Source organism: Mytilus californianus, unplaced genomic scaffold, assembly GCF_021869535.1.
Source record: "Mytilus californianus isolate M0D057914Y unplaced genomic scaffold, xbMytCali1.0.p SCAF_7, whole genome shotgun sequence".
In the NCBI taxonomy this organism is placed as follows: domain Eukaryota; kingdom Metazoa; phylum Mollusca; class Bivalvia; order Mytilida; family Mytilidae; genus Mytilus; species Mytilus californianus.
Window position 1 is genome coordinate 106,567,243 of NW_026262723.1, and position 143,512 is coordinate 106,710,754.

A 143,512-nucleotide genomic window follows, 5' to 3' on the forward strand; every position below is an offset into this window, starting at 1 on the left:
ATGTAAACATAATATTGGGGGACAATATTGTTATTCTCATGTTTTCACCTAGAGAAAAAATATCAAGTTGACAAAAAGATATAAATTTTAGCTAAATGTAACGTAACAAGTGATTAATAAATCTTTTTTTTAATGAGGTAAGCAGGTGTAATAAATTCGGAGTCAAATACGGAAACTTTTTCAGAAATGAATCAGACAGAGGGTAAATAAAAACTCCCTAAATTACTGTACATAAATTTGTCATTCCGATTCCTCAGTTTAACCAGAACTAAAAATACATATTGTTATCAGTTAATCTCGACCATCGCCCTTTTCATAATATAATGAAATATATATCTCATAATATCAACATAAAAAATATGATAATATTGCACAGCACACCATTGTCACCAACACAGAAGTGATCAGTAGTCAATATTGTACAAACACTTACAATAAAACGCTTTCAACAGGTTAGGACCACCCACCAAATTAATTAAGCAGTGGCGGATCCAGAAATTTTCATAAGGGGAGGCCCACTGTCTGTCATGAGAAGGGGCCCTTCTTGGTCATGCTTCAGTGATTTCCTAAATAATCCACCATAATTTTTCCCACATAAGGGCCCCCCACCCCTTAAATCTGCCTCTGTTAAGATATAACCTGTTTGGGATATATTATCCCAAATGGGATAACACACCTTATCACTATTAATGTTCACCATTACTGGACATCACAGACATTCTCATCAAAGAAAAAAAATGTCTTAAAGCCACAAAAGAAAATGTTTGCTATATGACATCAATAGTTCAAGTTCACAAATTGTTGGTAAGGCAGCTAAGGCCTATATGATGCAGGTGTTACTTATTAAAGGGGACAAATATGTTGTCTTCCTCTCCATACATCATGTTCTTTTCCAATAACTTCTTTTGTTGTTGTTTATTGTGTGTGGAATCATGCTACTTCGTTTACTTACTGTTGCCAAACTTGAGTCTTCTATGGCATAAGTAATGACAAGTTTGTGTTAATATCTAGTCAGATGTTTACAAATTTTGCATAATAAAATTGAGAATGGAAATGGGGAATGTGTCAAAGAGACAACAACCCGACCATAGAACAGACAACAGCAGAAGGTCACCAACAGGTCTTCAATGCAGCGAGAAATTCCCGCACCCGGAGGCGTCCTTCAGCTGGCCCCTAAACAAATATATATACTAGTTCAGTGATAATGAATTATATATTTAACTTGGGCCAGAAATTAGCATTTATAAACTTTTGATTGGGCAAATACTATTAGTGTATATTTTAATACCCTGTTCTCTCAAATTTAGTTAAAATTACTGTTTTTACAGAACACTCATTTTGCAAAAAATATTTTATCCATATATAAGAAAACTATTTTGAGTGAAAAAGCTGCCATTTTAATATCTTTGATATATACATGTTATGAAGAGCTTAGACCAGAGTTTACAACTTAGACCTGTATAAAATTTAGCACTTGCCAAAAGCAGAGGGGAATATTTAGTCAAGATAGTATGAGTTCCAGCAGCACTCATTCTGACTGTAACTTTTAAAACTGAATTGAAAAAGGAAACCCCCTTAAAATCAAGAAGATACAAAAATTGGACATTGGAAGTCATAAGTCAAAAGAAGAATGGACATACCATGGCCAAGAGACAAACGAATAAAAATAGTCCACAAACATATCCCTAATTGTGAGCAACACAAAACCCAGGGTATGCATTCAGGTACTCTAGAAGGAAAGCACTTTTTGTCCTACCAGTGGCATTTGCCATCTACCTGTTGACAAGTAAAATTACAGTGATAATTCAAATTTCTTGATATATATATATTTGAGTCATAAATAGGGAATGGAGAACAGAATTGTTAACTTGAAAAAATAAAACATGTCCTTGGTCATAGATATAAGTAATGATCAATTAAGTCATGATGCAGCCATAAAACTCTCAAAAAGGTAACTTCAAATTATTTTAACTTACCTGTTAAGAACTTTTTAAAAAGTTGAGTAATTATTTATCTGCTGATTATGATTTTTATTTTTTAAGATTCAAAAGAGGCAGTTGAAGAGGTACCTGAAGATGTTGTTCAGTTATGTAGAGAAACATTTAAAAAGACGGCAGAATATTTACATGGAGAATTAGATGGTAAGATGTTGTTCGTTTTACATATGTAGATTGATTGATTGATTGATTGTTGTTAAACGCCACTTTCAACACTGTTGTGCTATTTCGGGGCTGTCAGTTTTTATTGGTGGAGGAAGCTGGAGTGCCCGAAGAGAACCACACGACCTTTGGTAGGAAAACTGACAATCCTAGTCAATTAAGATTGAAGTCGAGTGCACCTGCCCCGTGGGGGGTTCAAACTCACAACCTCAGTGTTGACTGGCTAGTGATACAGTAGTTCAACTACTTAGACCACTCGGCCACTGAGGCCCCTACATATGAAGAGAAAAACCAGCAAAATATTTACATAGAGGATTATGACCATTAACCCTTCTAAGAAATGGAATTCATAGGTTTAGGAGGGTAGTTGCAAACATCCTATTCTTCAAATGAAGAACTTGTTTAAAATGACATAGCCGTTAGCACTGATGCTCCTAAAGCAAACACGAAACGATCAAAACAAATGTAGAATGAAAGGAAGAAAAACCAAGACAAACAATGAATTGGTCACATATCTGGTGGCTATAATTTCACATGTATTGTCAATAGTAGATCCTCATTATGTACACTTAAAATTGAATGGCAAATTGTGAAACGGTTGAACTGACCAAAGTTCGAATAGTGTTTGTTAATCTTAAACTTTCATTCCTAGCAATTGTATCTCCTTTTTCTTATTTTCATAAACTGTATATTTCAAATCTTATACATGTATACCAAAAGCAACAATGACAAAAATTCTTATATGGTCAAATTATTATATGAGGAAATTCTGAATAATTTCAGGAACCATTGAAGATTATAAATTACTAGAGAATATGAACAGAATTACCATTAACAAATACTCTGAAATGAAATCCACAGCTGAAGATATTGCAGGAAGATTACAGACACTTAATGATAAATGTAAGTTCTTTGTAGAGGTTATTTCTAAACATGCACTTGCACTAAGCTCCCTATTTGGCCTTAACAAACCTGCGACTCTTTTCACAAAAAATCTAACAATTAAAATTGATCGTAAGTTATACTGAAATGTGTATGACTTACAAGTATTTTTCTCTTAAGATTTTTTGTGAAAAGATTCGCTGAAGTATTACACAATCACATTATTTTTTTTCATGAAAATAATTAACAGGAATGTGTGAAGTTGAAGCTGTAGGATCTTTAAAATATTTTGAATATGCACCAAGATTTGAATAATGAAAGATGACATAAAATTTAATTTTTATTTAAAAAATGACAAATTGAATAGTTTTGACATTTATTTTTGAGTCTGAAATATCAGCACAGACAAGAACTAAGTTAATATTCATAAGAGGAATGTTTTCATGTAAAAAAGACTTTTCTAAAAATATTTACAGGTAGTTGGTTTAAGCATGGGCTTTATGTTTTGCAAGTCTGAAAACTGTTTAAAAATCTACCAAAATCTTAAAAGATGCCATTCTATGACATCACAAAGGCATAAGGCTTTATACTATTTCAACTTTACAATAAATATAAATAAAAATCTTCAACTTGAAGTAGAAATTTCAGTGAAAAGGCCAAAGTAAGACCCTTACTGCATTCTGTCATTCAGTTTAAAACGATCCCATGTTTAATGAACTTCAGTGGTTTTCGTCGGTTCATGTCTGTCATATTTGTTTTTCGATAATTGTTTTATTATAAATCAGGCCGTTAGTTTTCTCAATTGAATTGTTTCATATTTTTCATGTCGGGGCCTTTTATAGCCGACTATACTGTATGGCTTTTTTTCATTGTTGAAGGCAGTACAGTTGCTTTTAGTTGCTTACATCCACTTTATTTGAACTTTGGTGGATAGTTGTCTCATTGGCAATCATACCTCCTCTCCTTATTTTTATATTTAAACTTTTTGTCATACATTTTTCCATAACTACTAAACACAATGACTTCATATTTGGTCAGAAGCTTAGCAGTGATGAGTTATAATGTGTGAGCCCTTTTCAGATCTGTCAGACACCTATATCCTGTTTTTAAAACGATCTTTACTAATAGATGTTTTCTCTTTTTTCAGTAGCTATCTGTTAATTTGTTTGAAATTATTTTGGAGAAGCTATGCATTTGAGTACTTTTTTAAAAGTGATATGTATTTAAGTCATTTGCACATTTCTTTTGTTTTTTATTTACTTAGACAAACAATTACAGCCATTCCTAGATCAGATTGATCAGATAGAAGAAAGTGTTAATACTTTAGAGCAGGCAGCATACAAACTGGATAACTACTCAAAACGTTTAGGTAAGGCCACCCTTAAAGAATTCAGGGATATTTTTTGTTTTGGCCAACAACATAAGTTAAATGTTTTAGACAAGAAAACAACATTACAACAGGAAAATAAAATTTTCAAAAAAATGGAAACAATTTGTGTCATAAAATTTTTCTGGTAGGGTTCTTTTTAGGTGGGTAGGTAGTCAACATCAAACAATTTAATTTTTATTTTTGGCCCAAGTACAAAAATGTACACAGACATAGAAAAAAAAGAATTATAAATGCATTAATCTGCCACCTAACTTGAACATGTTGAATGTCTGCTGAAAATGCATAGAAATCAGGTACAGATCCAGGAATTTTATCAAAAGGGTGTGATACATTTTTTGGTGTGTGTGGAGGGGGTCCTTTAGAAACATCACTTATGTTCAGCCTAAGTTATTTATTATAAAATAAAAATTTGGATGTAGGTACAATCTCTACAAGGTAGGGAAGAGGCCAGTTTGATCCAAGAAATTCAAGGTTTTAATTATATATGCCCTGTTACAAAAGTAGAATGGCATGAATCTTTCCCGTCTGTGCATCCCCCCTCTATCCTATATCAGAAAGTTTTGGTTTAAGGTAGATTTAAGATTTGTATTAAGGTAGTTAGTGGTCACATCACTATTGAATTTAGTACACATGTATGTTCATTAATGAAGTGAACTATTTGATATGTTTGCCAAAATAGGGTTTTGACTCTGATTTTACAGTTCATTTAACATGAAATTGTAATAGGTAAAAGTTTTGGTCTAAGGTAGTTTGTGGTCACATCAACTGGAAGCTTAGTACTAATGTGTTCATTTAATGAACTTCATTATCAAGTGAACTGTTTGGAAATGGATAGTGCCAGCATGGCATGGTGTCTTATTTTAATGTTAAATGATTATGCATATGTGCAAAATGGAAATAGCAAAGTGTTGCATATTTTAATGTAATTTCCTAACATTTTAAGGCAAAAACAGATTCAATTTGATTTTTTGTGTCTTATTTGTCAGATCCATCATTTGAATAATTTAGCCGAAGTGACACTTGAGTTGCATTTAGTAATGAATTATCTAGCAGATTGCTGGATGATCTAAGACATTACTGTATACCATACACAATCAGTAAATAGTCTAACTCTAATACATGCATCAGTTTGAAAATCCTGACTGTTTTTTTCAAGATAAGGCATATCATATTTTTTTTACTATGTTGTGATTTGCCACATATCTTCATTCATATCTTTTTTTCTTTTTCAGAAAACAGATTTAAGAATTTGGAAAGGCGATAGCAGACATTCCATTATGCTTTAATTTTGACTTATTATACATTTTGTATATTCATTATAAATAATTTGATTGTGCAATAGAATTTACATTAAATAAAGTATAATACCATATGACAAATGTAATTTTTCTTTATCTTAGCATTATTTTACCTCATGAACCTTTCTTAGACAAATGATTCCTAATTCATGCTTATTGGGTAGCACTTACAATGACATTTATAGAAGCAATCTTTTCTTCTTTGCAGCAATAATATGTAAATAAAATATCCTCTGAAGAATGGTTTTGTTTTGGTATTTTCAGTAATATTAAAGTAGGCCAGTTCATAGAATAAGGAATATAAATATTTATATGCCTGGTTGACAGACAGTTAATATATGGGAGTAATTTAAGTTGAAAAATATGATTTAAACTTATAAAGCTTTAAAATACTTTGACAAAAATAGTTTTATTTTACTTTCTCACATGTCTTTTCATCAAATTAAAGGGGCCTCGGTGGCCAAGTGGTCTAAGTAGTTCTACTACTGTAATCACTAGCCAGTCAACACTGAGGTTGTGAGTTCGAAACCCGCTCGTGCGGGTGCACTCCACTCCAATCTTAATTGACTAGGATTGTCAGTTTTCCTATCGAAGGTCGGTGGTTTTCTCCCGGCACTCCGGCTTCCTCCACCAATAGAAACTGGCCGCCACGAAATAGCCCAAATGTGGCGCTTAAAAGTGGCTTTAAAACACCAACAATCAATCAATCAATCATCAAATTAAAACATTTTTTATCCTGAAACATTGAACTTAATAATCGGGACCAAATAGGACCTTTATCCAACTTACCCCTTTTCCATTTGATTTGAAATGATATATGATGATTAGATATAAAATATCCACTGGATAATCTGTCAACCATGTTCCTGATAAGAACATGTTACTGTGAATCGATATGAACCGTGCTTTGTACTTCATCAAATTGTTAGGCATAGATAGTTTTGTATTGGATTTCTGTAAATTAAGAGTCAATTTAAGGAAGGACCAGAAGACCCTTTTCTTGTAAAAATATGCCATTTCAAATAAAGATGAATGATTATTGCAAGATTTCTCAATTTTTCTAACCCCCAAACAGTCTGTTAGATGCTAGAGCATTCTCTGACTAGTAATGAAAAAGTCTCAAGGCGAGCCTCCAGTTTACCTGATAAATGGTGTTATAGTTCAGCCACATTAATTTATATGGTACTTGAATATATTTCTATTTCTAACTTTGTCAATTAAAGACACACTGCTCATTTATTGTCAATTTTAAACTTCTCAATCTGAGATAGACAATTGATTGATTGTTATTTGCTTAATGTCCAGTACACTGAGTAGTAATAAGCGGAATGTTTTGCCATTGAAAGGAAAGATGGATAACTAGTTTGTATAATCAACTCCTCTAAACAGTTTTCAACCCTGATCACTGAAATGTCACAGAAAGGTTGCATGCATATTAAAGTTTAGCAACAGCTAATATGGAATTGTTTCAGGGCCATTTTTGTGTAATGAACTCCATTTTCAACCCAGGTCTTTGAAACTTCATGAACAGATTGTACAAATTTGAAGTTAAACAAATGCTATGACAGAATTATTTTCAGGATTTTTCCCACTTTTCTAGACTTTGAAAGCTTTTTTCAGCAAATTTCAAAAGATTGTACCAATCAACCCAGTTTTATTATACCCCACGTAACGAGTTGCGGAGGCGGAGGGTATAATGTTTTTGACCCGTCCGTCCGTCAGTCCTGTTTCTTGTCATCGCAACTCCTCTCAAACCACACAACAGAATTTCATGAAACCTTTTTAGATAATAAGGACATACTATGCAGATGTACATATCGACAGGAAATTAAGATTCAATTTTTTTTCTAGGAGTTACACCCCTTTGAACTTATTTGCTTCATTATACTACTGCAACAGTTTGTCATCGCAACTCCTCTGAAACCACACAACAGAATTTCATGAAACATTTTTAGATAATAAGGACATACTATGTAGATGTGCATATCGACAGGAAATTACGATTCAATTTTTTTTCTAGGAGTTATGCCCCTTTGAACTTATTTGCTTCAATATACTACTGCAACAGTTTGTCATCGCAACTCCTCTGAAACCACACAACAGAATTTCATGAAACCTTTTTAGATAATAAGGACATACTATGCAGATGTGCATATCGACAGGAAATTATGATTCAATTCTTTTTCTAGGAGTTATGCCCCTTTGAACTTATTTGCTTCAATATACTACTGCAACAGTGTGTCATCGCAACTCCTCCGAAACCACACAACAGAATTTCATGAAACTTTGTAGATAATAAGGACATACTACGTAGATGTGCATATCGACAGGAAATTATGATTAAATTTTTTTTTCTTATACAATTTTTTTTTCTTACTGTTATTTTATTTCTCCAGTGACAATGTGGGGACATGGGGTATGTGAGCGCGCTCACTAAGGTTCTTTAATATTTTCCATATATTTGAATGTTCTGTTTAACAAAGCCATTTGAGTCTTTACTTCCAAATTTAAAGTTTGCTGATAGCAGTTACATAATGGATTTTCCTAATAAATGAAAATTCTTTCAAGGCTTCTTATCTTTAAGCCAATGGTATATTACTAAAAGTGCTTAATTGAAAAAATGATCAAAGTTGTGTTTAAAGACCTTGTAACAAATCTCAACAAGAGGAAACAGATGCAAACAACTTAAAAGTAATTTTTTATGTACCCTTATGGCTTAGAAAATAAATTCCTATGCTAAAATTCACTGAAACTAGTTCAACATTGAGTCACTCACAAACAAGAGGCTGTCAGAGTGAACCCTGAACAGTTGAGCAAGTATGGACACTACATTTAAGCTTAAAACAGTTCTGAATTTGGGTTGTGATTGAATAATTGACACAGCATAGGTTTGTGACACAAAATGAATGTGGTCAAAGAACAGACAAATTTGAAATTGGACATTTACCTATTATGGTCCAATATCCAAAATTAAGTACATTGTTAGAATCAGCATATCAAAGAACCCCAAGAATTCAATTTTTGATGAAATCAAACAAAAGTTTTATTTAGGACCCTTTGGACATCAATGTGGACCAATTTGATAAAGGAGCCCAAAATCTCTAAACATGGTTAGATTCAGCATTTCAAAGAACCCCATAAATTCAATTTTCGTTGAAATCAAACAAAGTTTAATTTTGGACCCTGATTTGGACTACTTTGCCCAAAAATCCAATATTTTAATACAGGTTTAGATTCAGAAAGAACCCTATATATATTTAATTTATGTTGAAATGAAACACAGTTTAATTTTATCCATATACTTATTAATTTTCTGTTCAAAGGGAAATAACTCAAACTGAATAAATGATATACAAATAGTTCTCTAAAATTAGATATGATTTAACCACTAAAAAAATAGTTCTCTAAAATTAGATATGATGTTATATCTACTTTCAAATTATAATAAAAAATCTAAATACCACTTAGATTCAGCATATCAAAGAACACCAAGAATATTTTGGACCCTTTGGACCTAAATGTGGAGCAATTTGAAGACTGGCCTCAAAATTTAAAAAAAATCTAACAAGAGACCAAATGACAAAGAAATTAATTATTAATTTCTGTTCAAAGGGAAATAACTCAAATTCATATAATAATTAAATCCAAAATATTAAATATCTGCTTAGATTCAGCACATCAAAGAACCCAAACCATTGGACCCTTTGGACCTTTATGTGGACCAATTTGAAAACAGGCCCCAAAATTAAATATATAAATACATGATTAGATTCAGCATATCAAAGAACACCAATAATTCAATTTTTGAAGAAATCAAACAAACTTTAATTTTGGACCCTTTGAACCTTGATATGGACGGTAAAAGTGAAAATCATCAATATCAATCTTGACCTCCATTTTGTCATCAATAACAACATATTAAAATTTGAAAAGCTTTGGTTGAACAGTTCACGAGTTAAAGCACGGACACGACTGGAAACACCATTTTTCAATCTTTCAAGAACCATAACTCCTGAACAGTGAAAGTGAAAATCGTCACTATCGAACTTGACCTCCATTTTGTCATCAGTAACAACATATTAAAATTTGAATAGCTTTGGTTGAACAGTTCATGAGTTTAAGCAAGGACATGACTGGAAACACCATTTTTCAATCTTTCAAGAACCATAACTCCTGAACGGTGAAAGTGAAAATCGTCTATATTGTACTTGACCTCCATTTTGTCATCAGTAACAACATATTAAAATTTGAAAAGCTTTGGTTGAACAGTTCACGAGTAAATGCACGGACACTGTTTGGCAGCCCCCATCCGCCAGCGGGAAACAAATTTCAATAGGAATGATGTTGAAAGTTTTGTCAGAAATCAACTTTTAATGTTTGAATCAGTGTTTATATGGAACAGATTGAAAATATATTATTGGTATTGAATAAAAACAACATCACATGCAGTTTTGTGAGTTGATACATGTATTTTCATCTAGGTAAATTAATCAACGAGTGATGGATTTCTCTTAGAAGAAATTTAAAGGTCCCAGTGAATAAACTACATACACAAAACAATAGCTATTGTATTTATTCAATAGGACAAGTGAACTGACAAAAGTTTTAGTACCATGAACAAGAGGACATGACTATGTGGAAAAGTTTCATTTGATTCGCAATAATAACAAACTCAATGTTAATCACTGATTCATGAAATAAGGTCAATATCAGGTCAAACCTGGTCTGATGGACATAAATACCTTGTAAAGACTTCATTCCAAATACAGTTGTTTTATTACTCATATTATCTAAAATATAATGTGATAAAAAAACTATACATTTATAAAATTTGAAGCAGCCATTAAACTATGAAAATGATGTCGAGGACAATGGGTATATTGCAGATGGAAACTTCAGACCAAAAGGAATCTGTATATAAAATATGAAAAAGATCTTCAAAATTCTGAAATACACACAAAATTTTATACAATAATTTCCAGTTGCTGGATAAGCATTCTTTTGTAAATCTTGTAATGCATTCTGCAACAAAGGTTTGCCACATCCATTGCAGACAAAAACTCAGAAGAGAACTAGAATAATATGGTTTTCACCAAAAGAGTAATGACTAGTTTCTAGTATAAATCATTGAATAACACTGGGATTTATGTTCCATTTGATGGGTCTCATGAGAATCTAATTTTGATGCATATCATAACTTCATAACTGTTACCAGTGAATTACCTGCTTCATTATCTAAAATTCAAAAGCCAGAAGCCATTGAACCTAAAATGTTTGGTTGTGTGAATAATCCTTTGAAGGGTTTCTAACAAAACTAGAAACAAGACATTTATTATTTTGAATAATCCTTTGTAAAATAAACTGTTATCACAGAGATATGTCTCGCCTTTTTGTAATTTTGATAACTTACATGTTAAAGTATTGCTCTTTTAATTTCAACATTTGCATATGTAGAAATTAAAATAGCAATACATTAACATGTAAGTTATGCAAATATTCAAAGTTGATGAACCATGACTGAAGGTACATGGCTTAACAATCTCCATGGAATGAGATGTGCCAATGCTAATACAACTGCATACCAAATACCATTGACTTATTATAAGTCGTTCCCTTTAAACAAACCTAAACACAAACATTAACTTGTAAACTATGTAAAAGTTTCAAAGTCAATGAACCATGATCAGGGGTGGGGCTATATAATCTCCATGGAAACGAAACTTGCAAATGCCAATAGATTTGCATACCAAATATCATTGACTTAACATTAGCAGTTCATCTTAAACTGATCTAATCACAAACTAATACATGTAAACTCAGCAAAAGTTTCAAAGTCAATAGACCATGACTGAGGGGGCAGGGCCAAATATTCTCCATGGAAATGAGATGTGCTAATGCTTATACAACTGAACACCAATTAACATTGGCCTATAAGCTACCACTAATGGTTCCCCTTGAACTGACCTAATCACAAACTAATACGTGTTAACTAAGCAAAATTTTCAAAGTCTATAGACCATGACTAAGGAGGCGGAGCCAAATAATATCCATGGAAATGAGATATGCCAATGCTTATACAACTGCATACTAAATATCATTGACCTACCACTAGTGGTTCCCCATAAATTGACCTAATCGCAAACTTATACATGTAAACTATGAAAAGTTTCAAAGTCAATAGATCTTGACTGAGGGGGCGGGGCCAAATAAACTCCATTTTAATGAGATGTGCCAATGCTAATACAACTGCATACCAAATATCATTGACCTACCACTAGTGGTTCACCATGAACTAGACCTAATCACAAACTAATACATGTTGACGCCGCCGCTGCCGCTGTCGCCGGAAACAGCATACCTATGTCTCACTTTTTGACTCCGTCAAGGCGAGACAAAAACATTTCAAACTCAATATACAAGCAAAGAGCACAAAATTATACCTTCACCTCTTGTATCCATCTTAATATAAAAAGAAATGAATTTACAAGACATACAAACCTTAATTGTAGCACACTCTTTGGTTGAAGTCAACAATAATGTCAAGTATCATTAATATCCTTCAATACAATCAAAAGTTCTGAGTCAGGAAAAAACAATATTTGTTTATAAGGATGTTCAGTTGAACAAAGTTTTGTGTGGCATCCATTTCGCTGAACTAGTATACATTATTGTTAAGGGGCCAGCTGAAGCCCCCCTCTAGGTGTGGGATTTTCTCACTGCCTTGAAGACCGATTGGTGGCCTTGGGCTGTTTTCTGCTCTTTGGTTGGGTTGCTGTCTCTTTGACATATTCCCAGTTTCTATTCTCTATTCTATTTTGACCATGACCTTGCAGACATTCCTGACACATCCTCTTGTTGGGAATTATAGTACATGCGTATCCTTCAAGGCATTCAAAAGTTCTTTCAGACTTTGAAAGTATGATTAGGATCTGGACTTTGTAGAGAGACATTCCAATTTTATTCTTCTGATGGTGAGTAACAATAATATCAAGTATTATTTATATCTTTCACAGCATTCAAGAGAACCTGACATGACTTGCTGAGACAGACCATGTGATTCCTATATAATACCCCCCCCCCCCCCCCCCCCATTCTTATAACCTCTTAACAATTATTGTTACATCACCAAACTTTTAGAAACATAAAAGGCCTTGCACACAAATTAAAAACTAGGTCAACTTTCTTTTGTTATTAGATCCTCATTCCTTGTTAAGCATCCAAGCATACAAAACAACATGACCATAAATTGTTCTTAAGAATACAAATGGGATGAAAATAATACTCTAATAACCAATTGAAACTAATAGTTATGTTGAATGTGCTATAATGTATTAAATAAGTACAAATAGAGATAAAGACAACTCCACTCAAGATATTTTTATTGATACTCCAAAATCTATGAACCTAACACATACTTATAATAAGGAAAGGACTGCTTTTACTTATAATTGAAGCAGATGAGAGTTTGTTTTAGTCTTTCAAATATTTTTTCAACAATAGGAATTACCCAATTCAAAAACTATAACATTTAAAATCTCTAAAACTTAAAAAAATCTTATTGTCAATATGATGAAAACAGTGCTCTAATATATATCTAAGATTTTTAACTTTTCATGGACCTCTTAAAAATTTTAGCTGTTATTACAATTATAAAAAGAAAAATCCTGAAATAAATATTTGACCTTTTAACTAAGTTTTAAGCATTTTTCCCCAAAATGTTCAATCTAAAGTTACATTGTGTGCCCTTGAAAGCCCACAGATGATAATTTTTTGTTATAAAAGTTATGAGATTTCAAAAAAAACTGTTTCATTCATCATAACTATCAAACTGAAGAAAAACAATGAAACAAAAACAATAAAATGTTAAACAAATTTAGAAACTGTCCTTGGATGAATTTTTTTTTTTCAAAACATGCTTCAAAAAAATTTACTGTCAGTTCTATTTTTGTAAGACCCAGCATGGTCAATTAAATATTAAAATGATGAAAATACCCTCCCATATATATGTTTAAAATACCTATAAAGAGAACTGAATGAAACGATAGCTACTGGTACTTAGTTTTCAATGTTATTTTGATGTTTTCAACAAGATTTTTCTTCTCACTGCATTTTTTCAACTGAGAACACTGAAACAGTCCTAGATCCTTTGTCTTTCATAGATGCCATTTACAAAATGAAAATTGAATAATATGAGTTAGCATTGAGTTATAATAATGAAAGCAACAAAAATCAACTAATTTGTACATTACCAATACAACGAAATGAATAACAAAAAGTAGGAAAATTAGACAAATGTTCAGAAAAATTAAATTAATTGTAACTGATAAATTTAGTGGAACATAAAAAGAATCTGACACACATGATATGTGATAGTGCAATTTTCAAGTTAAGAGAGTGTTTAACAGGAAAGGATGTTATTAATTCTGCATATGGAATCACATTAAGCTATGAAAGCCTCTGTGATGGGGAGAAAAAAAAATTTCAGGCAGCTAAATTAATGATACTGTAAAAAATTCAAAAAATTTTGTAAGTTTTTTTATTGCTAAAAATTGTGACATGATTGGTTTGAAAAAATAAAAACTCACATTTTAAACTTTGAAAGCTTTGTTTTTATTCCGATTTAACAGAAATTGTAAAATTACTCTCATTTATGTCCAGTGTTTGAGATCACAATGGTAAATGCACACACAATTGCTTGAATTTACAGAAGATGGTCAGGTGATGATGGAAATATTAAAGTTTTCTTAATAAAAAACTTTTTTTTTCATTGAATACATTCAAATGTCTTTTTTTCATGGAAAATTTAGATTTCCATTTTTCAACAGATAAAAGTTTTAATTTGATCTTTATGAATGCAAATCAAAATTTGACCTTTCCTGTAAACTGTTTTTTGTTTGTTTTTGTGGCTGATGATAATGTAATGGGTTTTTCTGTCCACTTGTCAATAGAACTCTTAATACATGTTTTGAAAGATTGACTCTTTCATTCAATGGCTGTTTTGTTCCATATCATATTTAAATGTCCAATGGATTTCAAATTTTGATGAAAGGGTCTAACAATATTGCAGCTGGAAATGATCAAATTAATAATGTAAGATTGTCAGTAAAATGTTCTTTATCTTTTTTTTTGCATATCTTTGATTTGCATATAGTGTAAGATGTACAAATGGTTTTGGGTGATAAAATGTCAGATTTCTGCTAAAAAAAATAACATAATTAGTAATTCCGACTTCCTGTGTGAATGCACATGTTCTATGACTCATCATCTGAGTTATTATTACGACACTGATGCATTGAATATTTATTGTAACAATGTATATTTTATAAGCTGTATTGCTCCTCAATTGTAATACAGGTAAACAATAATTTTCCTGGTGAAAATTGGACCTAGATTGTAGCACATTCAAATTTAATAAAATGGATAAACCTTTTATGGCATAAAATGCAATAAGACAACAGATACATGTAATTCACTCTACGATTTCAAAACGTCTACAAACATGAAAATTATGATGCAGCAATTATTTCTGTATTATTACATAGATGAAATACCATGATTTCCCACCAATATAAAAACTGATACTTCACATGTAAAAAAATCCTGCAATTTCACTCCTCTCACACAACAATAGGTTTTGTCAAAAACACAGCATCAAAAAGGAGTAAAAACTTTCAAACTGACTATTTTTGTTTTCATTTCATATGAAGGTATTGTTTTCTTTTATTAAATTTTGAACTATTCTTTATCAATAGGAAGATGTAAAATTAAATCTGAATAAAGGTCAAACATTTTGACAGAAAACTTTTACTTGTTATATTAAGGTGGTACATAACACTACAGGGAGATAACTCTGTAAAAATCAAATGAACGTTTTAAAAACGTTCTATTTTTAAGGAAATATTAAGCTTCTCAATGATCAAAATTAGTGTTTGTCAAACTGCTATATATCCAATGAAGGTTTTCCGATAAAGTGTGTGGTTCAAGTTTTTTGAAATATTTGTCAAAGGGTCAAGGTAAATATTTTGTCAAAATTTTATGAAAATTAAACGAGCCAAATTAATTTTAGTCGAGGTGTTTGGTACCACCTTAAGCATGTACATTGTATGACTCTGATGTTCTAATCACAACACACTTGTTTTGTATATCAATGAATAAAAAATTACAAATGGTCAAATGACTGATATTAAATGAAAATATGCAGCTAAATTAAAACAAGACTGAAACTTTATATATAAATGGTTATCTTGTAACTATGAAGGTGTTCAGAGTTGAAGGAATTCATGAAAAATGAAACTATTGCTGAGTCAAAGAAAAAGCATTTGGTAAAAACACACATGTCCCACTACTTACATAATTACATCATGATAATTGGTTAAAGTTATGTCACAATACTAAACAAATTATGTCCCATAAAAAAGGGGAATTTTCAACATGATTTGACTTAATATTACCAAAACAATTTTAATTTCCTAGTTTAAGTGGAACACACAAAAACTGTGTCTGATTATATTTTGACAATGAAAAAAGACAAAAAAAACTTTATATAAATATAATTTTCTACGTTAGCTCAGCTAAAACTTGTAATGAGTACAAATTTGTTTAAATAATTAACAATTGTATAAAATTCAATTTATTAAGAAAAAAAAAACAAAAACAGGTTACTAGGTAACTATCCTTATAATTTCAACAGTTAGGGGTCATCTCAAAAGTTTACAAGAAATTTCTATACAAAATTTATTTGTATTTTTGCTTGTTTGTATCAACTGATCATTTCCACTTTGGTTTCACCAACACATGGCATGTTTTTAATTTCTTCCACTTAGTTAAGTGTTTCTTACAATAACAAAATCTTTAGAAACTCCCTTTTTTATATTTTCTTTTCTTGAGTAACTTTGTTAAGAAATTTAGAGAAAACAATTTGAGACAATCCCTTAAATTTTCATGGTATAGTCAAACTTAACCATCATCACAGAAGTTATATTAACAACACTATTATATTAAAATCTACAACAAATAAACAACTTAGTCAGATTAAAACTCAGGATTGTTTCACTAAAAAATATATAGTACCCAAGGAAGATAACCCTTACAATAGGAGTGTAAACTACTGTTTTCAAGAACTCATCTAAAATGTAATGGTATCTGAAGGAATCATTTAATGATACTGATGATGTTGTTTCATATCATGAAGTAACTATATCAATGAAGATGTTTTTATGAGCAGACCTGTATTAATGGAAACAAATTATATGAATGATTTTGTGGTCTGGAAAACTTATTTTATGAATAAACTTGTGGTCCATTTCAATACCATATCAATGACCTTATAAAATACTTAATCACAAATATCAATAACAATTGTTATCTTTTCTTTTCTTTCTGTCTATTTCAAGCATTTATTAATTTTGACTTAGGAGATATGACATTAAAGATAAACATCAACACCAGTGCATAATTTGTAAACATATCCGAACTTTGACCTGGAATTCTATAGTAGTACAACTCTTATAAACATATTCTGTTGAACAATCAACAATGAAACAATTCTTTCCATAAAAACAACATTCAAAAACATTTCTATAAACATCTATTACACCTATTTGTCCTTGAATGACCTTGTCCAACAGCCTACGTATCAAGCTTAGCTAATTCACTTGTATAAATAGCTACACTCTCTGAATCGTAGAGGCAAAAATAAACTTGTTTAATGGAGCTGCCCATGACTGAAACGAAGTAGTTGTTGATTGCTCTTAGTATGATCTGTGCTGCCGTCTGCTTGGGAAATCCAGCACTAAAATATATTAAGATAAAACATTTGTTCACAGAGGTTTGACATGAAGCTAATGAGATGCATCAACAGGACAACTGAAGCAATATTTAAAACATTTTTACCACAAAGAAATCATTAGTTTTTAGAAAACCTATCTAAATTTTACTTCACATGATATTTCATATTGATATAAACAACTTTTCCAAAACTAACATGTACAACTCTTAATTTACTAATCAGAAATATATTTTTTAATAAATGAAAGACATGAAAGTTCAAAGTAATTATCCCCGTTGAAGATATATGAATAAGCAAAGGCAGAGCTACTGAAACCAACAAAAATGGTTATTTTGTAGTTTCTTTCTATTGCTCTTACCGTCCACTGCCGACAGAAGGGAAAGCTATACTTTTCAAATTCTTTTCATCAGCTAATTTAAAAGCATTATGTATTGTCTTTTCTAACAGTTGTTGGGCATTGTCAGTTTTCCATGTTGGTCCATGACTATGTATTACAAACTTGGCTGGGAAGTTGTGACCAGGGCATATAGCAGCTAACAAATAGAAAAGTTTAATTACATCCCTGGCAAAAGCACTATACAGTAAAGTAAAATTCTCTAATCAGCAATTCATTTACTCAGAAGCAGATATTTCTTTGAACAAAAAAGGTCATGGTTTACTGACCAAAACAAATTAATTTATAGTTAATATCTTAAAACAGTTACCGTAAATAAAGATTTTTAATGTCAAAATAATACAAATAATTTACTTGTTGGCTTTATTTATGAATTTAGTAACCAACTCCTTTTACTCATTTCACAAAATATGTATGCTAATAATAATGGACAAATATCTACTGCTGAAGATATAATGGTACTACTAATTAGAGAAATTGTATATAAACCATATACCAGATATCTGTCAATCTTTTTATGCTTTGAAATCAAACAAAGGGCTATACCAATTGTAGCAAGATATGGCTGCAGCATGTCGACAAGAGGATGCTTAAGAAGCAACTTTGTACACAGTAATTTCTTTGACATAGTAATAAGCTATAAATAGTCCCTTAAATCAAGGAGAGCTAATCTGATAAACTTTTTATTTCAAAAAAGAAGGTAAAAAGACTCGTGTTTGGTACTTTGAGAATATTGTTTTGAAATTGATTTGGCAACAATCCCTATCTGCCATCTGAAAACTGCACTATTTAGCAAAGATATTGTTTTAAAATTTCAGAATTTCTAGTCAAGTAAAGCTAACAGTAACCTATAGAACATGTCAACTATTGAGGCTACAGATTTATGGCAATAACGACGACAGCTACAGCACCATACCATTAAAATAAGTTAAAAAGCAGTGAAAGATTGACAGATATATGCATTCAAAAATGACAACCAACGATCCCATGTCATAATGAATGATGTGTTGCCTTTAACTTTATTCTCTTCAAGCTCAAATTCCAGGTGAATGTTATTAAATCCTAAAGGATCTTTATATTATATCAAATGTGTCACACACAAGTTGGAATATTTTCCCTCTTAAAGTCAACACAATCATTATGATATAGGAAACTGGTTGTCATAAGAAACATAAAATAAAGAACTTACTTTCCACTACTAATAGATGGAATTGCAATAGACTTGATATTTTTTTCATCTGCTAATGCTAAAACATTCTTGGTAGCCTTCTCTAACAATTGTTGTGAATTATTAGCACCCCATGTTGGACTATTTACGTGTATGACAAATTTTGCTGGGAAATTATGTCCAGAACAAATGGCAGCTGAAATGATTTAACTAGATGAGTTACTACCCTGCTATAAATATGTTTTTTATATAAAGCAAATTTTTCATGTGTTCCAACACAATTTGGCAACTTCAGTAGTATATGCAAGTTAACAAAATTTATTCCAAATTTATTGTTTGGCAAAAGGGATACAATTTAGATGCACAAGACAAAAAATTACAGAGATATAATTACAAATAACAATATATCAATAGAAAAGAAACTGTATTGTTGGAAGGCTTCAAAAGAGTTTTTTTTAAGAAACTCTAATTCTTCCATGCACCCATGTCACTTTGCTCAGCTTTAAGATATCAGATGTTTTTGACTACCAGTAGGTGCTCATAAGTTTGACCAAGACTTATTACAAACATATATATATATATTCCTACAATAACTATAATCTTTAAAGTATGTGTTGTAGTCATCAATAAAGATTATATTATTCTGGTTATATGTATATTTGTTACAGTACATGTACCAATTGGAATTCAGATTTATACTAATAAAAAATCCATTTTTTTCTTGGTTGCAAACAGTTCCATTTTGTATTGTAACATATATAATTCATTTTATACTGCAACTGTGCTATTTGTGTGCAGTCAAATTGCATTGATCATATATTCATTTGTGATATACAGACACTGACCCTCATCACCTTGTTTATGACTTTGACAATTCAAATTTCATTTATGGCGTCAATATAGAATACAGGGACGTGATTTTTTTTTACGCCATCCACTTTAAATTCAAATTTGATGGTTTCTACCAAAAAATTTTCATTTGGAATAGCTGTATGGGTTGCAATATAGAGAGAACTATAATGGTTTACTTTTACAAATTGTGACTTGGATGGAGAGTTGTCTCATTGGCACTCATACCATATCTTCTTATATCTATATAAGATATACATTGTCTCAAAATTGTTCTTGCCTCGAAATAGGATAAAAATCTTCAGCACAGCCTTGCATTCTACCTGTTCTAAGCCTTGAACAAATAAATTTGATATTTCGAGACAAATGTCATGTTTCATTATGTAATATGCTAATTTATTTCCACTAACAATTACGTACTGATTTCCCAAAAAATAACAAACCGAAATGAATTCATCTTTTCAAAATATGAATTCAACTCTCAGGGCCCATTTAACTCTTAATAGTGCATTCCGCCAATCATGTTTTTTGGGATAAGATATAATGACCTACCACCAGCAGTATCAAGTGCACCATGAGATTTGTACAACTCATCTACTTCTTTTCTGAATTCTTTTCCTCCTGCCTTCTCTATGGCCGATCCTACTTCTCCACCCATATAAAATGAAGAACTGGTTGGATGTACAATAACGTCAGCTGCTATTTTAACTAAATCGCCTTGGATGACTGTCATCTGTAATAAATGGCTTCTTTGTAAAGTAAGTACCTCATATACTAAAAACATCAATTTTGTCATAAATTTTTTTTTTACTTTACCATAAATCAAATATACAAGACTGTAGAACTCTAGATATTATCCTAAAAAATTAAACATTAAAACACAATGATATGTTTGTCACCAAATAAAATATGTACAAACAGAGCCAATTGTGGAAACTGCTTTAAAATCTTTGATAAATATTTCACAACAGAATATAATAAATACCTTTTGTCCCAAAAACAGTTTTTTCTCTGAGAGAATTGTAAATCCACCTGCTGAGGTTGCTGCTACTGCTTCAGCTGATGGTGCAAAGCCCTATAATGTAAAAAAAGGTCTTTGTTGATATGAACTAAACACCTCATATCACGACAGTTCAGCATTTCCTTCCATTCTAAAACAAATTTGACCAATGCGCCTGGTTATCATGACCAAGATTGGCTCATTCAAAAAGATCAATAACCATTAAAACATAATAAAAAGCCCCATATGAATTGTTTTTATTACAAAAGAAAAGCTATCTTTCTAAGTAGTCTGTTTTTAAGGGAATTTATAAATAAAACCCAAACAGTTCTTGGTAAACTGAAAAAAACATACAAAGAGAACAAGGTTTGTTTTGAAAGGTGAAGACAGGCAATATCACATGTATCCAAGTGACTAGGACAGGCAATATCACATGTATCATACTGACTAGGACACGAAAAAAACACATGTATCTCACTGAATAGATCAGGCAATATCAAATGTATTCCCATTGACTAGTACAGGCAATATCACATGTATCCCAGTGACTAGGACTGTGGACAGGTAATATCACATGTATCCAAGTGACTAGGACTGTGGACAGGTAATATCACATGTATCCCAGTGACTAGGACAGGCAATATCACATGTATCCCAGTGACTAGGACTGTGGACAGGTAATATCACATGTATCCCAGTGACTAGGACGGGCAATATTACGTATCCCAGTGACTAGGACTGTGGACAGGTAATATCACATGTATCCCAGTGACTAGGACAGGCAATATAACATGTATTCAAGTGACTAAGACAGGTAATATCACATGTATCCCAGTGACTAGGACAGGTATTATCACATGTATCCCAGTGACTAGGACAGGCAATATCATATGAATCCCAGTGACTAGGACAGGTAATATCACATGTATCCCATTGACTAGGACAGGTAATATCACATGTATCCCAGTAACTAGGACAGGTAATATCACATGTATCCCAGTGACTAGGACAGGTAATATCACATGTATCCTAGTGACTAGGACAGGTTATATCACATGTATCCCAGTGACTAGGACAGGCAATATCATATGTATCCCAGTGACTAGGACTGTGGACAGGTAATATCACATGTATCCCAGTGACTAGGACAGGCAATATCACATGTATCCCAGTGACTAGGACTGTGGACAGGTAATATCACATGTATCCCAGTGACTAGGACAGGCAATATCAGGTATCCCAGTGACTAGGACTGTGGACAGGTAATATCACATGTATCCCAGTGACTAGGACAGGCAATATCACATGTATTCAAGTGACTAAGACAGGTAATATCACATGTATCCCAGTGACTAGGACAGGTAATATCACATGTATCCCAGTGACTCGGACAGGCAATATCATATGTATCCCAGTGACTAGGACAGGTAATATCACATGTATCCCAGTGACTAGGACAGGTAATATCACATGTATCCCATTGACTAGGACAGGTTATATCACATGTATCCCATTGACTAGGACAGGTAATATCACATGTATCCCAGTGACTAGGACAGGTAATATCACATGTATCCCAGTGACTAGGACAGGCAATATCATATGTATCCCAGTGACTAGGACAGGCAATACCACATGTATCCCAGTGACTAGGACAGGTAATATCACATGTATCCCAGTGACTTGGACAGGCAATATCATATGTATCCCAGTGACTAGGAGGCAATATCGCGTTTCCCAGTGACTAGGACAGGCAATATCATGTTTCCCTGTGACTAGGACAGACTAACTGAAATACTTTGGATATTTTCTATAATGACTTACAAAACTGATGTTATTCTGTGTATCATCAATGCTACATATATAATTAATCTGATTGGCCTGGTAGTCTCCTGCTCACCTTTAGTGAGGGAGTCTTAGGTTCAACCCTAGCCAGGTCAAGACAAAGATTTGAAAATTGGTAGCATCATTTAGAAGTAAGATCAAAGACTGGTCTGCTGGGGGTCAAAATAATGTGTCCAGGTCGGGCGACATGTCTTCTTGTGTACAGTCTGACTGTTACCTTGTGAACTAGCACGTTAAAAATCAGACTCAGTGTGTCAGTCTAATACAACCCAGGGTTTATATTCATATCAAATTATCATGTTCTCGTCCTTAATATGCATTTAATTTGCCACTGGATGTTAAACAGCCATCCATCATTATCATCTTATAATCAATCTGAGTCAAGTTAATTTATGCAAAGTCTGAAATGTTTGCTTTTAACAGCATTAAGCTGATACAGATCTAATCAGTTGTCAAGATCAAAGGCAAAATATCCCAATTTTTTCAATCGTACAGATATAGTTTTCACATTTCTTTAAAGCCCTAAAAAGTCTACAAACCACAAAGGTTCAATGACTTGGATAAAAAATATAGTTACTTGGACTTCTCCCTCTCTTTAAGATGTGCAAAGGTTACCTATTTCAGGACAAAATGTGAGCCTGTTTACCAACCCTTTTCCCAATGGCAGTCCACATTACCGTCTTTTTAACCAAGTACAGGTAACCAAGGTTTTTGTCATGATTCTGCCTTTAGATGATTTGGAAGTTTTTTGGGTTTTTTTTTGCTGTTGTTTTCTTGATGTATGCCATCTTTTCTTTTGCTTACATTATGTTTGTTTTTTCCGTTCTATTATTACCTTGGCTGGTTTAGGAGCTTTTGTTGCTTTCCCAGATTTGCCTTTAGCAGCAGGAGGTGATGGTGGAGTAGCTGATGCTTTAGCTTTAGTTTTAGTTTTTGTTGGAGTTGCTGCCACCTGTTTAGGGAGGACATTCTGGAACTTTGGTCCTTTTCTTCTTGTCAACAATTCAGGATGAATATGAGGTAGTACACCTCCACTTGAAATTGTTACATGCTTCAGTAACTACAAAATATATGTACAGCTCAATACATTTATACATCCTGAACATAAAATTCAACATCCAAAGTCAATATTTCCTGTATTTTATGTTAAATGTATTTCGTTTCATTGTGGATTTAAGTGGAATAATACAAGTAAGAAGTATGTGCAGTGTTAAATGAAAAACTTCTGTAAAATATTGCATTAAATATGATTTTGTTGGCTTTTATGACAGTTTAAACTAACTTCAATCTCTTAACAACTGAATTAAGTTCATAAGGGAAGGGATAACTTTACACATTTAATAAAACTCTGAAATAAAAATTGAGATTATTCTATCTGAATTATTCTTATTACAATAGCTTAAACATTGAAACAATGTAAAAGGCAGAAGTGGGTTTGACTACCAGTAAATTGGAAAAGACATCAAATTTTCAGTTTAAAATCTATTTCCCTGTATTTGTAAGAAAAAATATTTGCATTGCTTTCTGTCTCACCTCTTATACACATAATACCCCTTACTGAGGAGCACTTTGATGTGCATTTTATAACAAACACTTTGTATGCAGTTATTCTATAGCTGAAACGTAAGAGAAACTAAGTTTTTAAATGGAACACGAAATGCATATATATGAAAAAGTCAGTAATATTATTGGCAAAAGACAGTTTTTGGTCACAAAGTCTGCTTTGCATGCCAAATCAAGAGATACCCTATTAATTGAATGCTAATTTCACATTAAATTGTGACATACCCTATTCAATTCTTCATCATTAGCCACTGCTAGAAGAATATGCCGAGGAGTAACACGAGCCCTTTTATTATCTCTAGCAGCATTTCCTGCCAACTCTAATATCTCAGCTGAAAAAAATGTATGATAAATATGAATATGTATGGCCATTATTAATATAAATCAATAATTCTACATATTTTATAAGTCAACCATATTTGCAAACTTGAACAGTAATATTTTACTAAAGGTTATTTTAGGACTTTCAAGATGTTTTACTAGTTTCCTTACCAGCAATAAAATTATGTAGAAAACCAAACATAAACATGATAAATAAAGGGATACAATTCAGTTGTCATAGTTCTGCAGTGTGTCTATTTAAATTTTATATTCAGTGTCTCTGGGGGAATCAATACCCCTTATAAGACTAATAACTTATAAAGAAACAGATGAGGTCAGAAGTGCATTTGTTTTTGTTTTTTGTGTAGAAATTTAGTAGAAATAACTCATGCTGAGACACAGGTTTTTTTCTTTAAGAGTTTGCAGGACTTGTTTCAGAGATATGGATCTTTTTGTCAGTAGTGTGAGTTATATTTAAAGTGGGGACAAGTTGGCAGTGAGGTTAGAATATGTGGTGGGGTTTATACATAGGGGTGTTGAAAAAGTCTCCAAAAGTAAATTTATGATTGGAACGAGTTATACCTTTGTTTTAGTTAGAAATTATTTTTTTAAAAGTTTGGACAAGTATGTGATGAGTCAATTAAGCTTATCAAATAATACTCACATCATCTATGGGGTGAGTTTGTAGTTTCTATTGGTTGTGTGAGTTTGCAATTGTTTTATCAGTGGTGTGAGTTATTGTCAGTATTCAAAAATGTTTATTCTATATCATATAATAGGTGGGGCGAGTTTGTAGGAAATACACAGAAAGTATTATATTTTTCTAAATTAAACGGGAAACGGAGGGGGGTTGCATTTTTCGCAAGTGTGAGAAAAGTCTGTTAAACCTATTACATATTTCTTGTGTAATGGGTTGGGCAAGTGCACAAACACTCATGTAAAATGCAACATTTTTCTCAATGAGATCATGACTGAAAAATTATCTGAATAAAAAAAAAGTAGCCTTTAAAAATTTATTTTTTGGAGGGTGTTAACTTTTATTCAGTTCTAATTTGAACTATAGTCTCACAGGAAAAAATATTGCCACTTACAGGAATGTGTATGCACCATGACGACATTAGAATGACAATTGATACCTGAATTCTTGGTATAATACCCATTTATAAGGATCTGGGACAATTACACTTACATTAAACATTTTAGTCCTATAGTGAGGATGTGTCCCTACCAAAGGTTTACAGCATTGAGGATATTGTTAATTATAGCCAATGATTTGATGCACCTTTTCAAAATAATAATAATGCTTTACACTCTGGAACAGTATAGTATTTTTGGCATAAAATACTACCATACTAAATTTTAACTTTGATTATACATTTTCCTGTCATGTAGGTGTTAGTAGTCATGAGGGGGCATTTGACACTTGAAGTATTAAGACTAATGCGTTGTCATGAAATGTTAATGGTGTGCAGTACCGGTTAGATACTCTATGACTGCTGCCAAATAAACTGGAGCTCCAGAACCGATACGGAAATGATGTGTCACTCCCTTCAGGTACCGGCGCATCCTTGCAACTGGAAACAAAACACCTGCTTTCGCAGATTGCGATGTTATCTTTTTCTTCTTTGCACCGCGTGCGGACATACTGGTGCTTTATAATTGACCTAAAAATGCTGACATATACAATAATATTGTGTTGACACCGTAAACTTATTTGCAAGATCAGGCGAAGCTTTGCATCGACTTGCTGGTTGGTCCTAAATCCAACTTCCGGGTGGATTCTAAATTGGGACGAAAGCTCCGAACAGCAAAGATTAAAACGCGGGTGATTTCAATTTACAACAGACAAATCAAGGATTTGTATAGTAAGACTTACTATACAAATCCTTGGACAAATTAACTATATTATATCTAATTAAATCTATGTCATAATGCTTATGTTATTACCGAATACGTCACAGTATGAACCGACTGTTCGATGACGGCGTTTTAAACGACGATCTCAGCGCTGATTGACCTCGGGTCAACCGGTGTAACGTTCGAGATTGGTGTTTTACCGAAAATAACCCGTGACTTGGAAATTTTAAAGGATTTTATCAAACTATCTGTGCACAGGATTTATTTGTTTTTAAACAGTTTTGATTTAGAAGAAAAACCGACATGGTTAGAAAATACAAATAATTATGTACACCATTACTAACACAATTCTACATTAATATTCTTGTAATGGTTAGATAATACATCAAATAACACCATTACAAACTTAATCCCAATTTTTTATATTCTATTTTTAGAATTTTACCTGTGACGTCACTTTTTGTGGCCGTTTGATACATTCGTGTGACGTACAATTCATTATTCCATTGTGGTGTACTAGTGTTCTGTCGTAAATTAATGGAAGTTTGTCCATTATTATTCTGTGGTTTACATGTTGTAATGAACTATTATATTATTTATTCATGTATTTCTCTGTCTTGAGTGTTCTTGCGTTTATTTGTACTGTATTCCTGTCACGTAATGTTGTCATTTTATCGGTATTTTTAACATTGCCATATAAGCGGGAGGTTTGTCTAACCATTAAACCAGGTTCAACTCACCATTTTTTCTTAAAATGTCCTGTTCTAAGTCAGGAATATGGCAGTTGTTATCAACTAGTCCGTTTCTACGTATGTTTGTTTTTGTAGCAGTTCAGTGTTTCTGTTGTTCCGTTATTTTCCTCTTATAGTTAATGTGTTTCCCTCGGTTTTGGTTTGTGCCTCAGATTTGTTTTCGCTCAATCGATTTATGACTATTGAATAGCGGTATACTACTGTTGCCTTTATTTTTTATTCACCTGGATTAAGCAAGTTCAGTCTTGTCACCATACAAGAAAAAAGATATTGACAAGATAGAAGGAGTTCAAAGAAAAGTAACTAAACAGCTAGCCTCAAAGATCCAGAGAGACTCTATAAGTACTACACTTACCTACACTTTCAAATTGGAAATTAGGAGGGACTGGAATTTACAAAATTGTGTAAATGGCTACTATGATAAGGAAGCAAGTTCTTCTTAAAAATTGACGGAGGACTCACAACAAAGGGTTATAAATAGCGGAACAATAGTAATACAGTGGTTCCCCAAAGGTTTCAATAAAATATCCGAAAACGCTCATTCTCTGTAAGAATAGCCAAAACCTGGAACAAACTGCCAGATGTTGAAGTTGAAGGTCAACTTAGAGGATCTCCTATCACGTGGAAAATAAATAACGGAGCTAGAACCTTTATATATATTTATATATCAGAAGAAAGTCATTGGGATTGGAATATTTTTCCGATGAATAAGAACAGGGTAGACACTCGATCAAGGAGAGTAATTGGTTTAGAGACAACACTATTACCTGCTAAACATGAAATAGTAGTAAAATCGGGACTGACAAGAAATGTATAGTAGATACTTCATTAAGTTTTTATGGTTTTCTGTCTCCTGAGAGAAGTTTTAGGAAAAATAATGGACAAGCGCTAGCAAGAGTTCATGTGAATGCATATGAGGGAACAGGGAACAATTTGTGCCAGAATATTTAATGAAACCAATACAGATATCATACTGTATAAGGAAACGCATAATTATAGCTTTGTTTTTCCAGTTATGAATATCGGACAAAGTTGAGGTTTATAATGATAATGTTGACGTTAAACTTTGTCACATTGAAGAGAAAAGATACAAGACTGATGAATAGTTATACCTCAATATATGGACAATATGTTTCTTGAAAGAAAGAAGTTATAAACACAAGAAGAGACCGATCAATTTTGGAAGGTGTTATGCAGTACCAAGTGGTATTTGCTAATCTGAATGGAAAACATGGGAAAACTTTATTGGGAATGCATTCTATAAAATTACATGATGAAACACCAATAAAAAAACCCGAAAAGAGTAGCATTGCTCAAGAGGCAAATTTTGGAAAATGAACTGGAAAATTTATGAAGAAAAGTATCATAAAAAAATCACGAAGTTCATGGTCCGCTCCCAACCATTACAGAACTGAAATGTATGATGCAGATCTGCTGCAGGTTTGCTGCAAACACAAAGTTTGCAGGAAACATAAAATAAGGTTTACAGGTCTGCAGCAAACATTTATATGCAAATTAATAACTCTCCAGTGGCGGATCCAGAGGGGGGCGTAGATCGAGGGCGTACGCCCCCCCTTTGCTTGCACTTTTTTTTGTAAAATGATTAATCAGACTAGACTTCGTGAACTTTGCCATTTCCCGTGTATTTAATTTTTATGCGACAATTCTTTACTTATAAAGATTTTTTTCGCTCGTATTTAGTGTAATATATTATTGATTATGTCAAAGTCATGTGATTCTCTACGGTGGAGCTGACCAGTTCGTCGAAAGAAACGTCACTCAGTCATTTTGAAATTCAAATTACAGTAACACATTGCTTAGGCTGAGGATGACAAGCATGACACCTTCAAAGCGACAAAGTATTGAGCAACAACGTATTGAATTCTATTTCACAATTCCACCCAACAGAAAGTAATACTCTATATTACACTCTCATAAAAAAAAAGTTCCACAGCAATATTATTTACCTACGAAAACATGTTTAACCCCACACGCCCCAGCCCATTAATAATTAACATTGCTGAATAGTGATCCTTAGTCAGTAAGCTCTAGATATAGATTTAAAGTCTAAGGTACGGACCATTTGATCTGAGGGGGCAGTCTGAGATATTTTAGAGAAAAAATTCTGACCCTGATTTTTACCTTAAACAAAAATTCTGGCCGTATCTGGATTGAAAACAATAATCTTGTCCACTTTTTTGCTATTAGAAAAAAAATATTTTCAACAGAATTATTTAGCATTAAATGAACATGATGAATAAAAAACAGGCGTAATTTTTTTGGGGGGGGGGGGGGGGGGGTTTGCATGTGAATCCCATATCTGACCGGAATGTCTCTTTCGCCGAACTGATATACTGAATACTTTTTTCAAGGCCCGACTGCAACCTGCCTGCTGGTTGTGGCCTGTATGTCTTCATGTGTCGACCGTCATTCACAACTTCATTGTCATTTCCGACTTATTCGTAGCCTTTGGTTGATTTGGAACCCCTCACTTCCCTTGTTGGGTAAAACGTTTCAACCAAACATTTGGATGAAAATTGCTTGTTTGTCTTTCTTCGTGTCGGTCGTATTGTAAATTTAATTGAATAGCCGTATATCTTGTTTACAACAAAAAATCTGTGAGGTTATGCTTACCAACCATACAACAAACGATAATTTTCCATGTCCATTTTTTACTGACAAATCCCACATCAAATATATTAATTAGTACATAGCTTTGGATCCATCCAATCATTTCATAATAGACAATTGATGGAGAGAATACGGCACCAAAAATGTCCAACCCCTACACTTTAACTATAAAATGCATTTTACACTTATTTTATGTTTTTTATCCAAAAAAAGGTCCAAAAATGTTTTTTAATACTACGCCCCCCTTTCCAAAATCCTGGATCCGCCCCTGCTCTCCTGCGTGTTTGCTGCAAGTTTGCATCATGTAATTTTATAGAATGCAATTTTGCAGCAAACACTCAATTGGACGATAAACTGTTTTCGGTAGACTTGCAGCACATTTGAAACAAACATGCAACAAATACATATTCCATTAAAAAAACATTCTTGGGCTTTTGCAAGCTTTCTGCAAATGCACATTAAATGTTGCAGATTGTCAGCAAATGTTTGCAGTAGGCTGATTTTGTCATTAAGGGCATTGTCTCTGTACAAAAACAGAATCATCACGGCGGCTATGTGTGGATTACCGGAAATTCAATGAAACGACCATCAAAAATGTGTATCCGATACCGAGGATTAAAGATAACTCACTCTATGTGGACCTCATTGGTACTCATCACTGAACTTGGCTATGGCTCATCATCAACTACCAATGAAAACTTGTGACAAAGAAAAGACTGCATTTTTAACCACAACCCTAAATGATGTACTTTATCAATATATATCAATGCCATTCGGACTATGTAATGCGGCATTAAAAGTTCCAGATAATAATTGAAACAACATTAAAAAGTAAAATCACAAAAATACCGAACTCCGAGGAAAATTCAAAACGGAAAGTCCCTAATCAAATGGCAAAATAAAAAGCGCAAACACATCAAACGAATAGATAACAACTGTCATATTCCTGACTTGCGGACATCAGTGGCAATAAGCGGACATCAGTGGCATATTGCATAATTTTGTCTTGACGATATTATTGTTTATGGAAAATCCTCATGATTGCTCATTGAAGGGACCCCTGCAAGTACATCACATTCCTGTTAAATATACAATCGGATAAAATGTATTCTCGTATTAGGAAATAAACAGCAAACTAATGTGTTATAAATTTCTTCGTAATATCATTGCAAGCTAGAAATTTAATAGGCTACTGCAAAGAAAAATCGATCAAAGGCTTAAATGGCCCGGTTGCCCAGATTAAATGGAGAATGATCTTTACTGAACATTTAAATATAATGAAATGTAAAATGGGAAAAATGTATTTTTTTTTAAACAATTCCATAATAGAATTAAGGTGCACAACTGAATAGGTTATCAAACTTTCTGTGAAGTTCCAAAGATATAGGTTAAACACAAAAATTGATGCCATCTTTTTGGGCATAAGTTCCAAAGTCTTGAAAAAATGGAGAAAAACACCTCAAACAAATCAATAAAAAAAGATGCACAACTTCAACATTTGTGCAATCATTCCATAGAGTTTCAAGGATCTGGGTTGAAAACTGTAGGAGGATCTGATTACACAAAACTTGTACCCTCTTTCATAAATTTAGCTGAAAAATCACTAAATTCCCAAGTGTGGAAAAATGAGAAAAAGCATCCTCATACAATTCCATAATAGCAGGTGCACAATTTCAACAATAGGATTTGGGTTGATAACTAGAAGAGAGGCGAAATGTACCAAAGGGACTATCAAACTCACAAGTCGAATATAAACTGACAACACCACGGCTAAAAAGAAAAAAAAACAAACAACAGTACACAAAACACAACATAGAAAACCAAAGACTGAGCAAAACGAACCACAAAAAAACCTTGGGGAGATCTCAGGTGCTCCGGAAGGGTAAGCAGTCACAATCGGGAAAAAGGGGGCGCGATTGAAGTTACGACAATTGGAACATATCCGTTGTCATCTTTGAAACGGATATTCCATAACGGTCAACCAACTCGTGATGGCGTCCGTAAAATTTCAAGGGACGATTTCAACTTCACCATTTGGAACTCTTGGTTTAATAGCTTCCTGGTGAGCAGCAACCCTCTATCCAGGAAATCATGATAGGAAATACAAGCATATCGTATCAACTGGGAGATATATACTCTGTATGCAGGTGCTGCTGGAATGTTGCTACATAGAAATGGGAAGTTCACAATTGGGAAGCTGAAATCATCTCTTTTGTCGTTAAGTTTTGTTTTTACAAAATTGGTACCATCTTTTGTAAATTTTATGAAAAATGACCAAGTTCCCGTACAGGGAAAGGGACAGAAATTCATCTATAATAGCAGGTGCACACATGCAATGTGTACAATTATCCAGGGATCCGACTTAAAAACTGTGGGAGTTAACACAAATTAGGTATCAACTTTCCCCGCCCACATGGCTGCTTATCTGCCAGACAAAACCCTACTATGAGCCTGTTTTGGACTTTGTCCAAGTCAGCTAAAAATCACTACATGCACACGAAATAACTATAAGCTTTTATATCTGTTCTTTATCTCAAAGTCACAGTGAAGCCTTCAACATAAAGAGTAAAAACTCTCTCCTCACTGATTTAATTGCTAGATGTCCATCATGCTAATCTTGGCATTGAACTGCTTCAGGTTGATATCAACAAATTTGAAGTTATTAAGATATACAATAAATAGGTACTGAAAGCCAAAAGATTTTTTTTTCAATTCTTTAATTAAATGTTGGTTCATCTTCCTAATTTTCTCTAAATTTCTCAATTTGGTTGTTCTGATTCAGGTCCTTGAATAATAACATTCAGTATGTTGCAGTTCTGTAATATCATTACATGTTCTTGTAACTGAAAAACATCTGATAAATTTACTTAGGATTGACAAAAGTAACTAATTATTGCAATATTCCCACATAACCAAATCTTTAGTAATATCATCTGATGTTCATACAATAAATCTGGGGAATGAAGTCTCTGTGAAGTAAGTCAACAATCAAGCCTTGCCTTTACAAATGGCTGAAGAGAATCATGTTGGACAATGCCATTGTTCAAGCTACCATTGGTTATAACATACAAACCTTTCTTGTTTGTGTATGATAGTATAGAATTATAATTTTTACTTTGAAAAAATAAATACTACACATCAATATAAAAAAAATTGTATCTCATATGTTTGACTTAATAGTTACTTCATCATATGGGATAAGATTATTTTCAGATATCATGAACTAATAACATCAAGAACACCAAAATTATTTTAATGTATTTATTAATTATCAGAATAAATAAGACATTGTGCACCAATATTCCTTTGTCAGGCTGATAAACAAAAATATATAATTCATGTTAAAAATCTCACAAGTCTTTTAAACACCAAAATTATTATATTCATGCATTCAAGCAAACTATATGTGACTTTGGACTAGAATCTTACTATAGTTTCATTGTTAGTAGGATACTTAATGTTATGGAGATCAATGACATTACATAATGCTGGTAAAGGTTTTTTTTCAAGAGTTTTTGTCTACTTTTTATTTGATATATTTTGAGAATTACATAGACAAGTCAATTCCAGCCTAAGAGAAAAAAAATGTTCACTATCTCATCACTTTTTGATTTCACACTATCTCAAGCAAAGGACCTCCCTTTCCCAACCTCTTGTGATTGTGTATTAAATGAAACAGAAAAAGGATTAAGTTGCTTATCAGAAGAAAATGATATAACCCATCGTTGTAAATATAACGGAATTTGATGAGACTGTCGTACAAGTGAGAGGTTTAGCGCTATAAAACTAGGTTCAATCCACCATTTTCTACATTTGAAAATGCCTGTACCAAGTCAGGAATATGACAGTTGTTGTCCATTCGTTTGATGTGTTTTGTCATTTGATTAGGGACTTTCCGATTGACTTTTCCTCGGAGTTCAGTATTTTTGTGATTTTACTTTTTAGTGATCAGTCATTTATTTTCTTAACCAATGTAAATGGTAAATAACCAAATTGAACCCAAAATATTCCAGAACAATGTACAACATCCCCTTGTTATACAACTTTTTTAGTTACAAACAGAAAAGGTTAATTTATATACCGCTTCTATCATCATTTCTGCAACCTTTCCTTTAAATAATTCTATACGCTTTCCATTCACTTGTAATAGATTTTTTACTGAAAGATAAGGAATACTTCAAACCATACATTATCAAATGAATGTAATTCTAGGAAAATTAACTTTCACTAAAGAGTGATTTTTTTGGGGGAAAGTTATTTTCACAATTTTTTAAGTATAAAGTTATTAACAAATTTGAAAGAAAGAAGGTGGCACTGTTTATCACAGTTCAAATTCAAAGAGAGTACCAGGACAACTGTTTTCATTACTTACTGTCTGAAGAGAGGCTTTAAGGATGAGAGAGTGTAATATTATACCTTCCTAATAATAGAAGGAAGGTGCATTTAAGTAGAGAGTTCAAGGTCCAAAATTTGATATACAGTGTGTATTAATTTCACTCAAAAGTTTTACATAACCTAAACCATATTTCTTTAATTTGCATGACATTTGAAACTTAATGACCAGTTATTTATAAATAACTATAGGGTCAGCTGAGGCTGTATTACTCTCTTAGCAGTCATGCAATGATGTGAGATTTTTTTTTACAGTAACAAATAATCTTTCATTCTAAATCTTTTTTCAACCTCCCATCAGGTTTTTTTAATCTGTACTGGACAAATCATAGAAAACAACATTTTGAAAGTATTTTTTATCATTCAAAATTTTTCAAGAATTAAGGATTGTTCAGAAAATTTTGTGACTGTCAAATTTTGAGCTTTCAGCAAACATTAGCTAAACTCAAAATTACATTTTGTTCACCATGATAATTGATTCTGTTAAAATTTTTAAATTATACTCCATTTTTGTATTTTAATTTGTTAATTTAGAAAATAAACCAATGTTGAAATTGTATCACAAAATGATCTACAGCATCAGAAAAAAAAAGATACAACAAAACAGATGTAATTGTTGTAAAAATAGATTTCATATTCTGTAATATCCAAAAATTCAGACATATATAATTTCTTGGAGAGTGATGAATATGGCAATATTTGTATCTTTTTGTTTTTTTCATTATACATTGTTTATCACCCATTGCAGGAAAAAGATGTTCTAAAGATCTTGTGAAGTTTTTGTCCGTAGAAAGCAAAGCAATGACACTTGAAACGAGGTCATCAAAGGTCTCTGCTTAACCTGTCTATGGTAAGAAGTTCCAAGTGTTTATAAAGACAAATGGCAAGCCAAAGCAAAATGTTGGTGAGGACAGTAAATTATAATCATATATGTATATCAATATTTTAACTTTAATAGAAATTAGGTCCCTTAAAGAAGCAGTAATTCTATAAAAACAGTAGAGAAACCTCTAAAATAATTTTTACATTTTTGCAAGATCAGGATATGATTTTCATTGACTACAGAGAATGTATCTTTTATTCTTTGACAATAAAGAAGGCTATACAGTGCAGATAACTACAATCCAGTAATCACAATAAAAGTAATTTTCATAACAATTCAATAAACAACTTTTAATACACAGTACACTATAGTTGTCAAGGAGACTGAAAATAAACTACATCCCACATTCTATTTATTGGACTAAATATCAGGAAAGAAACTTTCAGATGACAAAATGCCATTGTTTTTCTGGTATTCTTAGAATATTCTTTGACGGAAATAGCACTTTAAGATTTCTGCTACAATGTATAATACTAATATTTATTGTTTGGGAAGTGAACACATATCACAATGGTCTTTATCTGTTGTGTTTATAAATGTACAATGTGCACACGTCCAACTTGAGCCTATAGGAGGTAATGGTGCAGCCTTGGGTCCAACGTAAGATGATGATGGCCTCCCTGGAGTTAGAGTGGGAACTGAAAAATAGAAAAATCCTTTATTAATTATTAGTAACTGTGCACACAAAATTCATTTTGATGTTTCAAAAGCAGCTGAGAGTGTTGGCACATACTAGAGTCTTTTATATTACAATACAGGAACTGTGTTACCATTTAAGGATATCAACATACTTTTATCCTTTGAAGGGTATCAACATACATTCAGCCTTTTGAGGATATCAACAAATTGTTTCAGAAAATATTGAGTATGCCAATGCACAGTTTGTTAAATACATTGAACAGTATTAAAAATGCAAGGTAAGTGCAATTAGTCAAAAGTATTTAGTATTCTTAAAAATACTTGAAAGCATTTACCAAAGGTGAAGACTAGCGGAAAAAAAAGATACTCTCCCAGATATTTGCCAAGTATTTCACATTGTTGCTACCTCAACAACATCCATCTCTTTCTCAAAGTTTAAGTTAAATAATGAATTTGAGTAATACACATAATTTGTGTTAACCAAATTCAATGTTCCTGTTAATTGATTATAGGTTTTTTTCATGAATGTCTCATGGTTATGTAATAAACCAATTTGTTGTAATGATTTAAAATCATAGCCTTTTATAATTCTGTATAGAATGGCTCTCTATTTTATACATTAAATGTAATGTTTTACTGTATATAATTGAGAGATGAAACATAAATAAAATATTGGATGTCTCATTATTTGGTTAAGGAGAGGATTTCTTGTTATAACTTATTAAGTTATATAGATACAATGAATAAGCGTTGATTCATGAAAAACAAACCATTCGCCCGGAATAAGTGTTGATTCTTGAAAAAGAAACCATGAGCCCGGAGGGCGAATGGTTTGTTTTTCATGAATCAACGCTTATCCATTGTATCTATAACTTAAACTATTGTGTTAATGTCTTTTCAAAATTAAAGCCTTTTCTTAATAAGAAGGTATGGTAAGTGAGTTTAAATATCTATTTTATCATGTTCAACGATGCATTAATAAATCTAAGATCACAATTAATTGGTTAGAAAAATACAAATATAACACAACACGTCTGCCTTTGAATTATCAGGCATCTGAATATTATCTGTGTTTACAAAATAAGACATATTCGAACTTATTTCTAATAAAATAGAGAATGGAAATGGGGAATGTGACAAAGAGAAAAAATCTGACCAAAGAGCATATATAAAGTATATATAATAAGTATGTTACCAAAATTTCTAGCAAGAAGCCTAATTCTAGGCACATCACGATTTACTCCCATAGGAATTTGTGAATAAACATTTGAAAATTATGTAGTAAAACAGATGAAATCATACTATATTTATAAAACAAAAATGGACAAATAGAATGTAATCATTTTAGTTTCAAATATGTGTTCTTGGTTTCAACAGACAATAATAATCCAAAAATATATGGTAAAACTTGCTATTATTACAAAAATATCCACAATAACATACATAATCAGAAAAAAAACAGGAAAACTAAAGAATAGGGACAACAAAGAGAATACAGGGATTCGAACCTAAACCAAAAAGTCCCTACCTTTAATTCATTGATCTTAACCATGCTAACCTTGCGGCTATCAACTTATAATATACGATTGCCTATTATGTGTATATATAAAGGTACAAGCCCTGTGTGTCCGTTGTACCGATGTATATCATATGTTCATTTATATATATAAAATAGACAATTTAATTGTAACCCATTGGTAGCCGAGAGGTTTCTTCGATATGTTGATGTCAATCACACATAACAGATTTCAAGGACGGGTTTGATTCCCAGTGAAGGCATATAAAAAATACAAAAATTAAAGGCAAGTTTTTAAATTAATTCCATTAGTGAACAGAAATCAGTAAATTAGCCAATTCAAACTTAATGAAAAAAGGCACACAAAGGAAACAACTGAATGTAATTTGGTGAGTCCATTTCAGCGACAGATTTAGGAAGCGTTGATTCTAGAAAAAGAATCCACGGTAAATGAATAGGTTGACGTCACAACAATGGTTTAAGTGTTAGAAAGGCCAGGGTATTTCTTAGTAGTATATTATTCATTTTTCCACTATCATCTCCATGTTATATATTTTTTTTTTTAACATTTCAAGCTTTATTTTAAAAATTATTTCAACAATTAATTAAGTACCAAACTTTGAACCGAATAATGAATTTCCACGTTCAGCTGAGACCTAACAAATATGTCAACAGACTTAGAGTACAACGATTACATGTATTTATCCCATGAACTCACCATGTGCTGCCATCATTTCTTCCACAGTTGCCCATTCTTCTGTCTTTTTAAATTGATGAGCAAGTTTCTCATCATTACTTTGCACTGCATCCAGTAATATGCATATTTTTTCCTGAAAGAAAATTAATCACAAATAAATATTTCTTTTTAGAAATATATCTTTTAAGAAGTAAAATATGTTTTTGCACTAAACAGATATGTCAGTAGATCTACATGTTTTAAGTAGAAAGTCATAATTTCAGTATAAATATATGTTGCTCGTCTTTTTTTTTGGCAATGGTGTTGTCTTTTTCTTAAACTTATAGTTTCTGGCCCCTTGGTATCTTCCTATTATTCTGATTGGCCCCTTGGTATCTTCCTATCATTCTGATTGGCCCCTTGGTATCTTCCTATTATTCTGATTGACCCCTTGGTATCTTCCTATTATTCTGATTGGCCCCTTGGTATCTTCCTATTATTCTGATTGACCCCTTGGTATCTTCCTATTATTCTGATTGGCCCCTTGGTATCTTCCTATTATTCTGATTGGCCCCTTGGTATCTTCCTATCATTCTGATTGGCCCCTTGGTATCTTTCTATTATTCTGATTGGCCCCTTGGTATCTTCCTATTACATTTTGGGGGCTGTTGTATGATTGAATGCAATCCTTAATATATTTATTTTCCCTCGAGAGCAGTACTTTGTCATTCATTTCTTTCAAAAGGGAAACAACTTTTTATGTCTTCAAAAGATCAATCTTACAAGACTTTATGTTCATTACATTGCATTTTAAGGAATTGTTAAAAATCTCGTTCAAGAAACACAACATCAAAATATGTGCAAAAATTCTTATTTTGATAAAACAAGAATATGCATCCAAAGGACGCCATGCTGGGTTCACTCTATCACACTTCTACGTTCATTGAACAAAAAGTCTGGATTAAAACCCTTATCTGACACGTATAAGGCAGTAATTCCAAACTAGGAAATGCGTAGCCTGACTACTGGGGTATGTGATAAAACTTTTTTGTTAGTTTGAGTTGATTATACAAAATATATATGCATCCTTTCAATCTGCCTGACATTAATGATTCTATAACACATATGTTCACTGTGTGTATCACATTCTGATAAATCATTTATAACTTTACCTTCAATGGTAATAGATCTGATGTGCTGAGATAAATCATTTATAACTTTACCTTCAATGGTAATAGATCTGATGTGCTGAGATAAATCATTTATAACTCTACCTTCAATGGTAATAGATCTGATGTGCTGAGATAAATCATTTATAACTTTACCTTCAATGGTAATAGATCTGATGTGCTGAGATAAATCATTTATAACTTTACCTTCAATGGTAATAGATCTGATGTGCTGAGATAAATCATTTATAACTTTATCTTCAATGGTAATAGATCTGATGTGCTGAGATAAATCATTTATAACTTTACCTTCAATGGTAATAGATCTGATGTGCTGAGATAAATCATTTATAACTTTACCTTTAATGGTAATAGATCTGATGTGCTGAGATAAATCAGTAAATGAAAGTTTGCCATAGCTTCTAAAAATCGGTTTGGTGGAAACTGTTGTAAATAGCTTGTCAATGCATTGAAATCCTGAAAAGTAACAATATTAAGTTAAAACAAAAGAAGAAGAAAAAGCTGCATTTAATTTGGATGCATACAAGATCATGCTAAATTTCTATATGTGATAGTCTTGTTGAATATAGTTATATTCACTTCAGAAAAAAATTTGATCCTGCAATTTCTTTATGTAAATAAAATATATTCATATTTACCATTTGTTACTGACCTGTAAAATTTGTTCTCTAAAGGGAAGGGAGTGATTTCTGTTTGTTTATTACCTGTATTCTTAATTTCAGTTTGCTACTTAACTGAAGTGATCCTAATACAGTTCTCTGAGGAAGTGTGTGTCGTCTGTATATAAATTACCTGTATTTAGTCTCTTTTTGCTACTTACATGTGGTTGTCCTAAAACATGTCTGTTCTCTACCGGGAAGGATGTGACTTCTGTATGCAGATGAGATCTAAATGTATACTGAGGTTCGACAGGGAATGCTGCTGGCATATCAAGTAAGAGATACTCCACAGGAAGAGGACGTGCAAGTTGTGTAACCTCATTTCCATAATTATCCTTCACCTGTTATAACAGTAACCATAGTAACATATACACAACAAATATAGAATTAAAGTTAACAGACTCACTAATTATACCACTGCTTACTGTTGTTGACTTATTGTGACTTATTTATTTTAAATCCATATATATGGGTCATTTCTAATTTGGTAGAATATTGAAGGTAATGAATATGTGTCACACTGTATGGCATAGCCAGATGAATATTATTGTCATTTATTAGGAAGCTAAGACGTGTAGTTACTGAGAAAAAAATTAACCCAAAAATGTTTTAAAGACGGATGTTCATATAGCTATTCAGGTGGTTAGGTCTTGCATATCTTTGGCTTTCAAAAGTTTGGGTTTGCATATGCTCAAGACAGTCTGACTTGGTAAAATTATTCATCTTTATCCTTACAGATATATAGTACAGTAAGAACTTGAATATCTCCTAGAAACTTTGAAAATTGTAAGCTGTTGATTCCCAAATTCTGGAAATGAAACTTTCTACTTAAAGGCTAATTACTTCATAATTAACAAATAAACATAGGCTTTAGTTTTATAATGAATTACTATATCAATTTTATAACAATCATTACCTTATAAAAGACATCAGGAACATACTGTGTTTCACTCGATTCCTTTACATAACCAAGTTCTGAAGCATCTATTGTTGGTATAAAACAATCATCCCTTACCAAAGCCATACACTGATCTGATACCTGGTATCCTTCAAAGTGAATCTGGTTTGTATCATCACCTATAATCAATGCTCAATCATTATAAGAAAGTATTATTAGACTGCAAGTAATTTATTTCATGATCTAAATCATTAAATTCAAAAGCATGGTTGAACTCTGTTGGAGAAGGGGTATAAGAAAGGGTATATACAGGAATTATTAAAGAAGAAACACAGTAAGGATAATACTGAATATGGTCAAATTATCCTGAGTACAAATCAAAGAGCTGATTGCTCTGAGGTGGAAGAAGATGCATAAAAGGTAACTTTTATTACAATAAAAGCAGCCCCCACCAACCCAGCCTGCTTTGTCCCAGTGTTGCTTTTGACAGATTTTTTTCTTCCAATAATAAAAATACTCATAACTCAACCAAAACTCACTTTACTTAACATAAAATCTGCAAATACTGTTGATTCAAATTAAATTTTCTATAACTAAATTCCATACATTCGTCTCAACATGGTCAACTTGATGCAACGCAATTTCGCCAAGCAATTATAACAGTAATTGATTTGATTTCACTTGAAAGTTTTCTGTCAAAGGCAGATAGTTAACTTTAAAAAAAACTGGCCACCAAGATTTTAGTCAACTTTGCTTAAACTAGGGTTTTTCATTATAAACATATATTGAAAAATTCTAAATATATCCAATGCAGATATGTGTCAGGCCAAGGATTGACTGGTCATGTCAGGTGATGACCTTGCAATGTTATAGCGATAATTTAGAGTCAAACGCACATGTGAATCTGCTGGTGTATTACACATCAAACAATGCACCGTCAGTTGACAGAATCACGACTGCGCTTGACACTTTAGCATTTCAAACCCGTTCATTTAAAGTGCTTGACCTATATATATCATATTTGTTTTTCGTCTAATATTTTTACACAAAAGTATGAGGGTAGGAATGGCATTTTCCGTCAGGAGTCACACAGCCCTTTTCTGAAATTTTTCATGAAAATAAAACTATTGACAGCAACGAATTACTGGTTTTGTACTCGAGCCTCGATAATGTGTGAACCTTAATAACGAATAACGGTAATGAGCTGGACTATTCAGTTGTTAAATCCAGTTTTTTATCACTTCTAAAACTTTGAAACGTATTAAGGCAATAAAAGGCAATCATTGGGGACATTCCGACAATGACCGACATGAAAACAAGGTACTTTAGAAATCCAGGAATCCGTCAACAGACATTAGTTTGTACATTGATATTTCTGTCAACAGACGGTGCATCGTTTGATGTGTAAAACACCAGCAGATTCACATGTGCGCTTGACTCTTTATTCTCGCAATAACATACTTAAATATTCTAACTTTCGTTTTAAAAAAACATGTTGTCTTAAACTGGAATATGATTTAATTGATTGCATTAAAGATCTGAATGCAGACGGAACAACTAAATCCGTGTATTTTTTCAAGCATCATTGAATTGAAGTCGTACTCTCCACGTATATACTTGACTTTAACTCAAGATGGATTGTATGAATATATGACAATTCTGTTTATCATTATTTTGAAACTTTCAGATGCACAATTATATTTCCCATTTGTGCACATGCGCAGATACGTAACCAACGTGGTTCTGAATTTCGAGAATTTATACCATATAAATATCCGAATAAGTTAATTAAACTTTAATACCCATAATATTATTATTGCAAAGACGTATAAAACGTCCTTGATAAAAGCAGTCAATATAATACTTCCACGATAAAAGTAAGGAGAAGGAACCCAGGGTGAATGTACTCTATGGGGACGAACTCAGGGCGAACGGACCAAGGGCGAACATGTAATCAGGGCGAAACGACCCGATACCAAATTCACGCATGCATACTACAAACTCTACTTTAAAGACATCCGGTTTATACAAGTAAATAAAAAACGTTCATGTAAGATGAGATGAAATCTAATAATTTACATAAATAAAAGGGTTGATATTAATACATTAAAACATGAGAAATTATAACACTAACGATAGTGATCGTTTTTCAAGCCTAACTAATAAATTAAATGATGCAGATTAGATCATGTGTAAACATCGGTGTCAAGATGTGGCACAGAAGTTGTTATGAAATTGTAAAGCACAGAAAGGGATACGGCATACGTCCTTGTGACAGTTCAATGATTTTACAGCCGGCAGTAAAGGCTTTCAGAAGACTTGAAGTCTTCTTCCACCAAAAATTGGATGAAGAAAAAAATAATTTCAGAACGTATTCTAAGTGTTTATGTCCATCAAATAAGAGTGAAAGAATCAATATTGTCAATAAAGCTACTGCATTCAAAAACAATTCATACAGTTATATTTGCTCTAAAATATGTCTTATGAAAGATCCCAACATGTTGTGAATATGTCAACTTTCTTACCTGTGACAACAACTGTGACAAACTTTGAACCAAAATGTCCCTCAGGAGAGAGTTTACATGGATTGGGATGTTTGTTCTGAAAGTGAGCTGCCTGGATACATTCTTCAGCACTCAGAAAATGTGAATTCTACAAATAATTACATTTCATGAGAGAACAATATAGACCTTATTCTTAAAACATAATCTTTAGCTAAACTGATTTGTAAATCGGTAAATATTTTATGTTCTTAAAGCATAATCTTTAGCTAAACTGATTTGTAAATCTGTAAATATTTTATGTTCTTAAAGCATAATCTTTAGCTAAATAGATTTGTAAATCTGTAAATATTTTATGTTCTTAAAGCATAATCTTTAGCTAAACTGATTTGTAAATCTGTAAATATTTTATGTTCTTAAAGCATAATCTTTAGCTAAATAGATTTGTAAATCTGTAAATATTTTATGTTCTTAAAGCATAATCTTTAGCTAAACTGATTTGTAAATCTGTAAATATTTTATGTTCTTAAAGCATAATCTTTAGTTAAATAGATTTGTAAATCTGTAAATATTTGATGTGAACAGCTCCATTATTTGACTTCTCCACCTAGTTATCTATACACATATAATACTTCTATATAAGACTTCTCCACCTAGTTATCTATACACATATAATACTTCTATATAAGACTTCTCCACCTAGTTATCTATACACATATAATACTTCTATATAAGACTTCTCCACCTAGTTATCTATACACATATAATACTTCTATATAAGACCTTTTAACATGCATGTCTCCATGATTTCAGCCCCAAAAAAGAAATTAAATTGAGTTTTTTTTTTGCTACCAAAATTCCCCCAAATGACTGGGAAGTTATTCCTTAGTAAACAGTGACTGTTTGGATGCTAAGCAATAACTTGTAAATATTGAAATAAAAAAAAAAAAATTGTTAAAAAGAAATAGGTTAATTGCTTAAAGGAAACAACTAGTAATAAATGGGGAATGTGTTCATGGGACACAGATGATGCCCCCGCTTGCATATAACATTATAAAGGGACATAACTCAAGAACCGTAGAAGTGAGGCTACCCAAATTTGTACTTGATAAGAGTTTTGTGGTAATAAGCATTGTGTATAAGTTTTATACCATTTGGTTGAGGCAAACTTAAGAGAACAGAAACGAAAAATTCAGCAATTTTTCCTTTTGTAAAGGGGCATAACTCTAGAACGGTAAAAGTGACGCTGCCAAAATTCAAACTTGATCTGTTTTTTGTGGTAATAAGCATTGTGTATAAGTTTCATAACATTTGGTAGAGGCAAACTAAAGTGAGAGAACAGAAACCAACTTTGGGACGTACCGACGTACGTACGTACGTACGTACGTACGTACGGACAAGGGTAAAACTTAATTTGTCCACCTTAAACAGATAAAAGGGTTCATCAAAATATTTTAGCCATTTACAAAATTGAAAAGATACAAAAATCCCTGTAACTATCTCAAAGGAGTAAGGCCTGTTTATTTACCATACACTTTTATTTTCCCAAACATAACTATGTTTGAGTTGTTCATATTAAAATAAAATCAGATGAAAAGTTACCATGGCAACAAGCCATGATTAAATTAGTTTAAATGTAAAGTTTCTTGTGTTCCTTGGTCTATATAAACCACTGAGTCTATTTTTTGGTTGAATAAGTATGGGCAAACCCAAATAACAAATTAATGTTGGGAGTATGGAAATAGCTATAAAATAAAGATAAACATATTCTTTTCTTGTCAAGAAATATTATTCACACAATTGATGGGAACATCCATGTCACTGGATGAATAAAACAGATAACAAAATTGCAATCTTCAACATCTGTCCAATATTTCCTGCAGTTTTAAAAAGATGATAGTGCAGTTAAATTTACAAATGTGCAGTATAAACTCAGTAATTTCCTTACAATATTTCCCCTGAAATGTTTGACAGTTCCTTTGGATAAATCATCAGCTATCAGATCTGTAAATATCCATCCAACAGGTCGTATTCTCAGCCTCTCTGCCACTTTATTAACCTCATGTTCTAATACATCCTCTAACAACTCTATATGACCTTTTGTATTGATCTGAAATAATACATGTGAACCACACCAATTAATATGTATTTCAACTGTCTAACAACTCTATATGACCTTTTGTATTGATCTGAATTAATACACATGAATCACACTAATTAATATGTATTTCAACTGTCTAACAACTCTATATGACCTTTTGTATTGATCTGAATTAATACACCAGAATCACACTAACTAATGTGTATTTCAACCCTCAAACAACTCTATATGACCTTTTCTATTGATCTGAAATACATGTGAATCACACTAAGTTTATATGTATTTCAACCCTTTAACAACTCTAAAGACCTTTTGTATTGATCTGAAATAGTACATGTGAATCACACTAATTAATATGTATTACAAAAATTCAATACAACCTTTGGTATTAATCTGCAATGATAAATGTAAATCATATTTCTGAGAATTCTATAACCCAAACCTGTGAACTGATCAGACATTTACGGGTCACACCCAGCAATTTAAAAGCTCAATGGATATTTTTCTATTTTTATACTTATGTTGTTTATCCAATAACCCAGATTTAGCATCAGACCCGTTTTTACCATATTTCAATAAGACTTTAATGTCTAAAATGCTAGATTTTCTTCTGAAATGCTGTCAAATATGAAATTTTTTAGCAGACAGGGAGTTTAATATTTGCTCTAAATTGAATATCTAACACCTATTAAAGCAATCTTTTGTAACTCCATTGATTTAAAGGTAACAATAAAGCTAATTTTCTTGTTAATTATACCTTAGAAAGGTGTAAGAAAGCCATCTCAGTTTGACAATATATTACAATATTTCTCTCTTTTCATGTTATCTACTTAAAAGTATAATTATATTCACTAACAGATGTACTGTTATGTTTTGTGATCATGCCCTCAATGGTCCCTTAACTGGTTTAATAAATGAATAGCAAGATTGATCTAATGATTCATCAAAAGTTTAATACCTCTATGTCCTTCAAACTTGAAAGAAATGGATTATTATAAAAAAATGTATAAATATTAAAAGTAAGAATATAAAATATATTCAATTAATGATGAATAAGAAACTGAAAATACCTGAGGAGGTTCGTAAATAGCTGACACAGTAGCCTTAATTCCTAATGGTGTGTCTTTATGCGGTTCATATCTACCATACATAATACCAACTCTTTGATTGCCAGTACTTCTCCAGAAGTTGAGGAAAGTGTCAACAATGGATGGATTCTCAAACATTATGTAATCAACATGGCGAAATTTCTGAAATCAAAATGTAAGACAATTTTTTTTAATCAATAATAACAGAATAGTTATTCCTAAAAAATCAACTAAAAGTACCAAAAGTCATTCTAAATACAACAATTCATAAAGAATGTTATATCTGTCTTTATTAGATATTCAATTTTCCTTCAGAAACAAAAATGCATAGGACAAATGCAAGTTAGACAAACTAGCACCAGACTATATTTGTCTTAAGTATGTTCAAACTTACCTGTCTATTGAGTGTCACTGCATTTGGTTGACATTTAGTACAAATCCCACCTGGCCATGGTGGATGCTCAGTACATCCTGGTTTGATTTTACAACTCAGATTCTCTAAATATGCAAATTTCCCTCTGAAAAAATAAATGTACCTTATAGAGCGAGGTATAATTAACTATATATAATGAGAAATTTTACAAAACTTGTTATCATATTTCTTTTTTCTATTGAGTTTATGTGTCCTTTGTGGATGATGCATGCATACCCTAACCTTTTCTACACACCCAGTCTTGCTCTGTTTGGAGTTGATGCAATTTTTCCTATATTTTTTTATTTTGGTAGATTTTTTCCACATGGACTTATCACATCCTAATTTTACGGTGATGTTGTTTACAAAGCTCATAAATATAGATACGAGCCATGTAAACTAATTGATCCTTTGAATACACTTATTCTTAAATGTTATCAATTTAGCAGTCGTGTAATCTTTAAATATTGCTTTTATTGATACTAACATTGATTTTGTAAATGTTGTATTTGAAAAATAAAACATAACTAAATATATATGGCTATATATTTACAGTTATGGGAACTCATTATCCTACATCCTGTCAATACTGTTTACTTATATTTTGGCATTGCACAAGGTCATGTGTATCTAAGACTGTTTATGACTAAATCTGTTGGATGTGTAATGATTGATACCTTTGTCTGGAAGAACATGATTTATCTATTAGTTGTAATTGGCTTTGAACTAGCTTTCAGTAACTGTGAGTACTCTTGTTTCGGTGCTTGATGTCTACTGTTTTTATGTTAGATGCTTATATGCCTCATACCAATCTTTTGAGTTAAGCCAAATGCTACTGATTTTTATAATTTGTTCTTATGTTGTACTGTTAAACCACTGTCCCAGGTTAGGGGAGGGTTGAGCGCTTACAAACATGTTTAACCCCGCCACATTCTTTATGTGTCTGTCCTAAGTCCGGAGCCTGTAGTTCAGTGGTTGTCATTGGTTCATGTTCATTATATTTGTTTTTACGTAAATTGTTTTGTTATAAATTAGGTAGTTAGTTTTCTTGTTTGAATTGTTTCATATTTTTCATGTCTGGGCCTTTTAAAGCCGACTATATGGTAAGGCTTTTTCTCATTGTTGAAGGCTGTAGGGTTGCCTATAATTGTTAACATCTACTTCATTTAAACTCTGGTGGATAGTTGTCTCATTGGCAATCATACCACATCACATTTCTTTTTAAATTATCTTCATGATTTTTGAACATTGATCAACTACTGTTGTCTCTTGCTAAAAATGTGTGACCTTTAAACTATATTTTTATTTACTGTTTAAGGATCAATAAACAGTAAATATGTTCACCATGATTCCAAATTTTGATAGTACGACAAAGCCTCCAAATAAATCAATAGAGTTATCAATAGTCTACCCCTATCGTCTATTTTTAATAAAAGTGATAAAAATAAAAAGCATGCAGATACATAAAATAGACTATTTATAACATCTGTCCAAAGAATCAGTTTAAGTTCTGTAAAGACAATTTAATTCAAGTCAAGTTTACTAAAGACTAGATATCATTAAATTAATTCTGAAAAATCCCAATTTTCTGTACCATCCATCCAATCAACATATAATCCAAGGTCTGTCTCATTTGTGCCGGGGCATTCCAAGAAGATGTAAACATACAATAATGTGAATAGCACATTAAACTAAGGATAGTTACTCTAGCTGATCTAATAATTTTCTATTTGAATAATTCATTCTTCAAACCTTGAAACATGTCAATGAATTATTAATGAATCCTAATGAGAGTTTGTAAAACTAAAAACATACTTATCCACCCCACTAGTCAGTTTTCTGATGTAGGAATGAAATGCTAAGAATTTTATTGGTGGATCACAGCTATTCAGGAACTCTTCGTCATATGGCTGAAATAATTATTAGTTTCATGATCAATATTCACTACATCATAACTGTTTGTGTTCACAATAAGGTTTATCAGTACAATATTTTAAAGTATTTTTCAAAGAGTGAATGTAAATAATATTTGCCTGCAACACTCTAAACCAATGCTCAACTTTGAAATTAAATGCAATGTATACTTAAAGACCTTATATCATTGTTTGGTACTTTTATCCAAATTATATCATTAATGGGATTATAAATATATTGGAAACTTTCAATTTAACAATCCATATTCTATATCTTATAAGCACTTATGAAAAATAAATGTGGATAGTGTCCACATGTGGACACAGATGATGCCCCCGCTTGCATATCATATAGTTATAAAGGGACATAACTGAAGAACGGTAAAAGTGACGCTACCCAAATTTGAACTTGAATAAGTTTTATAACATTTGGTTGAGACAAACTAAAGTTAGAGAACGGAAACGAAAAATTCAGCAATTTTTATGTTTATAAAGGGACATAACTCAAGAATGGTAAAAGTGTCGCAACCAAATTTCGTACTTAATCTGTATTATGTAGTAATAAGCATTGTGTATAAGTTTCATAACATTTGGTTGAGGCAAACTCAATTTTGGGACGTATGTACGTACAGACGGACAAGGGTAAAACTTAATGCCCCCAACCTCTATGGCGGGGGCATAAAAATATGTCAAGTACTAAGGAACCCCTGAAAATAGGTCCCTTTGTAAACTGGAATTTATCAAATATGAAACAATCATGTTTGATCTTGATTACTTCAAACAACTGTTTATGTTTCAAAACCTTCCAAAACCTATTATATATCTATTGGTGCACTCCAATCTCCCCCCTTTTATTTGGTGTAAGAAAAATAAAGGATAATTTTTCATTTAACATTACCTCTAATGGTACACAGTGAAGACATTTTCCATGAGGCCCATGTCTGCATCTGAAAGAAAAAACAAACATTTTAAAGTAACAATAGACTACACGTAATACCATTGACTTGACATAAGTGGTTCCCTTTAAACAGGTGGCAATAAGCATTGTGTATAAGATTCATAACATTTGGTTGAGGCAAACTTTAGAGAACGGAAACGAAAAATTCAGCAATTTTTCCATTTGTAAAGAGGCATAACTCTAGAAAGGTAAAAGTGACGCCACCCAAATTAAAAATTGATCTGTGTTTTGTGGTAATAAGCATTGTGTATAAGTTTCATTAACATTTGGTTGAGGCAAACTAAAGTTAGAGAACGGAAACCAATTTCGGGACGTACAGACGGACAAGGGCTAAAACGTAATGCCCCCTCCCCTACGACGGGGGCAAAAAAATATAATGTACACTTGAAAACAATTCTTCAGATAATATATTACATAATTAATATAAACATAAAGAAGATTATAGAAAGTTATTGAATTCTGAAATTGAGGTACATGTTGTATATGTAATGAGGAAACTGACATGCATATCATTTTGACATTTATAACGAAGAAAACAAATTCAAACTATAATAAATGCAAGAACATGTATATACAAAATATTGATCATTTGCACTCTCAAGCTTTGTAGAATGTATAGATATGCCTCTGCTGGATAAGCATATTTGTCATGTCTTCGTTGAAATTTGTAATAAACAAGACAAAAATGATCACAGCAATACTTACAACTGTTCATTTCTTTTCCTGTATATTTTCCCATCTTCTTTGTCTAATATTTGGTCAACTTCATCTTCCACAACCCCCTGTGCAGCACTCCCTGGAGAAGGTGCCATATTGTCTGCCTGTACAAGGTTTGATCCAAGGTCTTTACCATCAGTTGGTAATAAATACAACATGTCACCATGCCTGGAATAAAGGCAAATATATCTGTATTCTAAATATGAAATTAAATGCATACATTAATTAAGCTTATTTTTGTCTATATTCATAGGAAGTAGAAAAGCCCTGATTAACTACAAAACAATGGGCATGTTTAAAGTACTTATTATTATTAGCCAGAAAAAAAATCAAGTATTTAATAGGGGTAGATACAGTTTTAAATTGTAAAGTCATTTCTTTTAATTTGAGACATGTTGTAGTGCAAGAAATATCCCAAGATTCAAGCTATATAAAACCAACCTAGTTTTATAAGAATCAAATAGTCAAGCATTATAGGACCAAACTAATTTATATGAATCAATTATTCAAGCTCTGTAAAGCAAAATTTTTTGATGAATAAAGTATTCAAGCTCTACAAAACCTATCTAATATCATGTGAATCATGAATTTTTTTTAAAAGTTCTATAAAACCAATCTATTTTTTTATGAATAAGTATTCCAATCTGTTTGAAGTTCCCTAATTCATAATTTAATCAATTCAAGATCTATACATGATTACATGTATTCCAAAAGATGGTAAACCAAAACAATTTCTTAAGAATTGGAGACCTATTACTCTTCTAAATTCTACATATAAATTGGCATCAAGCTGTATAGCAGAGAGAATAAAATCTGTTTTGTCAAAATTAATAAGTTCTGATCAAACTGGTTTTGTTTCAGGTAGATATATAGGTGAAAACTGTCGATTAATATATGATATTCTACATTTTACTGAAGAAAATAATATCCCAGGAATTCTCTTGCTGATTGATTTTGAGAAGGCATTCGATTCCATTTCTTGGTCCTTTCTTTATGATACATTAAGATATTTTAATTTTGGTGAATCAGTTATATCCTGGGTTAAAACCTTCTATAACAATATAACAGCTGCAGTGACACAAAACTGTTTTCTGTCAGAATTCTTCACTGTAGAGAGAGGCTGTAGACAGGGAGATCCTTTATCTCCTTATGTTTTCTTGCTATGTGCAGAAATATTAGGCATTTTGGTAAGAAATAGTAAGGAGATAAAGGGTATTACTATAGATGATACAGAATTTGTACTTTCTCAATATGCAGATGATACATCATTGATATTAGATGGCTCGCCAGAATCGCTCGATGCATCTCTTCGTGTTCTCCAATTGTATGCTGAAATCTCGGGACTTAAGATTAATATAGAAAAAACAAGTGTTATTTGAATAGGTAGCAAAAAACATAGCCAGGATCAAATTTGTGTAAAGTGGGGATTGAAATGGGGCTCCAGTACATTTAAGCTCCTTGGAATTACTTTTTCAGTCGACCTAGATAGAATGATTAACTTAAATTATAGGCCAGTTTTAGATAATATAGACAACACTTTGAAAAAATGGTCAAAACAGTATCTCACCCCCTTTGGAGAGATTACCATTTTAAAAACTTTGGTCATATCTAAATTAAATCATCTGTTTCTATCTATCCCTAGTCCAGATGAGAACATGTTATGTAATTTAACAAATAAAATGTATGCTTTTATCTGGGATAATAAACCTGATAAGGTCAAGCGAGATCTTTTATGTCAAGATTATTATATGGGTGGTTTAAAAATGCTAAATTTAAAAGCATTTATACAGGGACTGAAACTTACATGGGTAAGACGGCTGTATAATTCGAATTCAAAGTGGGTGAGATTAGTCTCTATTGTGGAGCAAATAAATTTTAGTGAACTAAGTTATATTGGGCCTATTAAAAGGTCATCAAATAAATTTTGGCAAGAGGTTTTTGATGCATGGAAAACCCTTAATCAAATTAGAAAACCAAGATGTATTGATGAAATTCTATCTTATTCTTTATGGAAGGTAAAAAACTTTAAAATTGGTGGTTCAAGAGTCTACTATAAAAACTGGGCAAACGCTGGAATTTGGACAGTGCATGACTTGTTAGATTATCAGGGCAAAGTTATGTCATTTCAAAATTTCCAACAATTATATCAATTTAGGCCAAATATTTTACATTATTATGGAATAGCACACTCGCTTAATGAGTGGTTAAACACGATCAATATTGAAGTAAAGGAGAAAAAAATTCAAGCAATACTACCTTTTAACATAAGTATCTTCTTTGAATCAAAAAAAGGTTCAAAGGACATGTACAAAGTATTGAATGAGAAATATATATTACTTTTGCGGCAAAAGAAAAATGGGAGAACCATCTTAATATGACTGGCATTAACTGGAAAAATATACACACTTCGTGTACAAAATATACTAGAAGCACTAAGCTTTGCTGGTTCCAATATAGAATTATACATAGAATTTTAGGAACTAATTCACTACTTTACAAGATGAAAATAAATAGTAGCAACATATGTACATTTTGCAAAGAAGGACAAGAGACCATAGAACATTTATTTTGGAGTTGTCCGATGGTCACCACCCTCTGGCATGCACTAAATATCTGGATTTTTGAAATGACAAATATTGAACTGCCTTTGAATATAATGATTATTCTATTTGGTATCTACGAAAATGTTAAATTGAATTTTGTTAAAAATAAGATTATTCTGCTTTCAAAATACTATATTTACCGAACAAAATTACAAGAAGTTTTGCCAAATTTAAATGCTTTAAAAAACTATTTAAAGGAACACTTGAACTTAGAAAAATACATTTCAATTAAAAACCTCTCTGTAGATGAATATAACAAATACTGGAGTCCCTGGGCCCCTATTATAGAATAAATAATAAATGTTGAATTTTGATTGAAACACCACTAACAAATATTGCAAGAACAAATAAGATTTCAATGTTATAAGAAAATTATTTATTTTCAACCTATTGTTGCGCCATCATATATTCAATTGTTGTTTAATTATTTAATACTTCCTTTGTGTAAATATGCCATTCTGTATACCTTTTGTTCATACATGTTGTGCTAGTCTATTTGTTACAATAAAGAAAATTCATTATAAAAAAAAAAAATTCAAGATCTATATACTATTAAGTACATTAATTTTTTTTTTGAATCAAGTATTCAAATGCTATAAAACCTACTTAATTTTATATGAATCGATTGTTTTGGCTCTTGATGTTCTTATCCAGTCTTTTTTATCTCTATTTTTATAAATTCTCCAACCAGTATCTCCAAGCTGAAATTCATTCTGTATCTGTGGAAAAAAATGCAACATCATAAAATTGTATAAAATCTGAATAACTGACTAAACAATGTAGATTAACATACATGTGAAGTTTATACATTTGAATTTCATGTACTAAACTAAAGACATCAATCCGAAGCTTATGTAGGATTCTTAATAAAATGTTGCGCAACAGCTTCAAAGAAAAATCAAAGTGCTTGTGAGCACTGAAGAATGAAGATTGCTTTTATTTTGCAATTGTGTGAATTTAAAATAAAACATTGAATTGTATTTAGATAGACAAATTATAAATCTGAGTTGGAGTTATCTTCCTTTGTTCATGGATAAACCTATTTTTATCACAGATTCATACACCATGCATTACTTATGTAAATTTTAATAAAGAAAACTCTTCTTGATAAGTATGGTAATTTAAATACATATCATATTGTAACTTGAATATCCAAGTATAACACATCATTAATAAATTGCTTGACATTGACTGGATAGGATCAAAAGAATCACTGCACTATTTTGTTTGAACTATGAAATGTAGTGATAAACCTTGGAAGATTTAGATATCAAGTATGCAATCTTTACCCCAAAAACAATATTTTTATTTATTGAGGATAGTTTAATAAAATAAATGGAGAATGTGTCCATGGGACACAGATGATGCCCCCGCTTGCATATCATATAAAGTTATAAAGGGACATAACTGAAGAACAGTAAAAGTGACGCTACCCAAATTTAAATTTGTACAAATTTGTACTTGATCTGAGTTTTGTGGTAATAAGAATGGTGTATATGTTTCATAACATTTGGATGAGTCTAACTTAAGTAAGAGAACGGAAACGAAAAATTCAGCTATTTTTCCATTTGTAAAGGGGCATAACTCTAGAACAGTAAAAGTGACACCACCAAAATTCAAACTTGATCTGTATTTTGTGGTAATAAGCATTGTGTATAAGTTTTATAACATTTGGTTGAGGCAAACTAAAGTAACAGAATGGAAACGAAAAATTCAGCAATTTTTCCATTTGTAAAGGGGCATAACTCTAGAACATTTAAAGTGACACCGCCAAAATTCAAACTTGATCTGTGTTTTGTGGTAATAAGCATTGTGTATAAGTTTCCTAACATTTGGTTGAGGCAAACTAAAGTTAGAGAACGGAAACCAACTTTGGGACGTCAGGACGGACAAGAGTAAAACTTAATGCCACCTCTGCTACAGCGCAATAAAATCTCATGGTCAAATAAAACTTCAAACTCATGAACTGAATCAAAGCACGAAAGTGCTGGAAAAGGCATTTGCTGTATACTAAGAAATATGCATGTATGAAAGTGTTCCCCGTTTTAGATCAAGTACTAGATCAGTTCAGTTGTCACAAGTCACAAAATAATTTCATACTAAATATCACCAGTAAACATGGTGAAACAATTGGCAGTTAGGTTAAAACACTTTTATCTGTATTAAATATAAAATACAATGATCTACTGACACTTGATAATCAAAAGAAATGAGGCATCGTAAATCAGATTTTATTCATCATTCCTAATCATATTGAAATTTCCAGTATTCATTTATTGTCTTTGACTCTCACAGCATGGTCAAATCCTGAGGAATTGCATGTTTGTGTCATCAAAATCATTTCAATCTTAATATGTTGCATTTCACAAATCAATATTGCCATAAATAAGTGTTGCAATACCTATTCATATATAATCAGTACACCCTTTTTCAACACAGGCATTCAGGATAGAATGTTCAGTAATTTTATCTGACCAAACTAATAAGCAGTTAAAGATTATTGTGATTGATTGACCACGAAGATTTGATTTGTAAGTCCTATATATACATAATTACCATAACTAGAGGCTCTAAATAGCCTGTGTCGCTCAACATTGGTCTATGTGCATATTCAACAAAGGACACCCTCCATCATTGTAGACAAAGTAGAATTCATGACAAAAATCTCTGTTTTGTTGATCTTCTATTGCTGATCATTGAGATTGTTTAGTTTCTCTTTATCTTCTTCAGTTTTTGCTCAGAACACAAAAGAGGGTAAACAAAATCCTCATCTAAGGGCAATCACTGCTATAAAGAGTGGCAGTCTACTAACTATATCGGCAAAATTTGACTTGTTAGTAGATCTTGCCTTGATGATCACTTTTGTGATTTAAAGTGTCTATCTATTATAATTTTTTATCATAAAAGGCAAAATGCAAAAAAATGGTAAAAATTGTCATTAAATTAAAGAATAAGGAGTCATCAGACAATTTCCTCCATATTGTCTTCATTGTAGGTCTTGTCTTGCTGATCTTTTTTGCTTATTTAAATTTCTATCTATCTATTATAACTTTAAAGATATATAATAAGGCAAAAACGCAAAAAATTGTCATCAAAGGGCAATAACTCTAATAAGGAGTCGACTGACAATTTCAACTATGTTATACTTATTACTTATTTGTAGAACTTGTCTTGCTGATCATTTTTGCAATTTAAAGTTTCTTTCTATCTATTTTAGTTTTCAACATAATAGGCAAAATTGTAAAATCGAAGTGCTTGTAAGCACTGAAGGGTAAAGAATAAAAGATAGCTTTAATTTATCAGTGGGAAGTAAAATCAAACAATGCATTGTATAAAGCATTGGTTGTAGTTGATTCAACTACAATTATGGTCAAAGGAAGATAACTCCAATTTTAAAGATTACTTAAACAATGACATCATTTATATTTTTAGAACAAATATAAGATTCCTGCACCTTGCACAAGTTACAACAAATGGAAGTTTTTAACGACCTTGACTGGCTATACAGCCCTTGCACGGTCGGTGCACAAGTTATGTAATTTTCTTGACAAGTACAACATCATTTTGTAACTTGAATATCTGAGCATATATTTCATTGATAAATTTTCTGGAACTGTTCATGGATAGGATGTTTAGAATGTTATGATCAATGCACTTTATTTTGTGTATCTCAATAGTGACAAACCTTGGAAGATTTAGATATCAAGTCAGTACCATAGGGTTTTGATTGCATTTGATGCAATCTTTACACAAAAAATGGTAAAATTTGTCATTTAAGGGCAATAACTTCTCTAAGAAGTCGTCTGACAGTTTTGAAGTATATGGACAATTGGTAGAGCTCAACATTCTGAACATTTTTGCCCATGTCAGATTTTCCCTATTTATAACGGTTTTCAAATTAATAGACAAAACTTGCATTTTACCCCTATGTTCTATTTTAAGCCATGTCGGCCATCTTGGTTGGCAGGCGTTGTCATTGGACACATTTTTTAAACTAGATACCCCAATGATGATTGTGGCCAAGTTCGGATAAATTTGGTCCAGTAGTTTCAGAGGAGAAGATTTTTGTAAAAGTTAACCAACGACGACAGACGCCAAGTGATGAGAAAAGCTTTTGGCCAGGTGAGCTAAAAAGGGGACGCCTATTGTTGAAATTTATCAACAGTCAAAAGTCAAGCTGAGATGAAACAGCCAAGATCAAAAACTTGTAAACATAGTGTAGACATTTAGAGTTTTGCAATTTTTCATAGAACTTACTATAAATGACCAACATGAAGTGGAGGAATTTCAATTGTTCTTGAAATTCTTAAGTTGAAAATAAAGACAGTATTAACTTTCTTCCCCAATAACATCCATTTATATCATTTGGGGTAAGTTTTTATGCATTAGATCTATATTTACACTCACCTTATTTAAGAAATCTGCAACAGATTCTGATGGTTTAGCTTCTACTCTCTTTGTACCATGCTCAGGAGATTGAATACGAACAACCTACAACAAAAAGTATAACTCAAGTATTACAGTTTATGTTTGCACAGAAATCAGAGGGCATGTGACCTTACATTAATTACATTAGTGTGGTAATTTAACCTTACATGATCCAGAAAGAAGAGAGGTCAAACTGGTCATAAAATCAAAGACATATTTAAAACATTTTCTCCATTTTGCAAAATAAAATGTTGAAATAATATAGTTTAATAAAATAGATCAGTTTTAGTTTAAAATATATGGTTTATATATTTAGCAAGAAACGCTATAAATTCAATAAATTTATTAAATTGCATAAAATCTTGACTGTTTGACTCATACATTACGTATTGATTCACTCATAGGATCTTTGCATCGGAAATAAACACATTTATTCTAAAACCAGTTGTTGGCATGATACAGGTTATGTTCTACTCATATATTTTATGATGGTATGATACTAAACCCCTAACGGGAGGGATTGTGCTTGATTTTCATATGATGAAGACATAATCTTTCAATCAGTTTAATTGAGGTCTGGAGCTGGCAAGTCAGTAACTGCTAGTAGTCCTTTGTTAATTTATGTATCATTGTCATTTTGCTTAGTTTCTTTTGTTACCTATTCTGACATCGGAATCGGACTTCTTTTAAACTGAGTTTTACTGTGTGTATTGCTGTGTGTTTGTTTATTCTACATTGGCTAGAGGTATAGGGGGAGGGTTGAAATCTCATAAAATATGTTTAACCCCTACGCATTTTGGGGCCTGTCCAAAGTCAGGAGCCTCTGGCCTTTGTAAGTCTTGTATGTTTTTTATTTTTAGTTCAATTATATGTTTTGGAGTTCAGTGTGACATCCATTGAACTAGTACACATTTTTGTTTAGGGGCCAGCTGAAGCCCGCCTCCGGGTGCGGGATTTTTTCGCTGTGTTGAAGACCCATAGGTGGCCTTCGGCTGTTTTCTGCTCATTGGTCGGGTTGTTGTCTCTTTGACACATTCCCCATTTCCATTCTCAATTTTATGTTGGGAAATAATATAGAGCATTACCCTTACCCCAAATTGAAAAATGTTTACACAAAGGAGTGTTTTGTGTTTATCTAAAAGCATGGGGGTGGGGGTGTCTCTGACAACATACAAATTTGGGTACAGACGTCTGGCTGAGGCTTAAAAACCACCCCCTATTCATATATTGTTGTTTGAGAAAATCACTACCCATTCATATGTTTCACAGGAAATCATAACCCATTAATATATGAGGGGGGCCTCATCCCGATTTAGCGGTTTTAAAATTAGAAAATCACGGAATCACAGAATATTTTGTGAAAAATCCTGATCCCAATAAATTTGACAATTTGAGAGCTTGATGGTTCAATGCGTATGATTTAAACGTCTCAGGTATGATTGATGTTCTTAGTCTGTCAGCCGTAACCAATCCGACTTTTAATTATCAATATAACAGTGACGTCATGCTGCATATAAGCATTTTTTTTCTCATAAATCTTCGTTAGCCAGTCAGAGAATTGTTCAAAATCCAGTCCAAGTCAATACAAGAACCTATAAGACAATAACTGGAATTGTTTTGCAACGGAGATGAATTTGAAAATGTAGTCACCATTTGGAAAAGCACTGAACCAAGTTACAGACATGAAAAGAACTACAAATGTCACTTGAAAGATTTATAAAGTAGTTGAAACACTGGTTTTTACATTATCAAAATAAAAAAATACCTGATTTCAAGACAGTCACTTAAATTGGAAACTAGTCTTCCACAAGTAATGACTATCTTACAATAGCAAAAACCTAGTTTGACTCCCCTTACTGTTATTCTTATGGTGTGCATTGGCTGATTAAATAGGGTGTGCTTTATTCAACACCAACCTCTTTGAAGGGAAACTTGAACTTATGTTGACTTAAGTGGCAATAGTGTGATAATCTCGTTGTATACTACTAGAAGATAAAAAGCAACGATTAAAGTGTTTGCTTGATTCTTGTTTGATATCAGTCATATCATGATACTTTACATACATACTGCACTAAAGAGAAACACATTGATAGGAACACTTCAGTAAAGAAAAAATGTTTGGAAATGGAATATTCAATTACCTATACACTTGTCGTTTTCTGTTACCAGATGCTGATTAAATGTGCACATATCATGGGGAAATCAATTTCCCATGGCTAAAAATATGGCTTTCCCGTATCCCAATGTATTTCTATCCCTAATTCCCTACCTTTAAACAATGCAATCCCTATTTCCCCTTGTTTCAATTGGCAATCCCGGCGTCCCGAAAATGGTCTTGCCCCCCTCGTCACGTCTGTGAATACCTTTATATAGGAAGAGACCCTCCCTCAGAGTCTATAAGCTGGTAAGAACTATTTAGGGGCAAATTGAGTGTTATGTAGATGTATTTATGCTCTATAATTTACAGGTAGTCAAAATGTGCATGACATTTGCCTAGTTTTGCATTTAACTGTTCAAGGACCTGACAAATCTGCCTTAAAGTAAGATTTATGGCTGATTTTTCTAGTGCCTAGGGTCAGTGGGCTTACAGTTTAACGTGAAAACTTATTGTTTGTACAATAGTCCCAGATACTGTATATAGTGTTTCCTACAGTAGGAAATAGGAGAGCGCAGTGCCTTGCCTCATTTTCATTGAAATTTTTGGCATCCTGGCCTTTTCCTGTCATATTTTATACATGTATCTCCATACTGTACTTAATTATCAGTCCTGAAATTCATCTATTAAGTTAATTTCCCTTTGGACCCAAATTGCAATAGCCACCATTTTTATGAATTTTTACAGTCTAATTCACACACTTTTTTAAGCAACCAAGTACAAGTACTGTTGATTTAAGACCCTGGTTCTAACTACATGAACTAAGAGCAGTCCTGGAGTCCAATGATGCATAAAGATTGTTAAATGTTGTATTTAACTTAGTACATACTGTATATCATTTTACATCAAAAGTTTATAAAAATAAATCTAAACTGGATGTCATTTCCATGCTTTTTTTTGTCATGGAGACTAAAATAATAAATTATATAGCATAAAAAATTTCATCCCACTGTTGGACTACTATGGCCAAAAATGATTGCTCACTTCGTAAGTCGAAAACAAACTGACAAGCCCTAGGCCATGGCATAAAATTAATAAAATGCTCCGCAGGGCGCAGCTTGATACGACCGCAGAGGTCGAACCCTGAACAGTTGGGGCAAGTATGGACACAACATTCAAGCTTGATACAGCTCTGAATTTGGATTGTGATTAAATATTTGACACAGCATAGGTTTCTGACACAGAATGAATGTGGTCAAAGAACTTAAAAATTTTAAATTGGACATTCACCTATTATGGTCCAATATCCAAAATCTAAATACATGGTTAGATTCAGCATATCAAAGAACCCCAAGAATTAAATTTTTGATGAAATCAAACAAAGTTTAATTTTGGACCCTTTTGACCTCAATGTGGACAAAGTTGATAACGGGGCCCAAAAATCAAAAATCTAAATACATGGTTAGATTCAGCATATCAAAGAACCCCATATATTCAATTTTTGTTGAAATCAAACAAAGTTTAATTTTGGACCCCGATTTGGACCAACTTGAAAACTGGGCCCATAATCAAAAATCTAAATACATGTTTAGAATCAGCATATCAAAGAACCCTAAGAATTCAATTTTTGTTAAAATCAAACTTAGTTTAATTTTGGACCCTTTGGACCTTAATGTAGACCAATTTGAAAACGGAACCAAAAACTAAGAATCTAAATACACAGTTAGATTCGGCATATCAAAGAACCCCAATAATTCAATTTTTGATGAAATCAAACAAAGTTTAATTTTGGACCCTTTGGACCTCAATGTGGACCAATTTAAAAACGGGGCCCAAAATCCAAAAACTTAATACACGGTTAGATTCAGCATATTAAAGAACCCCAAGAATTCAAGAATAAAACCCCATTGAAATTGGTCAAGAAATAAGCAATTTATACCAAGTATCTTCTTTTGCACAATACTGTGCAATTGAATATTTCTTGCTATTGCGCAATACTGCACAATTGACAATTTCTTGCTATTGCGCAATATTGTGCTATTGGATATTTCTTGCAATTGCGCAATACTGTGCAATTGAAGATTTCTTGCTATTGCGCAATACTGTGCAATTGAAGATTTCTTGCTATTGTGCAATACTGTGCAATTGAAAATTTCTTCCTATTGCACAATACTAATTATATATAAATTTACACATCCTGTTTGGTGTGTATCTTCTACCATATCATTATTATTTGCTTTTAAATATTAATCAGAAATAACCAACTTAAAATGGAAAATTTTAAAAGAAAAAAAAAAGGAAAAAAAAAAAAAATCCCCCCCCCCCAATTTTTTTTAACCCCCTTATGATTCATCATCCCACTACTCAATCCCAGCCTTCCCTTTGTGGTATGGTACCTTGCAGTACAATTTCAGAGAGATCCATACACTTGAACACAAGTTATTGTCTGGAAACTAGAAAAATGTGTTTTTTGGCCCCTTTTTGGCCCCCAATTCCCAACCGTTTCGGGCAATTACCCCCAAACTCAATTCCAGCTTTCCCTTTGTGATATGGAACCTTGTAGTACAATTTCAGAAATATCCAAACACTTACACACAAGTTATTGTCATGAAACTAGAAAAATGCTTGTTTTTTGCCCCTTTTTTGGCCCCTAATTCCTAAAATTTTCAGGCAATTACCCCCAAAATCAATCCCAGCATTCCCTGTGTGATATGGAACCTTGTGGTACAATTTCAGAGAGATCCATACACTTGAACACAAGTTATTGTCTGGAAACTAGAAAAATGCTTATTTTTGGCCCCTTTTTCCTAAACGTTTCGGGCAATTACCCCCAAACTCAATTCCAGCTTTCCCTTTGTGATATGGAACCTTGTAGTACAATTTCAGAAAGATCCATACACTTTCACACAAGTTATTGTCATGAAACTAGAAAAATGCTTGTTTTTTGCCCTTTTTGGCCCCTAATTCCTAATATTTTGAGGCCATTACCCCCAAAATCAATCCCAGCATTCCCTTTGTGATATGGAACCTTGTGGTACAATGTCAGAGAGATCCATACACTAACACACAAGTTATGTCTGGAAGTTACAAAAATGCTTATTTTTGGCCCCTTTTTGGCCCCTAATTCCTTAACTGTGGGTACCATAACCCCCAAAATCAATCCCAACCTTCCTTTTGTGGTATTGAACCTTATGGTAAAATTTCATAGAGATCCATTAACTTAAACTAAAGTTAGAGTGCGAAAACCAATGTGTCTTCGGACGACGCCGGACGACGCCAGACGACGACGACGACGCCAACATCATACCAATATACGACCGCAAAAATTTTTGCGGTCGTATAAAAACGAACGAAAGGTGAATCAACAGTACACAAAACATTAAACAGAAAACTAAAGACTGAACAACACAAACAATGAGAACTATGAAGACAACAATGCCTTTGTACCTTCACAGATTTTTAAATTTATATGCATTTAAAGGGAAACAGGCAATTGTTCTAGATATGATTCTTTAATTAGCATACAATAAGACCCAAAAGGTTTTGGCACAGATACGAAACCAGAGAAAGAAACACATTTATATTTCAATTTCTCAAACTTTTATTAAAACACACTCATTTTTTAAAATTATATCATTTAATTTCAACACAACAAAACAGAACAGAACAAAAAATAAATAAGGGCCAACAGAATCATGACAAACTGGTATAAAGGCCAAAGTAACCGTGGGCTTATGATCCAGATTTCAAGTTTCACATACATCTATATCCACATCGTTGAAATGCAAAGGGTCTATGACCCATCATCGCAAGTTCTAAGTCAGTCATTCAACATGGTGCTCATTAAAAACATATTCACATGTGCAGATTAAAAAATTCTGTTGTTTCTTTTGTTCGACTACTCTGTTAAACAAAATGTAAGGCTGTTCTTGAATGCCTCAGCGTCAGCTATATCTAACAGTTTTGACAGAAGCTATATTTGTAAGCGTTGGTTGATGTTTAAAGATTTCTGAATTTTCGTTGGTAATATTCCCTTGTTGTCCTATTTTGTTGTTGTACATAATCTTGTATATTTATGACTATTTTATGATGTAGGGCTTTACAAAAATGCAAAGCCTTTTAATTTTTCGTCTGGTCCCTAATAACAGTATTTTTAACACATTTAGTATGTTAGTTACTAATCCAGGTTCTCTAACTTACTTTAACTAAATCTAACATAAACAGCGCAGTAGTTGTCCTTTTCTAGATTTGGACATTTCAATCTCTAAAGGAAAACTCCATACTAAAATTTACAACAAAAGAGACTGACTTTTCATTCCCTATTGTTAATTTTCCTTTTTTAGACTGCAATGTTCCTTTGGCTCCATCATACAGTCTTTATATATCCCAACTTGTTCGTTATGCCCATGTGTGTAGTGATGTCATAGATTTTAACAAACATAATCAATGCATCACTGGTAAATTATTAAGTCAGGGATTTTGTTACCATAAATTACGTAAAACTTTTACTAAATTCTTTCATAGATACAAAGATTTGATTAGTAAATTTGGCTGTACCTATAGAAAAACTGGAAACTAGAAAAACAGATACATTTATTTTTGGCATTGCACAAGTCATGTGTGTCTTCTTTGGCTGTCCATGACGTTTATACTAAATCCCTGGGATGTGTTTTAGTTGATTTTAGTCTTAGATGCATGATTTTTTATTATTTATTGTTTTTGGCTTTTAACTAGTTGTCAGTAACTGCGTCTCAGTACTCTCAAATCGTACTTTCTTGTTTATTTGACCTGTTGATACTAATTGTAATGCTTTTTTGTTATTCAATGTTTACTTATTCAGGGTTATATCTGGTCTATATACCAGCTTTGAAAAGTGTTTGGTATTACTATAAATTTTCACTTCTTCGTACTATGAACATCAAAATTATTTATTTTGTAAAAATATTTCCTTCCTCCATTTAAACTGTACACGTATACCTAACAACAAAATTATTTTCATTTACCTGTGTTTAAAGTAATTGCAAATGGCTGATATTTTTGTTCAAGCATATTGTTTTTCTTAAATTGTTTAACATTTCACAGCGGTATAACATGTTACTTTAATTATTCTTCCCTTAGTTTAATTATTTTGTATTTACATAATGTATCATAGAACAAATTTATTTGTTCACTGGTGTTAATATGTCTTTTGATTGAGTTAAGCCATTTCAATAGATATTTTATAGTGTGTTTTTCTATGTTGTGATGTTACACTATTGTTTCAGATAAGGGTGAAGGTTTGGTACCATTGAACGTTTAAACCGCTGCAATTGTTTGCACCTGTCCTAAGTCAGGAATCTGATGTTCAGAAGTTGTCGTTTGTTGATGTGGTTCATAAGTGTTTCTTGTTTTTATGTAGATTAGACCGTTGGTTTTCCCGTTTGAATGGTTTTACACTAGTAATTTTTGAGGCCCTTTATAGCTTGCTGTTCGGTGTGAGCCAAGGCTCCGTGTTGAAGACATTACTTTGACCTATAATGGTTTACTTTTATAAATTTTGACTTGGATGGAGAGTTGTCTCATTGGCACTCATACCACATCTTCTTATATCTATCTCTAAGTACTGTACAACAGGCTGATCCTCTTTGCACCATTTTTATCTTTTTATGTGGCTTTTTAATATTTAAAGAAAAAGAAATACCTTGTACATTTGTTCCAGTAATTGGGGTGGATTAATTTACTGATAACAATAAATATTCTGAGTTTAAAAAAGGTATCTATATACTGATTTAGTCTTAAGGTTCATGTGGACCCTTCGTCTAAAATGGCTGCATTTTCACCTCAAAATTTACTCTGAGTACAGACAAACCTGTGCATCTGGAAAAGTTTTAAGGCATAGCATGCCCTAGATAAATAAAATTCAAATATATTTTATGTTTTAGAAAATTAAAAACTTAACCGGATTTTGCAGTGCACTTTTTTTCATTCCACCAGAAGGTGCCAAAATAAACAAAGTTGGGAAAGAGGTTTGAGAACTTCCCCACAGGTAATAATTGAAGTGAACTGTTTTGATTGACATGGACAATAGATGGACAATAGATACCTGACAATAATTGGTGATTTAAACTGTGTACCTGAGTGGACCATATCAAGTGAAACTCAACTGTTTGTTAATTTTATCATCTTCTGCAGGGACGAAAAAAAGTGCACTGCTAAATCCAGTTAAGTTTTTAATTTTCTAAAACATACAATGCATTAGAAGTTTATTTATCTAGGGCATGCTATGCCTTAAAACTTTTCCAGATGCGCAGGTTTGTCTGTACTCAAAGTAAATTTTGAGGTGAATATGCAGCCATTTTAGCCAAAGGGTCCACATGAACCTTAAAATAATATACAAACTGGTGTTTTCAATCCCATAATTTATGTCTATATTATGTTTTACAGTATCGTGCTCAACTTACAATTGGCTTATATTTGGAGCTAGCCATTTGTGTTGTGTCTTTCAAAGGAATACTTTCGAAAATGAAAATATTAGTAATATTCTTCAAATAACTATTAGCAGACAGCTGACTTGCAAAAGCTAATTTTTTTCATCAGCGTTTATGGAGCGCTTAATAGCGGAATACTTAAATGAATTAATGTCAAGCACAGTTAAGACCTAGAAGTCATATTTTGTTCGAAACTGTCGCACCTGCAGGAACAAGTTAGTCCGTTTTCGGTATCAAAATATAAAGTTCTTCACACAATTTTATTTTGTCACATACAAGGAAATTTTTACGTATAATATCTTTTTTTCAGACATTTCCATTAAAAACGACTTCCGGAACCATGGAAAATATGTAAACAACATGGCTACTGTAAAGACTATCGATGTCACTTCAGGTATGTATATTTAAACTTATCCTTTGCTTAGGTAAGTTTGAGCAGACTTCAACTGTATGATGTTAAACTTCAGAAAATTTGTGTTTTGTTCTGTGTTTTGCCTAGATATATCAAGCTGACTGTGAATTTTGTGTAAGTGTTTGCTTTTTCATGTACTGTCTTCATATTTTGCCACTTTTATATGTTCCAATACAACATGATCTTCCAACTGGTGCTTTTTCCCGAAAAGTTTGATGTCACAAAGCAAATAACCTCACATCACAATGTCTTAAGACATGTTTTCCCTGCATGACCACCAAAAGACAACTATATGGTAGGATTTCTTCAGTGGCGGATCCAGAACTTTTCATAAGGGGGGCCCGCTGACTGACCTAAGGGGGGGTCTCCAGTCATGCTTCAGTGATTCCCTATATAATCAACCAAATTTTTCCCACAAAAGGGGGGGCCCGGGCCCCCCTGGATCCGCCTATGTTCTTTCTACAACAGGTTGGGCCCAAGTCAGGAAAAGTGGAATACTCCACTTTTCCTGACTTGAGCAAAACCTGTACAATATCAATATGAATAAGAAGATGTGGTGTGAGTGCCAATGAGACAACTATCCATCCAAGTCACAATGTGTAAAAGAAAACAATTATAGGTCAAAGTACGGCCCTCAACATGGAGCCTTGGCTCACACCAAACAGCAAGCTATAAAGGGCCCCAAAATGACTAGTGTAAAACAATTCAAACAGGAAAACCAATGGTCTAATCTATATAAAAAACGAGAAACGAGAAACACTTATGAACCACACCAACAAACGACAACCACTGAACAACAGGTTCCTGACTGTATATTTATGAAACCTACTGTAGAATAAAGGCACATACTGTTGGCAGTGATAAGTAACATTTTCCACATCTAGAGCTCAACATAGTCATCAACAATAGACAGAAGGCATATAAATTCAAGAGCTCAACACATAATCATCAACAATAGACAGAAGACATCTAAGTTCTAGAGCTCAACACATAGTCATCAATACATTGTAATAATAGACAAAAGACATCTAGAGTTCAACATATACATGATATAGTCATTTACAATAGACAAACGATATCTAGAGCTCAACATACACAATATATAATATAGTCATCAACAATAGACAAACGATATCAAGAGCTCAACATACACAATGTATAGTCATCAACAATAGACAAACGATATCTAGAGCTCAACATACACAATGTATAATATAGTCATCAACAATAGACAAACGATATCTAGAGCTCAACATATAGTCATCAAGTCTAAAAAAACAAGTTGTGAATAGATCTTGCATCAAATTTAAAAAAAAGACAGAATCATTTCGTTCAGTTGAAAGCTGCTAAATGACTATCATATACATGATATAAATTAGTTCAACAATATTAATGGATCTTATAAGCAAGCATTTGTTTTCTATTCTTCCAATTTGTTTGTGGATGCTTTTCTTGTTTCAGATACAATGTATAAACATGTACCTACTTATAATTCTTATAATTTAATCGCCTGATATTCTGTATTTTTCTTCAATATTTTTTATACCTTCTCACATAAATTTTCATTCCAAGGAATAATACAAGAACAAGAACATATTTTATTACCAATTAAGGTAATTAATACATGTACAGCCAAATAGAATAAAACTGCTTGTACTTGTGTATACATTATACATGTTGTCCAGTCAACATATTTTATTTTTTCCTGTTTTGGCATGAAACAAGAATATAATACTTCTATATGTTTGGTATAAGATATGATGAGAGCTGTTTGAAGTAAAATGTACGTATAAAACTACATGTAATAGAATAATGAAGAAACCTGTTTACTTTGTCTTTGAATTACAGTGACTGGGTTGCCTCCAAAACCAAATCATATGATACCAAAGTTCCATAACAGAAGTAACCTTTTCCCATCAACATTTACAAATAAGTTGTATGAAGAAAAGCAAATCAACTCAAGTCAAAGACAAGCATGGTCAGCTGATCTTCGAAAAAGATCTCAAGTAGAAAATATTTGTGTAGACACTAAATATAATTTGGATGCAAGTAAAACTACGGTAAAGCAAGTGAAAAGTGTCCCACGTAGAAGACCTTTCAGTGCAAAAGCCAGATTAGAGAGTTTATCATCAAAGCCACCAAGAACAAAGCTTGCACATGACAATGTATCAGTGGAGTCAGTTCATGGTTCATCAAAAAACACATGCATGGAACTAGTACCAGTTGGTGGTAAAGAGGTACCAGTAGTTGACATTGGAGACAATGCACCATTTCCTACTTATCATTACTTATTGAATTCTAAAGAAAAATATGTGTCAGATGATACAAAACCTTTCCTCCCTGGTTTGGCTGACAATAGAGTTCCTCCACTGGCCCTTAACCAGGCCTCAGAGGCTCCGGTCTCAATCACAGCTGGTCCATCAATAAAACCAATGGTACATGGTCTAAATTCTCATCAGGTTATTTTTGGGACAGACAATGATGGACAACCACAAGATATAAAATATGACCTTAGGAAACCAAAAGTTTTTATAAAACAAGAAAGGTTTGTATGAATTTGTTAAAATTATCAGATAATAGCTGTTCAGCTCAAAATTGTACTGCAGTACTAGTGATCTCTTAAATAACAGATGAACAGACTGAATGTTAAAGAATTCATTGTTAAAGATAGAAATCAACATAATGTCACAAACCCTTGTAAGGTATCAGCTATTTTCATTGTGTGATTGTCATCAAGTTTTACTGTCATACATATTGGTCTGTATTAAATAATACATATTTGGTACTTGAAGTTTCTTTAGATAGGTAACATTTGAAAAAAAACTGTGCCTTGGTAAAATAAAAGTAAAAATAATAAACTTAAAATAGCAAATTTTATTTTAGTAATTCATTTTTGTCGAGCCTGTCGCAAAGGCAAGACATAGCGATCCTACATTCCCTTGTCGTCGTCGGCGTCCTCAAATATTCACTCTGTGGATAAAGTTTTTGAAATTTTTATAACTTTCTTAAACTATCCTGGATTTCTACCAAACTTGGACAGAAGCTTGTTTGTGATCAAAAGATTGTATCCAGAAGTAAATTTTGTAAAATAAAAATCCTGTTTATCAACTTTATCTGTATTTTACTCATAAATCGACTTAGTTTTTCTGCCAGTTAACATTACATTCACTCTGTGGTTAAAGTTTTCAAAATTTTAATAACTTTCTTAAACTATCCTGGATTTGTTCCAACCTTGGACAGAAGCTTGTTATTGATCATAAGATTATAGTATCCAGAAGTAAATTTTGTAAAAAAAAAATCCTGTTTATCCGTATTTTACTCATAAATGGACTTATCTTTTCTGCCAGTTAACATAACATTCACTCTGTGGTTAAAGTTTTTCAAATTTTAATCACTTTCTTAAACTATCCTGGATTTGTACCATACTTGGACAGAAGCTTGTTTCTGATCATAAGATAGTATTCGAAAGTAAATTATGTTAAAAAAAAAATCCTGTTTATCCGTATTTTACTCATAAATGGACTTAGTTTTTCTGCCAGTTAACATTACATTCACTCTGTGGTTAAAGTTTTCAAAATTTTAATAACTTTCTTAACTATCCTGGATTTGTACCAAACTTGGACAGAAGCTTGTTTATGATCAAAAGCTAGTATCTAGAAGGAAATTTTGTTAAAAAAAGTAAAAAAAAATTTCCTGTTTTTCTGTATATTACTTATAAATGGACTTAGTTTTTCTTCCAGTTAACATTACATACAGTCTGCAGTTAAGTTTTTAAAACATTTATTAGATTCATAAACCATCCTTGATTCTTACCAAACTTGAACAGAAGCTTCTTACAATCAAAAGATAGTATCTAGAGGAAAATATTTAATAATTATTTCCCCATTTTTGTTGAGCCTGCGACTAACAGCAAAAGTAGGCGAGACACTAGGTTCCGCGGAACCCTTACGAATTTTGAAAGTCATATATGCTAATAGTATGGCCGAGTGGTCTAAGTAGTTACTACTGTAATCACTAGCCAGTCAACACTGAGTTTGTGAGTTCGAACCCTGCTCGTGTGGATGCACTCGACTCCATTCTTAATTGACTAGGATTGTCAGTTTTCCTATCGAAGGTCGTGGTTTTCTCTGGGCACTCCGGCTTCCTTCACCAATAAAAACTGGCCGCCACGAAATAGCCCAAAAGTGCTTAAAAGTGGTGTTAAAACACAAAAAATCAAATCAAATCATCAAAAACTGCCTTGACCAAAAATTTTAACCTCAAGCAGGACAGACAGACGGACGAACGGACGGACAGACCTAAAAACATAATGCCCCTCTACTATCGTAGGTGGGGCATAATAAATTGGCATGAGAAACATTGAAATATGAATGGATTAAATAAAGTTTAAACAGAAGAAAAAATTGAAAATATATATATGGTTAAAATAAAGTTGTTTTTTGCTGTCAGGAATAAATTGTTGTTACTATCAATCAATTATGAATGATAAATTTTGCCAGGATTATTTGTTTGCAGTCATTGAATTACATATATATGATATATGAATATTTCTGATTTTCATCTATATAGAGAACTTGCAGTCAATGTACAGGTCATTCTGTGTTATAACATCTCGATTGGCTTCATTGCTTTACTAAACTGTTCCGGTAACTGAATAAAATGACTGATTTTCAGCTAATCTGGGAATACAATTGTTTACACTTCACGTATCATTTGATGAAAATATCTTTTGGAGAACAAATTATATGAAAGTACATTTAATACTGTTACATGGTTGCCAATTGTTTTAGTTATATTAAATTGAGAGATGGATCAACAATTTTGATTTAAATGGAAATACATGTATCTGACTCTAGACAAAGATATCAGAACGTTCAATACTCAAGTGAGTCATAAACAGCAAAATTTACTCTCATTATCAAACACACACTCATATCGATAAAATGATCATGTCAGTTAACAAAACAAACAATTATCAATGGTATGCAGCTTATATGAAAATGTATTTCTAGCAACAGAGGGTGAAAATCAGTTATTCTATTTACAGAAATATGCCTAATTGTGTTTTAACTATTAAAAATTTTGATGCCAGTAGCATAAATATAGAAAATGTAAATATAATACAAGTGTAAGGAGATCATATTGACTTGGCTTTATGAAAGTAATAATATATATGTGTACGTGTTGGTCAGGTTAGGTTGTTAGTGTTTGTATAAAATACTTATCAGTAACAGTGAAATTATGTGACAGCTTTTGCAGATTTTATTGGAAATGGTGAGAAATATCTATTTAAAATAAAAATATTTAGTTGAAGATAACCACAAGTATATATTATCCCTTGCTAAGTTTGTATTCAGTGTTCTTGAAAAAATAGTATACAGGTAGTGCTGAAAGGAGAAATTTATAAAAGGGAAAATGAAAATGTGTAATACTCATAGCTAAATTATGTTTAATTTTAAGATAATTTTTCAAATAACTATTCAATATTCATTATTAAACATTCACATAGAAATCTCACATGATTTCATAATTGAAATGCTTATTGGATTTGCATTATGCACTGCTACTTCATGAAGATTAAATTCATTACAATAGTTCATTCATTTATACTGCACATGTAGAATTTTAAAATTATTTATTCTGACTTTGTGTTTTTGCTAGGTCGGCTAAACATTTGTACTAGAATTTGTTTAATACTGCAACAATATGATTGACTTTTAGACCTTTGCCATCAACATTAGAACCATTAAGACCTTGGTTAACAGAGGATAAGAGTATACCAGGCATCAATGACTGTATAATATTTCTACCATCCATGGACAATTATAAAGACTTGCCAGAGGTACCTCCACCACATAGTGTTCAAGATGATCTACCATATACAACAAAACTACCAGGTCCACAGCAAATAGTAAGTCTTTCTATCACTTTTTTTGTTTCAACTGTAGAGAATTAGAGTGTGTCTACCCTCAGCTATATAAACAAAGGAAGACAATTTATAATCTCAAACAAAAAAACGTAGGGAGTTATTTGATAGATATTTGTTTCACAAGCGAACTAGCACTTCTCTTTCAAATCTCACCACTTCTCCCTACCAGATTCAAAAAGAGAAGTCACTTCTCCCTATGATTTTGAAGTAGTGTGAGCCCTGCTACATGTATGGTGGTTCTCTCCAGGCACTCCGGCTTCCTCCACTAATTAAAACTGACAGCCACGAAATAACACAATAGTGCTGAAAGTGGCGTTAAACACCAATCAATCAATACATGTAATTCTCAACCAAATTTAACCTAAGGGAGATTATTGATACTTACCTGGTAATATTTCAGCAGCTCTGTAATTCTTGTATCACGTCTATGACCTTTTTAAAGAGCAAAACTTATCTCACATTAGAGAACTTATAAGCAATGTCACAATGAGAAAGGCTTACCCTGTCAACCCAACAGGTCATGAAGTTCCTACTGTAACTACTGTTGCATCTAATTTACTTCTGGTAAGACAACCAAGCATAAAAAATGTCAAAGGGAAGCACAAACGAAATGACCAATTCTACATATAGATATAAGTCACTCAATACTATGTAAAGCTCATTCTGACCATTCAGTTGTCAAATAGGGTTACAATCTGACTCACAGCTGATATTTATCAATATTTAGAAAAACAGAACACAGATAATCAGTAAATCGCCTTTTGCTGAACTCTGAGCCAAATAATCTTAGGTAGATATTTGATAATACAATGTATCCCTTTTGCCTGGCTTTTGACCTCTTTATATACATTTACGGTTTTGGGTAGATTTTAAAAAGCGGCAATCTACTGTGATTGCAGTTAAATATGTGTGTATTCCCTGTTTGTAAAACTAATTTAACATATATTAAAATACTACATGTATCTTAAATCTCATTTATGGAATTCTTGTGAACGAAGCATCCGCAGATATTTGAACTAATAAACATATCACAAAAGACACAGAGTCAAGTTAACAAAACTGAATAATGCAATATGAAAGAATGCTTGCATCTTTAATCCAGTATATAGATAAAGGCAACAGTAGTATACCGGTGTTCAAAAGTCATAAATCAATTTAGAGAAAACAAATTGGGTTACAAACCAAAATCGAGGGAAACACATCAACTATAAGAGAAAAACAAAGGAACAACAGGAACTCTGAAGTGCAACAAAAACGAATGCCAACACACATAGAAATGAACTATTTGATAACAACTGCCATATTCCTGACTTGGTACAGGACATTGTAAGAAAAAATGGTGGGTTGAACCTGGTTTCATGGCATGCCAAACCTCCCACTTTATGACAATGTTAAAAAATATCGCTAAAACACTACGTGACAGAAATACAGCACAAACACACGCAACAACATTCATAACAGAGAAACGCATAAACAAATAATATAATAGTCAACACAACATATACAAACCACAGAACAACAACAAAATTATTCTTAAAGCCTACTTTGTAGTTTTCTTTGTGAATTTTCAAACTTATACTAGTAGTTAAAGGCTTGTGTAAAATGTCTTAAACATATCAACATACTTTCAGGCAACAAAGAAATATCATCATCCAGCTTTTGTAAGTATTGTCATACTCAATTAAAATGAATTGTGTTTATTAAGGTTATGATTTGTGACAAACAGGAAAATTTTGGTAAGAGTAAAACACAAAATATTGAATAAATGAAATATTGAATACAAAGTTTTAATTGTTCACATTGTGTAAATGAAAATAATACATTATAAATTTGATGCATCCGAAGTGCTTTTCTAAATTTACCTTCATCAGGAAAGCTCAAACCCAAAAAATTGAAAGCCAAGGATGTTTTAGTGCATGAAAATCTAAAAAGAAAAGCCATATTCGTCTATATCCCAACTTACCTCAGGGTGTTGAAACCTATGTTTCTTAATAATTTCCAAATTTATCATTTATGCACATTTCTATAAGTATATATATTATGATTTATTCAAAATTTTCAATACAGGATAAGAAGCATGTTGAAGATTGGGTGTGTAATCACAGTCGACCAGGGTCATCTCAAAGAACTGATCATCAGTAAGTCTATATTTATATATTGTTTTCTATGCAACAAAGGTAGAAACAGGCATATATTACGAAACATATATGTAAGAATGAAAAAAGAAAGAAAAATTGAAGTTGTGTCTTAAGCTTCTTTTTGTTTTTTTAAGAAAAAAGGAAAGATAAAACAGCTTCCAATATATTCCCTGTTGTTCTAAAGTTCAAATAAATTTATCAGTTGCTTAGAATTAAATTTATTAATTTTTTTAAAAGTATGACTTTATGTATGCACAAATGTAATTCCTTAATATGCAAAAGCAAATATGCACAAATATACATCAAGTTAACATGTCATCTTATCTGATTTTCGCACTGAGTGTCAAACCTCTAAATGACATTCCTTGTTCTACCAATAATATTATATATATCTAGTTTATGTATAATTTTCATTTCTGTACATACAATAAATACACTTTTTGTAATGTCACTATTTATATATATTTTATGAATTCATCATTTATTCTAATATCAAAAGAAGAAACAAAAAGAAGTGAGTAGTGTTTATAAGTTATCTGGTCAGAAAGCAGTGTGGCAGTAATGCATTTTATTTGCCACTGGAAGTTAAACAGCCACCATTCCATCCATCAGTGTGGCAGTATAAAATGTTTTATTATTGCTAGAAAGACATTGTGAACTTTCTTAAATTGAAGAATAATACACTTTTGTCTTTCTCTGGCTTCTTTTTGCAACAAGTATTCATAAATTCCACAAACAGACAGAGGCAGAGGTTGCACAATTGCTTAGGCCACTTTGTATTTTGTTTTTAAATCAAGACTTAATGTCAACATAGATATGAAATTAAAATTGTACTATGTTATATGTGATTTACGAAATTTGATTTTGCCAGAGTGACACAGATAACTTTTATGATTTTGTAACAAGCTAGAGAACTAGAAATATTTCCATTACAATAAACAGTTTGTGTTTGAAAATAAGAAACTATCATGAAAAGTAAATCCATGGTAAAACCATTCCAGGTTATGAAACAATGAGAATAATCAAAATTTCTGTTAAACTGATTTATTTTCAGTTATAAATATTTATTAATTCTAATTAAAAAATGATAACAACTATTTTAGAAATGTTGTACAAATTAACAGAACAGTTCTTTCATTGGTGATATGTGTTAAAGGCATCCATTTCAGACAGACTTGTTCTAATAGTGTTGTTGGTGGTGGGTGTTAAAGGCATCCATTTCAGACAGACTTGTTCTAATAGTGTTGTTGGTGATGTGTGTTAAAGGCATCCATTTCAGACAGACTTGTTCTAATAGTGTTGTTGGTGATGGGTGTTTAAGGCATCCATTTCAGACAGACTTGTTCTAATAGTGTTGTTGGTGATGTGTGTTAAAGGCATCCATTTCAGACAGACTTGTTCTAATAGTGTTGTTGGTGATGTGTGTTAAAGGCATCCATTTCAGACAGACTTGTTCTAATATTGTTGTTGGTGATGTGTGTTAAAGGCATCCATTTCAGACAGACTTGTTCTAATAGTGTTGTTGGTGATGTGTGTTAAAGGCATCCATTTCAGACAGATTTGTTCTAATAGTGTTGTTGGTGATGTGTGTTAAAGGCCACCATTTCAGACAGACTTGTTCTAATAGTGTTCTTGGTGATGGGTGTTAAAGGCATCCATTTCAGACAGACTTGTTCTAAAAGTGTTGTTGGTGATGTGTGTTAAAGGCATCCATTTCAGATAGACTCTGTTCTAATAGTGTTGTTGGTGATGTGTGTTAAAGGCATCCATTTCAGACAGACTTGTTCTAATAGTGTTGTTGGTGATGTGTGTTAAAGGCATCCATTTCAGATAGACTCTGTTCTAATAGTGTTGTTGGTGATGTGTGTTAAAGGCATCCATTTCAGACAGACTTGTTCTAATAGTGTTGTTGGTGATGGATGTTAAAGGCATCCATTTCAGACAGATTTGTTCTAATAGTGTTGTTGGTGATGTGTGTTAAAGGCATCCAAATCAGACAGACTTGTTCTAATAGTGTTGTTGGTGATGTGTGTTAAAGGCATCCATTTCAGACAGACTTGTTCTAATAGTGTTGTTGGTGATATGTGTTAAAGGCAACCATTTCAGACAGACTTGTTATAATAGTGTTGTTGGTGATATGTGTTAAAGGCCACCATTTCAGACAGACTTGTTCTAATAGTGTTGTTGGTGATGTGTGTTAAAGGCATCCATTTCAGACAGACTTGTTCTAATAGTGTTGTTGGTGATAGGTGTTAAAGGCATCCATTTCAGACAGACTTGTTCTAATAGTGTTGTTGGTGATATGTGTTAAAGGCATCCATTTCAGACAGACTTGTTCTAATAGTGTTGTTGGTGATGGGTGTTAAAGGCATCCATTTCAGACAGACTTGTTCTAATAGTGTTGTTGGTGATGTGTGTTAAAGGCATCCATTTCAGACATACTTGTTCTAATAGTGTTGTTGGTGATGTGTGTTAAAGGCATCCATTTCAGACAGACTTGTTCTAATAGTGTTGTTGGTGATATTCGTTAAAGGCATCCATTTCAGACAGACTTGTTCTAATAGTGTTGTTGGTGATGGGTTTTAAAGGCATCCATTTCAGACAGACTTGTTCTAATAGTGTTGTTGGTGATGGGTGTTAAAGGCATCCATTTCAGACAGACTTGTTCTAATAGTGTTGTTGGTGATGGGTGTTAAAGGCATCCATTTCATACAGACTTGTTCTAATATTGTTGCTAGTTCAGTTATGTTATGGTTATACAACTTATAAAACTCTTTGTGTCTTTATTATTTCTGATAACCAATCATGTTTATATTATTTTGATAAATATATTATGTGATTGATATCCAAATTTCTTTTTTCTCAAATCAACTTTAGAATTTTTTTTTATTAACTGTGATTGATGAAATATGTGTGGTATTATTTCATTTGAATTGAAAAGATAATTTTCCTATTTTGAGTCAATTGATGCCTATAGGGGTAAATTCAGTAAAAAATCTCCCATTGACTTTAATGCTAATCTACGTCTTGAATTAAATTTATACCTGATTTACCTTTAGAAATTGGAAGCTTTCATATATCATTCATGAAAGTACAAATGTAGCCCTATCTTTTTTCAACAATAAAAACATAGGGTCATGCGGCATTTTTGGGCATTCACATGGCCTTGTTTACAAACACTGTAGATTCGCACTTAATTCCTTTACTGACCCCCATTACTTTTCAATCCTGTAGTAAAAAAATTTAGTACATTCAGCATTCATTTTTTAATTTTTTTTAACTCTAGTTTTGATCCATCTATCAAAAAATATTTATTACAAACATTATCTACCAATCAGAAGAGCACAGGACTTCAGTTTTGTACAGAAAGCTCTCCCCCAAATGGGCGGTCCCTGATGACGTATATTTATTTACTGAATTTACCCCTATAGGCAAATATTGCTGTTGTTTAGAAAGTTCAGTTCTATGCAATATAACCAGTGACTTTATATATAAATAAAGAAATTGTTAGTGTCTGTAGCAATATATGTTTAATTTTTATTACAGAAACTATCATACAAGATACAGAAATGTTGGTGACATTAGAGAAGAAATCATAGAATTAGAAAATTTAATGCAAGGTTAGCATGTACAGTTTGCAGGTGTATTTTGCAGAGTTCATTTGAAATCCTTGAAATTTGAAAGAGCTTAAACATAAATTTTAGTACAAAATTCACAACTTTAAAGTACTGGTACTTGAATTTTCCAAAAAATGATCTGGAAAAATTTGAAAATTGAGAAGGCACAATGTTAGTTCAATGAAGACAAGCTTCTTTTCGAATTTGTCGATTTTAGAAAAATTGTTCCAGACAATTAGTTAGTCAAAGTTTGAAAAGTATATCAAGCTTTTTTATTGGATCGTTACAAAATTTTTGCTCTATGGTTGGTTCAATGAATTCAAGGTCCTTTATGAGTTTAAAAAATTTACATGTAATTTCAAGTGTATACAATCTTTTTACAAGTTTATAAGTTGAACTGTTCTACATGTACATGCACATTTTAGAATTAGTTTCTAATTGTGAAATAGTGAAATTTGAGCAAACGACATTCTGTACCAGCATTTTAATCAGCCTGATCATTCCATCGTTTCTATGACAGTTCGTATAATCGAAAAAATATACCACAAGACTAACAATCCTCAATTTGCAACGCCTCTCCGTAGACAAAAAGAGGACTACTGGATTCGACAATTGGGAACTGCGACACCATATATGGTTGCAATGACAAAATTGATGGTATAAGTATTCTATCTAGTCCTTCCTGTAGCTCGGTGAATGAGATGAATATTTTCAACTCTACTCCTCGACGTAGATGCAGTCATGGTCATCGTCATTATACATCACCTACTTTGCATGATGTCTCTATTAATGACTTGCTGCCATTTATACAAAAGCCGTTAGGTATTCATCACATTCGCACGAAACTGTATTCATTACCCCTTTCAAAACTTCATTCTCTGTTCAATTTATGTTTGGAAACCACTGTTACAAACCCTAATTCAAACCAATACAAACTTACAGCTATCATTTCGGATATTGCAAGTCACAGACTTTTCAAACCAGTTCGCATTGGAAAAGATGAAAACGAGAAAAGATCTTTTCTTAAACTTTCCTTTGCCAACAAAGGTCTCGATGGCGTCAACTTAGGCAATATCCTTCATCATAAATTAGTTCAGTTGAAAATACCTCCTTATTTTAAAGATCAGTCTGTACCAATAATTTCTTATACCTATACCAAACCAATTGCAACTAAAATTTTCAATTACAAACATATTTTGCAGGATCTCAACATTGACGACCAAGTCTAAACCTCCTGATTGCACCTGTGCTAGTTCCCAATTCACATATAATCCGGCTGGCCATGTTATTACCGGAGACCTCAACATTGTCAATAACACTTCCCTGCGAAATTTGTGAGCCTAAATCCATCAATTGGAAATACAACTTCAAAATACTGATGGATTCAGTCGAGGATTATGCCAGGCAATGGGCTAAACAAGAGAAAGAAGATGTAGATACCCTTTCGGAATGGATTAAGGCTGTGAGGTCGTTGATACAAATCCGAAATTAAGAAACTAAATGGGCATATCAATACCCACGCTACATCAATTTTTAAAGACCCAAATGTTGCAAAACACTTGTCCTACCTCCATGACAAATATGTTGTTGTCCCCGCAGATAAAGCCCTAAACAATATCGTTTTTGTGTGTAAATATCATTACATAAACTGCTTGATAAATGAATTAGGCATTGACAATTCACTTGGAAACTCAACATATACCCTCATGACACTTACCAAAGAGGAAATCCTGGATAATCATAGGTCTGTTCTATGTTCCTTTGGAATTTCAACCAAAGATAAAGAACTGGATCTTCCATCACTGTATTGGATACCTAAACTACATAAGTGTCCTTACAAACAACGGTATATTGCTGGGTCTTCCAAGTGCTCCACGAAACCTCTTTCTAAATTATTAACATCTATTTTATCAGCAATCAAAGCCGGGCTCCAAAGTTATTGTGAAAATGCCTATTCTAGAGGTGGCGTGAATCAGATGTGGATACTGAAAAATTCCAAAGATCTTTTAGAGTACATACAATATAAGACTCTCTCATCTTGCAATAGTATTAAAACATTTGACTTTTCTACACTTTACACAAGTATTCCCCATTCCAAACTAAAAGACAAATTGAAAGAGTTGGTATTACTTTGTTTCATTAAAAAGAATGGCGAACGTAGATACAAGTATCTTGTCTTGGGAGGGATAAATCCTACTTTGTAAAGAATCACTCTGATTCAAACAAAAAATTCTCTGAAACTGACATTATCAAGATGCTTGATTTCTTGATTGACAACATATTTGTTATGCTTGGAGGATGTGTTTTTCAACAGACTGTCAGAATTCCAATGGGAACCAATTGTGCCCCTCTTCTTGCCGACTTGTTTCTTTATTATTATGAGGCTGACTTCATACAGGAACTTCTTAGGAACTTCTTAGGAAGAAAGATAAGAAGTTAGCAATATCCTACGTTCCGCTATATAGATGATGTTCTCTCACTAAATAATACAAAATTTGGTGACTATGTTGAACAAATCTATCCCATCGAACTAGAGATAAAGGATACTACAGATACAGTTAAGTCTGCCTCATATCTTGACTTACATCTAGAAATTGACAATGAGGGTCGGTTGAAAACAAAACTTTACGACAAAAGAGATGATTTCAGCTTCCCAATTGTGAACTTTCCATTTCTATGTAGCAACATTCCAGCAGCGCCTGCATACGGAGTATATATCTCCTAATTGATACGATATTCCCGGGCTTGTGTTTCCTATCATGATTTCCTTGATAGAGGATTGCTGCTCACAAGGAAGCTATTAAGCCAAGAGTTCCAAATGGTGAAGTTGAAATCATCCCTTCGTAAATTTTACGGACGCCATCACGAGTTGGTTGACCGTTATGGAATAAACGTTTCACAGATGATATTGGATATGTTCCTTATGTCGTAACTATAATACCCTGCCCTTTTCACGAATGAGACTTACCGAATTAGACTATTTACCGGATTTGTAATAACATAAGCAACACGACGGTGCCACATGTGGAGCAGGATCTGCTTACCCTTCTGGAGCACCTGAGATCACCCCCAGTTTTTGGTGGGGTTCGTGTTGCTTAGTCTTTAGTTTTCTATGTTGTGTCATTTGTACTATTATTTGTCTGTTTGTCTTTTTATTTTTGGCCATGGCGTTGTCAGTTTGTTTTCGATCTATGAGTTTGACTGTCCCTCTGGTATCTTTCGTCCCTCTTTTGAGGTTTATGTTTTTTTTCTGTTAAAAACAAGTTTATGATATCATTTCAGGGTTAGGAAATTTAGATTCAGATTGTGGAATGGTGAAATTCCAGGGGGAGATAGACAGATTCAGACAAATGTACAAGGACACAATGAAAATGGTCCCAGAGAGGTGAGTACAGTATCATGTTATTGAATTATTCATTAATTATAATCTACATGTCACTACTGCTCTTCATTGAAGAGAAACAGAGGGTACATGATTTTTGTCTCGCCTGCGACAAAAGTTGCAGTATGAGAGACATATTTAGGTATTACTATCCGGCAGTTGTGGCGGCATAAACTATTTGTATAAAGCTTTAAAATTTCAGAAGGTAGTTGACCTGCATGCTTCATACTTTGTATGCAGATATCTTATGTAACAAAGTTTCCGTCTGTCATATGCCCATTGTCCTTGACCTCATTTTCATGGTTCAGTGACTGCTTGAAAAAAAATTAGTTTTTTTGTCATGTGATTTTCTCACTTATTATGAGTAATAGGATAACTATATTTGGTATATGGGTTCCTTGCATCGTCTTCATGTCCGTCATATAGGGTTAACCTGACCTTGACCTCAATTCATGGATCAGTGATCAAGGTTAAATTTACGTGATTAGGTCTGTTTCTCAGATACTACAAGCTGCAGGTCAACTATATGTGTTGTATGGAATGATTGTAAGGGGTACATGTCAGACTGGCAGGTTTCATCTGACCTTGACCTCATTTTCATGGTTCATTGGTCATTGTTAATTTTGTGTGTTTTGGTTGTTTTTCAAGTACTATAAGCAATAGATCAACTATATTTGGTTTATAGAATGATTGTTAGGTGTACATGTCTGTCTAGCCGATGTCATCTGACCTTGACCTCATTTTCATGGTTAATTGGTCATTGTTAATTTTTTGTGTTTTGGTCTGTTTTTCAAGTACTGTAAGCAATAGGTGAACTATATTTGGTGTATGGAATGATTGTAAGGTGTACATTTCTGTCTAGCTGGTGTCATCTGACCTTGACCTCATTTTCATGGTTCATTGGTCAATGTTAATTTTTGTGTTTTGGTCTGTTTTTCAAGTACTATAAGCAATAGATCAACTATATTTGGTTTATGGAATGATTGTTAGGTGTACATGTCTGTCTAGCCGATGTCATCTGACCTTGACCTCATTTTCATGGTTTATTGGTCATTGTTAATTTTTTGTGTTTTGGTCCGTTTTTCAAGTACTGTAAGCAATAGGTCAACTATAATTGGTGTATGGAATGATTGTAAGGTGTACATGTCTGTCTAGCCAGTATCATCTGACCTTGACCTCATTTCTGTGGTTCATTGGTTAACATTAAGTTTTTTGTGTTTTGGTCTGTTTTTCGATTACAATAAGCAATTGGTCAGCTATGTTTGGTGTATGGAATAATTGTAAGGTGTACATGTCTGTGTAACAGTTTTTATCTGACCTCATTGTCATGGATCTTTAAGAATGTTAAATTTATGTGATACTTGTAGTAAAACCTTTATCTTTAAGACTTTCAACATAAAATCAATGGTCAGTAAAACAGGTGAGACATTTCAGCGTGTACACTCTTGTTCCAACTGACTTCTACTGATTTTATGTGAGAACTTTTAAGTATAAATGGAAGTGTGTCATTATTTACCATTTCTCAATTAAATATTTCTCTTCACTTCATATTTATAAATGTTATGATTAAGGACATAGGCAATTCTGGATGCATATGATTAGCTAATTTCAATAAGAAGTGAAGAGTTGACGACAGTGATCATTCTAATTCTACTATGTTGCAGGTAACTAAAGCAAGTTTGTTTACAGAAATGATGGGTATCCTTTTAAATCTGTAGTTATAACCTAGAACATTTGACTTGTTTCTAAATTCATATATTATATTATTCATATATTATTTACATTTCAGATTACTTCACTCGCCTAAAGATCCTGACACAGTGAGTTCATTTTATATATTAGAACAAACAGTTTTAGTCCAATGTGTAATATTAATATTGTGAAGTTTGTTGCATTTATATCCAGTTTTAATCAAAATTATATTTAAATATCAAACAATCAGAAAATATATTTCTAAAAATTTAGAATTTATTGTTTTGAATTTTTAAAAACAAGTTATAATATCATCAGAAATGTTAATGTAGTTCCTGTACATAGTTAAGCAATATTACCAGCAAAACTGAACAGTTTTTGTTATTGTAACTTCACCCTATCCCTGTTTTTACTTTAAATTTTGACTTGACAGCAGACTGCACTTAGTCTAAAGTTGTATTATATTTCTATACATCTATCATTGTCTATGGAGCCTCAAGTATGCATGATCATAATACACATAAATGAAAAAGTTGTACATATAGTAGAAATACTATATTAGGATATTTTAACAGAAATTGTAAGTTGAAAGTGGACTAAAATTATTATTCAGTTTGAATAATTTAATATGAATAAAAACACATATTTTCTGATAGCATGTTTTTCCTTTTTGAAAAGTTAAATATAAATTGTTCAATGTTCTACTTACTGTAAATTCAAAAATTATTGCGAGGTTTATATTAATGCGAATAATGCTACTGGTAGAGTATTGCAATAATAAGAACTCGTATTCTGATATCCGATTCATATATCTGTATGAAGATTATCCTGAAATTGCAATAATTAATCGCACGTTTTTGTCCATTCTTAAAAAAATTGGAATGATAAATACACACAATAATTTCTGAATTAACAGTATTTAACCCACTTTTTTATGCCCCCTCTGTAGCGGAGGAGGCATTAAGTTTTTACCCTTGTCCATCTGTACGTACGAACGTACATCCCAAAATTGATTTCCGTTCTCTAACTTGAGTTTGCCTCAACCAAATGTTATGAAACTTATACACAATGCTTATTACCACAAAACACAGATCAAGTTTGAATTTTGGTGGCATCACTTTAACCGTTCTAGAGGTATGCCCCTTTATAAATGGAAAAATTGCAAAATGTTTAGTTTCCGTTTTCTAACTTACGTTTGCCTCAACCAAATGTTATTAAACTTATACACAATGCTTATTACCACAAAACACAGATCAAGTTTGAAGTTTGGTGGTGTCACTCTAACCGTTCTAGAGTTATGCCCCTTTTTAAATGGAAAAATAGCAAAATGTTTAGTTTCCGTTCTCTAACTTAAGTTTGTCTCAACCAAATGATATGAAACTTATACACAATGCTTATTACCACAAAACACAGATCAAGTTTGAATTTCATGTAATTCTTAAAATTGGAGTTATCTTCCTTTGTTCATGATTATAGTTGAATCAACTACAATTAATGCTTTAAACAATGCAATGTTTAATTTTGACTTCCACTGATAAAACACAGATCAAGTTGAATTTGGGTAGTGTCACTTTAACCATGATTGAGTTATGCCCCTTTATAAATCGGAAGATTGCAAAATTTTTAGTTTCCATTCTGTAACTTAACTTTGCCCAAACCAAACATTACGAAACCTATTCACAATATTCATTACCACAAAACTAAGATCAAGTAAAAATTTTTTGTTTCCATTTTCTAACTTTAGTTTGCCTCAACCAAATGTTATGAAACTTATACACAATGCTTATTACTACTTTATACAGATTAAGTACGAAATTTGGTGGCGACACTTTTACCATTCTTGAGTTATGTCCCTTTATAAACATAAAAATTGCTGAATTTTCGTTTCTGTTCTCTAACATTAGTTTGTTTCAACCAAATGTTATAAAACTTATACACAACCGTTCTAGAGTTATGCGTGTTTACAAATAGAAAAATTGCTGAATTTTTAGTTTCTGTTCTCTACTTAAGTTAGCCTCAACCAAATGTTATGAGACTTACACACAATGCTTATTAACACAAAACTCCGATCAATTTCAAATTTGGGTAGCGTCACTTTTACCGCTCTTCAGTTATGTCCCTTTATAACTATATGATATGCAAGCGGGGGCATCATCTGTGTCCACTTGTTCTGTCTGAAATAAGTTTTTATAAGTACTTCAACGTAGGATTAATTCTACAAAATGTTATATTGCACTTATACATCCTTGGCTTTCAAATATTCAGCTTTAAGGGTAACTGATGAAGGTAAATCTATTAAGTGTTGTTTTCATTATGTTGCAACACTACAAATTATCTCAAACTTTTCTCCTGATACATTTTATGTAAATTACAGTTTGGTGTCAAGGAGTTTTTGAAACAACATGTAGATATAATGAATGAAATACATAGGAAACACACACTTTGTCTGGAAGAACTGAGGATCATAGAGGCTGAAGCAGGAATAGATAGTAGTCGCAAATATTTCAAACATCGTACAGTACCTCCTGACACATGAGTCACATGACTGATTGTGTGAATTGTTAGTGCTAGAGTGTTGTCCCAGTAAAATGATAAGATGTTTTGTGTGGTGAATAAATTAGTGTTTGTAACAAGAAGTGACGAAACACTGAAGTAAATGAGGTATTCTGGAAGATATATGGAAAGGGGACATATCTTTATGTTCAACACAGTTATGTAGAAAGTTAACGTAGAAAAAGATTAAAAGGTAGAGACCAGACATTAAATAAGAAAAAGCAATTATGAAAGATTATTCAGATGAAGAAGCTGTAGAACACTTGTTAGTTTACCACCTGTTCAATAAGACATACTTCAAGGACAACACGAATAAGGTTACTTGTACAATAGCAAATACAAGTACCTTCCACAAGAAACTAAAGAGGGTGAAAAGTTAAGGAATATATGTCAAAAAGACAAAAAAAGTTGAATATTATATGAAGATGAATATCGCTTTAGAATGCAAAGAAAACATAACACGTAGTAGAAGAGATAGTCTAGTTTACACAAACAAAATTTAGCATTGCAGTGAAATGTTGTTAAATTTATAATCATCAAATACAATCATTGTTTATGTGTTTCAACATAAAATCTAATGCACTGATGATCACAAAAGTCAAATCAAGTTAAATTTCTTCATATCTTATTTGGAGAAGATGTTATAATGTTATTAGTAAGCAGCAGATCATTTAAAAGATGTTACAAGCTTCCAACAGTGTAGGAGAATTTTGTATTACAGTGAACTGCCATATCATTTAATAGTTATCACAAGCTTCCCTCAGTTAAGGAGAATTTTGTATTGCAGTGAACTGCCATATCATTTAATAATTATCACTAGCTTCCCTCAGTTAAGGAGAATTTTGTATTGCAATGAATTGCTGTTTGATAGAAAATCATCAAATACAATCATTGTTTATGTGTTTAAACAGAAAATCTAATGCATTGATGATCACAAAAGTCAAACATTTTAAATGTTTTTCATGTCACATTTATAGAAGATGTTATATTGCTTTCAGTAAACAGCAGAGTATTTGAAGTCTATTATTACTACTGATTTGAAAGAGAACAACATTATTTAGCATATGATGTACAAAGGCTTTTAAAGTTATTTACAGTCATTTTATACATCTGCTCCTTTTTTGAACCTTTTTATAAATAATCAGTATTACTGTCTTATATACAAAACACAATTCCACCAATGACTAAAAATATGGACAAAACGGCAAACCACTTCAACCAACTCACTCACGAATGAAAACACAACAAATCATTTTTATTTTCAAGATGGTTCCTCTTGGTACACATATAATGTAATGTGAAGTGAATAATTGCTAGCCAAAATACAGGGTACCAAGATTAATATATCTAGATCATCAGGGGTGGATTCAGGCGGGGGTGTGGCGGGCATGTGCCCCACCTCTAAAATTTGCAAAGCATGGGTTGTCCTCAGCTTAATAAAGTATCTAAAGAGACGACGAAAATTAATGTCATCGCATTCCATCCATTTTAACATTCAAAGTGTATATATATAAAACAGTAAGTTTAACAGAATCAACGTGATTACTAATTAACTGACCTACGGTTTATTTAAGTTCTATAAATATACTTCAAAGGAAGGTGTCAAACTTGGTTGCTGCATTTGATGACAAATATTATAGGCTTTTGGCAGTTAAAGTAAAAACAATTGTTACATTGTAGTTGCGGTTTTTATAAACAATTTCTTTGATAATCGAAGTTCCAAAACATCCCCAACTCACTTTCCCACAAAGTAGGTGAATGTGCCCTACCCATGGTTGGGTTGGTTATTTCATCATGGCACGGCCAAGAAAACAGTCCAGGTTAGATTCTTTCTTAATGAAAGATAGAAATACTGGTTCAAGCGAAAGGTTAGTTTATTTATTTGTATCATTATTTAATATCTCTGTGTCTATATATATATTTCTCACTTGCAACCTAAAAATTTTGCAGAAGTATGCACAAACGGTCAAGGCCTGGACAGCACACCTAAAAACAAAGGTGATTACTAACTTGTACAATGACGTGACATGTCACATTATTTTGAAAGCTGGTTAAAATTTTTTTTCAATGATAAGCATTTAAGGTAGCAAATGTTCTTGCTTGAATGCTTCTCATGAAAAAAAAAGATCAAAGGCAAAAAAGCTTAAAAGCTATTGTGACCTTCAGATGCATATTTCGGTGAGTTTATTTGTTTTGCTGCTGTCTCATTGATGTTTACCTCTCATAGAGAGAGGCGAAAGATACCAAAGGGACATTCAAACTCTTTTGAGTCGAAAATAAACTGAAATTGCCATGGCAAAAACCTTTTTCATACACACATGCATAATGTTTAATGTACCTGTCCATATAGTTACCGTGGAATTGGCATTAGATAAAATAGTCAGTATAGTATACACAAAAAGATTCAATTAATATCACCAATGCTTGTGATGAGTGAATGACATTACAACAGAGTTGATGCTGGTGAGTGATATTGATAATATTCTGATTTATGAACCTTTTGTAATACCTATGTAACAATCAGCAAGAGACTTTTAGAGTTAATCTCAAAAACTAGTAATCAATCTGAAAAATCACCAGTATAATAGTGAAGTTTAAATTAATCATCTTGTTTGTAGTCTTGTAAGAAGTTAAAATTGTCTAATTAACTTGCTGGAGCATGTTTTGTTCCCAAGGGTATCATCAGCCCAGTAGCCAGCAATTTGTGTTGACATGAAATCTTGATATTTTTTTTCTGTTAATTTCCTGTTTTTAAATTTTGAATTATTTGAAACACTAAGCTTTTTCTTTTTCATTACCCCCAGGCATAAATACGATACAAACCAGTAAAAGTCTGAAATGGCCTATATCTGTACTCGACTGTACTGATTTTTACTCGACCAGTCTGAAATTTACTTGATATTACTCAACTGTAGTCTGAACCATATTTAACAGTCTGAACTTGTACTCAACCTTTACTCACCCAGTACTTAACCATTTTATACGAGTCTGAACCATACTCAACATAGTTTGAACCATACTCGACCTAGTCTAAACCATACTGGACCAAATCTTAATCAACCTAGACCTATTTTTATACGACCGCAAAAATTAAAAATTTTTTGGTCGTATATTAGTATGACGTTGGCGTCGTCGTCGTCGTCGTCGTCTGGCGTCGCCCGGCGTCGTCCGAAGACACATTGGTTTTCGCACTCTAACTTTAGTTTAAGTGAATGGATCTCCATGAAATTTTACCATAAGGTTCAATACCACGAAAGGAAGGTTGGGATTGATTTTGGGGGTTATGGTACCAACAGTTAAGGAATTAGGGGCCAAAAAGGGGCCAAAAATAAGCATTTTTGTAACTTCCAGACAATAACTTGTGTGTAAGTGTATGGATCTCTCTGACATTGTACCACAAGGTTCCATATCACAAAGGAAAGGCTGTAATTGATTTTGGGGGTAATTGCCTCAAAATTTTAGGAATTAGGGGCCAAAAAAGGGGCAAAAAACAAGCATTTTTCTAGTTTCATGACAATAACTTGTGTGTAAGTGTTTGGATATTTCTGAAATTGTACTACAAGGTTCCATGTCACAAAGGGAAAGCTGGAATTGAGTTTGGGGGTAATTGCCCGAAACGTTTAGGAATTGGGGGCCAAAAAGGGGCAAAAAATAAGCATTTTTCTAGTTTCCAGACAATAACTTGTGTTCAAGTGTATGGATCTCTCTGAAATTGTACTGCAAGGTACCATACCACAAAGGGAAGGCTGGGATTGAGTTTGGGGGTGATGAATCATAAGGGGGTTCAAAAAATTTGGGGGGGGATTTTTTTTTTTTCTTTTTTTTTCTTTTTTTCCTTTTTTTTTTCTTTTAAAATTTTCCATTTTAAGTTGGTTATTTCTGATTAATATTTAAAAGCAAATAATAATGATATGGTAGGAGATACACACCAAACAGGATGTGTAAATTATTATCTAATAAGTATTGTGCAATAGCAAGAAATTTTCAATTGCACAGTATTGCACAATAGCAAGAAATCTTCAATTGCACAGTATTGCGCAATAGCAAGAAATCTTCAATTGCACAGTATTGCGCAATAGCAAGAAATATCCAATAGCACAATATTGCGCAATAGCAAGAAATTGTCAATTGTACAGTATTGCGCAATAGCAAGAAATATTCAATTGCACAGTATTGTGCAAAAGAAGATACTTCGTATAAATTGCTTATTTCTTGATCAATTTCAATGGGGTTTTATTCTTGAATTCTTGGGGTTCTTTAATATGCTGAATCTAACCGTGTATTAAGTTTTTGGATTTTGGGCCCCGTTTTTAAATTGGTCCACATTGAGGTCCAAAGGGTCCAAAATTTAACTTTGTTTGATTTCATCAAAAATTGAATTATTGGGGTTCTTTGATATGCTGAATCTAACCGTGTATTTAGATTCTTAATTTTTGGTTCCGTTTTCAAATTGGTCTACATTAAGGTCCAAAGGGTCCAAAATTAAACTTAGTTTGATTTTAACAAAAATTGAATTTTTAGGGTTCTTTGATATGCTGAATCTAAACACGTATTTAGATTTTTGATTATGGGCCCAGTTTTCAAGTTGGTCCAAATCGGGGTCCAAAATTAAACTTTGTTTGATTTCAACAAAAATTGAATATATGGGGTTCTTTGATATGCTGAATCTAACCATGTATTTAGATTTTTGATTTTTGGGCCCCGTTATCAACTTTGTCCACATTGAGGTCAAAAGGGTCCAAAATTTAACTTTGTTTGATTTCATCAAAAATTGAATTATTGGGGTTCTTTGATATGCCGAATCTAACCGTGTATTTAGATTCTTAATTTTTGGTTCCGTTTTCAAATTGGTCTACATTAAGGTCCAAAGGGTCCAAAATTAAACTTAGTTTGATTTTAACAAAAATTGAATTTTTAGGGTTCTTTGATATGCTGAATCTAAACATGTATTTAGATTTTTGATTATGGGCCCAGTTTTCAAGTTGGTCCAAATCGGGGTCCAAAATTAAACTTTGTTAACTTTGATTTCAACAAAAATTGAATATATGGGGTTCTTTGATATGCTGAATCTAACCATGTATTTAGATTTTTGATTTTTGGGCCCCGTTATCAACTTTGTCCACATTGAGGTCAAAAGGGTCCAAAATTTAACTTTGTTTGATTTCATCAATAATTGAATTATTGGGGTTCTTTGATATGCCGAATCTAACCGTGTATTTAGATTCTTAATTTTTGGTTCCGTTTTCAAATTGGTCTACATTAAGGTCCAAAGGGTCCAAAATTAAACTTAGTTTGATTTTAACAAAAATTGAATTTTTAGGGTTCTTTGATATGCTGAATCTAAACATGTATTTAGATTTTTGATTATGGGCCCAGTTTTCAAGTTGGTCCAAATCGGGGTCCAAAATTAAACATTGTTTGATTTCATCAAAAATTGAATTCTTGGGGTTCTTTGATATGCTGAATCTTACCATGTATTTAGATTTTGGATATTGGACCATAATAGGTGAATGTCCAATTTAAAATTTTTAAGTTCTTAGACCACATTCATTCTGTGTCAGAAACCTATGCTGTGTCAAATATTTAATCACAATCCAAATTCAGAGCTGTATCAAGCTTGAATGTTGTGTCCATACTTGCCCCAACTGTTCAGGGTTCGACCTCTGCGGTCGTATCAAGCTGTGCCCTGCGGAGCATTTTATTAGTTCTGGCGTCTGTCGTCGTCCTTCGTATCGTCGTCGTCATAAACTATTTCAAGAATCTTCTCCTCTGAAACTACTGGGCCAAATACCTTCAAACTTTAACTGAATGTTCCTTAGGGTATTTAGTTTATAAATTGTAACCGAAGTTTTGATCCATCAACAAACATGGCCACCATGGCTAAAATAGAACATAGGGGTCAAATGCAGTTTTTGGCTTATATCTCAAAAACTAAAGCATTCAGAGCAAATCTGACGGGGTAAAAATGTTCAATAGGTCAAGATCTATCAGCCCTGAAATTTTCAGATGAACCGAACAACCCATTGTTTGGTTGCTGCCACTAAATTGATAATTTTAAGGAAATTTTGCAGTTTTGGTTATCTTGAATATTATTGAAGATATAGAAAAACTGTAAATATCAAAATGTTCAGCAAAGTAAAATCTACAAAAAAGTTAATCTGACTAAAATTGTCAATTGACCCCTTAAGGAGTTATTGCCCTTTAAAGACAATTTTATACAATTTGTTAATCTTGTTTGCTAATATTTAAAAATCTTCTCCTAAACTACTGGGCCTTATACTTATAAACTTTAACCGAATGTTCCGTAGGGTAACTGATTTATAAATTATATATAAGATCTACTAATAAGTTTACATGATCAAAATAGTCAGTTGACCCCTTAAGGAGTTATTGCCCTTAAAACGTTTTTTTTTTACATTTTTTGTGAAAGTCTAATTACTTTTTCAAAAATCTTCTTCTCTGAAACTACTTGACCAAATACTTAAAAACTTCAATTGAATGTTCCTTAGGGTATCTAGTTTATATATTATATTCGGGGATTTGATCCATTCAAAAACAGGGCGCTTTTTTCTAAAAATAGAACAAAGGGGTCAAATGAAGTTTTTGGCTTTCATCTCAAAAACTAAAGCAGTAAGAGCAAAACTGACATAGGTGAAAGTGTTAAACAGGTTTAGATCTACCTGTCAAGTAATCTTTTGACCAGTGGGACAACTAATTGTTGGGTTACTGTCCAGAAATAGTTAGTTTTTAGGAAATTGTACAGTTTTGGGTTATGTATCATCTTTAATATTATTATCGAAAGAGAGAAAGTGTAAATGACAAAATTGTTCAGCAAAGTAAGATCTACAAATAAGTCAAATGCCTGAAACTGAAATAACAGGTGCAAACCTGCCAACTGTCACTATTGACTCACTATTTGTGGTGGATTTTCCCCATAGAGGCTCCCAATTGGAAATTTAAAAAGAGCAATTTTGTCCACAATTTAAAACAAAACAATCAATTTTACCATGGGTATATGATTGTAAAAGTATGAAGAAGTAAATAAACATCATTAAAATAAAATTGAAGGCCCCTTTAAAGATTTTGTGGGACAATGAGAGCCATCTTGCACGCTAAACCTCCATGGGCATTTTGAAATGTTGGTAGGTATGCAGGTGAGCGATATCAGGCTCTCATGAGCCTCTTGTTTGTATATATCCATTGTATTTCATCATTTTAGAAACTGTTTTACATATATATATATATATATATATATATATATATATATATATATATATATATATATATAAACAAATCAAAATTGAAAACAACGTTCAAACCTATGATTGCGTTGGATAAAAACCGCAATTTTTATACGTGTGCATGCAAAACAAATTTCTTGGTAGAGGGGTCTAAATACAGCACAAACAACATTTTCCAAAAGACCAAAAAAGTGAAAAAGTATATTTTAACAAAACGCATTTGACTAGCAGGTCGAACAACTGATGTTCTTAAACCATGCTGACTGCCATTGGCGATTGCCAAATAAACGGATCACCAGAAGTAACAAAATGAATCTTATTATTGATTTATTACCAAACAGAAAACAATAAATTTGCGGAAAAGATGGTATACCGCAAAGATGAGGTGAAAAAATTTGTACACCATATCCGGATTTCGACAATTAATGTCTCTTCAGTGATGTTAGGAATCGAAAAGGTATTTGGAAGGCCATATAATTAACTTCAATTTAGGATAGACTCTTGAATTTTGAAAGAGTCGAAATAGGATGAACGGATCATATAAACCCGAAGGCAAATATAATACAAGCCCAAACGAAAAAATATAAACAAATCTAAATTGAAAACAACGTTCAAACCTATGATTGCGTTGGATAAAAACCGTAATTTTTATACGTGTGCATGCAAAACAAATTTCTTGGTAGAGGGGTCTAAATACAGCACAAACAACATTTTCCAAAAGACCAAAAAAGTGAAAAAGTATATTTTAACAAAACGCATTTGACTAGCAGGTCGAACAACTGATGTTCTTAAACCCTGCTGACTGCCATTGGCGATTGCCAAATAAACGGATCACCAGATGTAACAAAATTGATCTTATTATTGATTTATTACCAAACAGAAAACAATAAATTTGCGGAAAAGATGGTATACCGCAAAGATGAGGTGAAAAAATTTGTACACCATATCCGGATTTCGACAATTAATGTCTCTTCAGTGATGTTAGGAATCGAAAAGGTATTTGGAAGGCCATATAATTAACTTCAATTGTGGATAGACTCTTGAATTTTGAAAGAGTCGAAATAGGATGAACGGATCATATAAACCCGAAGGCAAATATAATACAAGCCCAAACGAAAAAATATAAACAAATCTAAATTGAAAACAACGTTCAAACCTATGATTGCGTTGGATAAAAACCGCAATTTTTATACGTGTGCATGCAAAACAAATTTCTTGGTAGAGGGGTCTAAATACAGCACAAACAACATTTTCCAAAAGACCAAAAAAGTGAAAAAGTATATTTTAACAAAACGCATTTGACTAGCAGGTCGAACAACTGATGTTCTTAAACCCTGCTGACTGCCATTGGCGATTGCCAAATAAACGGATCACCATATGTAACAAAAAGGATCTTATTATTGATTTATTACCAAACAGAAAACAATAAATTTGCGGAAAAGATGGTATACCGCAAAGATGAGGTGAAAAAATTTGTACACCATATCCGGATTTCGACAATTAATGTCTCTTCAGTGATGTTAGGAATCGAAAAGGTATTTGGAAGGCCATATAATTAACTTATATATATATAAACAAGTCTAACAAATATATATAAACAAGTCTAAATTGAAAACAACGTTCAAACCTATGATTGCGTTGGATAAAAATTTTTATACGCGTGCATGCAAAACAAATTTCTTGTTAGAGGGGTCTACATACAGCACAAACAACATTTTCCAAAAGACCAAAAAAGTGAAAAAGGATATTTTAACAAAACGCATTTGACTGACAGGTCGAACAACAAATGTTCTTATACCCTGCTGACTGCCATTGGCGATTGCCAAATAAACGGATCACCGATGTAATTAATAGATCTTAATTATAAATTTAATACTAAACAGAAAACAATAAACTTGCGGAAAAGATGGTATACCGCAAACAAAAGGTGCAAAGGTTTTTGTACAACATATCCGGATTTCGACATTTAATGTCTCATCAGTGATGTTAGGAATCGAAACGGTATTTGGAAAGCCATACAATTTACCTCAATTTAGGATAGACTTGAATTTTGAGGAGTCAAAATAGGATGAACGGATCATATAAACCCGAAGGCAAATATAATACAAGCCCAAACGAAAAAATATAAACAAGTCTAAATTGAAAACATCGTTCAAAGGTTGTATTGAATTTTAAGCCTAGTACCTTCTGCTAGCTATTATTCGTGTGTTTCTTTGTCCTATATGTTCTCCCATTTATTTGTATTGTGGTCCTGTCATGTGATGTTGTCGTTTTTGGTGTTGTGTTTGACGTTGCCATAAAAGCGGGAGGTTTGGCATGCCACAAAACCAGGTTCAACCCACCATTTTTTTCTTAAAATGTCCTGTACCAAGGTAGGAAAATGGCCATTGTTATATTATAGTACGTTTCTGTGTGTGTTACATTTTAATGTTGTGTTTTTGTTGTGTCGTTGTTCTCCTCTTACATTTGATGCGTTTCCCTCGGTTTTAGTTTGTGGCCCGGATTTTTTTTTATCTCTTTCGATTTATGACTATCGAACAGCGGTATACTACTGTTGCCTTTATTTATCAAACCTATGATTGCGTTCTATATCACCTTTAAAATAAAAAAAACCAAGGTGATCAAAGGAAGTAATTTCTGTTGGATTAAAAAAGTATCATGTAATAAATTAAATTTTCGTTAAATGAATTTTTATACGCCCGTTTACGGACGTATTATGGTATACCGTAGACCGTCTGTCCGTTCGTCCGTCGTCAACATGTCGGACATTAACTCAAAAAAGCTTTAAGCAATATGCATGAAACTTTGGTGAATTGTTTATATCTATTGACGTGAGCTCCCTTTCGTTTTTTTTAAATTTCAGATTTACCGTTTCCGAGTTTTGGGGTTTTATTCATTAAAAAAGGGGTGATTTTCCAGTTTTCCGACAATAACTCAAGAATGCTTTCACCAACTTGCAAGGAATTTTAGTGAATTGTTTATATCTATTGACATGAGCTCCCTTTCGATTTTTATAAATTTTAGATTTTACGTTTCCGAGTTACAGGGTTTTATTCATAAAAAGAGGGGGATTTTCCAGTTTTCGGACAATAACTAAAAAATGCTTTCAGCAGTTCTCATGAAACTTTGGTGTATTGTTAATATCTGTTGATGTAAGCTCCCTTTAGAATTTCCTAAATTTTAGATTTTACATTTCCGAGTTATGGGGTTTTATTCATTAAAAAAGGGGGGATTTTCCAGTTTTTGGACAATAACTAAAAAATGCTTTCAGCAGTTCTCATGAAACTTTGGTGAATTGTTAATATCTGTTGATGTAAGCTCCCTTTAGAATTTTATAAATTTTAGATTTTACGTTTCCGAGTTACAGGGTTTTATTCATAAAAAGAGGGGGATTTTCCAGTTTTCGGACTATAACTAAAAAATGCTTTCAGCAGTTCTCATGAAACTTTGGTGAATTGTTAATATCTGTTGATGTAAGCTCCCTTTAGAATTTTCTAAATTTTAGATTTTACATTTCCGAGTTATGGGGTTTTATTCATTAAAAAAGGGGGGATTTTCCAGTTTTTGGACAATAACTAAAAAATGCTTTCAGCAGTTCTCATGAAACTTTGGTGAATTGTTAATATCTGTTGATGTAAGCTCCCTTTAGAATTTTATAAATTTCAGATTTTACATTTCCGAGTTATGGGGTTTTATTTATTAAAAAAGGGGGGATTTTCCAGTTTTTGGTCAATTACTCAAAAATGCTTTCAGCAGTTCTCATGAAACTTTGGTGAATTATTTATAGCTATTGATGTAATCTCCCTATTGATTTTCATAAATTTCAAATATGACATTGAGAAGAAATTGAACTTTATTTGTTTATAGTCTGACAACAGATTTACAGTACTAAGTATTGCACAATAGCGAGAAATCTTTAATTGAATATAAATTCAATTCATATAACCAATTTCAAGTTCTTTGGCTACATTTATTCAGATACCTATAATATGTCAAATATTTAATTACAATCCAAATTCAGACCTGTATCAAGCTTGAATATTGTGTCCATTTTTGCCCCAACTGTTCAGGGTTGGACCTCTGCGGGCGTATCCAGCTGCGCTCAGTGAAGCAGTTTATTATATACATGATATCATGTTCACATTGCTTTATGTACATCAAAAATACTAGAACATTCAACCATTATTCTAATAGCTTAAATGTTATTCAAAATTTTTTGAATGTTTCAGATATATTTTATGGTTGCTGGACAATTTTCACCACTAACTTAATTAAGCCTGGTATAGATTTATGGTGTCAGTCGAGATTAGTTAATAATGCAGTGAACATTTTTTTATTTATCAAAATATATATAAAATAGTATATAAAGCAACTTAATAAATGTTAAAAATGACACCTTTGTTTTGTAAAACCAAGAATTTAATATAATTATGATAATAAAACTTTCATAGCAATCCTTGATAACCTTTTAAATCAAAGTACTGAAGTACTGAACCACGGATAACCGCAAATTCTGGTGGATAGTCACAGGCACTTGTCTTAGAAAAAATAAGATATCTCTATACCTGAAAGTAACTTAAGGTACATAGATTTATTTTTTTTCTGAGACAAGTTCCTGTGTGGATAATGAATAAATGACAGAGAATTCAACCTCACCGTAATAATTATTATAGTGTAGTGATATATTCATGGGACAATCATTAGTTATCAGTATAATCTGAGACTACTATAACACATATATAGTAGTCTCAGGTATAATCTGTTTTGTTGTTATATATTATATTAATATTTGTACAACAGTTATATATATAGCAGATCATCTTAATAACTCTCCCGGCAAATTTTCATCCATTTATACCATCATTCTAATCTACTATTCTAATGATAGTGCAATGCAAGTGCATGGTGGACACTCTTCTGTCATAGTTCGTTTTTCTAATAGGTTTGATTTGAGTAGACATTTATATTTCTCCCGCTAATGAATATGTATTGATGAAATTAATATATAACAAGCGATAAGAGATATTCATCCGCAAACACATTTTTTCGGTACGTGTGCATAATAAATTTTAATGATTTTTTACTTTTATATATATATATATATATTTCTCACGACAAAGCATTTTCATATTATTTATTTATGTTCTTACAAAAATATTTTCATGAATATTCATTGGAGAAATGAATTTATAACAAGCGACAAGGAATGTTATTTTGCACTCGATAATATCCGCGTATTTATACGAAATACGTTCGGTTATCAGTCAAAAACGCAAGTCACGTGGGTAGAAATGTTTGCGGCAACATAACACCGAAATGCCCTCAAGGTCATCCGCTGTATAAAGGAAATGTATTCCAAAGTTGCAGTAAAAATTTATTTTAATCAAATTTAAATATGTTTTGTCAAAATTAAAGACATGGCATACAAGAAGCACTTCCATAAGGTTTAATTACCTAGTACATGTGTGTTTTACAGGTAAAAAGAAAACCCTATTTTTCTTAAACTCGTGTATTACTTATCTAGTGAATTCAAAAGGCCTTGTGATTTAAGTTTTACAGCATGTTGTAATTTTCAATGGATGTTATCTAAAATTTATTACTCTCTGACCAGGTGTGATCTTTTTAATGAGTGTGCCCCAAGCAGGATGTATTACTTTATAGTTTACCCCTAATCAGAAGAACAATTTTATTCATTTCTTTAATTTTTCATCCCTTTTTAAAATATATATATACCCCAAATTATAGTAAGAATAGATATATTTCTGATATAAGGTTAAACAATTTCAGTGATTTTGTTGGCTGTTGTTACCTCATTAAAAAGATAGTTGTATAACTATTGTATGTAACCATGAAACTTATGTAGTTTTTATTTAGGAATTTGAGAAAATCAAGTTTTGTTTAAAGAAAAACACATGCCAAACAAAAAGCGTCTTAATGAGGTTTTATTACCCTCAGTATAGGTGTGGTTTTCAGGTAAAAGTAAATCTTTTTTTAACAAGACTCATACTTTAAAATTAGATAATTTTACTATCTCGATTTGATCAATCTGAGAATCTTGTAAGAATGTAAAAATCTGTTTATATATATATATATATATATATGTTTTTTCATGCACACGTATAAAAATTGCGGTTTTTATCCAACGCAATCATAGATTTGAACGTTGTTTTCAATTTAGACTTGTTTATATTTTTTCGTTTGGGCTTGTATTATATTTGCCTTCGGGTTTATATGATCCGTTCATCCTAATTTGACTCCTCAAAATTCGAGAGTCTATCCTAAATTGAGGTAAATTACATGGCCTTCCAAATACTGTTTCGATTCCTAACATCACTGAAGAGACATTAATTGTCGAAATCCGGATATGGTGTACAAAAATCTTTGCATCTTTGTTTGCGGTATACCATCTTTGCCGCAAGTTTATTGTTTTCTGTTTGGTATTAAATTTTTAATTAAGATCTATTTATTACACCTTGTGATCCGTTTATTTGGCAATCGCCAATGGCAGTCAGCAGGGTTTAAGAACATTTGTTGTTCGACCTGTTAGTCAAATGCGTTTTGTTAAAATATACTTTTTCACTTTTTTGGTCTTTTGGAAAATGTTGTTTGTGCTGTATTTAGACCCCTCTAACAAGAAATTTGTTTTTGCATGCACACGTATAAAAATTGCGGTTTTTATCCAACGCAATCATAGGTTTGAACGTTGTTTTCAATTTAGACTTGTATATATATATATATATATATATCTTTACTTTATTGTGGCTGTTGTCCTGTCAGTTAAAAAGAAAGTTATTTTAACCGTCAAAATTAAAAAAGAAGAGGTTATTTGGTCAGGAATGGTTCAGACTGGTCGAGTATTGTTCAGACCTTTGGTCGAGTATGGTTCAGACTGAAAAAATAGGTCTAGAACTGGTCAAGTATTGGTCGAGTACAGGTCGAGAATGGGTTAAGACTGTTTCAGACTGGTCGAGTAATATCAATTCAATAGCAAAAATCAGGGTCAAGTACAAATCAGTATAGTCGAGTATGCATGGTTAAGATTGAGATCGAGTAATATCAAGTAAAATTCAGACCAATTCAGACTGGTCGAGTAAAAATCGGTACAGTCGAGTACAGACATAGGCCATTTCAGACTTTTACTGGTTTGTAGTGATAGCCTTAGCCGTTTTTGGCACAATTTTTCAGATGTTTTGGCTCGTAATGCTCTTCAATGTCCGGATGTATGGCTGCCGATTAATATTTCTGTCGTATTTTGTTCAGGATCAACACATCAGAGGTTCCTGAAATTCGGTATCAGGCTTTATATGTGGGCTTACTGTACTATGTGATGCGTTTTTTGATTCATCAGCTTTGGGCACCAACTAGTTGTAGGTCCATGATATTTGGTATGCAGTTGTATTAACATTGGCATATCTCATTTCTTTGGTGATTATTTGGCCCTGCTTTCTCAGTCATGGTCTTTTGAATTAGTTTACACATATAAGGTTGTGACGAGGTCAGTATATTGGGAACCACTAGTGGTATGTCTATGATATTTGGTAGGCAGTTGTATTAGCATTGGTACATCTCATTTTGATGGATATTATTTGGCCCTGCCCACTCAGTCATGGTCGTTTGACTTAAAATGTTTAGGCTTAAGAGAACCATTAGTGATAGGTCAATGATATTTGGCATGCAGATTTAATGTGATTGAAAAGTATGTTGAGTATAGGGAACTTAGAACTTCATATGTTCAAAACTCATTACTTATTGTTCTTAACAAATATCATTTTTGAACAATTACTGTTTATCCATATTTTCCTACTATAGTATATGCACAGGATTTATTTGTTTTTACAGTTTTGATTTAGAAGAAAAACCGATATGGTTAGAAAATACAAATAATTACACCATTACTAACACAATTCTATATTAATATTCTTTAAATGGTTAGAAAATACATAAAAGTACACCATTACAAACTCAATCCCAATTTCATATTCTATTTTTAGAAATTTACCTGTGACGTCACTTTTTGTGGCGTTGATACATTCGTATGACGCACAGTTCATAATTCTATTGTGGTGTAAATGGGAGGTGTCCGTTGTTATTCTGTGGTTTACATGTTGTAATGTACTATTATATTATTTATTTGTGTAGGTCTCTGTCCTGAGTGTTCTTGCGTTTAGTTGTAATGTATTCCTGTCACGTAATGTTGTCATTTGAGCGGTATTTTTAACATTGCCATATAAGCGGGAGGTTTTGCTAGCCATAAAACCCGGTTCAACCCACCATTTTTTTTCTTAAAATATCCTGTACCAAGTCAGGAATATTGCAGTAGTTATCAAATAGTCTGTTTCTATGTATGTTGGCGTTTGTTTTTTGTAGCAGTTCAGTGTTTCTGTAGTTCCGTTGTTTTCCTTTTATAGTTGATGTGTTTCCCTCGGTTTTGGTTTGTGACCCGCATTTGTTTCAGTTAAATCGATTTATGACTATTGAACAGCGGTATACTACTGTTGCCTTTATTCCGTCTAACATCCATCTTTACTACAGCTGCATTTATGCTATCAAATTGGTACAGTTCCCTGTAAACACTGTATATATTTATCTGTATCTATATTGCCACCTGATATTATACATGCTGTTTTCCCAACACCCACAACACCTTTCATCGCTGCAGCTACGGTAGCAGCGCCTGCTCCCTCTGCCCTTACGTGGTTTCCTTCGCTCAAAAGCTTAACTGTATCAGCCACTTCCTGTAAACTAACAACAATCGAATCTGTCACAAGACTTTTAACCAGAGGCCATATTTCAGGAAGAATAGATTTTACTCCAATACCATCTACAAAACTTGTCTGATAAGAGAATGTGACTGGTTCCTCACCTTGTAATGCTGCCTTCAACGGACATGCTGTCTCCACTTCACATGCATAGACTTTGATGTTTGGATTGTGTGATTTGGCAGCTATAGCTATGCCACAAATCAGACCTCCTCCTCCATAGGGAACTATAATGTTACTGATATCAGGTATACAATCCACTATCTCCAAACCTATTGTGCCAACACCTTCAAATATATAAAATATTTATTAGTAACGAGGCTTAATTAAATCATATATAATTATAGTAATAGCCTAACTAAAGCACACTTCTTACCAGACTTTTATCTTCCTTAAGGGCCATTAACTGACTAATTCGTTATCACCGAATTGAGTCAAACTCTTTAATTTGATCCATAACATGCAAAAATATTGACTCGAATTACAAAACTTCCAAATAAATCAATAAACAATGCATCAAAACGTTATAAAGTATCAGCATTTCGCGTCAGTAGATGCCAACTAATGAACCACCGAGATGACATCCAACGACTACCAATGGTTATGTGACCCGATATAAAAAATAAATACAAATATAAATAGACAGACAAACAAGTGTAATTATAGTAAAAGGACGAATCATCGTTTTACGTGCATGATAATGTTTTTGTGGGTCAAGCAGTCAACGAAATTGTTCTTCCTGGTGGCTCCCCTGTTTGACTGTTCAATTTTGACATTCTTTTCTTTTTTAATAAATGAACATGTTGAGCAAATGAGTAACATATCAACAACTAAGTATCAAATTACAGAAATCATGTAACGGACCCAACTGACGCCGAATTATTGTCTTGCAAAACAATAATATATCAGCGATGTTTTTGAGCTACTTTTAACATAAAAAATATAACAAAAATACCAAACTCCAATGCAAATTGAAAAGAGAAAGTCCATAAATACAGACAATATCAAATGCTATCAATCAACGGAACAAATGAAAAACAACCGCCATATTCCTGACCTGGTCAGGCAAATTATTATTTTTATAAACCGCTTTTATTAATGTGTGAAGCAAAACAAAAAAACGTATTTTAATTTTTGGTCTCAATCGAGGTTTATGTCACTTTAGATGTTACTATTTATTTGTGATGAAGCAATGTCTGGCAAAAAGTGTTTTTGTAATTATTTTGATTTATTCCATGTTTCTATAATATTTGCAGCATATAAGACTAGAAACTGAATATATGGTCTTTTTAAACCAATCACTATGTCGCCCCAGAATAATTGTCTTCATTTCACGTAGTTCAACCAAAGACGTATACTTGGTTGATTGATTCATTATTTATCCAATATTGTTTTTCTTTTTAAAGTAAAGAAAAATATCAAAGCTGAAAAGAAACAGTTATATTTCAACCAGTCTTATAATATTAGATATAATATACCTTTTTAAAAAGACTTTACAGTGCAACAGATTAAAATACATCTCTTAATAGAGAGGCGAAAGAAATCAAAGGGGTTTTAAAAAGGGATTGTATAATTCAGAGACAAACTCACAACGCCATGGCAAATAACGAAAAACGACAAAAGACGAACAATATCTACAAAACAAAAAATAGAAACTAAAGACTGATCAACATGAACAAAAATCAGGGGTGATCTCAGGTCCTACAAAATGTAAGCAGATCCTGCTTCACATGTGGTACCCGTTGTGTTGCTCATGTATAAGGACAAAAATGCGGTAACGGCCAAACAACTCGTGATGGTGTTCGTTAAATTTTTTAAAGGATGACTTCAACTTCACCACATGTAAATTTTTTCGTAGCTTCCTTGTGAGTAACAACCATCTATCAGTGACATCATGATAGGAAATGCAAGGTCTAGAATAACGTATCAACTGAGAAATATATACTCTATATGTAAGCGCTGCTTGAATGTTGCTACACAGAAATAGTTGGATGTTGAAATCATCTCTTTTGTTGTATAAGGTTTTGTTTTCTCAGTCGACCCTAATTGCCAATTTCTAGATGTAAATTAAGGCGACAGTAATTTACCGATTTTCAAATCCCGTAAATCGATAAGGGAGTGACAAATCAAGGTAACAAGCGAAAATTAAGGGAATCGCTTGAACTCCAAAAGGAGCGAAATCAGATGCGTCGACAGGGTAATGGTCTTCTGCTATGCATTCATTGACCGCCATGCGAATTCACACTCATTTAAAATCTTATAATCGGGAATAGGTCATAATCGGTAAAATTACAGATCAGACGACTATACTCGTATTTAAAGACATAAGACCTCGAAAACATGTGTCTAGTGAGTTGAGACACCAACACATCGGATCAAACAATTTGTGTTGGTGACCATTAAACTTGTGTAGTGTCGATTCCAGTCTTTTTCATAACTCTGTGGGGGCAGTTTTTGCGTAAGGAGAACACTACTGATAATGGGAAGTCCGTATAGTTTGAACATGCACGAGTGTAACGTATCATCTGAGATATGTAAACGCCAAACGATCATGATCTGTCATTGATTCAATATCAATTAGTCGAGCAGCCTCATTTAAATGCATTACGGACAAAATCATATTTAGTTCCACTGTAACAACGGAAACGACACGACAAGACGAACTTCCCAGAATCACAACCACCAGCCTTTGACTACAAAAAAATGCTACCGAAGCTTTCCCAAATGCCTGCTTTGCAAAATATCACTTCTTTGACGCCCATAATTTAAACTATTTGACATATAAAGAATGCATCAATACGTGAAGATAATATGCAGATTGCAGATTAGAAAAAAGTACTGCTTCCATATTGCAAAACTGGGAACACTAATGATCAAAATAAAAGATGAATTTCAGCGTGTACTTCTCAGATCAGTTAACTTGGTCGTGGCAGAAGTCTTAGAACATAAAATTACGGAATAATTAAAAATATTGACATACACTTATGTTATCGCTACCTAATCAAAATTGTCATATTCACAGAAAGCTTACATCTCCTAAACCCATCATCAGACACTCAACATTTCATCCTACTTGGCGACTTCAGCATTAACAGACACACTGGACTGCAATTTATAATGAGCTTCTTCAGCATTTCGAAACAATACATTATTAGCAATATGTTACAGAGCCTAACCCGCCTATGAATCAACACTGGACTGCGTGTTTTTTAGCACATGACTTACCTGGTGTTTTTGTTAATGAATGTTATTATTCTGATCATAATATACTCATCTTTCAAAAGACAATTTTATAATGAAGTTAGTTTCTGTGTTCCTCTTCAACAAATACATAACGCAAACATAATGTTGCCAATAAATGTTTCTTGTGCATCTCGTCTTTCCTTTAAATTCAATTAAATGTACATTTAACAATAAGAATGCGGGTGGGGAAATTCGCACCGTATCGACACATCAAGTTCTATTTGTTTGAGAAATATGGGGTTCAAAATGTAACAATTTCAAGTACCGTTTTAATGGAAAAAAATGTTTAGAAAATTTAGAATCGAAGGGACATCAAGTAGATCATATTTTGTCACGTATTGAACGAAAAATGTCAATATGTGACAAATATGATCTACAAAATTTTTTTTTTGAGACAATGTCCAAACATTTGCTGATTTAAGAAGTATGCAGCTTACTAAAATCCCCTTAAATTTGAACACTTTTGAGCAAAGTTATATCCCATGGTAAAATCGCATTTATTCATGAATAAGTCGCCAATTATACCATTAATTTTTTTTGAAAATGTATTATTACTAGTATATATAAGATAAATTGTAGTTTAAAGCAAGGAAATTACTATTATTCATTTATTTGCTTAAACTTTAAGTATAAAGTTTGAAAAACATATGTCACAAACATATTTTAGCCAAGATAGTAAGGATCATTTCCATTTGAATCCATTTTTTCACCATGAATAATTTCGTATAAACTCCAATGACTACTATTGCCATTTTCCTATCCTTATAACGAAAATCCATTTTGATGGTAAAAATACATAAAAAATACCATGCTTATAATTTGATTAGCCAGACGCGCGACTACATAAGTCTCATCAGTGGCACTCGAATCAAAACAGTTAAAAGGCAAAATCGGAATCGATGTTGAAGACCATTTAAAACCAAATATTCCGAAAGTTTGTGACAATCTATTCCTTGCCCAATGGGATAGAACAACTTTAATGTTTACAATTCAGCATTTTATAAACAGTAAATTTACAGAAAATGAACATATCTATGGTATTTCATCCTAGCAGGCACATCAACGTTGTTTCAACGTTGATCCAATGTCAGACTTCAACGTTTTTACAATGTTGAAAATTGGGTTAGATTTGAAAGTTGAAATGACGTTGAAATTTTGACTTTGAATCAACGTTGCAGTTTCAATGTTGTATTGACGTTGATAAGGTCGAGTTAGGTTGAAATCAGGTCGAGTCAAGTTAAAATCAGGTCGACAGGGGTTGAAATCAGGTCGAGTAAGGTTGAAATCAGGTAGAGTGAGGTTGAAATCAGGTGAAGTTAGGTTGAAATCAGGTCGAGTTATGTTAAATTCTGGTCGAGCTAGGTTAAAATCAGGTCAAATGTAGGTTGGTTGACGTTAGGAATTGTGATGGTTCTCATGTCTAAATTAATTTTGAATCACACTTGTTCAAATACAATAAGATATCTAAATTATGAAATAACAGAAGCCATTTTTGCACGTTAGTATACCATCAAAAGTTCTAATCACAACTAGAGACAACTCCAAAAAAAAAGAATAGTAGACAATAACAATCAAAACCAAGGAGTAATGACAGTAAGAATTCCAAGATTTTATTTGAAACCAATTACCTCAATATTAACAAAGCTTTCTATTCTAGTGCATTATTAATTTCTCAAAGCAAAGGAACACATGTATCACCTAACTCCAGCACATTGTTTTGATTCTGGTTGATCAAGTTTTCCAACTTATTCAAAATCATGTAAATGCAGCAAGTTTGGCACAGAAACAAAAAATGCCTCCTTTGTTTAATGTGAATACATAGCAGGACCATTTCAAAAAAAAATCTGATCTCATTTTAATTTTTTGTTATTCAGTATTTAGTTAGATTTTTTTTTTGTCTTTTCTAATTTTTATGGATGTCTTGTCGATCTGAATTTTAACTTTTTGTAGGTATACCGGATATGTGGTTTTTACATTTATCTTGAAGTCTTTTGGAACAAACCATAACATCACCAAGCTGTGTACTCGTTCAATCATTATACATATACACCGGATACAATTGAGTAAACTGAACAAAAAGATGCAGAACACCAAATAATGTATTTCTTAATTTCATTGCCCTTTTTACTGGCAACTAACAGTTAACGATATAATCTAAAAAAAAAAAGTTTTTAAAATGAAAAAAAAATTTTGTTTTAAAGATCTATTCTTTTGGCCTTGCGACTCCTCCTGCTCTCTCTGGAGCACACTTCAAATGCCTTCAGCACTACTCAGATATTTTGGATTCTGTTGCCACTTTGTGGCAGGCTAGAACAGCATCTGAAAGTATGGAAGAAAAAGAACATAAATTTCAATTGCATAATAACAGTTGTCTACTAAAGCCGGAAATGTTATCAAATTCTACTAATAACAAAAAATAAATGGGGAATGTGTCCAATGGGCCAAAACTCAAGAACTGTAAAAGTGACACTACCCAAATTTGAACTTGATCTGAGTGTTGTGGTAATAAGCATTGTTTATAAGTTTCATAACATTTAGTTGACGTAAACCTAAATAAGAGAACAGAAACGAAAAAATCCGCAATTTTTCCATTTTTAAAGGGGCCTAAAGTGACGCCACCAAAATTCAATATTATGTGTTTTGTGGTAATTAGCATTGTGCATAAGTTTCATAGCATTTGGTTGAGGCAAACTCAAGTTAGAGAACAGAAACAAATATTTCAGCAAGTTTGAGATTTGTAAAGGGGCATAACTCTAGAACGGTAAAAGTGACGCCAACAAAATTCAACCTTCATCTGTGTATTGTGGTAATTAGCATTGTGCATAAGTTTCGTAACATTTGGTTGAGGCAAACTCAAGTTAGAGAACAGAAACAAATATTTCAGCAAGTTTGAGATTTGTAAAGGGGCATAACTCTAGAACGGTAAAAGTGACGCCAACAAAATTCAACCTTGATCTGTGTATTGTGGTAATTAGCATTGTGCATAAGTTTCATAACATTTGGTTGAGGCAAACTAAAGTTAGAGAATAAAATCTAATATTTCAGCAATTTTTCCATTTTTAAAGGGGCATAACTTTAGAACGGTGAAAGTGACACGACCAAAATTCAAACCTGATCTGTGTTTTGTAGTAATAAACTTTGTGGATATTTCATAACATTTGGTTGAGGCAAACTAAAGTAAGAGAACGGATACAAAAAAATCAGCATTTTTTTCATTTGTAAAGGGGTATAACACTAGAACGGTAAAAGTGACGCCACCAAAATTCAAACTTGACCTGTGTTTGTGGTAATAAAGATTGTGAATAAGTTTGATATTATTTGGTTGAGGCAAACTAAAGTTAGAGAGCGGAAACGAAAAATTCAGCAATTTTTCCATTTGTAAAGAGGCATAACTCTCGAACGGTAAAAGTGATGCCACCAAAATTCAAACTCGATCTGTGTTTTGTGGTAATAAGCATTGTGGATAAGTTTCATAACATTTGGTAGAGGCAAACTTAAGTTTAGAGAACGGAAACCAATTTTTGGACGTACGGGCGGACGGACGTATGTACGGACGTACGGGCGGACGGACGCATGTACGGACGTACAGACGGACAATGGTAAAACTTAATGCCCCCTCCGCTCTATTTAAAAACATATAACACAACATGTCCATTTGAAACAATTGTCCCAGCTTGCATCAAGGATTTGTCTTACTATACAAATCCTTGCTTGCATCAATAACAAGTCAAAGCATGAATTCAAACTAGATCTGCGCTTTGTGGCAATAACCATAATGTTGATACAGGTGAAACTGACAAAGATGAGTGATATTTTACGAAAATATCAAAATGACCAAAACAGTGTTTTAAGAGCAGACCATTTCTATGTGTGTCTGACACCCCCTATCGAGTTGTATTGGAACGAATTGACTAGTATTCGATGACCCCCTCCCCCTTTTCTGATATTACTGATTCTGTACATGCCTAGATATTTTTATGTTAGTTCGCTAATTGGAGGATGCATAAAAACAAATTATTAAACTGTTTTGACACAAAAATGAATCAGATTCAGTAAGATTTGGACCTTGCCATAATTTCTGTGAACGTAAACAGATAAATTATTTGATCATTTGAATGTGTTTGTATATATTATGATTCTTTGTTAATCTAACTGTAAAATATACTTACGCTAATCTCACGAGGTTTATATAGATAAGTCTTCTCTTGTCTTTATATTCTTTAGACGTAGTTGTTTACTATTTGTTACTCAGTCTGGTGCGATAATTTTTTTAATTTTCAAAACGGATGTCGAATGGAGGTGCACGTGTTGCGTGTGTAAGCCATAATTCTTTCCGGGTGAAATAGTTTCCGGTGGAAAATTTTAAATATGAAATTCTTTCTGCAGGATAAAATTACATTATGAAATCATTTCCTTCTCTATAAAATACTTTCCTGTTTAACATATTAATTTATCGATCTTGAGGTGGAAAATATTTTATAAGTTATAGAGTATGAAATATTTTCCTGGTGATGTTAAAGTTTTGTGAGTAGATTTCATAGTGTTAACATACATTTTACCTTTTTTGAAGTTTTACTGATGAAAAGTATAATTTTCTTGTGACATTTATTCCGTAAATGATTAGATATCAATGACCGTTTTATTTCTTACAATATCAGTTTTTTTCCTGAGGACATCATGATTACTGGATAAAATGTCACGATAAAATATCATCTGGGATACAATTTCACTAAGAAATGTCATCTGGGATAAAATTTCACTATAAAATATCATCTGGGATAAAATTTCATGATGAAATATCATCTGGGATCTATTCATACAGATATACACAATTAAAATAGAATGAACTGGTTTTGAGATCCTCCCAAAAAATAGAGAAGCATTAAACACAAATTACTGAATAATAGTTTTGCATTGGCTTTTTTTAAAGATACTTAAAAAATAAACAAAAGAAAAAAATAAAATGGAAAAAGCAGATGTGTTATTGGTGATGTCTCCTGACCCCACGTTCTTGCGCAAAACTCCTTTCCAGACACCATGCATAGACGGTCCGCCCCACCTCCTTTTGTGGGGAAAATTTTGTGATTATATAGGGAATCACGGAAGCATGACAGGAGGAGGCCCCCTCTTATGACAGTCAGCGGGTCCCCTTATAAGTCTTATAAAAAGTTCTGGATTAGCCACTGATTATCCAATCGTTTATGATACTGAACTGCCCCTACGACGTAAATTCAACGTTGAATCAACGTTGTAAAGTCAACGTTGAATATCATGACGTTAAATGAACGTTGAATTTAGGTTGATCAACGTCACGACCAAATTTCAACGTTGTTTCAACATCGAGTGCCCACTGGAATGTAAAACGGAAGAGATGACTGACTTGTTTAGGTTAATGAAAATGACTACATTTTTCCCGGTCATTTTTTGAAAATTAGGTAAAACATGTGTAAAATTTAATCAAATTTAATGTTTAGAATTCCAATCTCGCGACAGTATGACTGAAGTGACCATTTGTTGTCAATATTAGCCTAACATCAGAATATTTTCCTCTATAGGTCAAATTTATAGAGGAAAATGAGATCTTTTCATTCTAAAAGGAGGATACCACTTCCACTGTCGACTTCCTAGTCTTTTCCAAATTTTTGAAAGTCTTTCTGAGCAAGTTTTTCTGAGCAATTTAAGAATTAAATATTTCATATTTGTAAGTTCATGCATCGTTTGAACTTATACACAATATCTAAAAAGTAACACGATGCTACACGATAAAGGTTATCATGTACTAAATAGAGTTACATGGCCACAGTCTTTAGTAAAGGAAAGATGACATAGAGATAAAAGAAAAACATAGCTGTGATTGACTGTTATATCATTTGCACAGGTTTCCTGCTGGAAAGCATTATTAACAAAGTTTCATGCAAGTACAAGTTTGTCTTTAAAAGAATGACATTAAGGACCGGAGATTTTTTTGGTTTTGAAATATAATTTGATGTTTATAAATTACATGCTTTTTAATTCGGTTGACGGTTTAGACTTTTCTACTCTCTACACTACACTTCCGCATATTCTTATTTCAAAAAAAAGATTTCCTATTTGATTAAATTGTCCTTTGAAAAATCTAATTGCAACTTTGTTTGCTACAACTCATATAAAGCTTTCTTCTGTAATGAAAGAGTTAAATATGCAAGATATACTTACTGGATGTGTGATGAGATGATTACAGCTGTAAATTTTCACCTTGACCACATATATGTATGTTTCGGTAATATAGTTTATCGACAGGTTGTAGTATTATTAACGGTACCAATATTTAATGCACCAAATGCCCATTTCGACAAGTAATATCTTCTCGGTGTTTTCGTTACCACTAATTACTTAAACCTTTACTAAATTCTTTTACAGATCCATGTACAAAAATTTAGTTTGGAAATTTGGTAGAAAACTGATTACTTTTTTTTTTTTTTTTTTATCTAAAATCTGATTTATTGCACTATTGCTGTTATAATGAATACCATGTCTACAGCATTTGACAGGGCACCCCTGTAGGATTAGTTTTACTGAACAAACAGGGAGATTGCTCAGTACATTAATAATAAAACTGATTACTTACGTGATAAAACATCCTGGTGTTTACGGTGATTTTAAAGTACGTACATTTATTCTTTAAGACAAGGCAGTTATATTGGTCTACTTGTTTTTGTTTTTTTATATATTTGTCTTCTTGCGGATGTGAAATTGCCAATATCTTCTTCCTCGTCAAACATGAAAGTTAAGTTGTAACATTATTTTATTCATATACTTGATTTTTCGGGTGTTATGTGCAAGGAGTCCAACATAAGGCATAGCTACCGAAAAGTAATATTGTATTAAGGTTATAAGCACTACATATATGCGAAGAGAGAAAATCAAAGCTTTTTACCTGCTATAACATCTGGTTCACAGACAGCATGAATTAATTTTCCCTGCATTCCTTCATAGATATGCGTCTCAATTGCCTCCCACCATTCATCGAGCTCCACTTTCGTTATATTTCCATCCAGTTCCTCAATTGCTGATAATTGGTTCATTGGAATGTGACTTGGTACTAGAACATTACAACGAATGTCCATGGTATTTGCAATCCAAGCCAAACATTTAGCAAAATTACCAGTGCTAGCAGTGCAAATCCCAAGTTCTAAAGTTTCTATCGGTATCTTTCTAATAGCATTTAATGCACCTCGTAGTTTAAATGAACCACATGGTTGTAAATTTTCCAACTTTAAAAAGATCTGAAAAATTAATAAATGATACTATTGAAAAAGAAATGACATAATGAAATATTAATTTATGTTCATCTAATTGTTAATTGTATTTCAACTTTTAAGGACACAATGTAGAATTACACACTTAGCAAAAAACGAAAACCCATATTCAAATTAAAACGACCCATCGAATCGGCTTGAGTAGCATTCTTTGCATATATTATTACCGTCGCAAAAGCTACAATAGTACCAATGCGTTATTGAATCATGTGGATATACTGGTGCCTTGTCACCCGTGGTGGTACAGGTCTTACGGGAGGGTAGTCTTTCATGACAGGGTCTTGTGAGGGCAGTACAAAACTTACATCTTTATGTTCCCAGAGTTGAACTAAAGGTGATGGTTGTAGTTTCCCTTTCATGTACTCACTGGCCTCCTGTATGTCAGACAACTGGACAGGTCCAACAACATAATCCATAGTGAAAGAACTCCAAAAAAAGAAAATAACGATATTAAATGTACTTTAAAACAGACAGATTTTAGCTGAAACTATACTATGATATTAATAAAAGTAGACAAGGAATATACATCAGAGATGAAAACAAAACAACACTAATAACAAACAAAAAACATTCAAAGGTCAACATACATACTTCAACAATGGACTTGTTTCTATACAATATTTTAAGCTGAAATTGCTCCAAGTATGGGATAAGTCGTAAATTAATCAAAGTAAAATAACAAAAACTGAAACTATAAAAGATTTACCAGTAATGCCGAACTATTCAAATAAAAAAAAACGTAAGGGGTTCCGCGGAACCCTGTGTCTCGCCTGCGATTGCTGATGTCAGTGTATAAGTGTAATGTTGACTTGAAAAGTGAGTCTATTTATCATAATATACAGAATTTTAAAAAAGAATTCAAACTTTTTCTTTAGATGCTAGTTCTTGGTCCTGAAGATTAGCTTCTGTCCAAGTTTCATAACAATCCATGAAGGTTTACAAATGTATCATGTAAAAAAAATTAATTCCAGACTGTTCGAAATGTTTACTGTAAAAACTAAGTCCACTTATTAGAAAAATACTGAAAATGAAAAAATTACATTTTCAAAAGTTTGCTTCAGACATACTATTAATCATATAAAAAAGCTTCTGTCAAAGTTTCATAAATTTCTATGAAGGTTTGACAAAGCGATTGATGTGTAACAAACTCTAACCCTAGACTGTATATCCTTGTTAACTGTAAGAAAAAATAAGTCCATTTATCAGTAAAATACGGAAAAATGAAAATAAATATTTTCAAATTTTTGCTCTAGATACTGTATTTGGGTCATTGACAAGTTTCTGTCCAAATTCATAAAAAAATCCATAAAGGTTTAACAAAGATATTGATGACTGAAAAACTTTAACCTCAGACTAAATCTGAATGTTAATTGCAAAAAAAAAACTAAGTCCATTTATCATTAAAACGAAAAATAAAGATAAATATTTTCAAAACTGTCTTTTGTTCGTAATCAAGCTTCTGTCCAATTTTCATAAAATTCCATGAAGGTTTGACAAAGTTATTGATGTCTAAAAAAAAGCTTAAACCAAAGACTGAACCTTAATGTTGATGCCGCCGACGTCGACGACGGAATCTAGGATCGCTATGCCTCGCTCTCGCGACATTAATGTCGCAGGCTCGACAAAAATCTAAAAGAAATGATAGAAGTACATTCCGAGTATAATCAGATCAAGTATTATGATAAACGCAGATATTTAGAAAACAAATATTTCTGTACTCCATCATCCAAAACAGAACAGACTCTACTCAATTGAAATATTTGCACTAAAAACCAACGCATATTGTTTCGAATTGAGAAATATGTACAAATAGTAAAAACAAACTTTATGTTGCATATACTAAGGTCCTGGGAACGGACGCAAAAAGTAGAGGTCAAAACTAAAAAAATACACAAAAATCAAAGTAGCAGGTGTCGTTACACTTAGCAGCAGCAACTCAAGGTCTGCTGTTATCGAATTATAAAATGGTTTAGTTTGATAATCTGTCATGTGAAATATATGTATATGAATGACACACCACAGTATGTCAAATGATCTTCGTTATGGCAATATTGTTTATCTAATTTGATATTTTATTTTTTGTTGGATCCCAACCAATACAATGGCATTATCAAACGCCAATTTCATAAAAGCTTTTGTCTTGATAAGACCTAGAAGTGTGCAAATCCTTTAGGAATAAGTCCATAATTATGTCATATAGATGTGCATAGACTTACCTATAGGTCCAGATGCCCAATGTCCTAAATTAAACTAAAATAATATTCATGGTTGATATTGAAATCGTTAAAGAGAAACCACCTATTGTATATCTCTCTCTATATGTACGGAAGTTGACGTGGAAAGCCCTAATGAACCCTCAATTAAACTCGATAAATCATAAACGTTCTAGGAAGATTATTTATGCAAAAGTATGCACCTTATTCATCTTGTACAGAAAAAAAAGTGCGTGTGCATCTGTCTTTTTGACAATTGTATAATTTCAAACAAGAAAAACTCCATTAAATCATATCATATAATGTTCAGTCATAGTGTTAAAGTTTGATATGGCTGTTTCCTATTTTGGGAAATTTTTTGTTTTTTTTTGTTTTTTTGTTTGAAATACATTTATTGAAAAACACCTGAATATAATTCTATAACCCAGGGAAGTATATGTAACAAAAAATTTGTTCCGGCGTGACATTTGTTCCGCCGGAACTTATTTCATAGAAAATATGTTCCACCAGAACTTATATCACAGAAAATATGTTCCAGCCCTGTAAAATTTGTTCCGGAACTAATTTTTTAACCAAATATGAAATAAGTTCCGGAACAAATATCACAGCTCCATGAATTTTGTTCCGATATAAATTGTTTAAAAAAAAATCAAATAAATTCCCGTTATAAAAGTTAAAAATTTTTGAAATATCAAATTAAGTCAGCATATCTGTTGTAAGTAGATAATATGATTAAAAAACAAATGCACAATTTAGATTAAAATTAAGATTAAAATTAAGATTAACAACGGTGATAAATAATTTAAACACCGTGACTATTTAATTTTTGCAGTTTTAGCCTTTTTGTTTTGTTTTTGGCAATTTTCACATTGTTGAACATATTGCTTTGTATCACTCACAATACCTTTCCAGTAATATCTTTCTGTTATCTTATTGACAGTTTTATTAAGACCTTGGTGACCACTATGGTCATGGCACATTTTTAAAATACTTTGGACTTTGTCTTTTGTAACTATAAGTCTTGGTAAACTGACCAGTAGTTTTGTCCTTCTCAATACAATACAAATGTTCATCTTCAACTATGAAATTTTTCTGTGTGATTTTTTCGAATTCTTCTTTTTTCTGCATCATTTGTTTCATTTGGATATTTTTTTTCAAGAATGTAATTAAATATTTTGCTATACTCCAATGGATCCATATTTGGATGTTTACACTTTTTATTATTATATATTATCAATGTAAGGCTTGTTTTATGATGTACTTGAATGATAACTTTAAACTCACTAATGACAATGCTCATTATTTAAGAAAAGTTGTATAACCAGTGGAACATATTTCACAGACTAGGAACTTATTTCACCAGGTAAGGAACAAATTTCATAGAATAGGAACTTATTTCACAATGTAAGGAACAAATTTCATAAACCCAGAACTTATTTCACCAGGTAAAGTGTGGAACTTATTTTATAGAGATGGAACAAATTAAATAGAAATTGTCTGTGAAAAAAGTTCTCCCGGAATATATTTCATGTGATATTTGTTCCACTGGAACTTTTATCACAGGAACAAATTTTGGCTCACATATACACAAGGGGCCCTGTGTTTACAATGATCCATCGTCCAGGGATAAACGGTACCGGTGGACTCTGTTATATAAAACAAATCTATTTTCTATGTTTATCACATAAGTTACATTCTAAGACTTATTCATTACACAGACAGAATTTGCGATCAAACATTATAACATTCTACATCAGATAAATACATCAAAAGACACACTACAATCTACACATTACCTTTGCTTATAATTGACATTTAAAATTTGTAATTTTAATTAAAGGGGCACTAGCTGTCAAATTCATGTTCACCGATTTGACTCAAATTCTCATATTTGATTTATAAAAACAAAACATTTATTGAAAAACACCTGAATATAATTCTATAACCAAAGGAAGTATACACAAGGGGCCCTAATACATTTATTGAAAAACATCTGAATATAATTCTATAACCCAGGGAAGTATACACAAGGGGCCCTGTGTTTTCAATGATCCATCGTCCAGGGATAAACGGTACCGGTGGACTCTGTTATATAAAACAAATCTCTATTTTCTATGTTTATCACATAAGTTACATTCTAAGACTTATTCATTACACAGACAGAATTTGCGATCAAACATTATAACATTCTACATCAGATAAATACATCAAAAGACACACTACAATCTACACATTAACTTTGCTTATAATTGACATTTAAAATTTGTACTTTTAATTAAAGGGGCACTAGCTGTCAAATTCATGTTCACCGATTTGACTCAAATTCTAATATTTGATTTATAACATTTGTAAAACATTTATCCAAACTATTAAACGTCTAAAATAAACAATTTACAGGCATGGGCTCGATAATATGTAGCTTCGATTCGTATGTATTTTAGTCTAGACGCCATCTATTTAACTATCGAGTTGACCTCCGAAGTCATTCGATGACCATAGCGATGTAAACATAAATATAGATATAAATAGATTAAGCGAACTCGTGCAATGGAATTTTTCTATGTCTTTTTAATTTCGTATTATAGATTAAAAATATATGTTTATCATCGTTTTTACCTTTATAAGAATGATTTTTGTGGATCGAATCATTCAATCAAATGATTTACTTTTGTTTTACTTTCAATGTTGACATTATTTTCCTTTAAATAACTTTACACGAACAATTCATGCTTTATCCATCTCTAGCTAAGGGGTTAAATTGAAGTTCACATGAATACGGATTCAATGAGGTCGAATTATTCACTTGCAAGTGAATAATTCGTCATCAATGTTTCTTAGCTTATTTTGACAAAATTGAACCATACTGGCTGCTAAAAGAGAATAATTATTTCACTTTTTCACTTTCATTAATGATTGAACAAAAAAAGTCCTATTTTAGATTTTTTTATATATCTCGTAGCTAGTGCTCCTTTAACACCTGGATTACATTGTAATGTGTCGGTCGTCACATGCTCGACGTTATCATTTCATTTATACTATATTGCTGTTGGTGGATGTATAATGTTGCAAATAGGAAAAGAATGTAAGTACAACATTGATAAGTTGCTTTTTAAGGTATAACGGTTTGCAATAAGTTTTATTTCAGCTGCAAATTTTTTCTTTTTTTGGAGATAATGATATATCCATAGATTCAATCAAACTGCCCAGTTCCCGTTTTGCATATGATATCAATTGGCTGGAAGTTAAACTTTTAGATATTTGAATATATTCCTACATTTCCAAATAATCCATTTAACTGTATTTAAAATCGGACATTATATATTTTTTATTGGTATCGTACATTCCTAGTATGATAAGTTCTTCCCACATAAGGCTATATGTTGTATTATTCAGCACATTATACTGTTTAAAAGCATCAAAAATATGTTTTGGGAAATATTAAGCATTATAAATTTGATGCAGACGACCTAACATTGCACGACCATGCATTATTTCACGACGTCATATATAAAACTACATGGAAACACGCGTCACCGATAAGGCTTTAGTAAAAGTTTAATCGGTCTGACTGTAAAAAAGCATAGTTACAATGAAAAAGAAGCCAATGGAACAGCAGGTAATAGTTTGGAGTAAAATTAGTTTATAATGAGGTTCCAGAAGTATCAAGCGCAGTTGATTTTGCATGGCTGTATTGTCATTAAACACACACTGAAACTTGTTATATGAACGAGGCTATGCCTGGAAACATCAGCAAAAAAATCCAACAAAATGGAAAAATATGCACCTAATACTAACCATATAAAAGTATGTCACTGAGGCAAATTGAAAGGGACATTAATATATCGAGACGATGTTATATGTATGTGCAATATTCGAGATGACCGAAACTGAAAATTGCTCAAAATAAAGTTAAATATTATCATGCTTTATTATCGGTGAACAAAATTATCAGCCGCGACTTCGTCTTTGGTGATAATTTTTCCCCTCGTGTGTTAATCTACACTAACACCTTTATCCAAGGGCAGTATGTTTATATTAGAGTATCAGGAATACTCTTATTAATTGCGTATGTAAAGGGTTTAAGGTTACGGATGTATATGTTCCGGACCATATGAGTATTTGGACCATACACGTATAGTCATGACCACATGCGTATATACTCGTATGGTCCGACCATACGCTTATGGTCCGGGTAATTAACACGATGACCGTTGAAACGTTTAACCTTCAATATTGTCAATTTCTTAAGGATCAACATACGAGTTGTCAACAAAATGAGTTTGAATTTTTTTTCAACTCTTTTGGTAATTAGAGTTACATACTAGTAATTAATTAAAAAAAGTAACTTAGCGACGAATTGTCAACGTATATTTGTTCCGCCTAACAGAAGTTCCACTGGAAACTTTGTTATAAACAATGTCATAATATCTATTCCTGTTGGAACAAATATTCTATACTATTTTTTCCGTTAGGAACATATACTGTAATATTTATTCCGTTAGGAAAATATACTGTATTATTTATTCCTGTGGAAATAATATTCCAGAATATTTTTTTCCTTTTGGAACTTGTATTATGAAGGAACTTCTATTCCGTGACAGAATAACCGAGTGAATTTTACTCACATGTTAGAATTACCGGTATAGTAAACACATTTATATATCGTCATTATCAATTTTTCATGAAGAATGACAATTTGTCGACTTGGGAAGATAACTTCCAGGTTTATAAATGGCTTCTTGAACATTCAAACAAGGAGTGAACTGTTTTAATAACTGACAAAAGTTCCAACATAATAAAAAAACTCTTTCAATCTAATAGGGTCGTCAAGTTGGTTACTTATTCCTTATTCCTTATTCGTTACTTATTCATTACTTATTCCTTATTCCTTATTCGTTACCTATTTGTTATTTATTTCTTATTTCTTATTCGTAACTTATTCGTCCCTTATTCGCTTTTAATGTGTTGCCCCTTTTAATGCTTTCTTTTCATTTCTTTTCTTGACTCTGGTGTAAGATAGTGGTTCGAGGAGGTAAACCTATCCTGCTAGCGCGTATGTACCAATTTCTGAGCTCGACTGATACCCTGTTACTTATTCACTACTTATTCGTTCCTTATTCGCTACTTATTCGTTCCTCATTCGCTTTTAATACGTTGCTCCCTTTTAATTATTTCTTTTCGTTTCTTTTTATCTCTGGTGTTAGTTATTAGTTCGTAGAGTTGAAATTACCCAGTTAGCACGTTTGTACCCGTTTTCACGATTGATGGATAACCTGTTACTTATTCGTTCCTTATTTGCTTTTAATACGTTGCACCTTTTTAATGCTTGCTTTTCTTTTATTTTCTTGTCTGGTGTTAGCTATGGGTTCGATGAATTGAAATTATTCTGTTTGCACGTATGTCCCCGTCTCCGCGTTCGACTGATACCCTGTTACTTATTCGCTACTTATTTGTTCCTTTTCCGATGTTTATACGTTTCACCTTTTTAATACTTTCGTTTCTTTGATTTTCTTATCTATGCAGTAAGTTATTGGTTCGTAGAGGTGAAACTATAAGCGCGAATGTACCCGTTTCCGCGCTCGGCTATACTCTGTTACTTTCGTAACTTGTTCGTTCCTTATTCGTTCCTTAATCGCTTATTATACGTTGTCCCTTTTTAATTATTTTTTTTAATTTCTGTTGAATTCTCTGGTCTTAGTTCTGGGTTTGTGTAGATAAAATAACCCCGTTTGCGTAAATGTACCAGTTTCTGTGCTCGACTAATACCCTGTTACTTATTTGCTACTTATTTGTTCCTTATACGCTTTTTATACGTTGCATCGTTTTAATCCTTATTTTATTTTCTTTTATTTTATTTTCTCTGGTGTCGGTTATTGGTTCGTAGAGATTAAATAACCCTATTATCGCGTATGTACCTATTTCCGCGCTCAACTGATATCCTATAACTTATGTGCTTCTTTTTCGTTCTTTATTCGATTTGTACACATTGCACCTTTTTAATGCTTTCTTTTCTTGTCTCTTGTGGTAGTTCTGGGTTTGTGGAGTTAAAATTACCCCGTTAGCGCACATGTACCATTTTCTTCACTCGACAGATACCCTGTTACTTATTATTTTTTTTCTTTTCTCTGATATTAGCTATGGGTTCGAAGAGGTGAAATTACCGTTTAAGCGCGTATATCCCCGTCTCTGCGCTCAACTAATACTTTATTACTTATTCGCTTCTTATTCGTTCCTCATTCGATTTGTACACGTTGCACCTTTTAATGCTTTATTTTACTTTTATTATTTTGTCTTTGGTGTTTATTGGGTCGTAGAGGTGAAATTACCCTGTTAGCGTACCTGTTTCCCGACTTGACTGATGCCCTGCCCTGTAACTGATCTGCTACTTATTCGTACCTTATTTGCTGTTTATACGTTCCACTTTTTTAGTGCGTTCTTTTCTTTTTATTTCCTTGTCTCTTGTGCTAGATATGGGTAAGGTGAGATGAAATTACCCTGTAACGGCATATGTCGGCATCTCCACGCTCGACTGATACCGTGTTACTTATTCGCTACTTATTTAATCATTATTCAATTTTTAGAAGTTGCACCTTTTTAATACTTTCTTTTCTTCGATTTTCTTGTCTTTGGGGTTAGTTATTGGTTCGTAGAGGTGAAACTATAAGCGCGTATGTACCCGTTTCCGCGCTCGACTGACACGTGCACCATGTTACTTATTCGTTCCTTATTCGCTTATTATATGTTGTCCCTTTTCAATGATTTTTTTATTAAATTTCTGTTGAATTCTCTGGTCTTAGTTCTGGGTTTTTGGAGATAAAATAACCCTGTTAGCGCAAATGTACCAGTTTCTTCGCTCGACTGATACTCTGTTACTTTTGTTCCTTATACGCTTTTTATACGTTGCACCGTTTTAATGCTTTATTTTCTTTTATTTTATTTTCTCTGATGTCGGTTATTGGTTCGTAGAGATGAAATATATGAAATTATCCTTTTAGCGAGTATGTATCTGTTTCTGCGCTCGACTGATACCCTGTAGCTTATCTGCTACTTATTCGTTCCTTATTCGCTCTTTAAAGGTTCCATTTGTTTAATGCTTGCTTTTCTTTTATTTCCTTGTCTCAGGTGTTGGTTATGGGTTCGTTGAGGTAGAAATGCCCTGTTAGCGCGTAGATACGTGTTTCCGCATTCGACTGATACCCGGTTACTTATTCGTTCCTTATTTACTTTTAATACGTTCCACCTTTTAATTGCTTTCTTTCAGTTTATTTTCTTGTCTCTGGTGTTAGCGATGGGTTCGTTGAGGTGAAATTACTTTTTTAGCGCGTATGTACCCGTTCCGCGCTCGACTGATACCATGTTACTTATTCACTAATTATTCGTTCCTTTTTATACGTTCCACTTTTTAATGCTACCTTTTTTTATTTCATTGTCTCAGGTGTTAGTCATGGCTTCGGTGAGGTTAAGTTACCCTGTTAGGGCGTAAGCACCCGTTTCCGCGCTCGACTGATACCCTGTTACTTATTCGTTCCTTATTCGCTTTTTATACGTTCAACCCTTTTAATGCTTTGTTTTCTTTTATTTTCTCTGTTGTTAGTTATTGGGTCGACTGATAGCCTGTTACTAATTCGTTACTTATTCGTACCAGATTAAACTTTTAATGCCATCTTTTCTTTTCTTTTCTCGACTCTGGTTTTAGTTTTGCGTTGGAGGAGGTAAAATTACCCTGTTCACGCGTATGAACCTGTTTCTGCGCTTCACTGATACCCTGTTATTTATTCGTTCCCTTTTTGCTTTTATACGTTGACCCCTTTTAATGATTTCTTTTCTGCTATTTTCTTGTCTCTGTGTTAGTTATTGGTTTGTGGAGGGTACATTGCACAGTTAGTGCGTATATACACGTTTCCGTGCTCGACTGATACCCAGTTTTTTATTCGCTATTTATTCGTTTCTTTTTCGCTTTTTATATGTTGCACCTATTAACGCTTTTTTTCATGTCTCTGGTGTAAGTCATTGGTTCGTGGAGTTAAAATAACCCTGTTAGCGCATATATCCCCGTCTCCGCGCTCGACTAATACCCTGTTACTTATTCACTACTTATTCGTTCCTTATTCGATGTTTACACGTTGCACCTTTTTTGACGCTTTTTTCTTGTCTCTGGTGTAAGTTATGGGTTCGGTGAGTTGAATTTATCCTGTTGGCGCGTATGTACATATCTCCGCGTCAACTGATAACCTGTTACTTATTCGCTACTTATTTGTATCTTATTCGATTTTAGTATGTTGCATCCTTTTGATGCTTTCATTTCTTTTCTTTTCTTGACTCTGGTTTCAGTTTTGCATTCGATGAAGTAAAATTGCCTTGTCAGCGTGTAGATACCGAATGATACCGAATGATACCCTGTTACATATTCGTTCCTTATTCGCTTTTTATACGTTCCACCTTTTTAATGCTTTCAATTCATTTATTTTCTTGCCTTTTGTGTTACCTATGGGTTCGGTGAGATGAAATTACCTTGTATCTGGTGTAAGCTATAGGTTCGGTGAGATGAAATTACCCATTTGGCGCGTATGTTTCCGTTTCCACTTGACTGATACCATGTTACTTATTCGCTACATATTTGTTCCTTATTCGTTTTTTATACGTTGCTCCTTTTTAATTCCCGATATGTTACATAGACCGGTTAACTATTGCTGGCTGGTTAAGCTAAGAGATTCTCCACGTGGGCCATTAAACCAGAGGTAGAAATAAGCATGGCCTTAGAAATGGCGCGTACCACTTATGTCCTAGAACCGTACTAGTTGTTCAGCATAGGTGGGGTACTCCTGTATGTTTCATAAATCAACTTAACTATTGCCGGCTGGCCAAACTAAGAGATTCTTCACGTGGGTTATTGTATCAGAGGTAGAGGTAATCCTGGCCTTTAAATTGGTCCATAGTACTTATACTAACTCAAGTTCGGCGGATTTGATTTTGACTACAATTGCTTTACAGAATAGACTTCGTACATTTGTTCTCTTAGTTTAACCAGCCGGAAATAGTAAAAATCTCGGTCCCAACAGCCCTTTTAAAACATTCCTCTCCAGGGTATATTCATCTAGGTAGTAACTCCAAGGGAAATTCCAAACGGAAAGTCCTTTATAAAATGGCAAAAAACCAAAAGCTCAAACACATCTAACGAATGGAAAACAACTGTCATATTCCTGATTTGGTACAGGCTTTTCCTTATGTATTCGTTTTTTATACGTTGCCCCTTTTTAATCCCTGATATGTTACATAGACCATGTTAACTTAGAATCCAACAGTTCATTTGCAGAATTGTGTACCATTTTTTAAATACAATCCATCTTCAGTGGTAGAGGGTAATTTACCTGAGGTGAGATACCGACCTTTCCTTGTTTCTCGCACAACACTTACATCCGCCGTGTTTGAGATAGTTAATTCATATCTCTCCAAGACGAAGTGTATAGCTAAATGCTTACTTTTCAAATCGATAAGATGTCCATGATTTCTCAGGCAACGTGTTTATGCTGTTGTCGTTGAATTTCATTGGTGATGTTGTCGATATCGTAAAACCAGTGTTTAATAAAATGGTGAACCAACTCACGTCCGCGTTTCTTTATAAGTTCTCACAATCATAGTGTTCTTTCGTATAACAAACCTAACAACTATATATCATTTCATACAAAGATTACAGAGGAGTTTCCACGTTTATCAGATTGCAATCCAAATATGTGGTCTGACCGATCTATCCCCATACTTAGTAGGAGATAGTGTTGAGTAAGAGGTAAGTTCAGCACGCTGTTCAGGATCAGAAATCTTAATAGAAGTCAATTATGCCAGTATAGTGTTTAACGCTTTGGATTAGGTTTGATCAGCGTTGAATGCTGTTGAACATGGCTGTCTGATCAGCGTTGAACAGTGTTGAACAGTGTTAAACGGCATTGAAAAGTGTCTAGCCTTTGGATTTGAATATATATCTCAAGAATATCCCTTCCAGTCACGGAGCCAATGGAAGATCATATTTGCCGGTTGCGTAGCCATCTTCAAGTGTCTAAGACATTTGTTTAGATTTGGTTTACAAAGGTGAGTGCATCTATGTCCCCGAGTCGTAATAGCACTACACTGAGGCTGTATATGACTTTTTTTTTATCATAAAGTGAATTACTCTCATATATTATGGTAATTTTGTCAGCACTGCACGTACTACAGATATTTTTCAATATTTCAATGAGTTCCCACTTGTGCATATACACACATTCACACTCACCCTCTTGTTTGGATTCAATAAGCTTTGCCCACTGACCATCACAACATCGATAGCAAGCCATCTCTCTCAAGTCATTTATCTTATCCTTACAATAACTCTTTTCTTAACCCTCTTTTTTATCCATCTGAGGTGATATTCCTTGGAGCACTTTTCAAACCTATCTTTCCACGGTGAAATTTATATTCTAGATGTAGTTTCTGTCTCCAATTTAGAACCAGAGTTTGAATTCAAACTATTATAAAAATCATCAAAACACTTTTTGTACTTTTCCATTTATGTTATGATCTGTAGAAGTCACCTAAGCAAATATTCTTTCCACTTGATTTTGGCTGGTGAAATCAATGGTGACAAATATCGATTACACAGCTGATCAAATTCTTCTCGGGTGATAGCACTACAGTAGTCTCGATAAATATGATCTTGGTGTTATGTTGGAAGAGACAAATAAGGTTGGTGTTTTGTTGGAAGAGTCAAATGAAGTTGGTGTTATATTGGAAGAGACAAATAAAGTTGGTGTTTTACCCATTGGTCTGTTGGGGTAGTTTTTAAAAAAAATTGTGAGAGATATACCGAGTCGACACTGTTGTGCAGTCCACAAAAATAGTTATCTTCACATTTGCTTTGTTTTCCCAACAATAAATCATCAAACACAAGTTTTCCGACACATATCAATTTCGCGTTGATCAGGTGCATCCTCGTCTTGTTACAGGAAGTGGGAATCAATGCCTTTGGGCTGTGTCGGAGGTTGTAAAGGTATACTGTTTACCAAATTCAGTAGCAAATAAGGAACTTATCTTTATTAGTTTCTTACGATATTCACGCCATCCTGAAATTATTACGTAACATATATCTGTTCTCATTGGTTGCCTAATGATGTGGGAAAGATTCTGTTGGCTAGAATGAGATAAAGAACTGGGAACATGTACCAGACAGGGTAAGATATTAATTACGGAAATAAATCAGTATGGGTATTCAAGATCCGATCCGATAACCGAATGCCTTTACTGGTTTACCTTGCTATATGTCACGTCAAGTTCATATATATAAATAAGACGAGGGACAAAGATGAACAAGTTTCTGAGTGGTCATCTTACTATATATGAACATACACCAACACTTAAAATTATTACCTATTACTGCCCAAGACCCTTAAGAATTTTGTCAGAACACATGTGATCCATGTTATAAAACCAAATGATATAGAAATAAACTGTTGATCCAGAGATATGTCTCGCCTATCGGCATAAAACTCAGAAAAAGACAATCTGATGGACAGCAACATTGCTTATTAATTCAGTCACTGGACCATGATCAGGGCCTGAAAATAGACGACAAACTGAGATGTTCTATAATGTAACTTTATACAAAATATTGTTGTTTATTGTATGTAGTTCCTATCAATACATAACTTAAGCAGAAAAACTTAACATTGAAAATAGCTAATTAATTCAACATCACTGGCTCATGACCTAGGGGGCAGGGCCTCAAGATAATCATTAAACTGATAGAAAGGCAACTTCATTCAAAATATTTTTGATCTATCACAAGTAGATCCTATAAAACTAACTTAAGCAGAAAACTTAACAAATCCAAAGTCACTCGACAATGCCCTAGGGGGCAGGGCCTCAAAAAAGTCATAAAACTGATATGTACTGATAGTAATGCAACTTCATACAAAATATCATTGATCTATCACAAGTAGATCCTATCAAACTAACTTAAGCAGAAAACTTAATAAATTCAAAGTCACTCGACAATGCCCTAGGGGACAGGGCCTCAAAATAGTCGTCAAACTGATACGAACTGATAGTAATGCAACTTTATATCAAATATCAATGATATATCACAAGTAATTCCTATCAAACTAACTTAAGCAGAAAACTTAACAATTGTTGACGCCAGAGCCGTCACCGTCGCTGTCGCCGGAAAAGCAATCTATATGTTTCGCTTTCAGCGATATTCGTCGCAGCCGAGACAAAAACCAGCTCCACCAAAAACACATGATACCCCCCGAATTGTGCATTATAATTGTTGTGATAATGATGTGGAATATTTAGATGGCATCTAATAACAAATTAGTAAAATGGCTGTGTAAAAAACATGAATGATGAGCAGTATCCATATGCAAATAGATATAGCGTCAGAAATGACTGTTAAAAGTCAAATAACTCTGGCACGATAAACCATAATTTTTCAAAGTACAAATCAAATCTATATTCTCCTACACCAACAACATAGTAAAGTGTGTAGTAAATTGATAAAGCAAACTAATTCTAGTGCATTACACGTAGAACAATACCTATTATTAATCTGATAATCAAAGTCCCATAACTGTGAAATGACAAAACATATATTTTCAAAATCAAACCATATCTCTGGAATGACGCAACCAAAGAATTTGACAAAACAAGGAGCTTTCTTTTAATTCTTACGATGATGTTGTTAACCGAGCCCGGAAATTTAGATACAATCCTGGTAAACACTGTAATTAGATCTTTGAATATTGTTTTATTGGTATAAATGTTGATTTTGTTATCAATAAATTAAAACCATAATAAGTATTATTGATATACACATATCCACGGTTCTACAAGCTGTCGATACCTATATGTTGGCATTGCACAAGGTCATGTTTTTCTCTGACTGTTAATGACGTCTTTACACTTAATCCATTGGATATTTGATGTGTACTGATTGATATTTTAGTCTAAGATACATGATTTGTTGTTAGTTGTTATTGGCCTTGAACTAGCTATCAGTAAATGCGTGTACTCTCAGATCTGTATATATACTTTGTGTCTGTTTTGTCGTAATGGATGTATAAATTCGCGTATGTAAATAACGTCCGATCTAAGTTTTTGTTAGATGTTATTCTGCTTTAATAGATCTGATGGATTAAGCCCTTTTCAACTGATTTTTGTAGTTTGTTCTTATGTTGTACTGTTACACTACTGTCCCAGGTTACGGGAGGGTTGGCGCATTCAAACATGTGTGACTCCGCTACATTCTCTATGTGCATGTCCCATGTCAGGAGCCTGTAGTTCAGAGGTTGCCGTTTGTTCATGTTTGACATATTCGTTTTTCCTAAAAAAAATCGTTATAAATTAGGCCGTAAGTTTTCTCAATTGAATTGTTTCATATTTTTCATGTCGGGGCCTTTGATAGACGACTAGGCGGTATGTGTTTTTTTATTGTTGAAGACCATACGGTTGCCTATAATTGTTTACTTCCACTTCATTTGAACTTCGGTCGATAGTTGTCTCATTGGAAATCATACAAAATCTCCCTATTTTTATATTCTATCAGTCCTAATGTTCCGTTTAAGTTTTGTGGGAATATTGGCAAATTTGAGTTTTTAAAGGAAATATACATTAATGAATATACTATAATGTATCCCATCTAAGACGGGCTTATAATGCCACGCTTATGAGTATATAAATAAGGGGATAACTAACACCTTACCCATACTTAAACAACAACATAAGCCACATCTTACTTAAAAGTATGATAAAGCGAAGCACTCCAAAGCTTTTAAGAAAGCTAAAACTTGTGATAGAGATTAGATTATATACGTCTTCTTTGGAAAACACTTCTGGGTAGATGCGCATTGAGCAAAAATAATTATTCTATGAACCTAATCAATTTCATTCCTAGTGATAAATATTGTTTAAGATTTCAATAACGGAGCTCATACTTGGTGCAGTTATTTAAGATTGGTATTAGTTTGCCAACGTTATTAATCTCAAATTTTCTGGTGCTAGTGGATAGTCATTATGTGCATCATGAATTTTTTTGGATAATCAAAATCGCATTCAATCATATATCTGTAATTATTATCATCTGGATAGTTTAAAATCTGTTTAATTTCCCATGGATCTACCCAAATCAAAATCTCCATAAGGTAAATTTTGTGCCATATCCCATCCATAAAAACTGCAATGAGCATCAATATAAGATAAAAGAGGGACGAAAGATACCAGAGGGACAGTCAAACTCATAGATCGAAAACAAACTGACAACGACGTGGCCAAAAAATTAAAAGACAAATAGACAAATAATAGTACAGATGACACAACATAGAAAACTAAAGACTAAGCAACACGAACCCCACCAAAAACTGGGGGTGATCTCACGTGCTCCGGAAGGGTAAGCAGATCCTTCTCCACATGTGGCACCCGTCGTGTTGCTTATGTTATTACAAATCCGGTTATTAGTCTAATTCGGTAGGTCACATTCGTGAAAAGGGAAGGGTATTGTAGTTACGACATAAGGAACATATCCGATATCATCTGTGAAACGGTTATTCCATAACGGTCAACCAACTCGTGATGGCGTCCGTAAAATATACGAAGGGATGATTTCAACTTCACCATTTGGAACTCTTGGCTTAATAGCTTCCTTGTGAGCAGCAATCCTCTATCAAGGAAATCATGATAGGAAATACAAGCCCGGGAATATCGTATCAATTGGGAGATATATACTCCGTATGCAGGCGCTGCTGGAATGTTGCTACATAGAAATGGAAAGTTCACAATTGGGAAGCTGAAATCATCTCTTTTGTCGTAAAGTTTTGTTTTCAACCGACTCTCATTGTCAATTTCTAGATGTAAGTCAAGATATGAGGCAGACTTAACTGTATCTGTAGTATCCTTTATCACTAGTTCGATGGGATAGATTTGTTCAACATAGTCACCAAATTTTGTATTATTTAGTGAGAGAACATCATCTATATAGCGGAACGTAAAGTTGAAGGATATTGCTAACTTCTTATCTTTCTTCCTAAGTATTTAGTTGTTTGTGTGTTATCATAGTCCACCATACTAGTATATGAATTATAAGCTTTACTATGTCTATAAATAAAGACAACAGTAGTATACCGGTGTTCAAAAGTCATAAATCGATTGAGAGAAAACAAATCCGGGTTACAAATTGAAACCGAGGGAAACACATCAACGATAAGAGGAAAACAAAGGAACAACAGGAACACTGAAGTGCAACAAAAACAAACGCCAACATACATAGAAACGAACTATTTGATAACAACTGCCATATTCCTGACTTGGTACAGGACATTTTAAGAAGAAATGGTGGGTTGAACCTGGTTTAATGGCTAGCCAAACCTCCCGCTTATATGACAATGTTAAAAAATATCGTTAAAATGACAACACTACGTGACAGAATACAGCACAAACACACGTAAGAACACTCATCACAGAGAAACGCACAAACAAATAATATAATAGTCGACACAACATGCAAACCGCAGAACAATAACGAACATCTTCCATCAACGACAGACACCACAGGACATCACAAACAGTGACACACTTACGTAACGAACATGCAATCTCGAACTTTATACAATTATTTTCACAATACCAGTCCAAACAATTTTCATGACAATGATGGTATTGAAAGGCAATTTTATAATTATTTGGACTACAAACGATAAGACATATTACATTATCCAACCGAAACCATAACAGAAACATCAAAAATAGATACATGAATGTTGGTTGTACAAAATACCAAGACACGTGGTAAAGCAATGCAAATTCACACTCGGTATAACAGTCATATTCGGGAATAGGTCAAGTTCAGTACTTAGCAGACAGACGACATAGATGTTAAACCACAATCTAAGACGTGGTAAAAATGTCATTAGTTAGTTTAGACACAAACACATCGTATAGATCAACCAATTCGTGATGGTGTCCATAAAATTTACGGGGTTTCATTTTTAATCTTTCCTCCTCATAACTCTGTTGTACAAGTTTCTACGTAAGGAGCACACTCCTGTATATGAAGTATAGTGTGAACATGCACGAGCATAACGTATCAATTGAGATATGTAAACCCCATACGACGGAGCAGAGGGTATGTTACTTCTGAGAAATGGGAAATTGGTGATTGGGAAGTTGAAATCATCCCGTTTGTCATAGATATTAGTGTGAAGTCGTCCATCTGTGTCAATATTGAGGAAAAGATCAAGGTATGAAGCAGTCCTTCTTGTATCAGTAGTATCCGTAATTTCAAGTTTACTTGGATATATGAGATGCAAGTACTGACTGAAATATGGGTTATTCAGTGATAGGACATCATCAATATATCTGAAAGTAAAATTAAAGAATTTTGCAAGGTGCTTTTTCTTTTTGTCTATTAGAAGGTTCTTAATGAATTCTGCTTCATACGAGTACAAAAACAAGTCGGCCAAAAGGGGTGCATAATTAGTACCCATTGGAATACCGACTGTCTGTTGAACTATCAATCCTCAACTCAACAAATATATTGTCGATTAAAAAGTCCAGCATTTTGATAATATCATCTTCACTGTATTTTCTGATAGAATCAGTGTGGGTCTTCACAAAATAAGAATTATTAAAACCCAAAACAAGAAATTTATATTTACGATTCCCATTTTTATAGAATAAGCTCTGCTTAATGAGATGGTGAACTGGATCTTCAATTGAGCATGGGGAATAGTAGTGCAAAACGTAGAAAAATCAAAGGTCTTAATGTTGCTGCAAAATTGCAGAGATTGTGATCTAAGATTTAGCAGTAGATCTTTAGAATTTTTGAGAATCCACATCTGATTGACACCACTGGTTGAATATATCTCATCACAATATTTTTGAAGGCCATCATATAAGTCATCATGGTGACTCCTGCTCTAGTTGATTTTTCAAATATAAGCAGCATATCTATTTCAGACTAATTCAGATTTCAAAACTGAATTAAATCATCCAAAAATGTGTGTAGTTTTCAATTTTAACTCTTGTTCCGCTTTTTTATGGTTTCCTCTCCACCTTTTTCTTTACCTGATTTATTTCATTACTGACACCATTTTTCTTAATGGTGTTTCTTATTCTAAATATTGATGTCATGTTTTATTTACAAGAATTACTTAATGAAAAAAATAATTTACAATAAAAAGATTTCTGGGCATTCGCAAATCACTTCACATATTGCTCCTACTTAATATGGTCCGTAATGCAATTGTTTCGATTAGAAACTTTCTTCTTTCTTTCCAAATCTAGATCCTTAGTTTCTAACTAGTGATAAAGAAAAGTATTCCTGCTTTATTTTTTTAGCAATCTCAAACCGTTACTTATCATGTATGCCCCTTTCAAGTGTGTCTCCTTGTTACACATTTCTTAACAAGTAAAGCCTCAATTCCCCAATTCGGTTTTTAATTGTCAAAACCTTGTTCATCCCAAAATTACCATTGACCTCTCCCACATTCAGAATGCTATTAAAACATTCCAGTGGGGAGGTCCTTCCATTTAAATGCTAAACAATTTTGTTCTTTGGCTTCCTCTCCCAACACGGATTCCCTCAAAAAATTTGTCATCCTCCCCCTCAAGCATAGTTATGTTTTTTAATTTATATTTTGATATCATACTTTCATTATATAGATATATTTTTCTTATTTTGTTGCTGTATTTTTATTATGTAGTTAATTGTTTTCTTAACTTTGGTTTCTTGCCAAAAAATTATTTTAATTTAGAAAAAAAATTAAAATTGAAAAATAATTTCGTAAGTCAGAACCGACACTTGCCTTTTACGTACTCTTGTGCCATTCTTCATGTGGACAATCTCTAAGTATGGCCAGCCGGCAAAGTTACAACAATTATGATGGATTACGTTACATACCTTGTACGACCATCCTATCCTAACACACTCGTACATATCTAGTTTGTAATTGCTATGGGCCATGTTAGAGGTCATGCCTACCTCTACCTCTGGTTCCAAGGATCACGTAGATAATTTTTTAGTTTTTCCAGCCAGCAATAGTAAAATTGGACCACGTGACATATGTACCCCAACTATATGGTGACAAACTGGTTCGGATCTAGATTATAAGTGCTATGGGCTATTTTAAAGGCCATGTTCACCTTTACCTCTGAACAACGACCCACGTGGTGAATCTCTGAAATAGTTAAGTTTGTCTATCTAACATACAGAGGTACCCCAGCCCCCCCCCCCCCCCCACCCATAGGCTGATAAACTCGTTCAGGTCTAGGGCATAAGTGCTATGGGCCATTTCACAGGCCATGTTTACCTCTATCTCTAGCACAATGGCCCACATTGAGAATCTCTTAGTTTGGCCAGCCCGCAAATAGTTGAAATGGTTTAAGAAACATACCTTGTACCCCCACCGTATGATAGCAAACTCGTACGGATGTAGTTTAAACTTATAAATGACGACACATGATAGTTTACAAACTTTTGTTCTATCTTCGTGTTATCGATGTGAACTATTAACTATAAAACCATTCCAGTTGACTGTTAAATCATAAAATAATACCTGCAAATGACAACTTGTATTTTTAGGGCATAAGTGCTTTTGGACATTTTATAGGCCATGTTTACCTCTACCTCTGGTACAATGGACCATGTACAGAATATCATAATTTGGATTGCCCGCTAAAAGGCTGATTTCAATTCCAAGAACCCAGAACTCACAGCAGAGACATGAAAAAAAAAGAAATCAGTAAAAAGGAGCAAAGTATAAAAAACGAGTAAGGAACGAATAAGTAGCAAATAAGTAACAAGGTATCAGTCGAGCGCAGAAACTAGTACATATTCACTAACAGGGTTATTGTAACTCTACGAACACAGAATTAACGCTAGAGACTTGAAAAAAATAAAAAAATCATTAAAAAGTGGCGACGTATAATAAGCGTATAAGAAACGAATAAGTAGCAAATAAGTAACCGGATATCAGTAGAGCGCGGATACGGGTATATACACGCAAATAGGGTAATTTCACCTGTACGAACAAATAACTAAGACAAAAGACAAGAAAATAAAATAAAAGAAATCTTTAAAATGGGGCAACGTAAAAAAAAAGCGAAAGAGAGTCAAAAACGTAGTGAATAAGTAACAGGGTATCCGTCGAGCGCGGAGACGAAGATACACGCGACAACAGGCTAATTTCACCTCACCGAACCCATAACTAACACCAGAGACAAAAAAAAATAAGAAAAGAACGCATCCAAAAGTTACAACGTCTAAAAATCGAATAAGGAACAAATAAGTAATAAAGTATCAGTCGAGCGAGGAAACTGGTACATATGCGCTAACAGGTCGAGTTATTTTAACTCCACACACCCAGAACTAACACCATGCAGAGAGAAGAAAATAAAGCATAAAAAAGATGTAACGTACAAAAAGCGAATAAGAACCAAATAAGTTGCGAATAAGTAACTAGGTACCAGTCAAGCGCAGAAACAAGTACATATGCGCTAACAGGGTTATTTTTACTCACCGAACCCATAGCTAACACCATAGACCTTAACAGAAATGAAAGGAAATCATTAAAAAAGGCAACGTATGATAAGCGAAAAAGGAGCAAATAAGTAACAATGTATCAGTGGAGCGCGGAAACGGGTACATATGCTCTTAAAAAAACGAAAAAATAACTGATACCAGAGGCAAGAAAAGAAAAGAAAAGAAAGCATTAAAAAGGTGCAACGTATGAAAATCAAATAAGGAACAAATATAAGTAGCGAATAAGTAACAAGGTATCAGTCGAGCGCGAGCGAGGACATACGTGCAAACAAGGTAATTAAACTCACCGAACTCATAGCTACCACCAGAGACCAGAAAAAAAAGGAAAGAAAGCATTAAAAGGGTACAATGTATAAAAAGCGAATAAGAAACAAATAAGTAGCGAATAAGTAACAGGGTATCAGACGATCGCGGAAACGGGTACAAACGCGCTGATAGGGTAATTTCACCTCTACGAAATAATAAATAACACCAGAGACAAAAAAAGAAACGAAAAGAAATCATTTAAAGATAGCAACTTATTAAAAGCGAATAAAGAACGAATAAGTAGCGATTAAGTAACAAGGTATCAGTCGAGGCGGAAACGGGTACATACGCGCTAACAGGATAATTTTACTTCCTATAACCAATATCTTATACCAGCATCAAGACAAGACAAGAAAAGAAACGAAAGCATTAATTGGGGGCAACATATTTAAAGCGAATAAAGAACGAATAAAAAACGAATAAGGAATAAGGAGTAAGTAACGAATAGGTAACGAATAAGGAATAAGTAACGAATAGGTAACGAATAAGGAATAAGGAATAAGTAACGAATAAGAAGTAAGGAATAAGTATACAATTTGACGACCCACAATCGGGATTTTAATTGGCATTAGCAAAGGCAAGAATACAGGTACAGCAGATTCAGACAAAATGAAGATAAAAATTGTCAGTTAGTAACTTGTGTAGTTTAGGATTTGGAAAATGAATTATGTGTTCCAGCGAAAGAAGTTATAATTCTCGCACAGTTTATCTTGATCTATTTTTTTAAATGAGCAATTGCAGTGAAATATTCTGGGAAGTCATCTGTGTCCAAAACATGTTTGTTTTGTTTCTTACATGCTTTCGCCGCATCTTATATCAATTTAAGTTAGGTTTATTTCCTGAACATATATAAAAATAAGGAGATGTGGTATGATTGCCCATGAGACAACTATCCACCAAAGTTCAAATGAAGTGGATGTTAGCAATTATAGGCAACCGTACGGCCTTCAACAACGAGAAAAACCCATACCACATACGTGTGTGGTTTCTTACTTGCTGAACAAAAAGCAAACAAGTAGGATAAATGAAAATAAACCATTGGTTAACGTTTCTAGTATATATTTGAAAAATACCTATATGGTCCAAATACTCATATGGTCCTAACATACGCGTATGGTCGGACCATATGAGTATACGAATATGCACATAATCATACGCGTATGGTCCAAATATTCTTATGGTCCGGAACATATAAAATATACCAGATTTTTTTTATATGACTCTGAATTTATAGAAAAAATAACCCATTAAAGCGTTCTCTTTATTTCCAGTTTTTCTAAACTTTAATATATCACATATTTTTTTCAATTTTTACAAATACGCGAAAGAAGAAATCAGCATTAATTGTCATGTTGTATGCCGCTGACATTGGCAGTTTATAGTTACATAGTTACTTGAGGAAAGGTTAAAGGATGACAGATAAAGTTATAAATGACGACACATGATCGTTCACAAACTTTTGTTCTATCTTCGTGTTATCGATGTGTACTATAAAGTATAAAACCATTCCAAATGACTGTTAAATCATAAAATAATACCTGAAAATGACAAATTGCATTTTTTTTACATATAACTATTCAGGCAATCTGTCTAGTTTACATCTGAATACAATTTTATTTATAGCAAAGAGGATAAAAAGGTGTAACATCTAGGCGGATTATTTTTTAATTTTAAGACAAATTTACATATGGCGCACATACTAACATTTTTTACGTTTTAAATAAATATGGTTAAAATTGAGAAACGGGGTCAGGCATGTAAATGGACAACCGAGGGAAAAGAGAGGAGTAAGAGAAAGGATCTAAATAGGGGAGACATTCTCAAAGATATTCAATTTATTGTGTTTATAATACACATGATATAAAATATTTTTTTTCCAATATTCTAGACGTCCTTTTACAGTACATTTGTACAAAATTTCAGTTTCTTAAAAAATAATTGATCCATATATACCATTTTCAATGTATTCTCCACTTGATGTACTGGGTAAAGGAACACGCCAATATTCAGTAGAAACTAGACAAGAATAATTCTTGGGAAAATACCAACTCAATGGACTGATATACAGTGACCGTGGACTTCCAAAAGACGTTATCTGAGATACAATATTGAATCAATCAAAATGACATAAAAATAGAGCAATTATAGGGACTGCTTGTTGAAATATACATACTTGTTTTAGTCTAAAAGCGCAATCTGTTTGGGAATAAACTTTATCAAGTACATTGTGCCAATATATAAATCCCATAGACTAACATCCAACCTGTGTCAGATTTAACCTAATTAAAATACTGCCAGTTTATAGAAAAAGCTCAAATACTTACAAACCAAATGTGTTCGGACCGACGTTTATTAAGTGCAACTGGCATATGACCAAATCAATAGAAAATTTACTCTTCCGTATCTGGTTAAACCATCATAATATAAAGCTCATTGACTCTTAATCTGTGTCAAGATTAACCTGTAGGAACCGGTAGTTCAAAAATATTACAGACATATAACCAGTCCGTGTTCGGATTGACCTTCATCATCTAAGCACCGCTGGTGTATTTAAGAAAACAATATTTTACAAATATATTGTTTGTATTCGAATCACGTTAATCGATTTAGGAAATTGCACGATCTTCAAAAAGGAGCCAGACCGGGTGTGTTTACAGGGTAAACATTTCCTACTATACATGCATCATCCACCATGTCAATCCTTAGTCAGTCAAAATATAACAAGCATATAACAATGAACTTTAGTTATTGAGTGATCGCACTTCATCAGTCTATCATAAAGTGAAATTCAAGATTTTACAATATGCTTTTTCTTTTGTCTTTGAGAAGTTCCTGTATACATTTTGTTTCATAAGAGTACAAAATCAAAAGACAAAAATTGGTGCAAAATTAGTTCCCATTGGAATACCGAGTTCTGTTTAAATACCAAACCACCAAACTCAACAATATGTCCCTTTTTTAAAGAAAAATCTCTGTTTACTGTTTGCTGTGAATTCCAACTTCTTTAGTTAGACATTCCAAATAATGATTTTATGCAAGCATAAAATTTTATCGCTAGGTTAATCTCTGAAGCAATTTACGGCTTTTGAATATAAAAATTTGATTGTCTCCATAACATAAACCTACTCTTTGGAACACTATTCTAATTTATTCCATTTTATTACGTTCCATTGGGAAATACTATTTTATCACATTCCATTATAGTAATAATCGTTGAACAAGTAACTTTATATTAGGGCCCCTTAGGAAAAACCATTGTAACATGTCATGTTACAACTATAGCTCCGCAAAGGTATATGTTGTGTAGATGATCAAAATTCGTTAAAACAAAATGACAGATTCCATTGCATTTATTCCTTTTTGAGATCACTATAATGACATATTTCAGCATCCAAAGTCATTTTATGAATTAAAGGAGATGCCCGGATTTTCTATTATAACAGATCTAGATTCGAGTGCATTACGTCCTTTCTGAGATCAAAATTATCAGTCCCCGATGATATGATCAGCTCGGTAGTCAGTACTTCGGTATTGATATGATTTATAATAAATCTTTCTATAAACTGTTATCACAGAGATATGTCTCGCTTTTTGGGTATTTCAATAATGCAAATGTTGAAATTAAAAATAGCAACACTTTTACATGTAAGCTTTGCAAATATTCAAAGTCAATGAATCATGACTGAAGGTACATGGCCAAACAATCTCCATGGAAATGAGATGTGCCAATGCTAATACAACTTCATACCAAATACCATTGACTTATCATAAGTAATTCCCTTTAAACAAACCTAAACACAAACTAATACATGTAAACTAAGCAAAATTTCAAATTCAATAAACCATAACTGAGGGGGCGGGATCAAATAATCTCCATTGTAATGAGCTGTACCAATGCTAATACAACTGCATACCAAATATCATTGACCTACCACTAGTGGTTCCCCATAAACCGACCTAATCACAAACTAATACATGAAAACTAAGCAAAAGTTTCAAAGTCAATAGACCATAACTGAGGGGGCAGGGCCAAATAATCTCCATGGTAATGAGATGTGCCAATACTAATACAACTGCATATCAAATATCTTTAACTTACCACTAGTGGTTCACCATAAACTAGACCTAATAAATTGTTGACGCCGCCGCCGCCGTCGCCGTCGCCGGAAACAGCATACCTATGTCTCGCTTTTTGACTCCGTCAAGCGAGACAAAAACTGACCGTTTATAGATTTACAAATTATTACTAAAAATTAAGGTTTCAACTCCCTCAGGCAATGTTGAACTTCGATGAATTTGGCTGTAGTTTTAAATTCTTTTAGGTCATATAGCTGTTCAACTGTTTCGGTTCTTATACATCATTGGCTTTCAAATATTCGTCTTTAAGAGTTACTGATGAAGGTTAATCCAGAAAATCGCTTCGAACGCATGACATTTTTAACGTGGGGTTTTCATTTTGTATGACATAATTCAGCATACAAAGTTATCATATGAATGAAAGAAAAGGACCGTATTTGCTATTTTATCAAATTCCACTGCATTTAATCCTCTTCAGTGGGAAAACTAGTAAATGAGAACAATAGTAAATCCACTCTTCTTATGAAAAATTCGAGAAAATCAATAATTAAACAATGCCGGTGACGATACAAATCAAAAGTTATTTCTAAACAACAATCGCACATTTTAGTATAATTATTTTTTAAACAGTGTTATTAGAAATATACATGCAAATGCACGATGCTTTATGTTCAGTATTTATCGAGATAATTTCATTAGAAGCTTGTGAAACTGAAATCTAAAAAATGTTGATAAACAAATTGGAAAACATCAAGTACATACAAAATCTAAAAATCTTTCAGGTCACCAATTTTCGGAGTGTTCCATAAAGTCCTTAGGATGTTACAACTTCCCAAAATATTTGTTTTTTCACATCTAAGTTTTCGAGTACACCGGTCTGCTATTGTCACGTAAACATTTTATATTGTCCTCTTGTGAATACAACAATTTAAAAGTCTGTCTGTGCAGGTTAAAAATTAAAGATAAATATTTTTATAAATAAGTATCCTTTTACTATTTTTTATACAATTTTAAGAAAGGGTTATCTCGATTTTTGTAAATATATTTGCGGTCTTCTCGATCTATTCACATTCAATATATACATCGTGCTAAGGTCCGTTTGAATTTGCTAAGAGACTTAATTTCAAAAGTGGTGATCTTTGCAACATGTCAATCGATTCCTTTGAAATTTCTCCCCTAAACCTCTGATATAGCTACATATATATGTACGATACATATCGACGTCTGGTCTCTAATCGACGTCCAAACCTGATGTCATATTGAAATAAGATTCCAAATCACCGGCCAATTTTATTACCTTCTAATCGACGTCTTTAGTCGTTCTCAAATCGACGTCCAATATTTGGCTTGTCTAATCGAAGTCCTTTTCCGGACTTGCTTCAATGACAACAGTATTTAGAGAAAACAACTGTCATATTCCTGATTTGTAATCATTTTTTTTTATCATTTTCCGAATATAAATGATTGGTTGAACCTAAAACTCAAAAAGTTGTTAAAAAAGATCTAACAGAGTCCAAATAATAATACGTTTCAACACAATTGACTAAACTGCTTTATTCTTTCTATTGTTTGAGACTGTATATTGCCCCTAGATGTCTTTCGGTTATCTTTATATTTGGGGCGCTGTCTCATTGTTTTATACCCACATGTCATTTATTTGAATGAATATAAAAGGAATAATTAAGACAGCGTAGATTGAGTGGAATAACTTTTTTTTCACCAATCTTATAATATTCATGTACATGTAATATGATGTCGGTGTTTGTCTTATTGTCATCTACTAATGCTTGTCCTTTTATGTTTATTTAGTTGATTATTTTGGATGGGATTTTGCCTACTTTGTTGTTCCTTTTTATAAACGTCAACTAAGTCTATATGATTTGTAAAGTATATAAAGATATATGAAAACAATTAAATGATAATAGATGTCGATGAGAGGAGACTTCGATCGATCGGACGTCGTTTTGGTAATACATGACGTCACATTGAACGTCGATTAGAGGGTATAAATATTGAACACTGATTTGAGAATGTGACGTCAGATTTGGACGTCGATTTGAGGAACGGACTTCGATTAGAGACCAGACGTCGATCCGAGTCTAACATATATACGAATAATTGGCATGTTCCAGAGAGGTATACAGCAAGTAGAAAAATAAATTGAAGTTGGTACTCCAGAAATTTATTCGCATAGCAACACTTTAAACCAATTTTACATCAAGCTTATATAACCTGCTGTACTCGTCGTATGCTATTTATAAAAAAGAGGGAAATGATAACATTAAATGAAATTTTATTTTTATTTCAAGTTATTTTTATTTTTACAATTTACCAGAACGTTTTCTTGTGAATTTACAATTGATAGCGTCCTTGCTAAATCGGGTGTTTACAGGGGAGGTAATATTTTGTCACTAGATCATTTTTATGACATATTTTAGAAAACAAAGTTGCCATATGAATTAAAGAATATGATGGTAGTTGCTGTTATAATAGGTTCCATTGCATTCACATTACTATGACACATTTCAGCATAAAAAGTTATCACATGAATTAAAGGAGATGACCGTATTTGCTATTATAACATATTATACTGCATCGTCTTTGAGGTCACTATTATAACATATTTCAACAAACATGGTTGTCATATGAACTAATGTATATAACGGTATTTGCTATTATAACAGATTCCAGTAAACTTATTTTTCTATAAAAGATACTTTAAAATATAACAGTTGGTTAGATGCCAATTACTGTAATGTCGCTGTGGACGCGTCCGGTTTCTCTCCTTTTTGAGTTTATGCGATTCCCTCAGATCTTGTTTGTTTCCTTGTTGAGTCGTCCTAATCGATTTATGAGATTTGAACATCGGTTAATTACTGTTGCTTGAATAGACAACATCCTTAGATGTTAGACACACTGATTCAAACAACAAATACACCGAAGATGATAGCATATCTGATTTTTAACAGACAATCGGTATTCCAATGGGTTCTAAATGTGCAACTCTCGTCGACGACTTATTTTGAATTCATATGAAGCACAATTCATACGAGCCTTCTAAAGATAATACTAAAGCATCTTGCAAAGTCATTTAATTTCACTTTTCGATACTTTGACGATGTCCTGTTACCCACATTTCAGCATCTCATATATCATAGTAAACCTGAGATTCAGGATACTACCGAAACTAGAAAGTCTGCTTCATATCTTGATCGCTTCTTCGATATTGACACAGATGGACGACTTAAAAATTCTATGACAAACGTGGTGAACATTCCAATTGTCAACTAACCATTTCTCAGCATTTAAATACACTTCGCCCCCTTTGGATTTTACATATCCCAGTTAATGCGTCAGGGTCGTTCAAGTTCACACTATACAGACTTCATTACCTTGACACAAAAACTTCATAAGGGAACACGACAGAAAATTACCCGCTTATAATTAGGTACGCCAAAACGCGTGAAATCAACACTACACACATTTTACGGTCACCATCACGAAATGCATGTCTGACCGATACAATGTGTTAATAAGTGTTTCAACACACTAGTTACATGCTTTCACGGTCTTAGATCTTTAAATACCAGAAAAAAAGTAGTCTGATTTAAAAATGTAACAGATTTGTCTTATTCCACCTAGTGACGTTTTGAATGCGCGTCAATTCGTATTGCGGGCGATGTATGCATATCAGTAGACGCTTAACATGAGCAACACGACGGGTGCCATATGTGGAGCAGGATCTGCTTACCCAACCGGAGCACCTGAGATCACCCCCAGTTTTTGGTGGGGTTCGTGTTGCTCAGTCTTTAGTTTTCTATGTTGTGTTTTGTGTACTATTGTTTGTCTATTATTCTTTTTCATTTTTAGCCATGGCGTTGTCTGTTAATTTTCGACATGAGTTTGAATGTCCCTCTGGTATCTTTCGCCCCTCTTTTACGCTGTCGAAGCAATCAGTTTCGCTCCTTTAGTGAATTCAGGCGATTCTTTCAGTTTTTGTATTTTACCTTGATCGGTATCTTACAAATTGATTGACGAAATTTGAACCTCGGTAAACTACTCTCGAGAAACTACTGTTGTGTCAAATTTAGCAGCAATCGTCTGGAAGTCTGATTGTACCTTTAGAAAACTTATTACAAACTGGTTATCACATTTCAATTTTTTCGGTTATGTTTTTTATAGAGCACGTACATTTAGATACGATCCGTGTAAACTTAATTAAACTGGGTCTTCTAACTGCTCCACGAAACCTCTTTCTAAATAATTAACATCAATTTTATCAGCAATCAAAGCAGGGCTTCAAAGTTATTGTGAAAAAAACCTATTTTAGAGGCGGAATAAATCAGATGTGGATGCTAAAAAAATCCAAGGACCTGGTAGAGTACATGCAATCTAAGACTCTTTCATCTTGCAATAGTATTAAAATATTTGACTTTTCTTCACTTTACACAAGTATTCTCCATTCCAAACTAAAAGACAAATTGAAAGACTTGGACCTACTTTGTTTGATAAAAAAGAATGTCCAACGTAGATATAAGAATCTTGTCTTAGGGAGGGATAAATCGTTCTTTGAAAAAAAATCTCTAGAACTGACATCATGAAGATGCTTGATTTTTTTATTGACAACTTATTTGTTACGTTTGGAGGACGTGTTTTTCAACAAACAATCAGCATTCCCATGGGAACCAACTGTGCTCCTTTTCTTGCCGACTTGTTCCTTTATTCATATGAGGCTGACTATATACAGGAGCTTCTTAGGAAAAATGAAAAGAAGCTATAATTATGCTTTAACCTCATTTTCCGCTAAATATATGATGTCCTCTCACTAAATAATACAAAGTTTGATGACTATGTTGAACGCTTCCATCCAATCGAACTTGAAATAAAGGAGACAACAGATACAGGTTAGTCTGTCTCATATCTTGACTTACATCTAGAAATTGACAATGAGGGTCGGTTGAGAATAAAACTTTACGACAAAAGAGATGATTGCAGCTTCCCAATTGTGAACTTTCCATTTCTATATAGTAACATTCCAGCAGCGCCTGCATATGGAGT

The 143,512-nt window shown here is 32.9% G+C and overlaps 5 protein-coding genes across 6 annotated transcripts; 2 read left to right on the forward strand and 3 right to left on the reverse strand.

Moving 5' to 3' along the window:
• Nucleotides 1-123: 123 nt before the first annotated feature.
• LOC127709369 (biogenesis of lysosome-related organelles complex 1 subunit 2-like) lies at nucleotides 124-5,810 on the forward strand. The gene is made up of 5 exons (XM_052214866.1): nucleotides 124-202; nucleotides 2,043-2,141; nucleotides 2,943-3,062; nucleotides 4,306-4,410; nucleotides 5,664-5,810. Exons 1-5 carry the CDS (start codon nucleotides 187-189, stop codon nucleotides 5,693-5,695), a joined length of 372 nt encoding a protein of 123 aa, XP_052070826.1. The 5' UTR covers nucleotides 124-186; the 3' UTR covers nucleotides 5,696-5,810.
• A 7,281-nt stretch (nucleotides 5,811-13,091) lies between these two features.
• LOC127709377 (core histone macro-H2A.1-like) lies at nucleotides 13,092-26,417 on the reverse strand. 2 transcript variants are annotated; one of them, XM_052214878.1, is made up of 7 exons: nucleotides 26,133-26,417; nucleotides 24,562-24,668; nucleotides 23,609-23,833; nucleotides 20,914-21,003; nucleotides 20,481-20,661; nucleotides 17,876-18,050; nucleotides 13,092-17,520 (listed from the first exon to the last, which is right to left on the reverse strand). In XM_052214878.1, exons 1-7 carry the CDS (start codon nucleotides 26,299-26,301, stop codon nucleotides 17,358-17,360), a joined length of 1,110 nt encoding a protein of 369 aa, XP_052070838.1. In that variant the 5' UTR covers nucleotides 26,302-26,417; the 3' UTR covers nucleotides 13,092-17,357. The 2 variants fall into 2 exon arrangements, with proteins under 2 accessions (XP_052070838.1, XP_052070837.1); XM_052214877.1 differs by lacking the exon at nucleotides 17,876-18,050 and adding an exon at nucleotides 19,101-19,275.
• A 6,727-nt stretch (nucleotides 26,418-33,144) lies between these two features.
• Nucleotides 33,145-66,150, reverse strand: LOC127709376 (nuclear protein localization protein 4 homolog). The gene is made up of 15 exons (XM_052214876.1): nucleotides 66,007-66,150; nucleotides 57,451-57,534; nucleotides 53,650-53,762; nucleotides 50,429-50,608; nucleotides 49,664-49,712; nucleotides 48,668-48,762; nucleotides 46,835-46,958; nucleotides 46,423-46,602; nucleotides 45,200-45,361; nucleotides 43,276-43,402; nucleotides 40,769-40,929; nucleotides 40,014-40,193; nucleotides 39,533-39,649; nucleotides 38,046-38,157; nucleotides 33,145-35,810 (listed from the first exon to the last, which is right to left on the reverse strand). The coding sequence occupies exons 1-15, from the start codon at nucleotides 66,031-66,033 to the stop codon at nucleotides 35,653-35,655; spliced, it is 1,869 nt and encodes a 622-aa protein (XP_052070836.1). The 5' UTR covers nucleotides 66,034-66,150; the 3' UTR covers nucleotides 33,145-35,652.
• A 61-nt stretch (nucleotides 66,151-66,211) lies between these two features.
• On the forward strand, nucleotides 66,212-86,774 carry LOC127709381 (uncharacterized). The gene is made up of 10 exons (XM_052214887.1): nucleotides 66,212-66,248; nucleotides 66,344-66,427; nucleotides 68,294-68,990; nucleotides 72,167-72,356; nucleotides 74,006-74,035; nucleotides 74,442-74,512; nucleotides 78,059-78,132; nucleotides 81,412-81,514; nucleotides 83,301-83,331; nucleotides 85,578-86,774. Exons 2-10 carry the CDS (start codon nucleotides 66,394-66,396, stop codon nucleotides 85,737-85,739), a joined length of 1,392 nt encoding a protein of 463 aa, XP_052070847.1. The 5' UTR covers nucleotides 66,212-66,248; nucleotides 66,344-66,393; the 3' UTR covers nucleotides 85,740-86,774.
• A 14,244-nt stretch (nucleotides 86,775-101,018) lies between these two features.
• Nucleotides 101,019-112,713, reverse strand: LOC127709619 (L-threonine ammonia-lyase-like). Its single transcript, XM_052215223.1, has 3 exons — nucleotides 112,603-112,713; nucleotides 111,916-112,264; nucleotides 101,019-102,043 (listed from the first exon to the last, which is right to left on the reverse strand). The coding sequence occupies exons 1-3, from the start codon at nucleotides 112,711-112,713 to the stop codon at nucleotides 101,544-101,546; spliced, it is 960 nt and encodes a 319-aa protein (XP_052071183.1). The 3' UTR covers nucleotides 101,019-101,543.
• Nucleotides 112,714-143,512: the final 30,799 nt, after the last annotated feature.

Coding starts and splice junctions, on each gene's coding strand:
- LOC127709377 (XM_052214878.1), bottom strand. CDS start 26,301: ATGTCCGCACGCGGTGCAAAGAAGAAAAAGATAACATCGCAATCTGCG. Junction 23,834..24,561: donor ATGATGAAGAATTGAATAGG/GTATGTCACAAT, acceptor TATATTTTGTAG/TTACTGAAGCATGTAACAAT. Junction 20,662..20,913: donor AACTGTTTTTGGGACAAAAG/GTATTTATTATA, acceptor CATTTATTACAG/ATGACAGTCATCCAAGGCGA.
- LOC127709619 (XM_052215223.1), bottom strand. CDS start 112,713: ATGGATTATGTTGTTGGACCTGTCCAGTTGTCTGACATACAGGAGGCC. Junction 112,265..112,602: donor AACTCTGGGAACATAAAGAT/GTAAGTTTTGTA, acceptor TTAATTTTTCAG/ATCTTTTTAAAGTTGGAAAA. Junction 102,044..111,915: donor TGAACCAGATGTTATAGCAG/GTAAAAAGCTTT, acceptor ATATATTTGAAG/GTGTTGGCACAATAGGTTTG.
- LOC127709381 (XM_052214887.1), top strand. CDS start 66,394: ATGGCTACTGTAAAGACTATCGATGTCACTTCAG. Junction 72,357..74,005: donor TACCAGGTCCACAGCAAATA/GTAAGTCTTTCT, acceptor ACATACTTTCAG/GCAACAAAGAAATATCATCA. Junction 74,513..78,058: donor TCTCAAAGAACTGATCATCA/GTAAGTCTATAT, acceptor TTTTTATTACAG/AAACTATCATACAAGATACA.
- LOC127709369 (XM_052214866.1), top strand. Junction 3,063..4,305: donor ACAGACACTTAATGATAAAT/GTAAGTTCTTTG, acceptor TTATTTACTTAG/ACAAACAATTACAGCCATTC. Junction 4,411..5,663: donor TAACTACTCAAAACGTTTAG/GTAAGGCCACCC, acceptor TTTCTTTTTCAG/AAAACAGATTTAAGAATTTG.
- LOC127709376 (XM_052214876.1), bottom strand. CDS start 66,033: ATGGCTAGCTCCAAATATAAGCCAATT. Junction 46,603..46,834: donor CAGTGACACTCAATAGACAG/GTAAGTTTGAAC, acceptor TTTTGATTTCAG/AAATTTCGCCATGTTGATTA. Junction 38,158..39,532: donor CAGATCTATTACCATTAAAG/GTAAAGTTATAA, acceptor ATTTTCTTTCAG/GAAAAAATATGCATATTACT.